At 41.5% G+C, this 121,389-nt stretch overlaps 2 protein-coding genes and 1 long non-coding RNA gene across 4 annotated transcripts; 2 read left to right on the top strand and 1 right to left on the bottom strand.

Annotated features, from left to right (window-relative positions):
* The first annotated feature begins 12,800 nt into the window (after window positions 1–12,800).
* ssbp4 (single stranded DNA binding protein 4) lies at window positions 12,801–111,686 on the top strand. 2 transcript variants are annotated; one of them, XM_030083045.1, is made up of 17 exons: window positions 12,801–12,957; window positions 25,938–26,010; window positions 30,336–30,397; window positions 42,674–42,758; window positions 85,545–85,634; window positions 97,016–97,099; window positions 101,089–101,215; window positions 101,353–101,420; window positions 102,606–102,670; window positions 104,032–104,077; window positions 104,179–104,214; window positions 104,349–104,403; window positions 105,861–105,931; window positions 106,149–106,227; window positions 106,628–106,656; window positions 106,742–106,843; window positions 108,528–111,686. In XM_030083045.1, the coding sequence occupies exons 1-17, from the start codon at window positions 12,902–12,904 to the stop codon at window positions 108,555–108,557; spliced, it is 1,158 nt and encodes a 385-aa protein (XP_029938905.1). In that variant the 5' UTR covers window positions 12,801–12,901; the 3' UTR covers window positions 108,558–111,686. The 2 variants fall into 2 exon arrangements, with proteins under 2 accessions (XP_029938905.1, XP_029938904.1); XM_030083044.1 differs by having other exon boundaries at window positions 108,708–111,686.
* LOC115381570 (uncharacterized) lies at window positions 48,757–51,879 on the bottom strand. The gene is made up of 3 exons (XR_003930434.1): window positions 51,737–51,879; window positions 51,439–51,440; window positions 48,757–48,769 (listed from the first exon to the last, which is right to left on the bottom strand). It is a non-coding gene; the product is annotated as an uncharacterized LOC115381570 (long non-coding RNA).
* A 1,070-nt stretch (window positions 111,687–112,756) lies between the features above and the next one.
* fkbp8 (FKBP prolyl isomerase 8) lies at window positions 112,757–119,254 on the top strand. The gene is made up of 9 exons (XM_030083043.1): window positions 112,757–112,861; window positions 113,397–113,672; window positions 114,129–114,298; window positions 114,433–114,521; window positions 114,743–114,963; window positions 115,224–115,396; window positions 115,483–115,560; window positions 117,218–117,355; window positions 117,519–119,254. Exons 2-9 carry the CDS (start codon window positions 113,408–113,410, stop codon window positions 117,603–117,605), a joined length of 1,221 nt encoding a protein of 406 aa, XP_029938903.1. The 5' UTR covers window positions 112,757–112,861; window positions 113,397–113,407; the 3' UTR covers window positions 117,606–119,254.
* Window positions 119,255–121,389: the final 2,135 nt, after the last annotated feature.

Below are 121,389 nucleotides of genomic sequence, written 5' to 3' on the forward strand. Positions count from 1 at the left end.
TCTCTCTCTCTCTCTCTCTCTCTCTCTCTCGCTGCTCCCCTGATTCAGCCAACGTTAGATTGACACTGCTCCACTCGTACAGCATTTTTCATATTCATTGTACGTGTGGAGCCATTTCAAATGAATTCCTAGGCAGGTATGTCGTCACCCAGCCAGTAAGCAAGGCAGGGCGCCATGTTGCTACTCACTGGTACTCTTGTCTTGTCGATACAACTGAATCGTCTCAAAGCCAGCACTGTGCCTCTGACATGCCTCTTCCTACTAAGTAACTTAGTCGCGCCAAAACTGATACACAAACTTCTTACTCTGTAACTCATGTGATTCAGTCACTCATAACAACAACATGCTTTTCTGAAGTAGGAAAACTTAAACAGACCTCTTCATGCTTGGTGCTGAGTTCTAAGGAAATGTGTGGTCAGAGCGTCTGCGAATGGGTGCCAGAAGTTAATTCATCTTTGTTGCTTTGCTATGAACTCTCAAATATAGGCTGATTTTAAATAAAACTGTCTGATGAAAAAAATTCACTTCACTGCTGAAATACTTTTCATGACCGTTCAGTAATGTTGTAAAATTTGCAGTAAGTACAAAAGTTCTACCAAAAAAAAAAGAAAGAAAAACATACTTGAGATGTGAAATTCACATTGCAAAACAAATGATCAGGCTTTTTTTTCTGAAAGAATAATTTTTGGCCAATAAGTTATGAAGTAAATCATTCATAACTTGCCTGTGTTGCATAATGTGGTTTTCTACATGAGGAGGAACCACAGGAGCCTGAACCAGATCGGCATCTCCAAACAAGTCACACTATCTAGAGGAAATTTCATTTATCTCAGTCAATTTAAAAGGCAAGTTTAAGATTATGGTATAATATTTAGATCTCAATACATTTTTAAAAAATGACTTGTTACTCATATTTTCCCATGAAATTAGTTATCTATTACTTATTTAAATCATTAAAAACAGATTTAAAAACAATTAATTGAAACACCTTGCTAATTTTGAGAAAAAAAAATATCTTGTGTGATTGTTATATTCTTCTGTGTTTTGGCGTGAACATTTTGAACAATGTGATTTAAAAAATTACATTATCAACACAGCAAGATTTCATTAAATATTTTAGTTTGAAAGAATGTACAACAGAAAACTGTTTTAAAGTTTGTATTAATCAAAATCAAAGAAACTTTGAGGACAAGAACCAGAAACATATTTGAATTTGCTCTCTTAAAGAATAATGTCAGAAATTTTGCAAGCAACATTTAATAAGAACAAAAACTAAAACAAAACAAAACACCTGAAACAAAATGTTCATAATCTCACTGTTTATATTTCAGAGTTCCAATCTTTAAAGCAACTTTTTTGGGGGAAAAAAAATTCTGAAACAAATCAGTCGAAGGGGCACAAATGTGGAAAGAACACATCAGGTCAATGTCGCTAGATGTAAAATTTATTCAGGCTTAACTAGGGAATGATTCAAACATCTTCGGTGAAATATTGTAAGCCTGAAACTAAAGTGTTTTAAATATAAACCAGTTACCTTTCTAATATGCAAAGCCCAAAGGGATTACAGTCAGATTTTATTTGTTTTTCTGTTGTTTGTTTTTGTAAATTATGTTGTGAAGCATGTCAGTGAGAGCCAAGGTTACAAGAGAAGGTTCATTTGATTTATTGTAATGATGAATCATTGTTTGTTTCTCTTTCAGTCTGATTCTGAGACTTTCTATTTTTAACATAACCTTGATGAGTATTTCATTATAGTTGACCAAACAATGAATCTTGCTTAAAACTTTGCTCTTTACATAAAACTCATTGTGCTTTAATAAAAGCAAAGGTATAGTCAAGGTGTGTTGTCATTCTGGTAGAAGGACCTGTTACATTATTGGAAAAATAAGTTATCACTTAAAAGCAAATCTATGACGATATATTTTAGAGGGTGTTCCTGATTGAGTCAGCGAGGTCCTCAGGCCTTTCAAAGGTTTGGGTTGACTGGACTGAGCTGGCCTCACTTGCAGACATGGATCAATGAGACCAGCATGTTTTGGAGTTAATGGTCAAATCAGAGAGAGAATAATAACTCATTAGTTTTATAGCGCTTTTCTGGACACTCAAAGATACTTTACAATCATAGCATTCATTCATTCTGTACTGGGTGTTGAACAACTATGTAAGCAGCCACAGCAACGCTGGGGTAGACTGACAGAAGCAAGGCTGCCATCAGAGCCTCGGACCTCATTCGCACAGGTTTCCTGCTGTTCCCTTGAGGTCTCCCATCCAGGTACTGACCAGGCCCTACTCCGCTTAGCTTCTGAGATCTGACAGGATATAGCACCAGCAAGGAGGATGTGAGGTTAGTCTGTTGCCTGAATCTACAGATTGATTTTTCTAAAAGTAATGCGAGCATAAATGACTCATGAGCATATGACGAGAATAAACGGTTGGTTCTTTATTTTGACAGGCAGATGAACAGATGAATGATTCATACCAACAGGTTCACATCTTGTGAAGCATACTGTTTATAAGCCAGTATTACAATTCTCTGACTCAGAAGAGCCACTAGTTAAAGTCATTTTAAGAGGTCTTATGCCGGCAGTGGCCATGGTGCTCATTGTGTTGCTTAATCACTGGTGCGCCAGGAAGCTACAGGGTACCATGACAAAATAATACCCAGACACTCAAACACAAGCAGAGGCTGAATCTGTTATATTTAAGTCTGGATTCTGCGTCATTGTGGCAGAGGCTGTTTGTAGAAGCTGAGTATGCGCGTGCGTGCATGCATTTCAGCATTTGCAAATGCGCGTTCTCTTTTTCTGAAATAAATATGTGCAGCACATCTGCTGTTTGTACTTAGGCAAAATAGATGGCATTGCTGGTGAGCAAAACATCTATCATTTCAGTCTGTGATTAATAGTTGTCCTGGGGATGGCTGCTCTGCAAAAGAAGGGGGGTAAGAGATGAAGAGTGGCATGACAGGAGAAAGGAAAGATCAGAAAAAGCAGTAAACAGCAGCTGAAAGAGAAACAGAGATGAGGACAGAGAGAAACTCATCCTTCTCAGGGGCCTGAAATGGTTAAACTGAAAACTGAGCTCAGAGATTTCTGAATGTTGTGTTGCAATGCTGTGTTAAGAAATGATTTATGGATAAAAACCTGAGAAGAGGATCGTGTCATTGTTGGTGAAATGGTGAATCAGAGACCATGTCGAATTATGTTTATTAGTGGCTTATACAGTTTTGTCCTCCAAGTTTTTTTTTTCCCCTTAAATAAAAATACAGACGACCTTCAATCGATCTCTTGATTGAAGGTCTCTCTCTCTCTCTCTCTCGCTCTCTCTTTCGTTTTATCAATTATTTGTCATAATATTCTTGAATTGTAAATTGTTGGCCAGTTGGTTGCTCACATATTAATAGCTGATCACCCAACATGTACATGGATTCATGTGAGGGAGGTGCCAGCTGGTCCGGGGCTGCTGAGATGGTTAAAGACAAAGAAAACAATGCAAATAATGTAAACAGCCTTCCTCTCAGCTGTCATGGATACAGGGCCTCTGTGAATGTGTGCATGTGTCTATTTGTGGGTTTGCATGAGTTTGTTGGAGTGTGTAGTTGTGAAATTTTGTATGCTAATAAGAAGTCACATGGATATGTAGGTCACGGTAGCCTAGTCTTTGCTATTTTCTACCCCTTACCATGCAACTTGCCCACATGTAGTCGGACACATAAGTACAGACTACAGTCAGACAAGGCAAGTCACAGCAAAACACAAAATCCCACCTCACGTCCTGAAACATCTGCGAGTTTGACTCACCTCAAGTGAATCTGAAACAAATCAGAAAAGACTGGGATTGAGTGATGCTAGGTTACATTCTTGAAACACTTGCACACATGTACAGCTTTAGCATGCTTTCCTCATATAAACCAGAAGGTCCCCGTGAGCATCTTTCCGAGCCTCCGCCTCTGACGGAGCCTGTGGTGGCGTTCCCCAGGCATCCCGTAGCGTTGGCTCAGGTTTGATTTTATTCCTCACAGCAGCCAGGACTGAGACCAAACCTCGGATGCACCTTCCCTGCTGCCTTCTGCATTTTAACATAATTTTCATTTTTTTACAGTGCAGTGTAAAGCAAGAGCAGGTTCATACAGTAGACGTGCTCCCATGGGTCTTTCTATGGAGAGGTTTAAGTGCAAACTAAAAGGGGGAGGGAGGAGGAGGGAGGAGGGAGGAGGAGAGGGGAACCAAACAATTCCTCCATCCCACTCTTCTGACAACACCGGCAGCTCTAAATTCATCATCCCACAGTGGTTATTTTGGGAGCTTGAAAAAAAATTAGGAAAACTTCATAGAGAAGTTCTCCTGATCTTTTTTTTTTTTTTTTCTGTTTGTTTCCGTCTGTCTTCCCTCTTCCTCCCACCTTCTCGATCTGCCAGTCAGCACTGTGGGTGTTAAGAACATTAAGAATGGCTGCTCATTTTCTGTGCAGTGTTGTTCATATCATTGAATCGACCACCACCACCCCTCCTCTGTATTCCGACGGGATCACAATTCAGTCTGCCCGCCCACCCTCGCACCCCTCCATCCCCCCATTGCATGACACGCACCTCCAGCTATCGTGTCAGCCACTGTCCCCGCCGTGACCCCGTCTATGCTTCGCACGCAGTTTAGCCAAGATCGGCAAATGTACAATCGCTTGACAAGTCTGCTTGGGGAGAAAAAAAAAATGCGACTGACGACCCATCAGCCTCACTCTATTGTCTCCATCTACCCGTCTCTCCATTTTTCTTTTTAGATGCCAATCACACACCATATATTTCCATGGTGCTTTGAATAATTTACAGTCTTTCGTTTTCAGTTGCGCAAATTTAAAAGATCATGTTTGGGAAAATCTCAACCACTGGTAGCAGCCTGGGTTGACTTTCTGTGATGTCTCAGGGATGAAGTTAACAATTTTACGTCTGTTCCATATTCCGTCGCAGTCTCGGCGCTCAGAGCCTGCGCTGTGAAGCTCGGGGAGTAAATGATGTTCATAATAGCACCAGTTCTCTCTGGTAGGGCACCGAGGAGCAGACAACCGCCTATCCCCTACTCTCTGGTGCGACAACCCCCATTACCCGTCTGCTTTAACCCCATCCCCCCAATGTATACACACACACACACACACACACACACACACACACACACACACACACACACTCATGCACGCAGAGCCCCCGGGGCAGTGGGAGGTCACAGAGCTGCGTGCTGGCAGGCTGCGGTGTTGGAGGGCGTGTGGAAGACATGCAGCAGAGACAAACTGTGAGGCAGAATGCATACACGTGCCAGTGTGGGCACGCATGCTGGCAAGCATGCTCATGTGCATGTTTTGGAAGAGTGGTTAAAAAAAAAAAAACAAAGTGACAAAGTGGGGGTGGGATGTAGATGGGCGTGGCTTCAGACACAGAGAGGAAAGGGGTTAGAAGAAAAGACGAAGGAAGGGTGCCAGATTTTTTCCTGAATTTCACCCAAGCTTGTTTCTGACATGGTTGCTGCCTTCACACCAATGATGCAATTTCACTGCAGACTCACAGTCACTGGCAGCACATGTTTTTTTTTTTTGCTACCGCTGCTGTTGCTGCATCAGTTGTTAACATAGTATGACTGCAGTTCACCACAGCTCTGCAGGCCAAGCTTAGAGGATCATGGTACCACAAAGCCTGTTAGAGAAAATGCTAGCCGTCACTCTCACTTCTCACTCACTCTGGGTTGAGGGCTTCCTTCGTGCTGTCACAGTAATTTGACTCTCCATCTGAAGAGCACAAAGCCAATACATTGCGGTGGTGGTGGTATGGAAGCAGGGGGTGGTAGGGTGGAGCATGGTGGATAATGGATGATGGAAAGAGAGAGTGAGCAGACGTAGAATATAACCACATGTTTCAGTGTGGCTCAGTTGGGTTGGGCCTAGTTGTTAGTGGTTCCCATCTGAATCTAAGCAGGAAGCCACACTGGAAAAATCCAGAGCAATTCTTCCTCCGTTATCACCCAGCAATGATGGGGATAAACTGGTGGTGACATTAGATCCATGTTTGCTGGAACGCTGGAACTTCCTTTGGTTGGTGTCGTACTTTTATTGTGGGAGTATATCTGTCACTCTTCATTTCCCAGATATGCTGATACTGCTCCCCCTGCGACCCGGTCCCAGATCAGCGGTGGAAAATGGATGGATGGATGGAAATTTCAATTATTTTCCTTTCCATTAGCTTTCAATAATGAATCAAACTTGCATTTGGACCCCCACAAACTTGTAAACCATTTTTCTACCTCTGTGTGTGTAAGTGCCTTGCTCATCTGCAGAACATCATGAAATCACAGCTGTGGGATGTACTCATCAAGATGACGCTCTTGTCTGACTGAGAGGATAAGGCTCTTACTCACTGCTTAGAAAGTGCGTTATTTTCCTGTGCGTCTGTGTGTACGCAGACAGGTGTGTGTGTGTGTTCATGTACGCATGTGTTTGTATTGCGGTGGAGCTGTGCCACTTCCCACATAAAGAAGACATAAAGCAAACATGAGAACATCACATTATCACTGCTGCCTCACTCCCCGTATTCTTCACTCTCCCTCAGTCTCTCTCTCCTTTCTCTTCACCGCTTCCCCCTTTACTAAGGGACAACATGCAAACTTTGATGTTGCATTAAAATGTGGTATCTCCTTTCAATTATTCTTCATTCCACTTGCAATAAATTCAGACATGAAAATGTGTTTTAATGAAATAACTGACTCGATATTTGATCACTCTTGCCTCACAGCACGATAATTCCAGGTTCACGTCCAGGTCCGGCAACCTTTCTCTGTTCAGTTTAAATGCATCTCTGTGGGTACATGTTTTTCTCTTTTTTCCCCACAGTCCAAAAACATGCAGTTGAGTTTATTTTATGGCTCTAAATTTTCCTGTAGGCATACCAGTGAATGCTTGAGATTGTTTCTCTGAGTTTGGCCTGCATCGGGCTGCCGACCTGCAAGCTGCATCCTGACTCCTGGCAGTCAGTGGGTTTTGTTTCCAGCCTCCTGTGACTTCAGTGCAATCGAGGATGAATACATAAAATATTTAGTTTTAACTTTTAAAAGAAAAAAAATTGCTTGAACGATTGCTTCTCAAAATTTAAAAGGAATGGTTACTCTGGGAAATGGCATCCCCCAGGCCCTAGATTTTTTTTTTTTTTTTTTTTTTTTTTCTGGTGCTGGACACCAGGTGAAGATCTCTGTCGCCCTCCAGGGGAGACCCATGCCACACATTTAAAATCACTGTCTATTATAAAGCTTAACAGGCAACAGACACACTGATGTGACCCCTTATTTTTTTTCTGTTCTTTACTGTTTTCAATCTAAATGAAAGTGAAGCTTTATTTTTCATGTGTTCAGGTTTCAAATTAAGGAGTAACTAGCTTTAGCTGCAGGTAAATCTGCAGGCATGGCATGTGGCAGGTCAAAACATGATACAGATGTCTTGCAGCCATCGAGGGTTTTTGATTTTAAACTGTAATGAGATGAATAGTGTATTTAAAGCTTCAGGAAGTCACTTAAAAAAATAGAGATGATGACTTTTAATTGCAATGAGTGTCTGCCAAGAAGATGCAAAGAGGAAATAATGTATTCTAATCATATGTTTCTCTGGATTTTTATATTTTTTATCTTTAATTTTTCAGACATGAAGTGTGCAATATTTCGTCTGCAGCAGTGGCCCACGGTCGCAGCTTTGTGAAACGGTTGGAGCAGAGTGGAGAGGGTTATTCAGGGAGGTGGATGTTTGGAAATGGCACAAGTTAGTGACCAAGTGAAATGACGGAAATCAAAACAGACAAACTGAGAGAAATACGGCCTGACAGCTATAACAGCTGGTTCGTAGGCACACGGTGAGAAAAGCAATGTGACAGACAGACAGACAGACAGACAGACAGGTTCATATTTGGAACAGGTGGCCTGAAGTTATGTAAGCAGGAGGCTTACAGCTTCAAAAATCTTCCAGCAGCAGTCGATGTTTATCGAGGCTGTGTTCTGCAGATGGATTGTTGTTAAACTGTTACAATATCTGACATACTCTGTGTTTTCTGTCTTCCTTGCTGGAATATCTGGTATACCATTTAAATTGTGTATAAAACACTGCGCTGAGTATGATTTAAACCGAGAAACACAAAAGAAAAACTGTTTATTTGGGTATGTATGTTTCCCAAAAACAAAAAAACGAAAAAAACAACAACAGGTTTTCCATGACTGTTAGACAGTTATGAGTTGAATATATGCTTCATGTTCTCAGTGGTTGAAAAATGTATTTCTTGCCATCTCTCTGAAGTTTGATGTTACACTGAAATAGAAGACAAGATTAACATCAACAATTTTGCCCCATGAGGTTGCCCTCCATTGAAACCCCACTCACAGCTGCACGCACACATGAACTACAGCCAGCCTGTTGACCCGGGAGGATAAAGGCTTATTTGATTTGAAGCATTCCTGCCTTCATGTTAAAGTAGCATTTCTCTTCTGGAAGTAAAGATTTGAAGGAGGGGGAGAGGAAAGATGGATTGGGAGCGAAGAAGAAAAGAAGAGGCAGATTAAGAGGCCATTCCAAGTCAAGGCTGACTCATAGGAATTGCAGGGTGGAGGGTTCACTTGCTGCATTGTATTTGGTTGTTTTGGTTGTTCATTGTGTGTTTCTTTTTCTTTTTCTTTTTTTTTTAACGCTGGCTCTGAAGAAGACCCTTTGCCACACGCACACACAAACATAACCTACACGCACAGTTGTGAGCTCTGGGGTTACCTCCTGAGGCAGGTGCCGAGAAATGGGCTGAGAAAGGCTACCATTCATTTCCCGCTGAATAATTCAACCTGTGATTAATTATAATTTGGCCACACAAAAGCTGGGGCTAGGGGAATTCCTCTGTTGGTCTGGACTGCAGCATATTGTGTTTTTCCTTCCCATGGAGGCTGCCTTCAGGGCGGAGCAGAACCTTAGAGGGATATTAGAGGCCTGCACGTTCAACATGGATCCTTATGGCTGAAACTGTTGCATAACACAAATTGAGGTAGTACACTCTGCCGACTGGAGACTATTAAAGTTTAACACACATTTCAGAATGAAAAGAGTCAATGAGGCCAGAGATAGTTTAAAGGTTTATTGCTGTGCAATACGTTACGATCTTCAAACTACACATCTGAAATCTGATTTAGTTGCTAATCAAAGACGTAACTCTACAATCCATTGATACATAAGGAACCAGTGCACTGCCTTTTTAGAGTGAGTTTGTAATTGGGGTCTGATATATGCACATCAGAGAATAGGGTTGTTCTAAGGCCACTGCAGTGTCAAGTTTGAAATCTAATAATCAATCCACATTTAACAAGTAATCAGCCCAAGACCTCGCCATGGCCTCAGCCTTTTCAGATGTGAAATACAGTAAAAGTTGTGCTCTGACCGCAAGGCAATCACTGCCTATGTACAACAAAGAGGATGAAGGATGAATGCTGCAGAAGCCTCTCCTGCGGTGACAGACAACACTTTTAATTAACTCAGTTGCTTCTGTGGTCACGTCAGTCTACTTCTTCTCTTGATGATCATTGACGATCTGTTATCAATCAAATATGTTATCAGAAGATATTTTGGTGATCAAAAAAAAAAATGTAATCTGATGATATTCACAGAGTACAATCATTAAAATCAAATTTAAAATCTGTGAAGGTGTCAAACCACCAAGCTGACATAAACATTCTTTGCACAACACTTGTTGCATCTTGGACATTTGTATACAGCTGTAAAAAAAAAAACCCCAAAACAAACAAAAAACCATCATATAGCACAAATATCAGACCATGTGACTGAAGGTTGTGGCTCACAATGACGTGCTTAATCTATAGAAATACTAGACCAATGACTCCATTACAAGCACATAACAAAATTCCACTATATCAAAAACTACCACAATACAAGTTTAGTGAAAGTCATTCAAATTATACTAATCCATAAACTGAATATATAATTTTCTGAATAAAACCACATCATTGTAATTATTGGCCATTTTAAACATTTTCACTGCCTGTAGCATGCCACTGCCCTCTGCGAGAAACCATAAATAAAGGCAAATATATAAATAAATAAAAGTGTGTGAAAGTTGTCAATGGTTCATTAATCATTAAGACACAAAGTACAGTCTGTTATTGGATGTTTTTAAGCTCTTTAGAAAACAACAAATAAAACATTTCAAGTTATGGTTCCATTGACACGTGCACCAAACACAGAGGTTATTCAGGTAGTTTGTAAAGGAGTTCATAAAAATTCTTGCTTACTGAGAGAACGAACATTTCTGCTTCACATCTGATCCTGTAGAGTCACAACTTGGCATGTTTTGGAAATCACCCTGTTCTAAGGCACACTCATTAAACTGCTCACTACTTTCTGAACAATTTTGTTGAGTTTGACCGATGGTATCCACAGACAGGCTAATGTTTACTTCAACAGAAATCTAACTACAGTCGGGTGTGTCTTTTGGAGGGCTGAGCCTTGGCCAAGATTTGCTTGTACCATGAAAAAACTACAATGCAAAGAATACAAACACCACATTTTCTAGTGTCTGCATTATTTTGCTTTTATTACACCTTGCTGTCCAATATCTGAACTTTAGACAGTCAGTGGGACCAAAGCTTTCTAATTTCAATCAGCAATCAGTGCACATAAACACATTTCATCACACGACAGTAATGGCCACAACCGCATGTTGAGTGCTAATTCAGTGTCGATGGAGGATATAAAAGTAACATGGTCTGATAGTAGCAAATTAAACGTACGTAGCTTCTTTAGGGAGTGTTAACTCCCGTCCTTCATGTGCATGTCATGTCATGCCATGTTACTGTTTAAAAACACAAATGTTAGTGATTCTTGTGACACTTGGCTTTGCGTGAATAACTACAGTCATGAAAGGTCGGCAACTTTATGAGACTGTTGTGGAATCTCTGTGAACAATGAGTAAAAGTTAACATGATGTTCAAACCATATTACACAACTTTCCAGCACTCTTGACATACAGCGAGAAAGTCTCCAGTTCAAGTCCAATATTCGAGGCTGTTGTTTGTGACATTTGCCATGTTGTCTCTGCAAGGACTTTCCCTACTGATGTTTCTCTCCACAGTGAAGAATACAAAATTTAAATTTCATAAATATTTTGCAGAAATAAGAAATAATTATCTTTAAAAAAAAAAAAAAAACCTGGTGATGGATTGAACAAGTCAGAATTCTGAGAACAAAATGTTCTTGGGTTTGAATTTGGCACTGACACATTTACTTGTAGGAAATGCGGATGGGATTAATCAGCAACTCTCGATTGGCAGTAGTTGTGAATGTTTGTGTCTCTGGTCTGTCTCTCTGTGTTTGTCCTGTGATGAACTCACAGGTACCCTGCCTTCAGCCGTTCTGAGCTCCATCTCCCACCAGTTAATGTTTGATAAAGTGGTATGGAAGATGCATGGATGGATGAATAAACTAAACACACCAGGTACCATTTGTTCAGTAGTGAAGGAAACAGTGTTCGTATAACAGGCAGAGAATGAAAGATGCTGTTCAAACGCATCATCAGTGCTGTAAGGACTGGTATACAACGGACTAAATGAAGGTTATCTCGGTTTTCACGGTTTTCACTGCAGTTAATTTCATCCATCCGCTTTCTGCCTCATTGAACCATTTCTGAGAATGAAGTGATACATTCTTGCACTGGGTGAAATACAGCCTGTACGGGTGGCCATCACAGGGCAAACACACAACGACAGATAATCTTTCGCACAACCACAAACCACAGGAGAAAATCAGTGCACCTGGACAAAATCTACAGGCTGAACATGCAAACTTCACACAGGAAGTCCCTTACACCCAAAATAGGACTGGGGATATCTGCTGTGAGATGAGAGTGCTAATTACAATATCACAAAAAAGCTACAGATCAGAACAAACAGACTGCTTTGCTGCTTGGAAGTGAGGTATTTCATTTTAAATTCATTATCAGATCAAGACAGCCTGTGTGGAGTTTGCATGTTCTCATCACGCATATGTGAGATATCTCCGGATACTCTGCTTTCCTCCCACGCTACAAAGACGTGGATTTGATACTAACTGATTTCTGTAATTTGACAGTGGGTGCGACAGTGTGCGTGTGACGGTTTCTCAACATTGGCCTGTTGATGGACTGGCGACATGTCCAGATGTGCACCCTGCCTTGACCCAGTCACCTGAGATTGCTCCGGATAACCCTGACCCAAAAATAGAAAAACTATTATATACAAGATGAATGGCTTAAATGCACGGGTAAGATGGATGTCCTTGCATGCTAAAAATTAGGTCCGCCTGCCTCCTATTCTAAGTGATACCCCTCCCTATTGAGTTGCAGTCCTACTGACTTTATTTTGAAGGGGGAAAAAAATAGCACAACAACCACCAGTCGCCTAACAGGAGCCGACCTAAAGAGCAATGCCTATACCCAGCATGCCTTTCCCCATCTTTCCCCTCTCATCTCCTCGTATTTCTGAGGTCCGTAAACAAGAAGTGTGCGTTTGCCTTTAAGAAGCCCCCGCCGCTTGCACAACGGAGGGAGGACGAGCAGGACTGTGGAACAGCGGCTGAGGAGGGGGAAAAAAAATCCAACAGAGGACGGTTTCAAGTCCCCCCAATAGAAACTGTGCCTGATTTGTGGCCAATGTTGGAGATGTAAAAAAAAAAAAGAAGAAGAGAGAGAGAGAGAGAGAGAGAGAGAAAGAGAGAGAGAGAGAGAGGGAGAGAGAGGAGGGGGAGGAGAAGGGGGGAGTAAAAACACTAAAGGGGTAGCTATGGAGATGGAGCGTTTTCCTGGCTGCTTTCTTTGACAGGTGTTGAGTGGGGCAAAAGTCTTAAAACAGAATTCAGCATGTACGCCAAAGGTAAAGGAGCTGTCGTCCCTTCCGATAGCCAAGCGAGAGAAAAGTAAGTGGATTATGCGCTATATGTTAGAGTTTACCTGCTTATCATGCAGGCGAGGGGACAGAGGAGGGGAGCACAACTTTCTGAACTAGGTACTGTAATTTTAAAGGAGTGTGATGTGCGTAAAGTCGGCGCGATGTTCTTGTCCTCACGGACCACCTTTCAAGAGCTGCCTCCGGTGAACTTTTGTCTTAAAGATGTCATCCGTTGATGGCATTTTTGTTCTTTCATTTTTGTCGTTTTTTTTCCCTTTTTTGCACGGGATTTTTACCAGCGCAGCATGCATTCTCTTCTGAACTTGTAAGCTCTTGGAAAGCGACACATTTTCTTTATTTTAGGGTGTAATTTCAGAAATGCGGCGAGGCTTCTTGCAGCATTAAAAGTTGCAGAAGGGTCCGTTGGTCTTTTATTTTTGGGGTGAAGCATGTTTTTGGTGGGCTGGAAATAATGCCGGCTGCTCTCTCGTCTACTCGAAACTTTTAAGAGATGAAACCATTTTACATTTTTATCATCTATCGCGTCTCCTTGTTGAACAAATAGATATATGTTTAATTTGTATCCACATGCGTAAAGCTGGGGAGCCATCCATCCCGGCGATATAAGAAAAAGTTTTGTCCCATTCAGCAGCAGTCATTCAGTGGTGGTAAACTTTTGCACTCACATGAAGGAGAGCCATGCCACCGCCAACATTTAAAGGCACTATTTCCAGAGTAGACTTTATCATTAAGTGATTAAGTTGTGAATTCCCAAATAAATATTCTGAGTTTTTGTTACAATTCATCCAAAAATACAACAGTTAATTGTGACTTCATTTTCTTTCTTGTAAAGTTATTTTATTTTTCCCCCCTAAAAAAAAAAACGAAAAAACAATTTGTGACTGCATCCATAAACTTGGAAAACCAATGCAACTTTGAACTGTCGCTGTCATTGACAGAGTATAGGGATGCTTCACCATGCTTGTCTTGTATTTCTGCACTCAAAAAATTTCTTTACTGAGCCTTCAAAGAGTTGGACCTTCTTTGCTTGGAAGCACTTTAAATCAGAATAGTCTTTTATCATCATTAGCTATTTTTAGTCACCAAACAGTCTGAGGTTAGAGGAGTAAGGAGGGATCCCTGCTGAGATGCAATTGTAATCTAAAAACACTGTCAAGTCCTCAGAGGCTGTGCTGCTACATAGACCCTCATACATCTGTAATAGAAACAAAATTTCTTCAGAGGCTCTCTTGTTTCTTTCTTTTTCATTTTTTGATGTATTGTCATGTCAAATTCAATTGATTAAGCTTTCTAGAGATGTGGCTTGCCTGTGTGCACAGAGAAAGAAAGCTTCCACGTGTGCGACTTTATACATGTTTAGTGCCATTAGCGTTTTATTTTACTCTGAATTCACATCAATTTATTGGAAAATTCAGCAGCTCCGCATGTGTCTGAGTATATCTGTGTGAGTGTGCTGTGGTGGAGAAGTGAATCCTAAATGAAAACAGTCCCATGTGGTTTAATGAACAGCAGGCAGAGTGACCTTTGAACCAGCAATATGATGCTTTAATATTGCATATGAACCATCAGCAGACGTTAGGCTACGTTTACACCTGTTTCCAACATGCTGTTTGCGAGCTTTGGTTTCATCACTTTATTTACAACACACTGAAAGCTGCATATTATTTTAATGCTGTGTTTTTACACAGTTTGTAGTTGCACTTTCTCATTCAGGGACTATGGATTATGGTCCATGTTTTATTGGGAATGAAATCAGTGCGGAGGCAGCGCGTATTTCAAATGATAGTGTAGGAGGAGGATTAATAATTTAACTCTTAAGAAATACTAGTCTTTGAGAACTGGAAATGACGATTGCTTCTTTGCTGAGGCTGCTTGTGAAAAGCAAAATTTCTCAATTACTTCATTTAAGTGCGTTTGTTTGCATTTGTCTTTTTTTAGGATCATTTACCGGCACCTCTTCAGTAAATACCCTGTACTTAAAAACTGTGTGTGTGTGTGTGTGTTTGTGCGCGCGCGCGTGTGTGTGTACACGCAGGTGTGTGCATGCATGTGCAGGTGCGTGTGTATTTGTGTTTGTGTGTGTGTCACAAGCCTATAGGTGCTGTCCACACAAATAATGGGCGACGCTTGCCCTCTCCCCTCACCTGTCTTGTCACCCTAACCTTCCCCGCAGGGCCAACACATGTTTCCTTGTAAATGTGGAGTTCACAACAGCTGTCTCAATGCTTCGCTGAATTAGTTCATATTCATATTTACATATTCATACACCTCTTTATGTGTTCAGATATTGAAAGGAGTCCGGATGTGCTTGTATCCTATTAGCACATTTTTTATCATAGTGTGGCATTACAGCTGCAGCTCTGGTAGACCTCATTGATTAGAAAGTGATAAACCTCAATAAATTATACAATTATGATATTTTTTACTTGCTTGCTCATGTAAAATCAGGTTGTTTTTTTTCTCCAAGTGGTTCAGAAAACTTTAAACGATTGCACATAGGCTCTGATCACATCCATCCCTCCTCTATACCGCTTTATCTGACATTGGGTTGCTGTTCGCTGGAGCTGATCCAAGCAGACTATGGGCGAAAGCATGTTACACCCTGAGCAGATTTCCAGTTGATCAGATCTGTTATCATCCCAATACCATTATTAATTGTAAATATAAACACGCACTGGCTGTTTTTCAGCATTTTGAGTTTAGAAAAAAAGTGATGCTACACAACAGTTGGATCAGATACAACAAACTTGCTGAGGAAGAGAAGAAGGGAGGCAAGAGAAAAAAAAAAGTAATTAGTTCAGAGCAATGTTTTCTTTGCACAGCTGAAAGTAATCACACAATGTGAGGGTGTAGACCGGGCATGGGAGTCACACCAAAGGACTGGCAATACAAGGAAAAAGTTGTGGAATTGGATATTTACCAATAAGTGTCTCAGGATTTTTAGCAAATGCTTCCTTGCATTGTTGCTGTCGAGGCTTTTGTTGCTACTTCAGTTGCCTTGCGATACGATTAAGGTATTTTATATACAAATGAATTTACTGTTTAAATTAAATATGGGTATGCTATTTTCTTACGCCACATAGTTTTCTTTCCAGAATTGGTATTTTAGAATGGTATTTTTCAGACATTAGCCAATCTCACTAAGACTTATTAATTTTTTTTTCACTATAATGAAAAAAAAGAAACGTGTCAAACATCCTTGTCACGAAAAGCTATTTTTGTTGCAATCTTCCCTACAGCCCCTTTAAAAGAATGCTATGTTTTATTTAATATGCGTGTATCTGCTACTCTTTGCATATTTGTGTAGCCGCATGTGAGCAGGTGCGCGGTATGGAGCTCCGAAACCTGAAGCCTTTATAAAAAGCATCATCTAATTGCTTTCCTGTAGTATAACACATCTTTGTGTATTTAGATTACATACTGTAGTTTTCTGTCATATAAATGTGTTTGTGGCACTGTTTTCAAAAGTCCTGCGCGTGTGCATGATTGTTATTTCCTTTTAAAACCTTGAAAGCAAGGCTGAGACCATTCTGTTTGTACATTAAATCCTCCACACTGCCAAGGTCTCGCCACATAACTGTCATTCAGCTGTTTGGTCAAGCTGTCGAAGGAACACAGGTAGCAGGAACATGGATGAAGTGTTTTCTCTGTGGATCCTTGAGAAATGTCAGTGCGATTAGACGCTTTGCAAAGAGAAAACAAGCTAATAATAATTTAAAAGGTAGCTGAAGAATCTGTGCCCTTGCACCCAAGGGAATTAATTACTCTCCACACTTTTTTCAGCATTTAATTTAATTTAAATGGGTAGAGAGTAATACAGCAGCTTCGATATCAATGTCTCCTTATTATTTAGAAGCTGAAACCTCTTTGAAATGTGCACCGACAAATCTAGCATCTTAATTAAAGGTGTCATTCACAAAAATATTGAATAGCTTGATCAAACATCTCATTTGTTAAAGCACATCTTCAGTTTCCCAAAGAACTTTGCTCCCTGCATTTATTGTCTAATAGTGTGTTTGTTTACAGTGTTTTTTTTGTGGCATTTCAAGTGTCGCTGGATTTGTTTTGGAAAAGAACTTCAAGTGTGAAGTTAATCAGTTTGTTTTGAACATGAGCTTCTTTACATCCTCTGCTCCTCCTCCAGCTCCTCCCATGTATTTACATGCAGTTTAATGGAGATCTTCAGGTCTGAATGCATGGTTTTGATTCTACACAGATGGCTCTGCCATCTGCATTTTAGCCTTTTGAAGGCAGCATAAAGAGCTGCACACTAGCATCGGCATAAACACTGCTCTAAAAGTAAAGAAACCCTTGATTTACCCTCAGCACCCTTTGGCTGACTGTGCTTTCATTCAGATATGTCAACAGTCAATTAATGCTGCCTTTCGTCAGCTGCTTTTGGTGCATCTGCACAGATTTGTTAGTTTTCTCACTTGAAATAAAGGAGACAGTATAAATATTGAAGCTACGTGCCTGAAGTTGTTAATCAGTTTGGCAACAGAGCACACATGGGAGAAGTGAGCATGTCTTTCACAGAGAAAAGCATCCGTCTGAGCAGCCCGCACGTTAACAAGGCTTCCTGTATTCATAAAATTTAAGTCTGTTTTAGCATAGTGAACACAAGTGGATTGATTTTTTTATTTCTGTTTTTTTTTTTGGTAAGTTACATCATATATTTGTGTTCATGAAGTACTGTGGGAGGTAGCCGTGGTCATAGCAATTACATTAGAAATGTCAGTGTAACCTCTCATTTTACCCTCTCGCTTTTTACTCATAAAATGCGCTTTTGTGAGTTGAAAGTGAAACTTTTTTTAAAAATGAACAAGTTGCCACACAGTTTAACTCTGAAGTTATAGGACAATCGTAGGCAGGGAGCTATTTGTTGGGATGGACGGAGGGGACCAGGCTACTTTACCAGCAACCAGACAAAACACTATCAAATGTGTTTAGAATTCCAACAACAGCAGAGCTGATAACTGACAGGCCTCAAGAGTTGAAAGACACACTATGCACTGTGATGTGCTGTCTCCATGAATTTCTCATGGAATTCTTTTGCAAAGAGATCCACAGGAATTAAAAAGTGTTACCAGAGATGTGCTACGATACAGGCCTGCAGCCGTTACGGTTTCTCCATAGAGCAATTCATTATGTGAAATCATCTTCATTACAACTACAATACATACAGATCTGGAGTGTGTATTTTAATTAAAAAAAAAAGAAAAAAGTTTAATCTCCAGTCATTCTTTTTCACCATTATTTGTTTTCAGATGCCACCAGATCATGTATTGAAACAAAAAAACACCCCCACCTTGGGTTTCTTCTTGGGGACTCTAGTGAGAATGTATTGATAACTTTTTACCTGAGAGTGACAGGGCCGTATGATTTTGTGTGCAATTTGTGTTATGTGGATACATTTGTGTGTGTTTGGTGTGACTGTGTGTGTGTATTTGTGTTTGTGTGCGCGCGCATGCTCAGCAGCCACATTGGGACCAAAATCTTGGACCCCAACACTTTCAGTGTTTTGCTATAATAGCGGGGCAAAGGTCATAGTTAGGTTGAGGTTTGAGTGAAGGTCATGGTTAGGACCAGTTAATTTTCCTGATTAAGGTGAGGGTAAGGCACTACAATTTTATCCTTTGCTGTTTTGAAGACCTAAACCTGCTCAGTCACGTTGTTGTCAGGGATTTTTCTTGTGAGAACAATACGCCAGCGGTCATAGTTAAAGCACGATTGCCACATTTTTAAAGGATGAGTAAAAGTAGGAATACTACACTGATATCAGTATCTGTGCATCCTGAGTGAAAAAAAAAAATATTAAAGTTTCTGGAAAAGACATGTTTTAAATTCAGTCTAAGGTTGAAGTTGAGCTTACAGTCAATAAGCGTTGGGTGGCTATAGGTTATAGCTACGGTCAGAATGAATGTTTAGGAAATGAATGAAAATCAGTGTGTTGTTCCTGGAAGGCAATGAATAAACATGTTTTTCTGTGTTTTCCCACTGTGTGTGTGTGTGTGTGTGTGTGTGTGTGTGTGTGTGTGTGTGTGTGTGTGTGTTTGGATTAACCCATGGCTAAAGACATTCGTGTTTACATGCTCATTGACACTGATTTGTTTTGACAAAGGAACTGCCATAACAAAACCGAGCAAATACAAACAGTCTGTGCACTGGGAGTAAGCTTTAGTGAAACGGCATCACAGTACCACAGGTGTCTCCAACCGGCGCTGTGCCTCTCATTCACCTCAACATGATACATCTCTACATCTGCACGGTGTCAGATCCATGCGGCTTTCATTTGATGTTTATAAAGATTTTATGTTTGAGAAATATTTTGTGTTTTTTATTCACTTACACTTTGTGTTTCAGTCTGTTCGACATTGAACCCATAAATTATACATGCTATATATCTTTATTTTTCTCTGAATTCACAAGGGTTCGTGTGAAGGCAGATGTGGTAACGGATCCCGCCTTGTCCTCCATCAGTTACTTTATGAATACCTTACCTCACCCTGCCACTGCTGAATTATTGAAATGAAGACATGAAAGTTAATTTGCTAACTGTGCTTCAGCTGGCTAAACTCAGCTGAGAGGCTCCTGTCTCAGGAGGTGAGTGAAGGAAGGTGGAAGACTGGATGGGACAGCCTGGGGCTAAATGTCAGGTGTGTTTCCAGAGGAGGAGGCAGTGGGAGAGATCTCCTTGATGTGTGGACATGTAGCAAAGCACTAGTTTGCTTGAATCGGGTACAGGTCAAGAAAGGATGGAAGATCAGAAATTATTGTGTAGAGTCTGTCTGTCTTGTTTTTTCCTCAACTACCTGCCATGTGATGGACATATAAGCATGAGGGACAAATACCACACCGCTCGGCTTTGCGGCTCTTTTAGTGTGAACTGACATACTTGCTTCATAACACAGTTCTTGATATCCTGTCAGTCTTCAAAGCACAGGTCAAATGTTCTTCTTCCCGCTCAGGTTAATATTATACTCCCCATCATTTGATCTGCAGCAGTTTTCTCCCGCTTGTTGTCGATAAATATCATCTGTGTTCACATAGTAGAGAAAACACAAGCGGAGCACGTGGTTTGAGGTCGTCTTTCATTTCTGAATGACATATGCAACTAGTGCAGAGGTGGCACCGGGCAGCAGAAATCTGTTTTGTTTTGTTTTGGATTTTTTCTACCCACACAGGATGAAGCAGGGCCCCTGACCTTCAGTTTCCCTCTGACACAGCTACTGTATAGTACAACCCCCCCGTGTCTCCTTTATCTACCTCTATGCTCCATCAGCTTGCAGAAAAAGTCTCCTCCTCAACTGAGTTACACTTACTGCTTCTGACAGAGTAACAAAAGGTGTTCCCTGAAGCCTGGATTGAATGAGTGTTTTTAAATAATGCATTGCAGCCAGGGCAGGTGCCCATTGCCGAGGCATAGAGCCCCTCAGATCACACCAGGCTCTGCCATGAAAATTTCATTGCTGCGGTACTCTTGGGAATCTCTGTTCGATTCTGTACAGTGTGGACGAGGTGTATAGAAGGTGACGCCTGCCGCTGGGTATTTCACACTGCAAAGAGAGCCTCAGTTTTAAATGCTACATTGAGAGGCTCACCCCTTTTCATCCAGGGAAAAAAAAAAGAAATGATTGGACTCTGAACAGCTCATGCTGACAAAGCAGAAATGCAGGTGTTTTTATGTTTGCAATAATGCGGATGACAAATACAAAAACAAAAAAGCAAAAACCCAAAACAGCTACATCCATGTTAAGTGATAACATTCCCGGTTTAACTGCAGTCGTCACTATTGAATACGACAATAAATATTATCTAATCAATGTCTTTTCACTGCCAGATGTGAGAAGGAGCTGGAAAATATGTTGACATGCTCAATTGAGTCTGCTTCAGTCGGCTGCATTGCTCCAGAGTCCTTCTCCAGCTGAGCTGGAGGAGAGCGCGCTTGTCTTATGGTGCGTTCACCAGCAAGCGGGAGGTGAGAAAGGTTTCGCTTCCCTGTGGGAAAAAATGCATCTGAACGCAGTCGAACTGGGAGCTCCCACTGGGAAAATGTGAGGTTTCTGAGCTCTCCCAAAAGCTGCGCTCGTGTCACTCACCGCAGCAGCTGTTTTAGCAAGAGTTAAGAAATTTAATTGCTCTTCTTACGTATAAGTTGTTTTCATCCTACTCTTAACCTGAAATAGACTGGCAGTCTGTAATTATGAAGTTTTCATAGCAGTGGTTATAATAATAGTTAGACATGTTGACAGCAGAAAACAAAGTAACTGTGTAGTAAATTTGCTTATAGTGTAAAAAAAAAAAAAAAAAAAGCTTATTTTTATCCTCCTGTCTATTGATTTATTTGATATTGAGCTTGTTCGTTTGTTTTTTGGGCTGTAACAACAACATTCGGTGACAGTGTTGAAGGCGACCATGTTGCTTTTCGTTTGCCACGTGACTTTTATAGAACCTTCATAACTGGTAATGAGTGTCATGATGGTCCATTATCTGAAGAGCCACCTGTTGCTTCCCTCAGCCTTTGAATAATTAAGTCATTTTATCGTATAGCCTTTCCACAAGAGTTAGACTGAATAAATTCAGCCTGAAAAATGAAAGGAGTGATTTTAGGATTTCAGAAAAAAATATTTTTTTGTGTGTTTGTTTGTTTTCCTTTTTCAAGCAAACTCAAACTCAAAAATTTAAAGAAGTAGCAGACAAAATCTATATCTTTATCCACATGAGAGGAATGCACGGGCATCTGAAGTGGAAAAAAGAAAAGGCACAGTCATTTTGTTACAGCCACACATAATTGAAGGACGTCTTGCTAACACTGATCACTTTCTCTCTACAGCAGCCAGACCGTCGCTCCATTTCACAGCAATATTAAACATTTACAGGAAGCAGTATGTTACCACTTGTAGCTCATTTGTTCCGACAGCGTGAATGCAATCGTACCCCTGTCTGTATGTCTGTCTGCACATTTATGTAATTATGATACTTGTATTTCATTTGTCTGTTATTATTCTGGTAGTTTATTATACAAACTTCATGCAATTTACAATTTCAAAATGTATTACTCAGTATGCACTGTGCCCATAGTTTGAATTAATGTTCAGTTTGATCTGCCTTGTTGTAATCAACATATTTTTATTTACCAGAGAAAATTCCTGCTTTTTATCTTATTTTGTTTACAAAAGTAAAGCTATAGCGTAACTTTCTTTCATACTTCTTGTATGAGAATTGCCATTTGATTGTGAATTATTTATTCAAATAAGTTGAGTCAAATAACAGTGTCAGTTCATTAAGTGCAACGCTAATACTTTCAGTAGTTTTTGGTAAAAGTGCTTTTTGTTGGAGTTTTTGAGCAGCAGTGGTTTCACTTGTAGCTGAGTGCTATAGGAGCTGTACTGGAGTATAAAGTCTCTGTACCTTTTCCACCTCTCCTCTTCACCACTTTATCCTCCACTGCTGCTCCCACCAAACACACACCTTTCTAAACATATATTGTAAATATCACTGCCAAATGTTTTTAACAGTATGGATACATTGGGAAATGGATATAAGTGTAGATAAAAGGGTATCTGATTTAGGAGTGAGAAATAAAGGCAATGATATTGTCTAGTGTCTTATGCTAGCGAAAACTGGTTTGGACCGGCTCTAACAGATAATTTTCTTCTGGCAGACTGTTGTCAAGACTTTGTAGGGAAATTCTGTGAAATCTTTGATAAGATGAAAAAAAATCAGGTTGTTCAATCCTGGCCTGCTCATTATTGATTCATGCAGTATCATCCCAAATCAACCCAAACATCATAACTGTGTCTGCTCCGGCCTTGATGCATGTGATCAGCATAAAAACAGTCACCTGCTGCATGCAAAAGCACAGCACCGAGTTTTCATACCTGGGGAGGGTTGCATGCAAATGATCACCCGCTGCAGCCTCTGTCCCGGTCTCTGCATTGTAGTAAAAATATTTGTTTCTTTATGTTGGAGCAAAGTTTGCTTTTTCCCTGACTTTGTCAAGGAAAGACAGCCGTATGCATCAGTATGTATCTGCAAGTAAATTTTGTTTCTATTTTTTTCCCATTATTTTGGTCCAGCGGATAATGTGTGACAGTGTTTGCATTGTTTTTCATGCTGGTGTTGGTGTTATTAAGTAGTGCTTCAGCTGTGTTTTTGAGAGTCTGAGCCAGCTGCAGCCGTCTGGATCCTTTCTTGTCTGTCTGGGATGAGCTTAAACAAGGCAAACGCAGTGACAAGTGACAAGAATGAGTCAGTTGTTAGAGGAAGTGAGAAGCAATATGGTTTCAGAAAACATCCCACTCTGTGATATGGAGATGATTTGATTTGATAGATCAGATTCATAATAAACTGCAGTTCTTTGTTAGATGTCTGCCTTAAGTGTTCAAAGCAATATTTCTACATCTGAAAAAAATATCATCTCTTGCTGTGAGTTAAATGAGAAGATCAATAACACCCGCATGTTTGCCAAATTTGAAGCGACAGTCACCATTAGCATAGCTTAACATACAGATTGGGAAAGAGGGGGCTTAGCTCCATCTAAAAGGAGCAAAATTTTCTAAGCATTACCTTCATGGGCAGATATTACTTTCCTTTTTTGGGGAGAGAACATTAAACTAAACAATAACAACAACAAAAAAATAGATTTTTGTATGTATTTTTTTAAAGGAGAGTTATTTATATCCACCGCTGCCACACTGTGAGGTCTGCTTATACAGTATGTTTACCTCTAAAGCTCCCAAACTAATTTCCAGTATTGTGCTAGTTTAATTCTCCTCATTCTCCTCAAATGAAATTAATGCAGGACATATTCACGGTTCTTAATGGACTTAATGGACTATTTCTTGGCGGGATACAAAAACATTATGGGGCTCCACCATGTCGTTGCGAGGCAACCAGATTTCTATTTGCGCCTCGATTTTACATAACAGCAGCTGAATTTCTTGATCTGAAGCAAAATTTTAAACAAATGTTTTGACTAGTGAGAAACTGCACAGTCAGAAATTACATGACTGATTTGAAATAACATAATAGTGATCCAGTTTTATGGAAATTATCAGTGTTCTTACCGAAAGATATTGTATCGTACTTCCCAGCTAAATTGTTCAACTTGCCAGTCTGAAGTACAGTGACTTTGTTTTTCTGTTGAACTGCTATTTCCTCCATTAACTGGTGTGCTGGCCCCTCGCGGCAGAGAGGTGTGACATTACGAAGCAGCCATCAGACTGTGTACAGTTTGCATGTTCTTCATGTTTCCTCCTATAATCCAGAAACATGCAGGGTTATCTGCAAGTTAAAAGTGTGGAAATTTATTTTATGCCAGCATGCCCACTCTCAGCCAGTGCTTAATCGTCTAAAATTAGGGATGCACTGCTACCAATACCAGTATTGATTATCAGGGTTCAATGCTGAGGTGGTTCATGGCAACCCATAGTCTTTGCTTATCGTTTGCTTGTAGAGTATGAATAAAGCCTGGTGTTGTATGCTTCACATGTCCGCGTGTCCGCATCTGCTTTGGAGCACCACCGATGCGATCAGTATATTATCATTTCGTATTAGAGTTTATTTTGCCTTTTTCTGTTTTTGAATTGTGGGGGCGGCGCCCGAGCGATCACTCGATACTTTCACTTTTGTCGGCGGGCCTTCTCATCCCTCCAGACAGAGTCTGCCGCTCTCTGTCCACCAGTTTTTCACTCTCTGGGTGTTTTTGTAGACGGAGCTACAGCCTGGTGGCTTCACAGAGTCACTTTTTAAAGTTAGCATCCGTCGTGTTTTGTTTGCTGTGGCGTTCTGGCCGGTCACAAAATTTGGGCTGCGCGCGGACGTCCGCAGATCGATCCGCCCGGACCCTAGTGGACAGGAATCGATGACGATTTTTACGTCACGGCCACCAATGCGCAACGCGCATCCACGTAGACATGTGAAGCACGGACCAGGCTTTAGGCTTTATGGCGTTTAATAAGTACTCGTATTGGTACTCGGTATTGACAAGCAGCTAAAAGTTAATACTCGTACTTGCACTCATCGATTATGAAAGCGGTATCGGTGCATCCCTATTTGAAACCTTTAAGTATTTATCAGTATTGGAGGGATGGCAATGTTATAGATGAAAGTGGAGCACTGAACACATGAAATATCAATATCGTTTCATCAATCTTGCTAGTTTAGTTATAATGGAAAAGACCAGTAGGCAGAGACAACCCTCAAAAGTAAAACCCCCTTCAGCCCATAGAAAGCATTTTATTATGTTATATTAATTAGAATCCAAAGCAGATTATACATACAACTTCATATTTCTTTTGGGTTTGTTGGTTTCACCTAGAGTTAATTCATATTGATAATGAAGGCCAGTGTTTGTATGAGATGGCTTACAGATCTCATGTGGTTTGAAATTAATTGCAGTTCATTGTTTGTTTATTGTGACACATGTATTGCTGATGCGGAGATAGTAATGAACACATGTCTGACCACTGGAGCCCACCTTGCGGCACAGTGTTTATCAGAGTCCATGTTTTTTCCCGCCATGTCTGCAGATGCTCTCCGTTTTTTCGGTCCATGTTTCCCTCAGTGTCTACACTGTTTTGTTTTTAGCCTCTGTGCCTCAACAGCAGAGCTCCTAAAACCACAGAGACATGGCAGCGTGCCACCGAGGCTCTTTAGCTCAGAGCTGAGGAGCTTTACATCACACATTTACAACCGCCTCACATCGTATATGATCTTCATACTGTAAAATCTTGTTTATCCAGACTCCCATCTCAAATGTCACTGTGATGGTTTTCTGCCAATTGTGCACAAATGTTGAACTTTCCAATTTGATGGGCTACTTGGAATGAAAGAAGTGTGACACATTTTGGGATGAAAAGAGATTGAGTGTGTTTTTTAATTTTGAAAAATTCTTGAATTAGCATTGCTTTTTTTCAAAATGAAGCAAACACAGAATGAGATCTTCATCAGTGACTTCTTGTTTTCTTTCCCCCTCTTTTGCAGGTTAGCTTTATATGTGTACGAGTATTTACTTCATGTTGGCGCACAGAAATCTGCACAGACCTTCCTGTCAGAGGTAAGAGCTGCCTTTAAGTTGACTTCCCTTTCTGAAAGGATGAGTGTGAATCCCCCTCTATTGTATACGCAGCAATGGTATTCGCATTATAAATTGTTCTGGGTTCAAGCAGCTGTGGAGGTTAAAGGCTGCCGTCAGGACTCTGAAGAACTGTAAAAATATGAATACATTAATGAGGTTACACTTGCCTTTTTTTCAAATATTAACAGCCAGAAAGGTCTCTTGACTGTTTATTAATTTGGGGACATTGTAAACATGATGGTAGCTGGGTTACTTAATGTGACTACCTGCCTTTCATTACGAGCTCTAATTTGTAATCAGCTGTATAATTAGTTTGACACATTATAAGCACGTGTTGTTGTTTGTGTTCTGCTTTGACATTTACCGGCTGGAACCACAGAGCAAAGAAAGTGTACTTTTAAGTATTTGAAAACACTGCAAAAATAACCGTTTGTCCCAGGTCTGCCAGACTTATTAGCTCCATATTATGTCCCTGAACTGTCGACGAGGTTCGGATCTCTAATGTGTTGCATCCTCTTCCTAAATGCACATCCTTCCTGCTAATGGTCCCACGTCCAGGCCTTCTGCCGGAGAACACCTCTCCAGCCCGCTGGCTTTATTCAGCTCCACTTAATACACTCCCCAACACTGAGAGGGCTCTAATGGCCAGCAAAGGCAGCTCTGCATCATTCAACTTTAATACTGACATCATTTATCTGTCATTTCATCAGGTGAGCTCAGGATAGAGTCGCATAGAGATACTGTTGCGCTTGTGAGAGCGCGCAGATGTGAGCACATGATATAGTCACACGGAGTCGCGTCTTCTTGACAGCGTAGGGAGGAGCTAAATGCTGAAACATGTCTTAAGCCGTAAACTAAGTTGTGTTCCTGCACTGCAGGCGGTAATATTGACACGCTATGGTATTTCAAGACGATGAAAATGTGATGACATGCCCTTTTTGCACATTTTTCTTGGAAATCAGTTTACATCTCAAGAGGGCAAAGCTTAGATTGAGGTGCTCCTTGTGTTATGTTCTGCATCATGAGATTTATGTAAAAAGCACTTAACGCTCACCTCACCTGTCAGTTTGAGCTTGTGAGACAACGCAGCCTGGTCATCACTCTTGCTTAATTGAATGTTTGGGCTGCAGCCATCGACTCAAGATCGCCATGGTCCTCCATCATAGCAATGACCGCTGCGCAGGCTGAGGGCAGAGAGGTGTTCATTTCGGTGGCTTGGATGCTTTAGCATTCTTGGTTGTTTTTTTGTCTTTTTCATTGAACCAGATAAGCCGTTGAGCAACCTCTGTTGGTCTCTTTCCTCACACGTTCAAATGCCGTAGCCTCTCACCAGCATCTTTCCTCAGCTCCTTATAGCGCCCTGAAAATCGAGCCACAGCTGGAGGTGGACTCATACCTGAGGGCCAAGCCAAACTTCAAATAAATGGTCACTTCTAAGTATGCTTGCCCCGAGGTTTAGCGAGTTTAAAACTGCCAAACTTCTGATTGCTATTTTCTCAAAGTTGCATACGGAGTTACTGCAGCTAAGCAGCAGGTGTATTTTAAAAATTCAGAACATTTGTTATTATAGAAAGGTTTGAAGTCTTGTCAGTTATTTCTACTCTTAGAAACAGATAATTAAAAATGTTCAGTTCTCAAAAGCATGGCTTACATTTAAAAAGATTTACATAAAAAAATATTATTTTAGCTTAAGAGTTTTTAAGTAATGTGGTATAATTTTAAAGAAAAAAAACTGAATGTGAAATATATGGTTGTTTCACTGTTCAGATCAAATTATGGGACTTTCCTGATGCCTCCTTTATTCCTTTATAATGAAAAAACAAGTTGCAAACAGTTGTCATAGCTCAGATAAAAGCAATAAGCAGTTTTTATGACCTGTCATTGTAAGACAAGGACTTAGCTTATTTCCAATTTATACAAAATGTGTACGAGCTCCCGTTCCTTAGTCATGTACCTGTGTGACGCTTCCTGTTGTATTTTGACTCGCCTGTCTTGTCCGTTCACTTGTCCTTCCTGTCAGCTTCCTTCTGTGTGTCCAATTTGTCTGAATGTGTTCCGCCTGTGTTTTTCCTTTCCCCTGTGAATTTAAAACCTCTTCCCTCCTGTCAGTGCTCGATTGTCATTGTACCGCTGTGTCATGTGATCCCCCGTCCTTCGTTTTTGCTCCCAAGTGTTTGGATTGTCTTGTGTTTGGACTTTACATGGATTACTCTTTTGGACTACCTTTTGGGCACCTTTGCTGAATTTTTTTTAACTTTATAATAAACTCTTTGAACTTTGCAATTGTTTCTTGAGTCTGCTTTTGGATTCTGCCTGCAGCGGTGACAAAACTAAGCTAACAAGCCTCTGGCTGCTGCTTCTTTCACTGACTACAAGCATACGATCTCATTTAACTCTCTTGGCAGTGGTAGAAGTTACCTAAAATCTGGATTTTTCACTTTATGGAGTAGTGATGTTTAATTTAATTGTGATAGATTCAAATCATAATATCAACCGGAAAGTCTTTACATAAAATTGATAAATCAGTTCAAATAATCAATGAATCTGCCCGAGGAGCAAAATGAGCTAAACTGTCCTAATCAATAGGAATGTGGTTCTGTTTTCAAGCGATTGAAACTGTGTGTCTGCTCTGCCTATAATGAAAATGTTTCAGATATTTAAAGAATCAATTAGATCAACTAATGAACTTCATTGTGATTGCTCAGAGCTCAGAGCACAGGCAGGCATGGAGGTGGACCCAGCAGCCTCCACACAGACATGGATCAATAGAACATACACAGAGACACACAGAAACCGTTGGCATGAGACTGATGACTGATGCCAGTCTTCTCAAACGTAGCGACTGCTTAAAAGTGTTGTTTATTTCAAACACATCTTCATTTTTATTGAATTGGCTTACATGGTCAGTGTCATTTATGTGTTTAGTTTAGACTGACAGTAATAGATAGAGCTGAGTGAACCCAGCGGCCCAACCTTTGACCTTTCCCCTCTTCTTATAGCTCTGAAAGTAAACTTTGAAGGGTTCAGACTGTTTGAAGAAGGTCTTTTATTGTTCAATTAACCGAGAGTATTTATTACCCTGTCCAGGAACATGTTTTTATTACATTTACTTTTTACAGTGGCAGTAGCAGCCAAGACACTCTTCATATTTCAGAAGGCTTTTTTCCTCAACGCTGCAGAATTTCTTGCTGTAATAAGTCCTCAATTTGTATGTATTTCAGCTATTTACATTATTTTTCCTCTTTGAATTTGTGTAAATGATGTTAAAGAGAGGAGGGAATTTTTGGATTTTCTTGCAGTGACGTCTTTTGGTTACTCTGAATCACACGCACACTCTCAGTCAAGCACACGTTTCAGGAGATAAGGGACTTACATCCTTACACACACACACACACACACACACACACACACACACACACACACACACACACACACACACACACACACACACACACCTGCTCATCTAATGAGAGTACTATCACCTCTACTTTCATGCCTTAACTGGCCTGTGTTCCTCCTTCACAAAGGATCGTGCACGCAAACACACACACACACACACACACACACACACACACACACACACACACACACACACACACACACACACATTGCATTTATAGTATACACACTGTGTCGCACTGTGTCCCCAAGGGAACTTCGCCACTCTATGCTCTCTCACCTGTTTAAGGGCATTAAATCAACAGGCCCACACCAACATACAGCGCATCACGTCATTATAAGCGTCACTGGGGAAATCTGTAGAACAGACACTTTAATAGAAAACTGAAGCGCCTATCTGCTCTTTTTCTCTCTCTATATAGACTACATATAGAAAAATAGAGAAATCTTGCTGCTGTCATGCTGCCCTCACAGACTCTGTTGAATCATCTCTTAGACTGTATATATCTTCATGTGTGTGTGTGTGTGTGTGTGTGTGTGTCTGTGTGTGTACGGTCATGTCAGTAGGAGTCTGTGAAGCAGGCAGTTGGTCTGCTATCTCGTGCTGGATCTTATCTCGGCGTCCAGATACAGACAGGAGCGCTGCTGGTTTGTGAGGGCAGCAGAGAGGACTGCTGCTTCAAGACAGTCACAGTTTCTTATCCTCCAACTCCGCACTGCAGATCACTGGGCTTATTCGCCGGCCTATTTTTCTGTTCGACCATCATTCTGTCAGTCTAAAGTTGGGAAGATTGTCTAGCAAAATGATTACATTATGCATAAAACATGGCACAGTGTCTAATATTTCATTTTCCTTCTCTGTCTCTTCGTCTCATTCCTTTTTCTCCATTTAACTTTTGTTACAGATCCGATGGGAAAAGAACATCACACTTGGGGAACCTCCAGGATTTTTACACTCATGGTGGTGGTATGTATCAACTATACGTTTGTCTTTCTTGACCACACTTAGTTTTTTTCAGTAGATCATATTTATACTGTAGCTGTCCTCTTAATGGAGTGAAAAAAATGAGCTGCAGTGAAGAGAAGAGAGGGATGGTAATGACAGGGAATGCTAAGTGCATTATCTCACAGATGTTAAATGCTTCGCTGCTGATGTCTCTGTGATTGACAAGTTAGCAAAATACCCCTTTCAACTGCTCTCAAACTTAACAGATATTTTACATTAATGTGTAGTGACAGAAAACAGAGCCACATACTAGTTTCTACTGCGCTCCTTCAATTTCTCACCATTAAATCTTTGCAGAATTTGATAGTAGCATTACTGTTTGCTGTGTACCTATGCATGTGCTCCCAACTTGCACGGGATTACTGTTTTATTGATGGAAGTGTGTGATCATCCCTCAGAACTGGTCCTGAAGGTGTGCTGTCTGACCACGTGTATGAGATTATAGTAATTTCAAACTGCCACAATTGCAGATGGAGTGAAAAGCTGGCTATCACAAAGCAACGAAGAGACAGGACATTTTTGGAAAAAAATGGGTATAATCAGTGTTCTGGATAAAGAAACTCAGATAGAGTTGCAGTGGGCTGTGAGAAAATTCAAGGAAAGGCAGAGAAAGGGATAAAATGTTGGAAGTAGAGGAAAAAAGACAAGGATAGGTGCTGGTACAGCTTGCACCTCTGCACAGCTGGGTGATCGTGGCACAAAGTGGGTGAGAATAACAGATCATTGATTTTAGAAAGGTATAGAAGTGTCCCAAAAAGGGTTGTTCGGCCTTGAAAATGCTTGCAGGTATTTTGACCGCTCAACAAGCAGTTTTTCCAGAGCATAGAAAATGCTACTGCCCTCCCTCTCAGTTTGTGTCGTTACTGGTGCTCATCTCCATAGTTGCTGGTTCTTGCACAGTTTCCAGTTATAAGCTTCCCGCTCTGGTAAACCAGGTATTCACCTATGACCATAAGCATGTTACAGGAATCCTGAATATTCAGGAAAAAAAAAAAAAAATACTGCACCTGAGTGGTCAGAAATCCTCTTTCTGTGGGAAACAACTCCAGAGTGTCCATGACTGTAGCAAAAGTTGAACCTGACACCCCACCGGTACTGCTTCTTAAACCCCTTTCCCACTGACGCTAGCAGGACCTGCTAACAATGGGCAATTGGCTTCTTTGCCACTGCCTGCAGACCCGGGTCTAATCGCCTGCAGGTGAGTTGCTTGTTTGCGTTTTCCCGCGCTGATGATGTCCCACGTTGATGACATCATCAGCGCGACGGAGCACAGCGAGGTAAACAATGGAGAGAAGTCAACCTCCTCTTCCCCACGAATCAGGAGAAGCTCTCTGATCTCGCTATCTCACCAATTCTGGGTCATCTTGACGAAGGATACCTCATACTGTGTCCAAAAACAACAAGCGCGCTGTCGTAGGCACGCTGCGTCGACGTCATCACATAAATTACCCCGTCAACCCGAGTCTGGCTTTCCCATTGAAGCTGATCGGAGGCGAGCCGATTAAAACCCGGGTCGCTTCAGGGTTGATCGACCCGAGTCGAAATGCCGTTTAAACCCTTTCCCGCTGCCACGAGGAGCCGATGATAACCGAGTTTAAATGGTTTTATTGACCAGTGGCAAAGGCGTATTATCTTTCAACAGCTTGGGAAAAAAATCTTCCCTTTTTCTTCCAATGGAGAGAGCGACATGCTAGCAGATTTAGCCGAATCTGAAAGTGCATCAATGTGACTGATTGTGTGAAACTTCAGACTACTGTAATGAAATTCTTCACACAAATAAAGTTCAGTTACATTTTAACGTCATCTGATGTCAAAAAGGATTTTCAATTGAAATTGAGATATTAATCTGCTAAGAAAGTGTTCACAGCACTGAATCTGGAAAATATCACTTATGATTTATTTTTCTGGAATGCAGCCGATAATTCTGATTTAAAGTTGCATTAAGGAGTTTTTCAACTTTAAAAGTACTTATTAAAAATATTTATTTTCACCATAAATATGTTACAAATATTCAATGATGTGTACAATGTGCCCTGACATATTCATTGCAAGTACCTCTAACAGCGCTAAATTGTCACTTGAAAGTTGCAGTGCCGGTCCGGCACCAGAATTTTTTTGGGGAGAATTTTAGAGGCTGTGATGTAGTGCGCGCTCCTGCTGGACTGATTTCTTTAAGTTTCGTTTTGTCCGCCATTACTCCGAAAGATGCTGAGCGAGCAACAACTGAGCAGTATTGAGGATGGATCTTCCAGAAAGTAAGAAAAGACCGGCTTCTAGCACTGCCACAACTCCAGCACAGACCCCACAAGGCAAAAGAAACTTAAATTTTACTCGAGCGCTACTTAAACAGCGAGGAAGGAGTTCCCCTCTTTTGTGCACGTACATGGACGCAAGCCACAGGCACGAGTGTTTCACTAAGCTGCAGTTATGCCCAAGGTCTGCAGAGGCCATTGTTTCGCATAAAACGTGCAAACTCCTTAATGCACCTTTAAAAATAAACTTGAAAGCATTTTTTGTCTCATTTAACCACGCAGTATTAAACATCATTATTATTGACAGTTAATGGTAAATGGCAAATGGACTACACTTACTACACTTATATAGCGCTTTTTACCCTGCAGTGACAGAGCCCAAAGTGCTTTACACTGCAATATCACATTCACCCATTCTCACTCACATTCACACACCAGCTTTCAAAAACTACAAGTAGGTTATTCACTGATAAAAAGAAGGATATAAGATAGATAGATGAAAGAATAATGGAATGAATAAATAGATTATCAACTTATGTTCACTCAAAAAACACATTGACTTCTATGAGTGGGCCAGAGTGGCAAAAGTGCTCATTTATTTTCAAGAGTGCAGATTTTACAGCAGATTTCATCCTTTCACGAGTATCCAACTTGGACCATGTTGGTGAACGCATGTCTTGGAATATTTCACACACATGCTATGCACCTGTCGCTCTTTGCTTTTCCGAAATTTCTGCTTTGTGTGTCCTTCCCTGAAGAGGTGCACGTCATAGAAAATCTTTTCCCTGTCGTTAAGCTTTCAGACTGTGTTTGACCCGATGCTGTGTTTAATAGAAAGAAGCTTCTTGCAGTGGTTTGTCCCTTTTTTCTTCTTTTTTTTGCCTCTTCAAACAGATGTGAGAGATGTGTTAATGGCAGGTAAATAGATGGTCAGTAGGTTTATGGAAATACATTTTTTTTTTACCAAGTCTAAATTTGAGGTAATGAGTACAACCAAGTCATGACTCCTCACAGCTGGTGGTTGCAAGTTTGATTCCTTGTTGGGGACTTTTGTGTGGAGTTTACAAGTTCTCCTTGTGCTGAGACTTTCCCTCTCACTTCCTCTCTCAGTCAAATGTCTTCCTATGTTTGCCCTATGATGGACTGTTAACCTGCCAGCCTGCCGTTTACCCAGTGATATGTTTGACTGCAAACCCCCCTTGATCCCAGTCTGGATGAAGCAGGCGTGGAGGGTGGCTGAATTAAAGAACATCCAAGTGTTGCGTTTCCCCTCTGCTGTTTTCACTCTGACAAATCCAACTTGCAAATGATGAGAGGCGGAAACAGGCAAGACAGAGGGAGCTGGATAGCTGGACTGAGTGCAAACAAAGAGTCCAGCAAGCAGACACTCGAGAAGGTTGAGAGGATGAATCCTCAGCAAGGCAGCATGAGAGCCAAAGAGAGGGGATAAGAGGTTTGACAGGGCTGGCTTTGTTTGTCGTTCATGCTATCCCGCTCATCCCCAAAGCCCCCTGGTCGGCCCTGTGTAATAAACCCGGACATGAGGCTTCACTCATTCATGCTCCCTGGCCCCAGTGTGTGTTGTGATTGTGCAGCCTGTTGACACGGTTCATAATGGTCCTTAAAGAGCCTGGCTTTTCTCAACCTGACAGCTCTCAATTGGACAGCTACCAGTAATACTGACAGAATGACATACACAAACATACAGTCCAGAGCAAGTTTGCTCTCGCGTCTGCCTGAGCCAATAACAGTGCTCAGAGAGACTGTGTGTGTGTGTGTGAGTGTGTGTGAGAGAGAGAGAGAGAGAGACAGAGACAGAGACAGAGAGAGAGAGGGGGGGAGGGGGGGTTTGTGTTCCGCTGATTTTATTATTGATGTATATCTGTGGTGAGGAAGGTGTGTGTGTGTGTGTGTGTGTGTGTGTGTGTGTGTGTGTGTGTGTGTGTGTGTGTGTGTGTGTGTGTGTGTGTGTGTGTGTGTGTGTGTGTGTGTGTGTGTGTGTGTGTGTGTGTGTGTGTGTGTGTGTGTGTGTGTGTGGCAGGACTCCAGTGTAGTATGACCTAGCTAAGGGGCGTCTGTCTGGGCCGTGCGGCACGTGGACATGGACACTCTCTGGCGGCGGGGTCGGCTACGAGGGGCTACCACCCCAAAGCCTCCCCCAAAACAAAAGCTCCAGATGGTAGGAAAGCCACCAGCCTCCCTCATTCCTCACCCTTTGCTCCCCCTTCCTCAACCTTTGTCTGGAGGTTGGTCCTTTTGTTTGCGGAAAAGAGACCCCTGAACGGATTAACTCTTTGCATTCCAGCCTCTTTTGTGTTAAACAGCCCAAATTTAAGAACCCGACTGCAGCGCTACTCCGGCCCACCCCCTCTGCCCTCTGCCTCGGCACCTCACTGGGTTTTTCTTCACCCTGTCTTTGCCCCTGTGACTGTTTCCTGTATAGGACAGTGTTGGTGGGTGGGTATCTGAGAAGGGGAAGGAGAGGGATGTTTGGGGTGGGGTGGACGAGGGGAGGCTGGTGGTGGGGGTCACTCATCCACATCTGTTGTTATGGGTGGCAGGATAAAGAAAAGGCTCAGTGAGGGCTGCAGGTGTTGATTGTGTCATTAGCTCCCTCTCTATTGGCCGCTGCTAGTTGTCTCCTCCTTATCCCCAAATCGATTGCTTTAACCAGTTTTCACTGGATGGCTGCTGAATCCTCAATACACATCCCCCCACACCCCTGCGCACAAAACATACACACATAAAAACCTCAACACAACAACAGCAGTAGAGGGACCCTCTGTGTGAAAGCCTCTGGCTGAAATTGTTGTTTGTGTGGGGCAGAGAAAACAAGAGTAACTCTCCTCTGCTCCTGATTAGCTGGACTTTATAAAAAAAGTAAATACAAAATTCTCAGTCTTCACCACCTCTCTCTTTCTTTATCTCTTTGCCCGCTTCATCCTTCACTCTTCTTATAGCAATTTTTTTTTTTTTTTGACTTCATATGTTCTCGCTAGTGGTCCTCAACTTGCCACTTGCCATGCACCCCACATTCACATTTCTCAAAACTTTACATTGATGGAAAACAATGACAAAACACCCCCTCTCTTAAGCATACCTGAACATACATAACTTGGTACATTTCCATTGAGCTTGCGTATGAGTTGCAAGCAAAGTAGGACCACCAATGACCACTGATGGCTCACCCTTAAAATTAATGAAGAAGACAACAGAAATGCTCTATCTTTTTATGGAAAGATTGAAAAATGTGTGTGCTAGGAAACAATCAAATCGACATTACTTCCCCTGAGCGTTGTGACAAAGAACCTCTAAATAAATAGACAGTAATTATCAGCAGCATGCACCTCGACATCCTAAAAAGCCTCGTCGCTGTGACTCCAGGTTGGAGAATGACCATTACAGAATGGCTTCATTTAGCTGGAAGCACCACTACAACATAGGAGTCTCCAAAGTTGGATGCAATATTAGCAGAAAAAGCAAATTCTTCTTTGTTGAATCACCTTCACATGCTCTTACTTTACAGAAGGCATAACTGAGTGAAGGGTTTTTTTTTTTTTCCTGAATGGTCTATAGATTTAAAAAATTGTAACTCTCCATTATTATTACATTTTATTGCAACACTGCTTTAAAACAGTCTTGTCAAGCTCAGGGGTGAGTAAGGATTTCTGCAGCTTTCGTAAAATTCACCATTGCAGAATGACTTCCATGCTAGTGATACTGAATTAGTTAACACATTTTCACTGCATCCTCACCAGTGGCTCTGTTTTTAAGACAATGTTTCAAGTGAAAGCATATTGTTTTTGTGTTTTCATCACATAAATGCTCCTAATTTACACAGCAGTGTTTTCAAAACAATGTTCATTTACACAGAAACAGCAGAAACACTGAAAACGATGTTAGCATGCCAGGGCATTAGTTTGTCTTGTTTGTCTTTGTTTGGCTTTGTCTTGTTTTTTGTAATGAAGTCACACATACATGTGCACGGAGAACAGTAAGCTATAAACATTAACAACGGTAAGCACGTGGGCATTTGTATGGACAGATGATCAGGTTGGATTGTTAATACGAGTGACTCTCAACTCTAAAACTACCAAGTCCCAGGAGAATATGGACTGACAGTCATGACACCCTGCAGGCAAACATTCTAGTTATTGTCCGTCTGCTTGTGCGTGCGGAAAAGCACTATTTGCTGCAGCTGTGGTCTGCGTGTGTAATAGCAGTGTTTCAGAAAAGTTGTGTTTTCACCCCATCTACATTTAGACATAGAGTTGCAGCGTTTTCTCAAAGTTGCATTTTGAGCGGCTCGTAGCGCTTTGTAAACGGAAACCTAAAGTGCAACAAAGGTTTTCCATTCTCACTTGAAAATGTCATGTGAACGGGGCCCAAAACAGGTTGATCGCTTGTGAATAAGTTGATGATGCCATTTTAAACTTAGACACCCTGTAAGATCATCCTGTGACATTTTTCATTTTTTGACAAGTGTTTTTTGCCCCAAGACAGCTGAATCATATTGGCACCCTTATATGATATGTATAAGGTTGAACTGCATAATGAACTGAAGGTGCAGCAATTTACACTACGTACAGCAATCTTGTAATCTAATCCTAAACTCTAATCTACAAAAATATCAGGAGACATATATTGTTTCCAATAAACTAAATGCATGAAATAACAACACGAAATGAATGAAACTATAAATGCCGTCCAGTGTGTGTGAGTGCGTACGCACTCATTTTTGAGCTGTCAGTTGCAATTTTTAGCCACAGTCCAGAGGGTGTTTGATTTACGTGGCACAGGGATGTTGTTCTTCCTCCTTTATTCTTGAATGTGTTGCTGCTACCAGGAAAATAGCTGCCACTTGAGTCAGAGAAAACTGGAAGGGTTTGTTTCCCCACCTCTTCTCTTTGATTGCAGTATTTTGTCCCATTAGGAAGAGTCTGCTCTGAAAAGAGGAGCATTACTGCTGCAATAAAGGCTCTTTTTTTTTTTGGCCCCCATTTCTGTTTGTTTCCTTTTGACTGACTGACCAACTTCCTGCCACACACAGGATTATCATATAGACCTGCCGCCGACAGTCTGTACGGCTGTCTGTGTCTTTGTTTACTCTGCTTATTATAATGGAGAAAGCACATTGTAAGCAGTGGCTTTGTCAGACCACAGTTAATTGCAAATAATTATCGTGATGGCATTTAATTTTAGTAATTGTCTTCTTCTGGACGGCTGGATGCTAATCCCTTCCTCCTCTGTTCAGGATACAATATGTGTGTGTGTGTGTGTGTGTGTGTGTGTGTGTGTGTGTGTGTGTGTGTGTGTGTGTGTGTGTGTGTGTGTGTGTGTGTGTGTGTGTGTGTGTGTGTGTGTGTGTGTGTGTGTGTGTGTGTGTGTGTGTGTGTGTGTGTGTGTGTGCTTATGCATAGGCTGTCAGCACGGGCTCATGTTTTTCAGTCTTGTCTCTCACTTAAATAAATAAATTTTTAAAAAAGAGCTTGCATGACCCATAGCTGCATTTTAAAGGTCTCCTGCGTTTCTCTCAGGTAAGAGCTGTTAAAGTTTCCATCTTCTATACAGAACTCCGTGGCTCAAGCAGCAGTTACTTCCCTTAACACTATAAAGCGCTTCCCATGATGAGATGATTAGATTGAAATGATTACATAATTGGATATAAATTTTTCTAATACAAGGCTGTGCAGAGTGCAAAATTTCTCTCAGATTGCTCGTGCTAATTAACTGTGAATGTTGACATCCCAGATAATTTCTAAAGATTAGTGTCGGCTGAAATAAAGGATGTGACAACAAGTATGACATGGAATTTTCCTCCTTAAATATGAGATGTGAGTGGCACCGTAAAATCAGAGCTCATGATCAACTCCTCCCAGTTATACCTGAATTCAGTCTGAACTTGACTGCATCCAGTCAAAAACTGTGGCAACGTCATGTCATATCACAGCACATCAGTTTTACACCTGGAAGGAACTGCAGATGTGTTAAACAATAAAGTAATGAAGAGTTAATTTTGAACATTTTGATTAAGTTTGACTCCTTATATTAAAAAAAAGGGAAGTTTGATTAAGTTTGATGTAGCTCCACAGACTGTGTATCTCTCAAATAGTCCTTATATAACCAGTCATGCAAATTTGTCCAGCTGTGTAGTTGTCAAATGTTCTTCGAGTTTTTTGATTTGTGACTTTCGCTTTTTCAGCCTTTGAGGTTTTTTTTTTTATTGTCTGTTTCAGTTTTTTTTTTTTTCTTTAATCACATTCAAAATGCACTGATGTTTTCCCTGTAATGGGGACTGTGCTTATGAGATTTGCAGATGATAGTGTTCTGTTTTCATTTATTAATAACACAATATCCCATCTTTTTTAAAATATTGGATTGGTCTCTTTAAACGTGCTCCTACCCTGTTGCTGTACGAAATATGTTTCTGAAGAATCGGAATTTTTAGGTCAATAACAAAGGAATTTTTCAATAAATGCCTCCACATATCTAATGCCACGTTCGCTTGCTTCCCATCGTCACCACATGTAGAAAAATGCATCCAGTGTTGACCCTCTTGAATAATATCAGAATAATTAAAGTTTTGGTTTGTGCGTTTGGTCTCGTGATCCTGCTCCAGATTATGCAGAGCAACACAGAATGAGATTTCCTTGTGTGCCTCAGACACGCACAGGTCAGCTGTTCAAATCGCAATATATTTCAGACTTCAGAGGCCAGGAGATGTTAGATCACCTTACCCCTACCCTCCTCGCCCGCACCTGGTTGTGTCTTTTCTGTGACAAACTGTAACCTGCGTCCCATTTCATTTCCCTGAGAGCTGATTGGATTTGCGATGGTCGCGCTTTCTTGCCGCGGCTCGTCTCTGACGCGGCAGCAATCTCTTTAACACCAACCGATAGATATGATAATGTACACTGGCTTTATTGTCAAGTGACAGAAGGGCAGCACAACACATGCAGGCACCATGTGTTCACCACAGGCTTTGCACAGTCCCTCCCTGCTCCTCAGCGCCGTCCTCGTCTGGAAGGGACCCCAGCGCTCGCTGAACGCCTCAGGGCACCGACTTCGTCTTTTTAATCTTTAAATACTTTAATAACACATTTCTATTTTAGCTCATATGCTTTGGGAGGTTGGTACAAAGTGCTGCAGGGTTATTTAGGTTAGTTTATTGTTCATCTTATTTTTAGGACACCTGCTGTTGCACTCTTGTTTCATTGATGCCCTTAAATGACAGAAATCAAAGAAGAATAAAAGATCGCAGAGTTTCGTGATGACTGTATTCTGGTGAGATGACAAAAAAAATAAAAATAAAATAAAACTTCTAATATTCTAATACAATAAAAAATTACCAGCATGTGACTGGATGCTCTGTAAGTTATAGGTGATCAGCTAATTTCTTTACGCTCTACGCCACAGCCTATTGTTTTTTGTCGCGGCTTTATCGGCACAAAAGTGAAAGATACAGTTTGTTTGCACATTTAGATGGAAACAAGAATTTCCTTCTCATGAACTCAGTGGTTTATTCTTTTTCTTTCCTTTTTTTTATTTAATATATGCTGTCCATGAAATCAATGTCTTGGAAGAAGGAGAACTCCTTAATATGGACCAGCTTAGCGAGTACTTAATTTCAGTGTAGTAATTAAGGGCCCATTTGGAGTGGGACCTGGTGGCCTCTGTTGCCCTGAAGGAGTAGGATTCGTCTAATTAACTAATATGAGTGTGGCTGAGTGGGCTGTAAGTAACATAATCACAGCTGATTGGTCAATAACCTGCAGGTCGTCAGGGCCAGCTGAGAGGAACATGTGGAGGTTTCACTTTGCTGGTTAGTTGTCTTTGGAGTTTGTCTGCAGGCTGGACTGTAGGCCGGTGTGATGGCCGGAGGGACGGCTGCAGATAAAAGAGAACGTCTTGCACAGGTTTCTGTTTCGAGTACCTTACGTCAAGCCTCGGTGCCTTTACTTCCTGGCCAAGATACGTGTCTGTGTGTCAGATTGTTAAGTAGAATGGAATTGCCGATTATACAACTTTTACAAATATATTATCCATTTTTTTGATGCACATCATTATCAATATGTTGATCGGTATTCTTTAACATAGTTTACACCCAAAAACACAACATTGTCCAGAACCTACCGCTTCAAAGTTTTTTCATGGTTAATCACCTGAAAACAAGCGAGATAAATAGAAAATGTTTTCAAATCTTGGAAATGTCTTCCAGAAACAACAAAGATCGCATTATTAAGTACACTTCATCATCGAATGGGATCCAATAAAATAGTGTCTGCCTTTCCAAAGTTGATTATATTCAGTTTGTATTAAGTCATGAGGGTGTCTTGGAGCAGTGGTGGCCTACAGATTAGAATAGACGACTTGGGGATCAGGATCTCACATGTTCGATCCCCACCGCAGTCATGGCTTCATTCTGGATTCCTGAGCAAGACCCTCGACCCCCATCAGCTCCCTGGAGGACCCTAATGTCTCCACACCCTAGAGATAGGTGGTTCATGCAGAAAAGGGATTTCCCTTAGGGGATGAACAAAGTATGATTGGTTAATTTGTATTCCCATAACTGTTAGGTATTCCAGATTGTAGATTGGATTCCAGTGTTTTTTTTTATGGTGGACGGTGTTCCTGGATGTTTTGGTCCTCCAAAACAACACACATGAAACAAGTTCATGATATTAATATATTGTTTTACATATCTTCGTTTATTTTTTACAAATAACTTTCATTGTTGAATTGGATTTTCCAAACAGTCTAGATTATACTCAGCCTTTCACCAAGTGTCAACTTGGTTTTGCTGAAAGGGTGTGAAAGAGGAGCGACGGATATGAAAAATGCACCCATCTTATCTTTGCTTATCCCTTGAACCAAACTATTGGAACTTGGAGAAATTATGATTCCACTGCAGGAGTATTTCAAATGTAATCAGAAAACCTCAGTTTAAAGGATTTATTCTTCCTTTCTGTACATCAAACCTGTACCGAATTGCTCACTTGTCACTTTCAGCTCTTTAGAAATATTTTGAGTTTCTGGTTAATATCACGGAAGAAGGAAACTGATTTGTTGGCATTTGGTGAAACTACCAACTGTTTAAATATGCAAGCATGCATTTGCAGACCTCACCTTGACACTGCGCTCACTTAGCCCAGCGGAGCAGGAAGCAGAAGGTGATTTGCCGAGAGGATCTGTCCCTCTGAAGCAGACACATCCCCTCTTCTGCTGTATGATTTTTCATGTGATTAACGAATATTTCAACAACAAACTGGACAATTACACATAGAATACATGCATTGGTAAAGTGGAGCTATGAACTCTCTAAAAGCTCTAATATAGGTAGTGAAATAAATTGAACTCAAAGATCTCTTGCAGTAGTAAACTTTGGTTGATCAGGGACTTCCTATCGATTTTACCATTAAAAGATTTTGTTAACAATAGAAGAATTGTTCTATGTGTGCTAGTTAGAGACTTGACATACCGTTTGTACTTTTCTGCACTTTATTTGATTTATTATTTACTTTTGTTTTCATCATGTTAACATTCAGTTTTAATAAATGTGTATTTTGATTAATTAAATGTTCATGTTCAGCTTCACGTTCTACATTTTCATCCTGAGCTTTTTAAGGCCTGACAGGAAATAAGGTAGAAAAGAAACACATACAGCATTTTTGATCTGCTTTGTCATTTGAGTCAAACTGTCATCAAGGTGTCAGGAAAGCATGACTTGAACATTGTACCTCAAACTACCTTGATGCTGTTGAATTTCAGTTTAGCTTTTTAAGATGTCTTTAAAAAAGCAATTTTGAAACGTATGCATAGAAAATGTTCCTCTTTGTTTGTTTCACCCACTCAGACCACCGTCTCACACGCCTGTCTTCACTATGGATGCTCACTTATTTGGAGCAGAAACCAGAAAGATGATTATGTCCTTCGATCACAGAGCAAAGTGTCTCACTGCTGTCGCCATCTTGTCCTGTGTGCACAGTGTATTCTGGGATCTGTACTGCGCCGCCCCGGACCGGAGGGAGACATGTGAACATTCCAGCGAGGCCAAGGCTTTCCATGACTATGTGAGTGAACTTAACCAACCCTCCTGCGGTGCACGAGGGGCACCAGTACACACACACATCCACGCACTGGATGCGTGCTCTGGTGACCTCTCACAATCACACAGCGAGTGTGTTTCTGAAGATGAGGAGCTCTTTCGCGTGACATGCTGCCGGTTCTTGTTTTGACATGTCTGTGTTTCTTAATGACTGCGCGTCTACTCTGGCTCCTGCAGCCTCTGTTTTGGAAGGGACAGACCGGGAGCCAGACGTCTGAAATAGCACACTTTTTAAAAATGCAGCACCGTGAAGCCTCTATATTTCATGGGAAAGCCCTTAGACTCCAATCTTTGAATTTTTAAAGTCTAATAGAAAGTCTTCATGGAATTCTGTAACATCTCACCAAAACTGACTCGATTAGATGTACCTTTTTCCTCACAAGTGCCCCAGCAGGACAGTGCTTGCAGCTCAGCTGGTGGTTGCTCTTCTGGAGACGTTGACCCTGGACCCCTCAGGTCCTCATGAATCTGTTCTCCCTTAGGTGAAAGGTCAGAGTACTGCCCGGCTATTTATTGGCCCACTCGTGGCTTCAGGAAAGGTCAAATCACATAAACCAGCTGGCTGATCACACAAGCACATTAACACAGACTTTCACACACCAGGCATGCACACAGAGGACACATTTGGAGGAGGACGGGCTGCACTAGCTGTGGCTAAACAGTGCCAGAGTGGACGCGGTCAGGTCGAGGTCTGGGGCCCCCATGACCCTCTCATCTTCTAATGAGTTTTGCCAGTCGATTTATTGAAAACACACACACAGACACGCACACGCACACACATGCATTTTTAATGAGCCACACAAACTGAAAAAGACCCTCCTGATGTGATGTTGGACGTCACAAATGTAACCTGATCTCTTTCTGTCAGTTATTAAAGTACATTTTTTGTCGTTTTACTGGACTCTCATCTTTATTTTTTGGCTTGTCCTCATGATGATAAATATTTGCATTCTGTTGCCTGGCACATATTTGATTAAGGATTACATGGATGTGCGGATGTTGACTGGGCGGCCTGCTTCGGCTGAGAGATTATCATTTTCACCTGGGCAGAAGTTAAACCTGAAATGGATTAGAGGTGCTATTCTTACCAGACGCATTTCATTCAGGCTGTTTTAGCTGGTAGCCAATCACCCGTTCAGTTGAACTCTCTTATGAGGTTTGACGGCGAAAGTGTGAGCGCTTGTCAGCTGAACAGATTACATTTGTTGTGCGTGTACTATGTATGTCTGTGTGGGCATAACTTGATGTGTACGTCTCCACGCCTGTGTGTGTGTGTGTGTGTGTGTGTGTGTGTGTGTGTGTGTGTGTGTGTGTGTGTGTGTGTGTGTGTGTGTGTGTGTGTGTGTGCGTGTGTGCATGCGCGCATGTGTTGGACCATCATAAGATTAATTACATGGTTAATTAAACCTAGTAGTTAATTAAATCTGACAACTGTGTCTAATTAATCTAAATGCCATATAATTTCCTACACCTTTCTCCAGAGGTAGGCCAGCTGGATACCTGCATGTCAGCTCTTAAATAGCTCCAGTTTGACAGCCGGTTTGGTCAATATATGGCTGAACTTTAAACTTAAAATTCTGCCGGCATACAAAACACATTTTAAACGTGTCTCGGGGCACATAAATCAGGGAGTAGCGTCAAAATCACTGTTGCTCTTTTGTTGGGTAGATAAAGTGTTGGGCTCAACTGTAGTTTCAGACTTAAAGTAAATATGACATCAAGATGATTATGTACTCAGAGTTTTCCCATAGATGCAAACACAATTCTCTTGAAGTTTTAACAATGAGATTTACCACTGTTGAGTTTTCAACTTGCTCATATTCAATAGATTATACAATTGCTCCAAAATTACTGGGTTTGAATTGGAATTTATTTTTACTTTGTGCTCTGTAATTCCCTTTAAACTATACTAGAGAGCAACATCAGTATCAACATTTTATTTATATGCATCCCTTCCAAATTCAGATTAATGTGAGAGTTTTCAAAAATTTTGGATCATTAAAGAACACCGTACAAGATTGGTGGTACAGCTATCCACCATGAAGGACTGTGTAAACAGATAGCACCAGGCGTGCTGTGCAGGTTGACCCAGGAGCCTGTAAATGGTGTTTCATTTGATTAGCTCTTTTAATGTATAAATCAGGATGCTGTCAGAATCGCAGCTGATCGTGTCTTAACCAGTTTGTGGAGTTAAACTATAGTTTTGTGCTTTAACTGTTGAAGTGAAAGCGATGTTAAGATGTTTACTCAGCATCATCATCATTCATGTTAATAGAAATACAGTTCTGGTGGTTCAGGGATTGACACAGAGTGTGATTGACCTTTGACCTGCCTGAAATGCACCTTTCTCCATGCAATATTTTGAATAACATGACTTCAGGGGTTCTTTGAAATACATTCCAGGTTTTGCATATGAGCATTGTTTTCCTGGACACATCCTCCTTGAGTTCAGAACGGTGGTGAAGTTAATCGCACCTATTATGTCTCCATCATGTCACGTGTTAGTGGGTGGGATATATTGGCAGCTACTGAATACTTTGTGTTGAAAATTGATGTTAGAAACAAGATAAATGGAGAAGTATGAGGGTTTGATCAGGTTTGACTGATTCAGAACGTCGTCAATACTGCAGCTATTGCAGCCTGTTTCCAGAGTGTAGTTATGGAGTCTGGCCCCTATGGTCAAATCCAACAGGTGAGCAACTGCAGCTCAAAGTGATGCTGAAATTATCACTGGTTCTTTATCGAAAAGGTTTAAAACACACACACACACACACATACACACACACACACACACACACACACACACACACACACACACACACACACACACACACACACACACACACACACACAGCACATGTGTCTCTTGTGTATGGGGCTGCAAAAGAGAAACCTGTTTAGAATAGGACAGGTAGTCACATTGGTGTGGATGTTGGATGTGTCTCTCTTCATTGTTGAAGATTCAGGATGAGGAATAATTATCGCTGGTACTTGACTTGGTTTTACCTTTCTTAAGATATTGAAGTTGAGATTTAATCCAAAAAGTATGGGTCATCTGTAAAACATGAGGAGTTGTTTCACAGGCTCAGGCGATGGTAAAATGCCAGAAAAGGTGTGAGTGAGTGAATGTGCTTTTGTGAGTGTTGCCGTGCGCTAGTCTTTGTGTGACAGAGTGCAGGAGAGAGAGTGTCAGGGTCGAAGCGTGTGAATCCCCGGGGTGATGAGGGTTCTGTCTGTCTCTGATTAACTCTGGCTCCTTGGTCCCTGCAGACCGACGGCCTGATCAAGTCTCTATCACGGCCCCTTGCTGATAACGGCTCCCTCATTCCCCCGAGTCCACCCGGATCACAGAGTGAAAAACAACACGGCTCCCAGGAGTCGCACACACTCCGCTCTGTGTGTCTCTCAGCAGGAGTAGTGAAAGAGGAGTGTGTGCGAGATAAACGAGCATTGGTTTGTTTTTATTTATGTTTTAAATTTATGGCCTTCTCTGGCAGCTCTGCTGTCAGTTTGTTGTGGGTAACAATGACGAAATATCAGTGCCTGGCTATAAAACTCATATTTAGAAACACAGTTTGCTTATTTGTTTCCAGGAACTAATTTTGTTGCTAGGCAACATTGAGCCAGAGTACAGTCTTGGTTACCGATTTGGTTTGGCTCGGCTCAGTTTGGCTCAATTTGGCCCCGTTTGAAGGCACCTCTTACTCAGCCCTCTCCTACTGGCCCCCACCGAGAGCAATGATGTAGACATTGTGGACTCTCCAGTTTGGGAAAGATAATGGAATATAATGTGCTAATCCTCAGATCTTGGGACTGGTTGACAGCTAATCCAGGGGAATGTGGTGGGATTGGAGCCCTGGCCACACTCCCAGAACTGGAGGCCTCTGACTAGATGGATAGCTGGTTGGCTTCGTCCTTCAATGGTGATTCTGCTATCATAGACGCATAAACAGTCCCACCAGCAGCCATCACTTGAGAGTAGAGCACACACCCACTCCTCTATGCAAATCAGCACACACACATGCACGCAGACACACTCACACACACTCACTCTTAAGTGAGATAATACTGTATCATAACGAGCTGAAAGAGCCTGAAGTCTTGTACCTCTGTAAAGTAATTTTAAGTGTTCCATTTTGTCGTCTTAATTGTTGTAGTTGTGTTTCTTTCCTTCCTCTTCACATTGCCTTTTAATCATGTTTATTTCCTAAAAGAGATCCGCTCTTCTTTTCTGTGGAATTTTGGATGTTCCTCAAAAGAACACTTTGTTGAGCAAACGTGTTTGATTATAAGAACATAGCATGTCTTTAGTAGCTCAATATGAATGATTAAAGCACACAAGCTTTGTGATGAAGAAGGCATACATATTGACGAGCAAGCGAGGCAAGCTCACTCTCACTGTGTGTGTGCGTGCGCACACACACACACACACACACACACACACACACACACACACACACACTGATGTGCACATTAAAGCTGGCAGAAGAATGACTCTCTGTTTTCTTCATCTCCAACACACATACGCACACTTGCAATCACAGACAAACAGTCTTTCAGGAAGCGATACACTCTGCTTTGTTGTTGCACACATTTTGCTTTGCCCCAGCCAGAGGTCGTCACCCTGAACATCTGCGAATCATGCCAATCAGGGTTCACTGCCTGCGGAGAGTCACAGATTTAGTGCCACAAGTGCGTCATTCACATTGCAGTGCTTCACTGACTCCACTCAGCTCATGGCTTACTGATGAAAACTGTCATGATAATGGTGGAGATGGAGGAGTCAAACAAGGGGATGTGAATTTTCTTCATTTTCTTCTTCTCATTATTCATACATAACTTTGCAACCGATCCAAAAAAAGACAGAGTAAAGAAAATAGTATTGATGCATAAGTGACATTGAAAAAGTGACGTGACTGTGTTGAGATTCATTGTAAAAGCCAATAAAAAAAAACAAAGTTATTTGTCAGATTTTGCATTATTGATAGACATTCATTGATTTCGTCATGTGAATACAGTGATATATCAATTTCCCACCATGTTAACTTTTTCTGCATGAACATTTTTGATTTTTTTTTACTTGTGCTGAAACTAAGTCTGTGATTTTCACATATGTTTTACAGCGTTCTGTTGAATAAGTCTCTGTTTACAATTAGTCTGCAGATTATTTTCTCATTACGTGGAAATCGAGATGCGTTCCTTCCATTGCTGTGCAGTAACCAGTAAATGTCTTCACGCTCCATCCATTATATTATCATCGTGTAAAAAATGAAAAGCACCTCAAACCAGGAAATCCTCACAGTTTTTATTTTTAATGACAAAATGTCTGTCTTTTTTTTTTTTCTATTATGAAAGGCTCAGAAGATAAATGGATTATCAGAATAGTTGGCATTGCGTTTTCTGTCATTTGTTCCATTGAGGAAGTAGCCAGCTTTAAATCGATTAATCCAAATTTGAAGAATAGGGAAGTGAGCATTGTAGTCATAATCTGCTCTGTTCCCTGCCTGCGTACAGACTGTTGCTGGCTGGAGATGCGCTGTTGGTTGTTGCCTGGGGAATCTTTGAGAGGGTTAAACATTTGTTAGGCTTGACCACAGTAACAGGTGGCACAAGGGGAGGAGCTGCACTCTGTAAACAACCGTTGATGGCCAACCCTTTGTCTGGACTCCGTGTGTGATTTTGTGTGTGTTTTCCATCCGCTGCTACTCACTTTGTAACCGTACCAGGTGCTCACGTGCCTCAATTTATTGCCACATGTCTGCTGAAAACCTTCCCTCCCATTATAAGCGGTCTTTGTGCCTGTCCTTTTATCAAAGACAAAATTTACTCATCCTGCACCGTTTTTCCTGCTTCAATTGCTCTCAGGTCTTTTTCACTGCCAACACCCCCTCCACCATCCTCCAACCCCCCTCCTGCTGCTCTTTCTTTCCTTTCCTCCCTGTTGTACGCTGTCTTTCTTATTCCTCCCCCTCTCTCCTTTTTCCTCCCTCTCGCCACCCTCCCTCCCCTCCCTCCCTCTCAGAGGAGATTGATTGGGTAATCTGGCTGGGTGCCAGCAGTGCCCGCTTCTTTGCTCGGGGGAAGGAGAGAAGCGGGGGCGACATGACGACATGCAGGAATAATAATAACATCCATAATATAGGCAGAGTAGGTATGGATGGAGGAACGGAGTCTGCGTTGGCACAGTGATATCTTCTTCATACAGATTCTCCTGGCTGTTTTCAGTTTAAATATAGCCTACGCACAAACAGCATGGCACAACATTGTGTCTCAGTTTCTGTCCGTCTCCATCCGTCTTTCTACCTTTTTTGCAACCACCGCCGCCTCCTCCTTTCACGCCTGTGTCGTCTTTTAATATCAAACAATGCGTGGAGAGCAGTCTGCAGGCAGACGGGCGTTGAGCGAGAGGACGCTGTCTTTGTGTGTCGTTGTTTACCGTGGGTACAGTCTAAATGAAAAAGGCCAGTCGGCTCTTCTGTCTGTGTATACCTTTCTCTATCTGAGGGAGGCAACAAAGCCTGAAAGTGCTGCCCTCAAGCTGTGTGTGTGTTCGGCTGGAGGTCTGTAAGTGACAGAAGCAGAAGATCAAATATTGTTTATGATTCCCTTCCCTTGCAGGTTCATTCTGGGCAAGCTTAAACTGAACTGTGGTTTAGCATTTGATCTGTACTCTGTAAGCACAAACTCCTGCATCTGTGTTTGACAGAGACAGACACGGAGGTGGACAGATGGAGACAACAATCCGGGGACAGAGACAGAAAGACAATGTGACAGAGGGGAGAAGATGCAGAAAGCAAGAGGGAGATGCATCACTGTACGGAGAGAAAGAGGTGTCTGAAGGCACTGGGGACTCTTTCTGAAGTCCGTATTTTTCATAGTTTATCTTAAATTTTGGTTTGAGCCGTGGATTGCAACGTGCTGGCCAGAGCAGCATAAATGCAATTAATCTGCCCGACCTAAGTTATCGTAGAAGTCAAACTCGGCGGCAGCGACTTTCCCCCTGCTGCATGCCGATTTGTAACCCAGTCCTGTTTAATTTCTTTGACCCAGTTCCCCATGAATACCTTGGCTGCATCATCATCCTCCATAAAATATAAACGGATGCTTTAAATGAGTGCTGGATTCTGAGAATTAGTGGCATATCCTTGGGGCATTTGTCCGTCTCTCTCTCTCTTCCAATGAAACCGTAGAGAATGCTGCCTGTTGTTTCACAAATTGGTCATTTTTAGAAAGTAAATTGTGGCAGAGATATTTAGGAAGTGAAAATAAAGTCAATACTCATCACTTGTTTGCTTCGATTTTAACCAGTTCACTGAGGAGCACTGAAGTGAGCAGTCTGTCAGGGGAGCAGGGTTGTACGTTTTAGGGTCAATCTTTCATGTGTCTACAAAATTTCTCTTGGCAAGACTGCACCCACTGACGGCTGTTAGATAGCAGCACACTTACACTGCCCCACACGTAGCAGCAGACGTGCAACACACCTCTTTTTTCTCTCATCTCCGAAGATCTCAACAAAAGTGACTCCCAAACCACATGCACTTATCCTTTTATCCACTGTGTAAAAACACACTGTACGGCCTAAACAACATAAATTACCACAATTACCATCTTTGCTTCTGCTTTCTCCTTTGAACCTTGCTCTGGAAGCCTATGCTGACTTTGTGTTTTACTGACTTTGTGTCCCAAGTCACCAAGGAGGGCTCAGATTGTGGTGGTGTAAGGTCATAATAGGGTGTTTGTTTATTGTAGGATTTCAATGCTAAATTGTTTTACCTTGTGAATTTCTTCTAAGTGAAGCGATGCAGCTCATCTTCAGTTGACTTTTTCAGTTGCAGAGCCCCTGCGTGTCTCTATCCCCACAGAAAAGCTTGGAGCTTTCCATTACTGCCTCTCTTCATTAGGTCTGAAACAGTGACGGCGGTTACAAGGTTTGTCAGGCGAGATCCCAGGGAGTGAAACCTATCTTAAACATATACTCCTGTTGGTTAACTCTGGGCACTGAGAAGCCATTTCCCTTCTCTCTGCCAAGTCCCTAAATGTAATCATTCAGCCTAGGAGCTGCTGTAGTGGACATAATATGAGATAAGTTTGATTTTTCAGTCAAGCTTGGTTGCTTACTGTCATACAGGCACATTAGTCGTCTGCTGATTTTGTGGTTGCATACTGATTTACTGGTTTTCACTCCTGCCTAACAGGAAGAATATCCCCAGTTTAAGCCTGGGCTGAGGGGGTTTTCTGGAGTTTGCATGTTCTGCCTTTGTGGACCTGTTTGTTCTAGTGTCTTCCAACGGCGCAAACTAATCTATTTGAGGTCAACTGGTGAATCTAAGTTGTTCAAAGGTGCAAATATGAGTGTGATTATCTGAATCTGCCCTGTGATGGACTAATGACAGGTCAAGGATGTACTTCACCATAACTCAGTCAGCCGGGATCAGTTCCAGCGCTCTGTGATCCTTAGTTTGATGAAGCATGATACTGGATAGATTGACATTGAGGTTGAGGGTCTGTATTATTGTCCTCTTTTTCAGTCTGCTCTGTATTGTCCTCACTGAGGCATTTAAGCATTTAATAGAAAGATAGAAATTGATGCCATATTTGATGGTTTTATTGTCTGCAGTTTTCAACAAAACATTAAAGTTGTTCACTTCTATTCTTTTCTTAACTGAAAGACATAGAAATGATGATTCGAAATTTTCTTGTCCTAATTTCATATAAATAGAAGTTATTTCATTCGGCCTGAGAAAAATTATCTCAACAAATACTGACCCTGGATGGTGTTGTTTTAACCCCAGTAACACTGTGAGGCTAGCTCTCTCTCTCTTGCTCTCTCTCTCTCTCTCTCTCTCTCTCTCTCTCCCTCTGTCTATGTCTCTCTCTCTCTCTCCTCTCTCCTCTCTCTCTCTCTCTCTCTCTCTCTCTCCTCGCTCCTCTCTCTCACTCCACTCCACTATGGGAGACTAAAAAGTCAGAACACCAAAAACCCTGGATGAAGAGGCTGTCTCTTAGCTGGACTAGAGCCGCGATTGAGGGATCGCAAACAGAACACCAATCGCGGCTGATCCATTGATCTAATGAGACAACCTGGACTCAGTGGGTGCTAACAGTTTCTAACTGGGCATCAATCAAAACAGCTGATCCATTGATTGAATGAGACGGCCCGGACCCAGTGGGTGTAAGCGGTTTACTTAACCCCGGGCTCCTACCATGTGGAACCGGCTCCCAGTTCTGCTTCACTTCTTTCTCTTAGTCTATGTTCTCTCTGTTTACACATGAAATGTATGTCGACACAAGAAATGTATCTGTCTGTCCTATTCCTTTCTCGTTCTGTCCCCTCACCTCAACCCGAATAGCAGAAAGCCGCCACCTCTGAGCCTAGTTCTGTAGAGGTTTCTTCCTGTTAAAAGGGAGTTTTTCCTTTCCACAGTCGCTTGTGCTTGCTCATGTGGATCTGTTGGGTTTCTCTGGAAAAGTGTCTAGAAAGATTATGTTGTAATTGGCACTTTATAAATAAAGCTGAATTGAATTGAGTTTAATTTATTTAAAACACTTGTATTATTGTTGCCATTATATTTGTACTAATGAGGAATTCCAGATTTCTTATAAATTGTATAGAAGAATCAAAATACCTCAATTTTCTGTCATCGCAACAACCTTCTGCTCCTTTGACAACTGTTATACTGTGTACATTGGTTTAGATGTGAACTGTGTTCAAACATTTAATCAAACCACACCAGAGTTCAGTTGGAAGCAGCCAGAGACTCTCTTCCCACAAACTCTCAGCCCCCTCATTTTGTGTAAACTACAGTTCAGATGGCAGCTTTCATATTTCTTCTGAAGATCCACACTAATAGATCACACTCAGAGTTTAGGTCACCAGAAAACTGACGTGCAAACACACCTGGACGTGTTCGTGCACGATTCATCGATATGGAAAAAAAACAGGGTTGTTCAGTACATCTAGAATTTCATTAGTTTATCTTTCATCCAGTAGTTGTTCTAGCTTTCCACAGACAGGCAGTAACACAGGTAATGGTTTAAACTGAATTGTGTAAGAGGCTTTGTGATGTGGTGTTAAGGACAAATAATTTTAAATGTTAGTGCGACAGTGAAAGGAATCTCCGTCTGATAAAGTTTATTTTCATGTTTTCATCAGAGATCTCTTGATATTTGCTTCTCTTTCACTGATCTTCAAAACTTATGATGATGTTTAAGAATGCAGACTGTGAAGGAGACTTTGGTATATTATGTCTTTTTCTTTCTTTACACAGCAGTAGCTTTCTTTTTCTTTAAAAAAAAAAAAAGAATAAAAATGTATGGATTTATGGAATAGATTTTTTGCCTCATCTCTGTGAATTTCACCATCCAAAGGTAACTCAGGATTTATTATTTTAAGTGATTTTTCACAGATGCAGAAAAGAAACAGTTTGTATGATTTGGTTCTGTTAAAAGAACTGAGTAGTTGATGTTTAATTTCTTGTCCCCTCAGTGTTCAGCACGACCTACAGGAGACACTTGCTTCTGTTTGATGTTTTAAACCAAATACTGTATATTTGAGTATTTGAGTCACTTTGCAGAGTAAATGAGGACTATGGTTGTCTACAGAAGTCAGAAAAATACTGAGAAACTTCAGCTTCACTTTCTCCCTCAAGTTAGACTCTTTTGTTCGTTGTGACACTTGGGGGTTTGACTCTCATCCTTTAAAACTATTTTTTTCCTCCCGTATCCACTCTCACATTCTTCTTCTGTCTCTCTTGCACACTCTGTCTTGCCCTTTCTCCTTTGCCTCTGCCACTCTTTGTAGCAGCGGGCAAGCTTGTAGCTGGCAGACGTTGCAGCCTGGCACAGTGCGTCCCTGGCACAGTGTGTGTGTGTGTGTGTATGTGTGTATGTGTGTATGTGTGTGTGTCTGCTGTCTGCTGCTTTGCCAGTCCACCAGTCTCAAGTACCAGCTGGGCTCCCAAATTCGCAACCAAAATAAACTGGCGGCCCTGAGTGCGTGTGCACGACGCCGTGTGTGTGAGTTATAGCAGACACACAATTGCAGACATGGAGACGTTTATGTGTCCATTTATGTGTCCATGTCCGCGATATTGTGTCGCATATTTAACACCCTTGTTAGTGAGTCCCATCGAACAGAGCAGTATCACAAACACTGACTTTTCTCAGATTAATGCCTGAGATGCTCGCCTGTCCTAACTTTGCATTATAGTGAAGCCCTCCCTGCTAGGATTAAAGACTAAAACAATTACAAAGCCTTATTTGCAATTTAAATTCTCCTAAATGCAGACTTAATCCCCATTTTCCAAATGCAGCAGTGGTGAGAGGCGGAATAAATGTGTGAGAGATCCAATTCAAGGCTCTGCTGGGGTTTCTGTTACTAAAATAACACTTATAAGTTATATGGAGGATAATGAATGTGCTTTGAGCCGGTGGAGTTATATTTGGAGAACAGTTTGTTTCTGTTAAAAGATCATCTTTGTAATATCAGAATGAATGCACACACTCAGCAGGGGAGTTTCTGATTTTCACACCATTTGTGCTGAGACGCATACTCACGTACTCGGAAATATTTATGCATTTATGCTATTTGCGTTTGTGTATTTTGATGTTCTCACATATGTGTGTTCGGGTCTCCTGGTGGTGGGGGCCACAGGCAGTGTGCTTTACTGCTGTCCAGGGTATATTTACAGACAGTGACTTTAATGCAGTGTAATGATTATTTTTATTCCAGGTACTTTGGCTGCCCGTTCTCTATGAGTGGAATGACTCCCCATTGGCCCACTGATTACCTCTGTGGCTACTGCCACACCTGGCTCCTTCAGCTCTCCTCTCTTCTCACCATAATAACCTCAGTCCTCCTCCTTCTATTATTACACCTTCATATGTTCCTCCATCTTCTTTTACCTCCCCTCTACCCATCGGCTAAACTCAAAAGCAACTTGTACATTTCTTTATACTCTTTATTTTTACCGTGAACCTTATTAGTCTTATCATTTTTCATGTCATTCCTGTTCACAGGCTTCACACCTGTATTTTCTTGTTTATTGACATTATATTTGACCTGTTTTCTATGTGATTGCACCGTCACAGCGATGCCTGCGCGTACGCCAGTGCTATCACGCTAAAGCAGTCTTTCTCAACTTTTTGTTCTTGGAGTCCTTTAACATCAGATTACCTTTAAGACCCTATTTACACTGCAGTTTTTTTCAGGTGAACAAACTATAAACTTCTTTGTTTTTGGCTGTTTAGTTACAAGACAACAGCTTTGTGAGTCTATAAAGGGCATGGTTTACATTTACTTCACCATCAAATAGATCAGTGCAGGCACATTTTTTTGCATATACCAGATACTGAATGGGCCTATGTGATGAAGAAAGACTGAAGGAATTTAAACATTTACATTGCAGTATTGTGGGCATGTTAGTGTACATGGTTGTAGTACAAAACACATCACCAACTAGTGGATTTTTTTCGTGATGGATTAACTGGTTCTCATATTGACGAGTGACGGATTTCTGTAAAACACGCGCTGGTTACAGCAGATGTTAAAATAAAACTCACAAAAGGCTCTAAACTTAAAAATTTACTGTAGCTGTAGATAACCGATGTTCACTAGTACGACTACAAGTTTCAGTCGATTTATCAACAGTTAATTTGAAACATCGGCTGGCGGAGCTGAGCCCCGGTGCACACACCGGGATGTGTCGCTTGGCGGGGCGGTGCTCCGGCCAGGGGAGCGCTATGAGCAGCGTATCATGGAGATGTAACTTTATTTGAGCAGATATCCAGCAGATGAAAACACTCTGAGGACTGCTGGCTGCAAAGCTAAAGACCTGAAAGTTCCGTGAGAGACTTCTGCTTCACCCAGGGCCCTTGTAAACGAGGATTCATCGTGGATCACTTTGTATGCCGTCCATGTATAAAAGTGCGTTTAAGACAATTGTTTTCAGTCGGATTGAAAAAAAGCACCCATGTAAACTGGGCCAATTGGGAGGTGAGACTGCTAACCAGTGCACAACTAGCTCAGCCTCACTTGTTTTAATTTCTTTACAGCTGAAAACTTATCACGTAAACAAATGGTTAAATAGTTTATCTTTTTATAGAGTCTTATTTTCTAAACACCTACACAGTCAGAGTGAAAACACAAACAGAAACTGTGTATGTCAGACCACATAAAATATTCAACCCTCAATTCATCACCACATGCTCCTTATTTTAAACCTGTTTGTTGAGAGGCTGTAATGCTACTGTAGAGGAGCAGAGCATGTTATTTTTTATTGATAAAGAGCATGACTCACTGGATAGTGAGCTATGTTTGTCATGTTCAGTAAAGGCAGCAAAGCTAAAAGAGCAATTTTCCTGGTGTAATTGCGAAGTGTTACATATGCATGTGTAACAGTTTGATGCTGTCTCCGAGCGTGAGCTGCTTTGCGGCTCTTTGCTAGCCTTAAGGTCAGTGCAGACGTCGAGGCTGCCCCAGCTGCTGCTCAGGGTTAATTCTTCTGAGAGGGCCAGGAAAAATCCAAAAATCCACATCGTGTACTTAGTCGCAACCGCTATGTGTGAACTTCCAACCTCATCCCTGCTGTCTGGATGTAAGCCGTCAGATCAGTTATTTATATCTCTTGTGATTAAGTTCAGTAGATAAATAGGGCAGCACATCTGTTTCATTATTGACTGGATGTTTAGACTTTTTAGCTCTCCTGTGTGTTCATTGATACACGTGTGCAAGCGAGAACGAAGTAAAGACAGGTCTTTAAGTTGCAGGTTTAGTATAAGCGTGTCGCTCGTATGTGTCCTTGTTTTTACTTCCTCAGATTTTTACTGTAAAAAAGTGACATTTGGAATAGAGATCCACTACACTGCACTGCACTGCACTCTGTTGCCCTCTGAAAAGGTCAGCTTTCACTGAAGAAGTGTGTGCGACCAGCCATCACTCTGTGAATGTGAGAGAGAAAAAAAAAAGAGAGAGGGGAAGGTTTCTTCTGAGCAGAGGGGTCAATTGAGTTTTCTTGGATATACCATGGATTCCCACTTTGTGTTGACATGGTGGACGATTGCTGGAATTTCTTTCTCTCTGTAAGAAAAGCAGTTGTGCTGAACTGAGCTGCTCTCTTCTGTGCTGAACTGTTCTGTTGGATGCAGTAATCTCCTCAGTGCATGGCCAGATTACTGTCTGCTCCATATTGTCTGGTGGCGGGTTGCAGGATGGAGAGATGGCTGGAGGAGGGGAGGGAAGTGAGACTGGAGAAAGGTATGCTCTGAGCTTGACTTTCATCATCATCATTATTATTATTATTATTATTATTATTATTATTATTATTATTATTAGCATTATTATTATCATTATTATTATTATTAATCATAATCATAAATGAAATGTATAAATCTAATGAGATTAAAATCAAAATAAAGCAAGCCTGAGATTAGACATATGTGTTATTTCCCCAGTGCAGTCGCCCAGTTGACTAAACCACTCTGTGATATAAATGTGATCAGATGGAATTAACATATGTGCCGAACTCTCTTTGTGGGTAACGCCGCAAGTTCGTTGTGGTGTTTAGAAATAAATCTCTCACAATCGGGATGGTTTTTAGTCAAGGAAAATGAAGAAATTTCAGTATTCACTGTGGCCCCCCCTCCACCCCTCCACCCCTCCACCCCCCCACCCCCCCGCCCCCCCAAGCCCCCACCCCTCATCCCCACTCCCACCCGCTCCCCTCCATGCGTCTTCCTCTCCATCTCTTTCTGTCTCCTGTGCACTCCATGCAGAAATGATTTCCATTCCTGTTGAATTAATGAGGTTCTGCTGAACTGAGAAAAGGCAAGGGGAGTACACACACACACGAGAACGCACACACGCACACACACACACACACACACACGCACACACACACACACACACACACACACACACACACACACACACACTATATCCACAGTTACTATAACCATATTTAAGTCTGCATTCACTTTCACACACACATGCTTATTTTTTTTTTAAGTTTCAAAGCACTGTGCTTTATTTTCAAGAGAATTTCTGGAAATATCAACAGAGATAATAAGCAGGACAACAATTGTGAATTAAGCTGTGCTCAATCGGAGGTTCGACACATTCTCACGTATTCTCCAGTGCTGGCATTAAAGTGCACACGGCACACACTCATGCATACACACATCACATGTGAACTTATACACACACACAATATGAGTCAGGCCCCAGAGCTGGGCCGAGTCACCATGGTAACAAACTACTCTGTGTATTAAACACTACAGTGGTTTGGGACTGGTGGAGGTCCCTTCCCCATCCTTATAGACACGCACGTTTTTGCTCACACAGAAATGTTGGTGTAAGTTTCGCACTCCCACTGCACAGCAGCTTCTCTGTCGGCTTCAGCTGAAGTCGGTCTGTAGAAAAACCCACTTTTTATTTGACTCTAACGTTCTTGAAGTAAGCAGCAGCAGCAGCGAGCCAAAGAGAAAAGACACAAAGCCGTCACTCCGCAACCAACGGCCTGATGAGCTTCTGGCCTTTCTCACGTTCGGTTGATGCATTGTAAACAGAGACAGTGGAAATATGTGAAGGAGCCCTATTTCAAAAGGATGTAATTGCGTTGCAAGCGGCTGTTACTGCATGCCAGCTTGTGTGCCACTTGAAAGCTCTGTCAAGTATCAACTGAACAAAAACGAGCAAGAAAGTAGTGGCTGATTTTGGGGAGACTCTTCCTTTTTTTTTTTTTTTTTTTTTTTAAATCTGAAGCACCTCTGATGTGTGGAGTTTTCAGGTGTATCATTGTCACAGTGAGTGCCTGGAGCACAAACACAGTCCAGCCCCAACCCCAACTGAAACAGCTTTAAGTGCAATTGGGAATCTTTAGATAAATCTGAGAGCAAAGGCAATTCTTTAAGCATTGCCTTGTTTTTTTTCCCTGACCTTTCCTTCTTGCTTTATTCATTAAATACAGATGATCATTCACATTCAGATGAAAAAACATCCTCTCTGCAGAGGAGCCAATTCCAATATCATGTGTTTTCTTTTCATTCTTCTATTTGCTTATTTCTTCATCCCTCTCTCTCTATTTTGATCTCAGGCAACCAGTCAGGAGTCAATAATCTGTTAAATAGCATTGATCGCCACCATTTAGTTTCCTGGCCGGCTACTTAGGCTGTAAAGCTGATCAATGGCTTTGAATGGGAACCACCTAGATAGTGGATTGACTGCTGGGACGTGCGGTGCAATCATATCATTTGTCTTCATTTGCTGTTCAATTATTTGTTGTAATGGCTTCTGTCAAAAACAGCCCCATGCTGGTCCACAATGGTACACTGAGCCTAAAACTGTAGAGTGCACACCGTGCCACCGTACCCAGCTCATTTCGCTAACCTTGACTCGGCCCCCCTCCCCCATTTCCAAACCGCCGCTCTCCCCTCTCCTCTCATGCAAACTGCTGCTGTGTGACAGCCGAGGAAAGACATCATATCGTAAACAGCATGAAAGGAACTGCGACATATGTTGAAATTAGTATAGGACCAGGTCCCTGTGTGTGTGTGTGTGTGTGTGTGTGTGTGTGTGTGTGTGGTCGCATGTGAGAAGAAAGGTTTTTTTTTTTCTTCGCTGTGATCTGTGAGTACATGCAGATGGTGCCCGTGGATGGATGTGTGAATGAAGTCTGACCCAGAATGGATTTCCCCTTCCCAAGAGCCCCTTCCTGAATTCATCAATCACGTCTTGGAGGACACGGCTGCGTATGTGCGCTTGTGCTTTGTGCACATAATAGGTGTGTACTTAGGACTTACTAGAAAAGTTGAAACATTAATGTGAAATCTTTGTCTACAAAAACTTTGCTAAAGACATTATTTTGTGTTACAACAACTTTGAAAATACAAATTTATAAATAAAACATCATTTTAAACCCAGTTGTTGTCAGAGTAGGAATAAAAAAGAAAATTGCATGACTGAGTCCTGCATAAGAATGCAGTTCCTGTAGTCTGGCTCCACAGTTTCTTTTATATTTGCTGATAGTAGCTATTGCAAGTTAACAAGTTAAAAGTGCTTAACAGTTCACAAATTTTAAATGAGAATAGTTATTTGATGTCTTGTACTAACAAACTTCCTGCCAGTTTGAGTCTCTTTCAAGCTTTTTGCTCTCACTGAGTTCAGGCCTCATTTTAACATTAAAAGAAGCCCTCCTGCAGATTTTAATTTATAGGTATATTGCAGGTAGTGTCCACTCAGCTTTTTCTACTTTTGGGGTGGGGTGGTGGGGTTATTGTTCTGTTATTGTGGGAGCATCCCGCTCTCATTCACATTCATCCATTCCGAGTCATCTGGCACTAACTTCCCTCCAACTTTCCCCCTTTCTACTGTACCTCTCTCTTAAATCTCCCGTCTTTCTCCTGCCGCCTTTCTTATTCCTCTTTTACCTCCTCTGGTTTTATTGGAGGAGGGTCCCCCTCCCCCCTGCTTGTTTGAAGTGGCCTGCTCATATATCACAGCCTTTCCTTGCAGGATATCGTCCCTCTTCCTGCCTCTCGTTCTACCTTTTCCCTTATTCCTTCTTTCCAGTCATTGACTGGGGGGTGGGGGGGGGGAGGAATACCTGTTAACCCCATTTCTTTTCTTCACTTTAACGCTCTTCCCATATACCCAGTGGTCATGCTCCTACACACACACACACACACACACACACACACACACACACACACACACACACACACACACACACGCGTAATGATGTTAGATGTCTGCTCAGAGGAGCTCAGCTTCACATAATTTAGGGCTGGTTTGAATGTGTCTGCGTTCAATTTAGTGAATTGAAACATCACCGGTAATACCAATGGTTGTTTGAAGTGATGCTACTTGAACTCATATATAATCTAAATCTCTTTTCACAAAAGAATACTGGGATTGATTTGTTTGATTGGGATTGACTTTAGATCAACCTGGTTTACAGAATAACTGGGTAAATGTGTCTTGTTAGGAAGACCTGGAATGATGTTTAATGTGCAATATCAAGTAGAGTAATTTATATTAAATGTGCTGCATTAGTATTGTAGTTGTTACTTTTTCATAAGATTGAATTTGGGACACTTTTTTGTGCACTTCCGCTCGGAGAGTCGGTGCGTTTACATAAAGTTGGATAAATGGCTCTTCATCGATTGCTGAAACTGTCATGTACACAAATTGACTTGTTCATCTAATTTGCATTAGGGCAATTATTTTGGTGTAACCTGATTAACAGGGCTTCAATTAAGTTGCTTATTCATGTTTCATATTAGTTTTTCATGTGCACATCTTCTCTTTCCCCCCTGCATATCACAGTCTCTCACTTCAGTTCTGTACAAAATGTTGTTGGGTTAAAAACACTCTCTTTGCCACAGACTCTGGTAGTCAAAATGTTTTGTTTAGGAATGGTGGTGACTGTTATCCGAAACAAAGCAAATTCTGAAAAATATATTATGACTGGAACAACATAAAAAATAATAGATTTCAAGCTGTTTGCATTGGAGGTAATCTCTCTGCCAATGCCATCAAGCACGCTCCCAGAGGACAAGGTTAGACCTCATTTTGCCAGCGATGTTCATTCACAGTGTCACAGAGTCAACATGCTGCATGTCTTGGAGGTTTGTAGTTCAGACTGACATGGCAGCATCACAGGTTTGCTGTAGATTTGTCAGCTGATGTAAATCCTCGGTTCACTTCACATCTCAAAGCTGCTTGTTGAACTGAGATCGAGTGACTGGAGACCACTGGATATGTTGTTGCCACATTCACAACCTTAGGTTTATTATTGAGGGGGTGAATGTGCCGAGACAGTATCCACCCTCACATCAGTACAAAACCAGCAACAATATGAACCTTTGAGAAAAAAGCAGCAATGCCTCATGTCGATTACACCTGATTCTGCCCTTAGCATCCAAATACTGCAGCCGAACTCTAAAACTCATCAAATTAAAGTTTTTCTTAACCTCTTTGAAGGTTGGTGAGCCCATGCACATTGTGACCTCAGTCTTGTCTTTGCTGACAGAGAAAGACTTGTTGTTGAGTTCGGCTGCTGCAGTCGGTAATCTTCTTCAACCTTCCATGTGTGTGCTTTCAGGGATGGTCTTATGGATAAGTTGCTTATAATGAGCTATTCTTTGAGTTGTCTTTGTATTCGTCTCTGCTCTCCGACATCAAAGATATATCTAGAAAACTCTCAGGGTTTTGCTTGTTTTTTTTCGTCTGCTTTTCTATGAAGCCTACCGATGATTATGCCTAAAACCCTCAATGTAGCAACAGTTTTTTTTTTAATATTCAGACCAGGTTATTTAACACCAGCATTGAAGTCACGTTTTTTCCTCATTCTTGTGCTCACTTTAAACTTTTGAATGTCCTCATGATTCACATCCAAATGCTTTGTTTGGTTTTTTAATGAGCAGATGAGAAAGTGTATCTAATGCTGTGGTTGCTGAGTGTAATATTTTATATCTTGTTGGTTTAGAGTTGAAAATAGTGAGTTTTGAACAGAAAACTAGTGTCTGGATTTCTACTGACTGTTCATCACTGTGGGGTCCTGAGCAAGGCCTTTTTTCTATTTTTATTTATTTATTTCAAACGTGCTGAGGTTTGCGATATATTGTGCAGCCCTTATCAAAAAGCACTCTCTTTCATATCAGTGTCCTTCACGAGTTGACAGATGAATAAGAAAATGTAGTTTTTGCCTGTTGAATTCACCGGCATGGTGGTGCAGTGGTTAGTGCCCCGCCTCATAGCAAAAAGGTCATGGGCCTTTCAGTGTGGATATTTGCATGTTTTCCCCAAGCGCAGGGTTGCTTTGGATACTCTGGTTTTCTCCTACAGTTCAAAATGTCCATGTGCAGTTAATTGGTGAACCTGCATTGCCCCAGGTGTGAATGTGAGTGTGTCTGGTGGTTATATCTCTCTGTGTTTGTTCTACGATGGACTGGCAGCCTGCTCAGGATGTAACCTGCCCCCACCCAGAGTAAACTGGGACGGGGCTCCAGCGCCCCTTTACCCTGCTCAGGATTAAGCCATCTCGAAGGTAATTGGACTGAGGTTGACGACAGAACAATAATTAATGGAAAACAGCTTCACTGTGAAGTTGATTCATATAAGTTTGCGGTAAGATGTAAAGATTTTGGTGTATAATAGCATGGGTGCGCTACAGGAGCTTGTCTGACTTCTCTCCAGTTGAGTCTACCTGTGGCAGCAGGTGAAGTACAAGGATTGGTGGAGTCTATTACCTGTGAAATGAAGAGACTCACTGAGGATGAGGTTTTGTTTCAGATGAGAGGAGGCGTCATCGGAGGCCTGAACATGTGCTCTGATTGGATCAATATGATAATTGGAGACAGGTTTAGAGCCAACACAGCTGAAATGCTTTGTATCAAGCAAAAGTCTATATTGCACATCTTCCGTATCAATGAATCAGGAATGAATAGACAGTACAATCGGTAATCTTCGAAGTTCAGCACGAGCGAGCAACATTCTCAATGTCATTGACTCATTTTGTCCTTCATGTTCGGTATGTGGCGACACTACTGATAACGTTGGGACGGCGCATTTTACCACACGTCCCCAGACTTGTCATTATTATGGCACTTGGCCCGAGGGGAGGCAGCAATTCCAGGTCAGAACCAAATGATAGGAAGGATTCAGTTACTGATTGGCCATGAGGTGGTAGTGATAATGGTGGTGAGGGGGCTCTGTCAATTCCAACAAATTTAACACAAAACACATTTCATCATTACATGAGTGTGAAGGCGTGCTTCAACATGGTTTCCTGTTTGGTTAATTTTATTCACCACAGACGCTCTGGCAGCAGGATTACCCCACTGTCCTTCATGACTCCCTCTTGTAACACAGTTTATTTGACTCTCATTCATCCTTAATATCTTTTCTTTATGAGATTCATTATTCACTTCCTCCTTTTCATATTCCTTTAATTCAGCCCTGTACTGCCTCTCTCTGCATTTCAGCCTTTCTTCTCTTTTTTTCTCCTTGTTTTTCTCGTTCCATGCCCTTGTTGTCTTTTAGCTACCACCACCCCCCCAGCTCTGCCCTACCCTTCCTTTTTCTCTCGCCTCCTTCTTTTCCTCTTCCTTCGCTGCCTTATATTTTCTTTCTTTCTCCATCTCTATGCCCTTTTATTCCCCCACCCACCCCTTTTCCTCTCCTCCTCTCCATCTCTCCATCCCTCGTTCTCTTCAGCTCAGGACAAGGAGGTGAAAGCCAAGCGGATTACAGTGGCAGTTTAATCTGGCTGACCCACCAAGGGATTGCTCTCTACTTTGCTGTGAGGCCGCTAGGCTGGAGGGCAACCGAGCTGGGTGGGTGAGTGGGTGGGTGTGCTAGGAGAGAGGAGGAGGAGGAGGAGGGGGAGATGAAGGCGAAGGAGTCCAGGTAGTAGTGAATGGTGGGGGTGGCGGTGATAAGGTGAAAAGAAAAGGAGGAAAACATGGAGGAAGAGAAAGTGAGGCGCAAGCCATTAGATTTTGGGAAAATTTATCCTGTTTGTCTCGAGATGAAACGCTCTCCAGGACATGACTCTGTGTGTGTGTGTGTGTGTGTGTGTGTGTGTGTGTGTCTGTGTGTCTGTCTGTGTGTCTGTGTGTGTGTTGTGTGTGTGTGTGTGTGTGTGTGTGTGTGTGTGTGTGTGTGTGTGTGTGTGTGTGTGTTGCGCAGAGCCAAAGGTGGGGGAAGGGCTTTGGTTGTTATTAAGAGATGGAATATTAATGCTACTTTGCCTCTAATTTCTTTCCATCTGTCACCAAGTTGTCCTCTGAGCGTGTGTGTGTGTGTGGTGTGTGTGTGTGTGTGTGTGTGTGTGTGTGTGTGTGTGTGTGTGTGTGTGTGTGTGTGTGTGTGTGTGTGTGGTTGTGTGGTGTGTGGTGTGTGTGTGTGTGTGTGGTGTGCGTGCGTGCATGCCTGTCTCAGTCTATGAATAGATACTCTTCAGATATTAACAGACAATTAGTCTTTTCTCTGTTTCAAAGACAAAACACAAAATGTCCTTGGTGTTTTTTTAAACATCAAAATCTCATTTTACACCATCTTGTCAAAGTCCTTCAGACTCATGAGGCTTTCATCCACAGTTGACACCCAAACTGGGGCCTCGCCAAATTTATTGGTTCACGTAATACAAGACCAGCGTATGTCTTTGTCAACTGCGGGTCATTTGTGTTTGTGTTTTTCCAGCTATTTTTAAGCTCTCTTTAAATTTGAACATCAAGAGGGGGGATCATAGGACGATTATCATGAGAGTTTTGGTTTGGTACTTAGTACATGGGAGAAACACTTCTCCAACTAGAAAAACATGCTCTTATATCAGTAGTTTGTCAAGCTTTGTGTATAAAAAAAATCAAGCAAAAAACAGGCTTATTATTTTGATGAGGATAATCACAAGAAAATACGTTTTTAATGCATCAGCGCGTGCTCATCCAAAGCGTGGCAGCCCTCCTTACAGACCTTGAATCACATTGTCTCATTGCTCTTTTGTTGAATTCAGTCCTTGAAACTGTGTTGTCGTGATGGCAAAAGGCGTCCGTCCCTCTGAAGCTCTCTGGAAGCCTTCTCACCACTACAAAAAACCATGCAGTGGTATCATGTTTACATTACATTTCCTGACCATTTTATCAATACTTAAAGCATATTGATACTTTTTAATGATCCCACTGTGATGTAGTTTAACTTTACCAAAAAAAAAAAAAGACATTGTAGATGTTGTTGCTCAGTATTAACATTCTTTAGATTTCATCTTGATTCATTAGATACACAGCTTGTCTTGTTTTGTTATTGTTTTTTTTGTTGTTGTTGTTTTGTTTTTTTTCCCGGTGTGAGGTTCTTTGGTCCAGCTCTAGTCTTTTTTTTAACACATTTAATTAAAATTAATCAATCCACATTAATTGATTTGCTAAATGATGCCAAACACTTTGCAGATGTTTCACATCCTCAAATCCTGGCTCTGTTTATAACCTCCTCAGTGATAGAATTGGGTTTAGAATCAGTCAATTAATCAATAGATCAATTAATTAATCTATCTGTTAACCAACCAACAAACCAACCCACCTTATGCTAAATGCTACCTTTCATGTGTGAAAACTCATCAGAATCAGATTGTTGCTGATATGTTCTCTATTGTCATTTTGCATTGCGAAGTCAGTTTCTCCACCGTGCAGGATTCCAGCGTTGTTCTCTTATTCTTCAGAGACAGTTTTATCTTAGCTGCTTTTAGCTGGAGGGATTATGTTGCTCTACGGTCTTTTTTAAAAATGCCCCAAAGGTGTTCTCTTAAATTCAAGTTGGCCATAGTCTTTATGTTCCATTTTTTTGTCCTTTATAAACTCTTGAGTGATTGTCAGCACACTTTAGCGAACTATAATGCTGATATGTTCTTTGGAAATTGGGAATTATTTTGTCAAAATGATTTGTAGTTTGTTTTTTCATACTGTCCTTTTACTGTGTATATATACATATATGTCTCATCTTTTGAACACCTTTGCTAAACGTGCTGCCCATATCATCACACTTTCACCTCTGGGACTCGGAGCATTCAGTGTGGCCAGATGTGCAGCAAACATGCAGGTCCTCATCTGAACAAGTCCATCTTTGTGTGAACTGACCAAAAACTCTGCCCTGGATGTATTTGGCTTTCATTCATGTTTTTAAGAAACTTTTAATCCTGTTATTTTATGCCATAGAACTTGCAAATATTGATTTAGCTATGAGCATGTTGGGGAAGTACGTAGTATCGGTGCTTGACTCAAATGAAGAACTGACTTGTGCATTACTTTTAATCGTCTGACTTTATAAGGATGTCTGTATTTTAGTGAAAGTTTGTCCAACTTGCGTATCGTTGATAGTAAATGCATTTATTTTACTGTGATTGTGCTTGTATATATTCAATGATTTTCTGAAGAGTTTTTTCCCCAGTTGTTAAGAGGAGATACTCAGGTTTTCCACTAAGTTTCAGAATGTTGTGACAGCACTTCACAGACCTAGAGCAACAGGTAAAAACCGAGTCAAGCCTTGATCAGACTGGACGGTAGTAGTTTTGAGACCACTGTGTGGATACAGTTGACACATAAAGAGTGTTTTAAACTGCGCATCAAGTGGCAACAGACTACAAATGTCTGCCAAAAAGAAACCATGAAACGGTGGCCTTGGAATATGGAAACCGCTCTGATAATGGTGTGGTTTTTAATGTCCTAAATGGCTTGTTGTACAGTACAGAATGCGGCGCAGGGGTCTGAGGCAAGCTGTGTCTGCGGCTCTGTTTGCCTCTACAATGCCTTTCATGTCCCTCATATCAGCCTCCCTTTCATCAGTCCACCCCCGCTGTGCTGTTTCGGAGGAGGGGTCCAGTCGGCGAGCCGGATTAGCTTCCAACTGGTGCTTGTCCAGATTCTGATTCTGAAGGGGGGCTTAGCCAACCTCGTCTCAGAAAAGACAAGAGGAAAGAACAGGAGGGAGGGAGGAGAGGAAAAGGGCTCCTGTGGGGGTGATGCTCCTCTTCAGTTGTTTACCTTGCAATTAACGGGTTGGATTGTTCTGTGAAAAGGAAGAAAAAGTCAAGTATGGAGCAATAGGCCACCACTGACACAGATACACAAGCCGACTGGGTTCATTATCTAGTATTTCATTCCTGGAGTGCTGCTCAACACCTGCTATATTGGAACAGTTGTGTATCCATGCACTCCTACTACCCAGCTTTAAAATGTAGGAAACAGATGCCCCTCACTACTAGTGTCATGGTCAGGGCAACAGATATTGGCATTGGCCAATCAGCAACAGATGCCCCCTGGAGACAAATGATCCGGTCTGTGCCTTGGTCAGTGGCTCTGTGGCTGACACAGACTCTCTGAGCTGCTGTCAAAGTTGCGCCACCCTGTGACATTGCAGCCTTGGGACCTTATTTTAGGCCACACCAGGTGCAAGTGTTTTGGGTTGGTTACGTGATCGTGGATGAATTTGTGTGTCTGTGTGAGCGCGTGTGTGATAAGGAGTTGTGATTGTGTGCTGAGCCGTGCGTGCGTGCATGTGTGTGTGTGTGTGTGCGTGTGTGTGTGTGTGTGTGTGTGTGTGTGTGTATGTCTTCATGCTGGAGTCCAGGAAAGGTCAGAGATTGGGTGGGGATGCCAGGAATAGGGGTGTGAGATGCCTGGGTGTCTGCAGGACCATGTGAGAGACACACACACATGTGGGCACACTCATATACACAAATGGAGATACACACCCACACAACCCCCACACAAAGTGTTGGGCTTTCAAACTCAAACACCTATGCACATCAGATGACCAAAGTGAGTCACTCTTCATCACTGATTTTCCCTCCATCTCGTCTTCGCCGTCCCATCCCAAGCCGTTTTCTTCTGTCCTCTCCCCTAACGCTTTCTTTCCTCCTTCCTCTTCCTCTCATCACTCCCATAAACACGATGCTGCTTTCTGGATCTGGGATGCCTGAGGGACAGAGCACAGACAGGAGCCCCGTCACCATGACAACAGCTTCTCTGAGCTGCCTGACACCCAGACGCCATTGGCTGACGGCTGTTTGGGGAGGGGGGAAAGAGGGAGAGTGAGAGCGAGTGAGATAGAAAGGGGTGGGGGGGTGGTGAGGGGGGGTGTAGGTTACGGGGATGTGTAGAGAAAAGGAGATAACGGAGGCAAACGACCCCATTTCTCCTCATGGGGATGAATGTGTGAAATGCCTGTTGAGGTTCATGTGCCGGTTTGCTGCAAAGAAGAGCAAAGTAGTACAAGAAAAGGGGGAGAAGGAGGTGGAGAGGAGATGTGGGAGGGGTGCAGAAAAGCAGGAGGCCGGTGTGAGTGGAAGCGTGTGAAAGCATGTGTATTAATGATCTTATTGGATTCTTTTTGTCCAGCGAGTGAGTGAAAAATACAGGCGCCACTCTGCTGTGGCACCAAAGCTTCATTTCTCATGCTTCATGATGAACTATAATATGAGGTTGTGTAGTTTCTTAATCTTGGAAATAGGTTCAGCTTTTGTTAGCCCAGAATATAAAGTTGGATATAATGTGGTGTCGTAGGTAGTTTCTGATTTTTACTGAAGCCTATAGTTTTGTGGGGAATGTTACACTGATTACATACTTTACAAGTTTTTTTTATTATTATTATTTCTTGCTGCGCAGTTTTGTTTTCCAATAAAACAACATGTTTTAAGACTTTTTTTTCAATTGTAAATGGTTTTTGATAAATAATGAAGAGTACTGATGGATCAGTGTCTCACCACATAATGCACGGCAAGTGTGTAAATCTTAAGGTACTGCAATAACAGGCTTTTAAATATCACTACCTCGATTGGCGTACCTGTGGCTGTCTTGATTGATCAAGTCGTCTCTCAATCAGAAAGTGGCAGGTTACAAGGTTGCACCACCATTGGCGTGTGAATGTGTGTGTGAATGGGTGAATATGATTAACAGTGTCAAGCGCTCTGAGGATGAGCGGTGGAATAGTGTGAAAAGTGAAATCCATTTATAGTTTTAGACAATCTGGTGTCGCTCATTGGTTTTTTGTGATTTTCTGATGTTATGTATCATGATGCCTCATCATGTGTCTCTCTGCGCTCTCTTTTTACAATCTGAACTCCAACTCACACAAAACACACGGACACGGACCAAAGGGTGCAAAAGCAAAACCATTTAGTAGATAAAGTTGAATACTTTTATTAGAACAATGTTAAATAGGCAAAAGCATGGAGAAGATTACAGTTTATTCTCTTCCATTCACTCAACTATCACATTATGTTTCGCTGCTGTACATAGTGAATTGTTACAAACAAGCTTAAATAAGCTAAAACTGTCTGAATGAAAACTAACAGATGCTGGTGAGTGCAGCTCCGGGCTGAGACTGGCAGTCTGCCCCACCAGGTAATTAATCAACCTCAGCAGCACAGAGAGGAAGTACGGACAGGAGGAAAGAGTTTAGTTGTATTCATAATACTCCATTTCATTCACCCATTAATCTTTTTGTCCAATGATATATGTTAGGTAAAACTACTTTTATCTAATAAAGTTGAAAGACATAGCGTATTGACAGAATGCTAAACTCATAAGAAGAGCTGGAGAAAGAAATAGTGCTGATGAAAACCCAAATCATACCCAAACGTATTATAAGTCTTTGTTTTTGTTTTCAGCTGCATGTTGTTGACAAATTACTCTGTCTTTAAAATGATTTTGTTCAGGAAAAAAGAAAGACTTTCCAAGGAGGAGGTGACAGAGAAAATCTTTGATATATGAACAGGTAGAAGAGTATGCAGAAAACAGATATTTAGACACAGGAATTAATAAAAAAAAAAACTCCCATTCTTCATCACAAAGGGTAGAACCAACGAGCCAGGTAGGAGAAAACAATATTAAAATTACGTCTTGGCATCAGGGTATGTACAACGCTGACATGTTAGTAAATAAGTGCAAATAATTAGCACATTGTCTTCATTCCCATCTTTAAATTATGGATTATGGATCATGGTCTATTGAGGCTTCAGGAGGAGGCCTCTGATTTTTAGATGTTTTTTTTTTTCTTTCTATCTTTCTTGTGGGACATGTTGGTAAGAACATAAAAGTTGCAGAAAGTTTCGAGTCACCGTGAATGGGCCGCCGATGTGGCTTTATTACTTTTTATTAAATATTAGAATGTAAAACCCAGTGCAGCATGTTTATGTGTAGTTTGGAAGCCTGGTGCTGTGAGGGGGGAAGCAGTATGAAAAAATTGCAAGATTTTTTCTTTTTTTTTTTAATTTAGTGAGTTTGTTAGTTTTTGAGAGAGAGAGAGAGAGAGAGAGAGAGAGAGAGAGAGAGAGAGAGAGAGAAAGAAAGAGGGGGGAAACCACAACTCACACAGGGGGGGCATAAATGTCTCAGGCTGTGCTTGCACACGTGTTGGTGTATCCATTTGCAAGAGACTGACTTTTACTCGAACACACAGACACACACACGCTGAGCGAGAGAGCGGGATGTATTGAGGAGAAGAAGGGGAGAGGATTGAAGTAGAGGCGTTGCTTCTAAATCAGAACCAGAAGTTGAGACAGAGTGACGGAGCAGAGGCTCAGAGAGGGGTGTGTGTGTGTGTGTGTGTGTGTGTGTGTGTGTGTGTGTGTGTGTGTGTGTAGACTGGTCTCGTCTGTCTGTCTGTGTGTTGGGGTGTGGAGGGGGGTTTGGGGTGAATGGGGATGTGGGGGTGTTCAGTGTATAAGAGAAAATAAAGCCCACCACCAGCAGCAGCAGCAGCAGCCCGCTGCCTGCACAGAGGAATGAAACAGTAAGCATGTTTCACCTCGGCCATTAATCTTTTCTACTGACTTGAGACCTGAAGCAAACACAAAGAACAGAGGCATCTTCTCTCTTCATCTGTATCTCTCCATTTTCTTCTTCACTCTCATCGTCACTGTTTCCTTCTTTTTCGCTCTGTTTCCCTCCTTCTTGTTCTCTTTTCTCTGTTGCTATCTTTTCCAGCCTTTATCTTCATGCCTCAGTCCTTGTGTGTGTGTGTGTGTGTGTGTGTGTGTGTGTGTGTGTGTGTGTGTGTGTGTGTGTGCGTGCGTGCGTGTGCGTGCGTGTGTGTGCGCATGCGTGTGCGTGCGTGCCTGTCGTCCTCTCTCTGCTCTTCTCTGTGCGTGCCTGTGCTATGCTGGCTGAGACGATGCTGGGGATATTTCTGTCAGCCTCTGTTTATTTATTGATGGCGATGCTGGTGAGAGTTCGCCTGCCTACATGTGTGTTTATGTCGAGAACAAGTGAGGTTCTTTCTGGAAATCTTTACCTCCCCCTTCCTCTCCTCCTCCTCCTCCTCCTCCTCCTCTCATCTTTGCTCCCCGACTTCACCAGAGTAAATATTTGTCAACCTCAGTCCTAATGACAGTTGCAAGGCCTGCCCAGGAAGTGTTAGCTCTTTGACCTCTCAGCAGCCGGACGGGTACGAGCTGCTCTGTGTCTCGTGTCGTGTGTGAGGATGAAAGGCCAGTGAGACTGAAATGGAAGTTTAAATCATGTCCAGAAGGAAACCTCCCTAACGTCACTGCCGCTGACGGCCGGCGGGCTGTTGCAGTATCGGAGCCACGTTGCCTGGCTACTGAAGGAGTTCCTGGGAGCCGGAATGTAAATAGAGAACATTAGTGTCGGAGCTCATTGTGTGTCAGACCCCAGTGAACTCTGGGAGCCTGTCGACTGGTGGTCCAGAGGTCAGGAGGTCCCGCTGAGGCAGTTTATCTTCCAGGGTGTCTCCTGCGGGCAGACAGAAAGCTGAGAGTGTGAACGTTATGATAGCGGGGATGGAGGGAGCGGGCAGGTACACCTGTCTGAATCCTGTGAATGTTTGACCAACTTAATGTTACACCAGGAAGTAGATACACCAAGAAAATGTCCACATTGTTATGCAGCCGTCCATCCACTCGTTTCATTATAGCCATTTCTTCTAAAGCTCCCGTTAAATAAGTCTTCTCCGTACGAGTCAAACTGCGGGACGCGGGACGCCATCTTGGAATATTGCGTCATATTGCGTCACGAGCATGCACAGAACGACCAGAATAAAGTAACACCTAGTTTACATATAATTCTGCTCCCAGGGGAATAAACCAGCCGGTCTGATCGGATATAAACTTAATTCCAAACAAAGTTTTCAGACATTTACATGGTCATTTTAGAGCGGAATTAAGCTTTATTCACATTTTAACAGGTATAAAAGGCCCATGTAAGGCACTGACTGAAAGCCTCCAGAAGTGGGGATTTCCCCATCTGAGCTAACAGTGCTGTCCACTGCATCACTGTGCACCGAATAATGTCTGCATTGTTTATTTATTTATTTATTTATTTATTTATTTAAGTCTGTTGCTGTATTACAGAGTAAATGCCACATATTTGAGAGTCTGATTATTGATGCTGTCGCTTACCAAGCCTTATATCAGTACCGCCTCCAGATTCAAAACCCAGAGCTACAAAGTTTTTAGAAGCTTTGTTTTTTCAAACCACCATACAGTTACTCATTTTAACTGTTTCTGTGATGTGACGTGATGAACATTGCAGACATTTATACTTGAAACACATGTACTGACTGAGCTGAGAATGCTCGTAGGTCAGCTAAAGTAATAGCAGTTGTCAGGGTCTTTTTTTTTTTGTTACTGAAAAGAAAACCCTCCAACCACAAACCCCCATTGCATTTTTCTCCTTATCAGCTCCCAACAACTGGGCCAACTCTCCTTTTCTCTAACACCTCTTCCCCTATTTATCCACTCCCTCCCTTGATTTTCCTTCTGTTGATTCGCTTACTTTTTTCTTTCTTCGTTTTTTAAACCTCTAAACACCTCTACTTCTTTCTTGCCGCCTTCCTCCTACCGTTTTTCCCCTCTTTTTTTAACATGCCTCCAGGCCCACAGGGTTTCAGTAAGTTCTACAGACTGTCCATTGTCTTGGGAATGTGGTTTGCTCTCTCCCCTCACCTCCTCCTCCTGTCTGGAGGTTAGGTGGTGTTGAGCTCCCGGGTCCTCAAGGCCACTGGGTTTAAAGACACTAAACTATAACATGACAGAAGGTGAGCTGATTAAGTGTGGTTTTAGATTTTAAGCATAAAAATGTGCAAATGTCCACTGCTGTGTGGGATGTTCCGTTGAAATGGTTCTGATCTGGAACATCATTACATGAATGAGCATGTTCAAGGTATGGGCGAGTTTGGCAATGTCTAAATGACTTCTTATAGTCTGTGCGTTTTCTGATTTTTTTCAGTTTATGCTGAGAATGAGGGAAAAGGAGATGTGAATCAGGCTCCAGCGCGTTTCACATCTATCAAAAGTAGTTGATCTCATGAGTGACTGGCGAGGAAGAAGTGGTACTAAATGGAAAGTGTGTGTGTGAGAGAGAGAGAGAGAGAGAGAGAGAGAGAGAGAGAGAGAGAGAGAGAGAGAGAGAGAGAGAGAGAGAGAGAGAGAGAGAGAGAGAGAGAGAGAGAGAGAGAGAGAGAGAGAGAGAGAGAGAGAGAGAGAGAGAGAGAGAGAGAGAGAGAGAGAGCCTCTCATACCCAACCCCCCAGTGTCTGGTGCTTTAAGGACTGCTCCTTTGGGAATGCCTTTTCCTGCCTGGTCTTACACATACACACACACACACACACACACACACACACACACACACACACACACACACACACACACACACACACACACACACACACACACACACACACACGCGCGCGCAAGGACACACATGTACTCTGAAATAGAAGTGGTGTGAACGGATCAGATTGGCATGAGATGAGTGTCTGGTGTGTCTGCTGCTAAACATAAACATTGTGAAACAGTCTCACTCTCAAACTTTCATCATTGTTAAAGTAGAAAACTAAAAGTCAGAAGCTGTGAGTCTGGATTTTTTTTTTTTTTAAACTGGACTCGTTTTTCTCTTATGAGCACATTGTGCAGAATAATATATGGTGATAGTTTAACTGTTATGTGCTAAAGACGTCTGACTTTAACGTGGAGGTTGAGCGTGTTGCTGTAGGCATTATGGAATGTATGGACCTCCAGAAACACCCCTCTGCTCTCACTCTCCCTCTATTTTTTTTATGTCCATGGTATATGGTACCACCACTTCCCTCTCTTTTTCATCTTGCACCTTCTTAGCTTTGCAGAAATAAAATCCAGTTGTGCGAGCCTAACATGAGAAAAAGGGAGCGAGACAGAGACAGACGGAGAGAGGGGGGAGTAAGCAGCAGAATATGAAAGAATGCCAAAGAATAAGAAGGAGGTAGATATTGCTAACAAGGTTGCCAGAGACTCTTTTCATTTTTAATAGTCCCGTAGGAGGTCTGGCTTATAAAGTGTTATGTTATATTATTAAATCCTGGCAAAGTTTTGAGCTCCAATAGATTCCAACAGTAGCAATTGTGAAAGTGTGTCTGCAGCATAGATGAACTGCACCAAAATGACCAGTGCAACCTTTCTGTCTGTTCCTTTTTCTAAACTTCATTTTTAGAATTTTTGCAACTTATATAAAAGACACAGAACAGCACAATGAAAGCCAGAAGGGGTCACCCTAAATGAGGCAGTTGTTGCCTCAGCATGTTTGAATGCATGTTTGTTTTCAATATTTGTTCCTGCAGACGTCCATTAAAATATGTTTGCATGGCAATGGGACAGTCTTGAAGCAACTAGAAACTTAGTTTTGAAGCATTTTGGAATTTTTAGTTCATTATAAGTATAAAATTGTTGTTTCATGATTTAAAAAAATAAACACTGTCCCAGTTTAGTAGCAAATGACCTTTTGTATCAAAGACATAATTGAAGCGAGACTGTAATCTCTCACCTGTCTAAACCTAAAATGAATTTAATTGATTTTAATACCAAACTCACTCACAGATATTACATGTAAAAAGACTTTTGTGTGAAATTCTGTTGGTGTGAAAAACGTCTTTGAGCCAGTTGAAACACTTCACTTTGAGAGAAAGATTAAAACTTGGTAGGGAGCCACATCCTTATACGTATACAACAGTGGTCATATCTTTATCTTTATCTTTATGGTTCTTTGCTGTATTTTATGGTTTTATACTTGTGCTTATATTGACATTGTATTTAGCTCTATAAATGTTTATGTGATCAATTAAATATTAATTTTCAGCTAATCTTTTTTGTATAATTAGTTGTATATGTCCTTGGTTTTGCAAAATGACACATTACTTTAGTATTTTATTTTCAAACCTTGTTCAGGTAAAATTGGTATAACTGTGGTGCAGTGCTTATCACTCAAATAGACCCGATTTCTTCTCTTCTGTGGGAAGATTGCATGTTCTTCATGTGCCTGTGTTTGTCTTTCCAGCTGTTACGGCTTCCGCTGGTAATTTAAAAAACATTGTTTACAGCCTAACTGTTGAATCTGAAGTGGTTGTTGGATTGATTGAGATGTTTCTCCTGCGGTGTACTTTCAGCCTGTTCAGAGTTTATCCTGATTGTTTCTCTGAGTTGTTTGGGATAAGTTTCTTCTCTCCACATGTCAGCGACTCTTCTTTTACATAAAGTGAATAAATTTAAGTTAGCTTAAGGACAAAACAAAAGCAATTCATGGTAAGCTGACAGTGAAATTATGTCTTACTAAGGTGATCACTGTAACAGGTTTGCGTTTCACAAGTGAAAGTGTAGCATGTGTCTCAGCCAAGGGTTTTAAAAGTGTGGTAGGATGAGCATCCCTTACAGAGGCTGACCCACAGTACAGCCTCAACGCTCACACTTTGACATCAGACATACTCACTTCGTACATTCAAAGCATTTGTTTTGTTGATGATTTCCTTCAAAAAGTTTAAATGAAAAGTATCATGCTGTGTTAATTCAGGTGTGTGTGTGTGTGTGTGTGTGGGGGGGGGTATCCTTTACCCCCAATTCCTAAAAAAAGAAAAAAAATCTGAACCTAAACAGAATGAATACTTGCATATTTGTGCTACTATTAATGTGTCTGTGTTGGAATCTGAGCCACCTTGTCTTTTCCTTGTGATTGTTTGCAGTTTTCATTCTATTTATCTTCACATCAACACTTCTCCAAGTTATTTTATGTCAACCTCTGACTGCGAACATGATGATTTTCTGCTGTAGACTTGTGGAAGAGTAAAAGTTGCAGTGTAAGCTCTGATGGAAGTGGAGGTTAGTGGAAATGATTAATATCTCATCTGTCTGGCAAAAAAAGCGACATGTCTGGCTGCACTACATTGTGGTCTACAGAGGCTCAGATGTCTATTTATGTCGGGTTCTGTTCTGTAATGTCGTTGTACGTCTGTGTTAAAGGGAGACTTATCAAAGACGGTGTTGCTATTTGATTGTGAAGCACATACCACAGCAGACGTGTTACACAGCTGAACACTTATTTACATTTTTACTGCATGCAGAAACTGTGAAATCGATCCTGGAATGCAACGCACGCCATCGCCTACATCTTCCATAGCTGTGTCAGAGTGTTAAATCATGCCAGCATGTGTTTGTTAGTGTCACCTGTGAAGTGGTGTTTTCAGGGGTTTGTCTGCCTGCTCAGTTCTGATCTGCAGTCCTCTCTGACCTGCAACGCTCAGCAGCACTGACACCAGTCAGTCACATCAGAGGACAGGAAGAAGTGCATGATAAAATCTGCCTTCTCCACACTTCTCCTGCCTCTTCTCCACTCTCAGAAACTCACACACCTTTCAATTCTCAACTGCATTCTTCACATTAGATCTAGTCCCTGTGCTCTTATCAGCTATTATTCCCTAATTAGCAGCATTATTCATCTTCAATCAGGCATCTCATGTACAAGTCAGCCCTGTTCAAAGTGTGTGTGTGTCTGTGTGTGCATGTGCATGTGTCACAGTGACACCCTGTCCTCTGGTTCTCTCGCGGCTTTCCACCCAACACCAACTGTCTAATGAGGGAGTGAAAGGCCAGGGGCAAAGGGGAGCAGGGGGTGCATATTGCTGCGCGAATGTGCAGTTGTGTTTGTGTGTATGTAATTAAAGAGAAGTGCCAGCAGGGGGGACCTGTGTTAGCATGGGTCACCAAGAGAGCAGCAGGCCATTGCCAAGCTTTGGTCATTAAGTACCAACACCACTAATAAAGGCCTCTGGATGTGTGTGTGTGTGTGTGTGTGTGTGTGTGTGTGTGTGTGTGCGTGCATACATACACTTGTGCATGTCTGCAAAAATTACCGAACATCAATATGTGTTTTACTCAGTTATATCATGTTTACTTTTCACTTTCACTCTGAATTTTAACCAAACAGTAAATTTCCAGGAGTAGTCCAGGTAAAGCTGTCCCTCTAAAGGCCACTGAAGTTTTTTATTCTTAACTCATCAGCAATGGTAATATTCTCCATTTTGTTATGAAAAAAGTATCCTTTACTGTTTTACTGAGTACAAATAAGCAATTAAAATGTTATAGAGCAACAGTTGCCTAAAAACTCAGAGCTGTTACACTAGACAATGACTCAGAGGTGCAGGCCACAGATTTCTGCTTAATTGTTTCTTTCCCATTTTGTTAATGCAGATATTTATTTATCACTGTATGCACATGTCTATCATTAAAATGCACCATATACTCACTTTTTAAAATTGTTATTTGTTTTATTATTCTAATATTAAGTGTTGCTGCTCTGCTTACAATAATTTTTAGGTTTTATGCAGCATCCATATCCCGTATGTTTTTCTTTGGTATGATTACAGTAAGTTAAATAAAATCAGCATCTGAAATAAACAATTTGACATTTTAGCAAACTTTGAAACTAAAACCTAAGTGGAGATAGATTAGTGTGGCTCTCTCTATTGGTCATATTAACTTCAATTGATCTGAATTAACTTCTGGTCAGTTTTCTTGCTTGTTTTTCTGTATTTCTTGATGTCATGCAGTGTGTTTCCTGTCCTTCCTCCCCTGTCAGTTGCCTTCATGCCACATCAACACAATGTTTTGTCAGGAATAGAGACATTTTCTGCTTTTCTGCATGTTTGTTTCATTTCTACTGTTTTCCCAACAGTTTGTGCCTGTGTGCATGGATGCGTGTGCGTGCTTATGCCCTCTGCACTCCATAACGTGTTGTCTTTGCTGTCAGGTAGTATGTACCATAGGTTGATTGGTTAGCCTGCGAGGCAGCAGCAGGAGTTAAGGCAGGAGCTCCAGGGTAGCAGTGCGGGGAGCCGGGCGGCACCCCCCAGCCACAGCACTTTCCCTCTGGGCTTCCCCCTCAGAGCCGTGCCTGGGTAACTCGCTCGGAGGCAGATCAGAGCTCCCGGGGCCGTGACGCTGGTAGGAGATGCTTTAGAGACAAAGGTGGTCGAGGAGGAGGAGGGTTATGTATATGCCTGTCTTTGTTTGCGTGTGTTCTTTTGGGAGATCCCAAGCAGATTTGTTTACCAGTAATTAATTCACCTGATTGACATAACAGCTGCCAGAGCTGTGGGAAGGCAGCAGCACAAGCGTGTGCTTGTGTGTGTGGTCTGTACAGTGTATTCCTCTGTATGTTCAGTGTGTGTGTGTGTGTGTGTGTGTGTGTGTGTGTGTGTTGTGTGCGTGCTTTTCTGCATACCTGTTGTGCTTGTGTGCTGCATTCTTGTAGAGAGAACTGACTTTTGTGGGCATTTCCATGTGGTGGGATCAGGGCTGGCAGCTCTTCATCTTCCCATCGATTAGGCCCGTCTGTCGGCCGGCAGCCCTGCTTACACACTCCTGCCTCTCTGCTAATCTTTATAGAGTTGACTTTGCTGACAGAGTTATTGGAGCACTTGAAGCTGAAGCAAGAGGAGGAGAAGGAGGGCCGTGACACAGGGACAAATGGGAGGAGACAAGATGGCAATGACAGTCAGGAGAGACGTGAGGAATAATTCATGGTTTGGTTTACACCAGTCGCCCCCAGCCAGATAAAAGCACCACTTTGTCTGCAAATCAGCCAACAAGCCACAAGAACTGTATGTATCGATGCACAGCCTCCATTCATGCCCAACGCACTCTTGCGCATTCATATCCCTGTTTATAGTGGTTTATGGTGTCAGTTTTAACTGAGGTATCGGTTTTTGTGGAAGGAAGCCTCCCAGTCTCTCTGTAGCTGTCGCACATCAAGGACAAGCTCTTTAAGTTGGCAGCTTCGGCCTGTCTGGCTTTTTCAACAGCGTGTGCTTTTTGTATGGCGAGGAAGTAGACAAAGACGGAGAGCGGAAAAGGAGAGGATGTAACAGATAAAAACTGAAGCTCTTGTGTGAAAAAATGTAAGCTCATGAAAGAGTTGGATTGTTCTTTGGGTTTGTCTGCATGCGTGAACTTTATGTTTTGAGCCTGAGGGTGCCAGTGGGGGCATTTTAATGTGTTTGTGAACATGCTACAGTGTTTCTTTTTGTGGGTTTTTGAAGTCTGGTCAGTCTGAGCTTTGAGACTACACACACACACACACACACACACACACACACACACACACACACACACACACACACACGCACACGCACAGAGCCACCTACGAGCCGGTATCAGTGTTGTTGTGGCCAGCAGGTAGCAGTGTGTTGGCCTGCTTGTCTGGACCCAGATAACAGCAGATCCATTACCCCCTGGAAGCCGAGGTCTGATCACAGGACAGATAGAGCCGCTCACTCACTGTCTGTGGGCCCAGCCAGCAATCCGGCCTCAACTACGAAGCTAAAGAGGATCACAACGAGGTGCTAGAGGAGAGCGGACACCTTGTGTTAGAGGAAATTATCAAATACGTTGAGCATGATAATACTTGATTCAGGTCAGATTGAAAAAAAGCCACTGGGAAAGATCGCCATGCATTTGCTTTAAAATTGATGTTTATCTAAAGATGGCAGCTGCATTTTCATTTATTGATATTTGTTTGCAACAGTTTTTCAATACAGTGCGGTCAGTTAAAAATCAAGAGAAACATTATATTTGGTCAGTTGTATTGGGCCGTATGAATTTAAGATTACCCTGATTAGAAGACACCTCTACCTTCAGATACCGTGTGCTACGTTGGGGGGAAATGTGTTCACTTGCTGTCTTACTCTGAAAGTTACATAAGGACATTGACGCTCCTCTTGTACCACAGAGCCTGGCTAGCTGTTTCTGTCTGTTTTCAGTGTTTATGCTAAGCTAAACGCAGCCAATTGCTGGCTAAAGTTTCATATATGCAGTAAAGACAAGTGAGACATGAGAGTGATACCAATCTTCTCATCCAGCCTTTGGCAGGAAAGCAAATAATTATGCTGCCAAAATGTGCAACTGCTGCTTCAAGCAGATTGGGTTGTAATCTTATAGAGACAGTCACAGAAGCCAAGCCTTAAACCTTTCAACATACACCTTCAAACTGCTCACAGAGACATAAAATGACTTCTCTGAGTTGATGCCTCCTGTCCAACTGGGAAAGAAATGTATATTTTCCCTGAAAAACCTAACTGTAATCCATCATCTGTGCCTCAAAGCTGAAAAATAAATTTGAAAAAAACAACTTAACACAAGGAATGCACTAAATTTGAAGTGGATTATTGGTATTTTCTAGTATGTTGGAGTCGGGGATTGGTGCTGCATTACGACTGTAACTGTCATGTTGCCATCAAGTAAGGTCAGAATTTCACCTTTTAACGAAGATGTAAGTTGATGCATTTTGGTTTTCAAGCTGTAAATGCTTCATATTTTAATATCATGCGGTCATTCGTTATTACTCTGTACTTTGCTTACATAGAGACGCTCATGTTTCCAAGTATGTGACATGCTGGTGAGTCTCTGATATGACAGTCAGATTGCAGAAGTACTTGAGACCATCATAATGACTAGTTAACAGGTGAAACACTTGATTACTCTGCTTTTTGATATATTTTTAAAGACATCGTAAGCAGTACATGAATGGTCGCTGTGAGCGTTATGCATGCTCAGTACTTTCAGTGTTTACAGGAAAAGACTCTATGGGTTCAAACTGAATCCTGAATGAAAAATTTGTATAATATGAAAACAGAATATCATGAAATGTCATGAAATGAGAGAGAGAGAGAGAGAGAGAGAGAGAGAGAGAGAGAGAGAGAGAGGGAGAAGGAGGGGTGCGAGGAGTTAACACTGTGCAGGTGTTATCAGGTTTGTTTGTGTGCAGGAAGAGAAAAAGAGCGAGATGGCTGTGGCAAACAGGGCAGCTATCAAAGCCACAGGCTGCTTTTAACTCTATGTCTGTTTTCTTTTTCTCTCTTCTTCTTTTACTCTGTTTTCCTATTTTTCCTCCACTTCCTCTCTCTCTCTCTCTCTCTCTCTCTCTCTCTCTCTCTCTCTCTCTCTCTCTCTCTCTCTCTCTCTCTCTCTTCCTCCCTCTGTCTCTCGCTCGCTCGCTCTGCTCCCTGGCCATGCTGATGATTGACGGCCTGAGGGTTTTAATGGGCACTGGAGAGCAGGAGCTGAGGTCGGGGTTGTCATGGCAACTAGGAGAAGGGGCCTTTTGCTGCTGCTTCACCTGAGTACTGTGGAGCCTCGTTGGCTGGTTGAGGCAGGCAGCCACACACACACACACACACACACACACACACACACACACACTTCCATTCACTCTTCCTCCTCTCCTGCCCTGCTGTCCATCCATACTGATCTTCTCTTCTCTCTTTCCTATTTGTGTTTCATCTTCCCCTTCTCTTTCTTTCAGTCTCTTCTTCTCTTCTCCTTTTTCTTCATCTTTCTCCCTGCTGATCTCTTAATGCTTGCAGAAACAGCACAGCTGGTTAACTGAGCATTTGGGTGGGTGTGGGTAAATATGCAGCATTTAGCCCTTTTTTGAAGCCCAGTTTTGGAATAAAGCTCACAATTACACTCAATTTATACCTTTCTACCCGTGCAACACCTACACTCACCTGGACTGGCCGGCCAGCACTGTGACAGTCATCTTCTTTGACTCCTCCAGTGCCTTCAACACTATCAGGCCAGCCCCGGCCCGCCAAAAGTTGACGTTACAGGTGGATGTCCCACTCTCCTCCTGGATTGTTGAATACCTGAGTGGCAGGCCACAGTACGTGCACTTTCAGAACTGTGGTCATTAACACCAGAGCCCCTCAAGGAAGGTCTGCTCTCCCTTCCTCCTCACCCCCTGCACCACGGGCTTCAGCTACTGTGCTGAGACCTGTCATCTCCAGCAGTCAGCAGTAGTTTGATGGATCAGAGGGGCTGATGAGACTGAGTACGGGGTGATGGTGGAGAACTTTGTCATTTGGTGCGATCAGAACCATCTGCAGCTCAGTGTCACAAAGGCCAAGGAGAAACAGAGTGTCTGTGTCCCCTGTCTCCGTCCAGAGGACCAGTGTGGACATTGTGGAGGACTATAGATATTTGGGGATTCATACTGACTGTAAACTGGACTGGGTGAGGAACTCTGAAGCCTTGGACAAGATGGGTGAAAGCTGTCTTTTTAGTTGGGGCCACTGATGTTCTTCAACACGTGAACACGCTGAAGGTGTTCTGTAGTCTGTGGTGTGGAGAGCTCTCCTCTATGCTGCTGAATGCTGGGACAGCAGGCTGAGGGCGGTCGACACCAACAGGCTCAACAACCTCCTCAGAAAGGCCATCAGAACGGTGCGGGTGGAGAGGGACTCTGTACAGGTGGTCTCAGAGAGGAGGATCTGGTCCGAACTGAGGTCCATCCTGAACAATGAGTCCATGCTGTCCTGGTCAGCAGCTGAAGAACCTTCAGCAACAGATTGAGGAGTCTTCAAGATGCAGAATAGACCACAGGAGATCCTTCATTTCTGTGGCAATACGACTCCATAACTCCCCTTGTAAAGAGTGTTTGTTCATTTCATTCTTCCGTGCTTGTCCAGATGTAAACTGAAAATATCCATGAACAAAAATTCAGGTTTGGTTGTGCAGTGAGTGCGTGCTTTGGTAGCTGTTGACTTCAGCTCTTCATGTATCATATGTTTTTTTTTTAAGGCTGGAAGGAACAGACAGAGTTCACATATAGACCTTAGAGTCATAAGAAAGTATCTTTAGTAGGCAGTTCTCCACTGTCTGACCTCCCATCACCCTGTGAGAGAACAGTCTGTTTCTTCCTCTACCCCCTCCTCCTCCTCCTCCTCTTCTCTTTGCTCAGCTCTGTTTCCACAACTTCTGTCTTTCTGTCTCCTGGTTTTCACTTTCTGCTTTTCTTTGACTGTTTCAGATGTCCATGTGCATAGTATATGAGTCCCACCAGCTTTTCTTTTTTTTTTTTAAATGTCACACAGATTCACACTCTTGTTTCTAGTGCTCCAGTGAGTGCGTGCATTTACGTGCGTATGTGTGTGTCCGTCTGTGTTTGTGTCCTGCTTCATGGCCCCAGGGCCTGTTGGTTAGTGTCTGGGCCGTGCAGGTCAGCCGAAGCATGCAGGAATTGTTGGCAATGGAAGTGAGTGGTGCTGTAGTTAGACTGGGGGAAGGGCTGGAGGCTGGTGTATTGATGTGTGTGTGTGTGTGTGTGTGTGTGTGTGTGTGTGTGTGTGTGTGTGTGTGTGTGATCAAAAAAGAACTACTTTATGAAGTTTTTTGTGATTGTTGGTGTTTTATTTTTTTTCAACTTTCTAGATAACTTACTTTGATTTGCAGTTGAAGGACAGCACAGGTCTTGTGGTGGTGAGCACTGTGGGGTTTGCATGGTCTCCCTGTGCGTGCTTGGTTTTCCTCTGTTGCTCGGATTTCGTGCTACAGTTCAAATCATGCACTTTGAACTGCATTGCTGGCTTCAAACTGGCTAAAGGATGGGAATCTGTGAGGTAGTCTGTAAGACAGGAGCTTTTAGGAACCACTCTGATCATGGTTAAGAGAAACAAACAATACCACACTTATCATTAGCAGCCTCTTTAAAGTTTGTTTCTTCTTCATAGTTACTTGAAAGGAATACATATGGCCGGTATAGTCAACAAGTTTTTGTTCATTAGTGTGGATTCTTGACTTTTTAAATTCCGCTACAGCAGAGTGGAGAATACCCTTCACGGGGTGCATCACATTTAGTTCCTGGTAACTTTTTTGTTCCTCTTCACATTTCACTGTCCATGTGTGAATGTCGAGCTCTGACAGACCAGTCATGACCAAACAGCGACTGTCAGCTTCACTGCCTCAGAAGAAAACCAGAGCAGCAAGTGTCACATCTGTCTCCTCCCTGATGTTGAAAATCATTATAATTGAGAGGAAAGATGAAGGAAATATTGCCAGGAATATATGTGGAGACCGCATTCAAACGGAGGTGGCATGCTGAAATACAGGCTGTTGTGTAAATCAAAGATCATAATACTGATTTATTTATATATTTTTTTTCCTTCTGCTCATGTTGCACATCAATCAACTGAGACAATGCTTGAAATTGAACTAAATCCATCAAAGCTTTGGGGCAGGCTCAAAGAAAACCCGCTCTGCTTTTCAGCTCATAACCCTAAACTACTCGACGAAGGAGAGATTCAGTCACCATTCTGGAAAATTATCACCAATTTACTGATCTGTTTTCATATGCTGACGTAAGAAATCCCCCTATGAAATCTTTTCTTATGTACAGATAGTTTTTAAGATGAAGACGTTTTAATGCAGTGGTGGTTTTGGCTCAGTTGTTAGACCAGGGCTTATTTTCCTATTCCTATATTGATTGTTTGATGCTCCAACTTTCAACAATTTTTTTTTTTTTTTTGTTATTTTGCTATGTACAGCAGTTCAGCAGAGACCTGATGAATTTCTACCTTTTCAGTCGCATTGCTGGTTCAGGTGCAATAACTCTTTTTTTTTTTTTTTTTTGCTCCATTATTGGATTTCATGTTTTAAAGTGAATTACCTGTGTATTATGTTAGAAGTCATTTCAGTACTCATCTTTTAAAAGAATGTGCATTTAAAATTATTGCCTTACTCCAGTATTGTCAGTTTTTGCAAATTAGGCCAGAAATCATTTGAAAGAACTACAGCACCATCACGATTTCAAAATTTCCCCGAATCCCAGTTTTCTGAGAACAGTTACTCAAAAGGGCAGAGAGATGAGACAGTGTACAAACTACTTGACCCTTTTTATTCCTAGAAACTTTGTCTAAGTTCCATTGAATAATTCACGACTATACATATTCATATTTTCATCATATCTTATCGGATGTGTGGTTGTTTCATGTGTTACTGAAACGGTGCGATCATGCTTGGACGATTTGCACACAATTTTAAACACAAAATCTGTTCCTCATATTTTCTGCAAACACTGGATTATTTTAACATGTCCCTGATATTGCTTTGTCCTGTGGTTCTCTTTTACTGATAGAAAACTCTCCTGGCATGTGTTTTTTTTTTTCCAGAGTGCAGCCGCTGCCCCCAGTCCTGTGATGGGCAATATGCCACCCAACGATGGCATGCCGGGAGGACCCATGCCCCCGGGCTTCTTTCCAGTAAGAAAAGGATCCCTTCTCAAAGGACACGTCTCTGACGCATCCTCCAACATCACCTCTAACCATCACACACCCGCGGCAGCCCAGCTGCCCCTCCCTCAGCCACCGCTAAGCCTATCCTTCTGTCTCCTCCTCCTTTTTTAGCCTCTTTAGCTGTCCTAATCCCTGTCCAGATGTGTTCCCTTCTCTGTCTCTCTGCCTCTGTCCCATATGTCCTCGCTTGAGTTGTTAACTCCTTGTGCTCTGATTCGTTGGACTCATACACTCACAGTTATGAAATGAATTTGTTTGCAAGTTGGCAGTGTTAGCGGTTTTGGAAAGTGTAGGAGAGGAAGCTATTTTTTGTGGTTTATGTTGCTTGAATAATTCCTCTTGTCATCTCAGTTCTGTGAAGGCTGTCTCAGAGGTCTCTCTCTCGCTCGCTCGCTCTCTCATGCACGCACACAGGCCTTAATTAACACTGACACACATCACATTGAACTAGTAACATTTTTGAAATTGAGGTTTAACAAAAAGCTACCCCTCTTCTGTTTGTACAATGAATACAAAGCTGCTACATTCAGCGGCTGGCTTTCACAGTTAAAACTTTCTGAAAGGCAGCTAGCCTTGTTCTGTCCAAGGGTGGCAAAAAAAAAATCGAACAAAAATCAATGACTAGTTAGTTTTTTTTTTCTTTGTTTTTAAGTTTTTGTACCCATTATGAGACTCCGTGCCAAAAACATGATTCCATTTCATGACTGATTAGGGCATGCATCTGTCCGCTCACTCACCAATTTTTACCAACACATCTTTGCCACTGAACAACACCTGAAGTATTGTGACCAGTGGAACAATAACCACAAAATGCATTTCTTTTCATGGGTTGACATATTTGATGTCTTCTCAAATGTTAGTTGTTTTTAATGTGTTTACACCCAGATGTCTCTGTTTTGTAGTAGTTGAGTGGATGAAAGTCTTTTCTATCATCTATCCACTGTATCCTGTAATGTTAGCTCTCTAAACCGTTATTGTTGCGGTGACAGCGTTTGTGTTGTAGCATTTTTTTGTTGGTTGTTCGGCTGTTAACTTTTCGGGGTTTGGTCTTTACAGTGATCTGGTGTGTGGTTATAATCATCCAGCTGCATCCAAACAAACCTTCTAATACGGTCCATGTCTTTCTTGGCACTCATTCATTGGCCGACTTTTATTGTATTCTGTTGATTATAAATCTTATAACCACTAAATGTTGCTTCTGTTTAAAATCTTTTTCCCCCTTCAAATCAGCAGAAGTTCCCTCTGTACATCTTGCCAACTCAGCACCATTTTTGCTGAAATTCCAGATATTCTACTCACTCCCCGGAAGTAAAAGTATTTCTGTTGATAACAGATACAAATGTATTATATTGCATTATATGTCCAGTGTCAACCTTTACTGTGGTGTCGTTTTGTACAACTGCCGATCGCAGACTCACCTGATAATCACGTTCAAACTAACCGTGCACAGGAGTAGTGGTTTGCTGGGTCATTGTGAAAATGAGTAAGGATATTGCTAATTTTGGTTAACATTGTTTCTACGATAAAGTATTTATAGTTGCACCTATTAACACATTTATTTAGATTAATCGATGAATGGAAAAGCATATTTTCAAAATGAACGCATATAATTGTGCTTTATTTTTAGACTCTATCATAGATTTGGTAAACCCTGTGTGAAAACTGACAAAGGACAATAGGGGGCTCACGGATGTCATTCATGAGAAAGATGACAGTGTGTTGCTTGGCCGTGTGGATGAAAAGTTTTTGTGTAAATGGTTGTAATCTAGCGTATACAACTGTCTGCATAATATATAACAAATAGTTTTAATTTCACTGAAGACATTCAAGTGTTTGGTAACAATTCAGCAGCTAAATTTAAAGTAATCACTAACATTATATGTGAACGACACACAATTGTGGACATTGTAATTTGAAAACTGTGAGCTAAATTAATAGATTAACTTTATTGTGTAAACATTTAATTTAAGCATTTTATTCAGTTTGACTTGCACTTTTTGTTTCTTCTACCAAATACTGCAAATAAAATGTGATTAATTAAAAGCAAACAATTAAAAAAAGAATTAGACCACCGTTTTGAACATGATTTCGATATTTTTAGACTTTGAGACAGTAATACCAACTGTTGCTAATTTCTCAGTTTAACCTGGGAACCGCTTTATTCGCAGTGCTGAGCGGATTTAGCTGGCAAGCGCCACTGGAGTAGTGAAGTTGTTCTCTTTTTACATATCAAAGAAATCATGAATACTACTTTACTTGATTTAACAAATTAGCTGATAATGCTTTTGAAACTTTATTAGGTCTCCACAGATCTACTCAGCATCTGCCTTTGTAGTTAGTTAATTCCTGTGAAAGTTAAGGGCATGCTGTTTTGCAAGCATGGGGCACACATTTTATTCCACTGTTTTGTACATCTGGTGTTCAGATGCACACAGTGTGGACGGCAATTCGTCTGTTTCTCCCCCGATTGACTGACAGCATGTCGTGTGTTGCGCGTGTGTGTGTTGGGGTCACGGAGAATGTTAATGATGTATGAGCAGCGAGCAGGCTGGCGAGAAAGCTATCTGATGGCGTTGCGTGAGTGACATTGCTTTCTATAAATAGAAGCTGTGTGCACGGCAGACGGATGGACAGATAGACAGGCAGGATGGGAAGAGGAGGAAAGAAAAAAGACCTTTCTTCTGTCACTCTCTCCTCTCCTCTCCTGCCCTCCTTAGCCCAGCTAATCCCTGCAAAACACGCAAAGGTAGAGAAAACATAAAATGAATAAAGAAAGGCATAAACAGAGAAGCGGCGTAGTGTACAAGACAGAATGCTGTCTGCGCCTCCCCAAACTTTACACCACCTTTGCTTAAATCACACTCAGACTGTTACTGGAGCAGCGGCATCCTTCAACTTGAGCTGTAGCTAAAACCACACACATTTCTTTCTGCAGGTAGCTGACATTCATCCCCTGGTGAACTAATGGTTGCGGTCCATGCACAAAGTGCAGGCTACTGAGTTTTCCGCACTTCACTTATTTATTCCAGTGAAGCAGGAAGCAATTTTGTCTCTCCTCCTACATATTGTTCAGATTTTGCTTGTATTCTCATTGCTCTTTTCTCTGTCACGCTGGAGGTAAGGTAGGTGGAGTGGACAAAGCTTTTGTTGGAGAATTATGAATGTATTATATTTCAGAAAACCGAATTTTCTCTGTGCTTTTGTTGTCGTTTCTCATGTAAACTCTGGGCCAGTTTTCCTCTTTTTCTCTCCCTCCCCTCTGAAATCCTTCTGCATGCCATTTTCCTTGTGTTTAAATCCATTATTTTCTCACACACTTCTACAGTGACACATGCTTACTCACTGGCTGAATGTGCGTGCGCGGGTGTGCGCGTGCAGCTTTTCTCTCCCAGTCGCGCGAGCGTGGTAATTAACATAGGTGACCCCAACACTGTTATTGGCTTCAGTCCTGGGAGAGAGGGATCAGGAGCAGAAGAGGGACAGTGGAGCAAAATGAAGGTGGAGGTAGTGGGAGTAAGAGTCTGCCCCCATGCTACCCTAATGTGTAGCTTAGCATAGCCGAAGGCTCCAGCAGTGCAAAAAAAAGAAGAAAAAAAAAAGATAAGAAAGGGACCTGAATTAGCCAGGAGAACTGAAGAAACAGAAAAGCACTGAGAGTCTGTGCAGGTATACATTTGACATAAATCCTCCCTCCCGCTGCAAAAAGTCCATCCTTGCTGCATCATGACCCTCCGGGGAGGACAAGCAAAAAAGGGAGACGACAGGGGGGAGGAGAAAGAGGGAGGAGAGGCTGCAAGGAGAGACCGAGTTAATGACAGGGAGGAGGAGAGAAAAGGTGGTGTAGAGTGCAGAAGAGAGGACGTTGACATGTCAGGAGAGAATTTCACCAAGAAAGAAAAAAAAAACGAGTTAATGTTCTCTTTAGAGGTTTCCATGATCCATCTGTCAAATAATGCCCCTGAAAACCACCTCTTTGTTGACCTTGATCTGTAATCTACATGTGAAACGTCAAGTGTTCAGAAAGTTTAACACGCTCCATTAGGCACGCAAACCAGTTGAGGTGGAGCAGCCTCTTTTGACTAAACTGGAATTTTTTTCTTCTTGCCAAAGAACAAAAATAGGATCCAGAGTCAAAGACTGGTTTGTTTTACGGCAGGTAATTGCGGCTCTTCAGGGACAACACCACAAAGCACAACAAGCGGATTAGGTTTGATTACACATTTAAGAACAAGCAACCCAGGTATCAAAGACGAATTTAAGAACCTGTTCAAAGCTGACACATGGCGGGCACACGGTGAATTAAGGAGACATCTGTGCTCAGTAATTTATTTATCAAAGCTAAGATTGATCTCCGGGTTCATTCTGGTCAGTGTATTACAAATATGCAGATGCACAAGGTGAAGCGCTTTAGCAGGTGGAAGTTAGTAGAGTGTAAATGATTGAAGTTGACTTCCTGAGGTATTTTTTTGTTTTTTTGGGTTTTTCTGTTTTTATCTCTTAAAGGGTCGAATGTCAGATCTCAGTGTTTGGGGCTGTTGCTGGTCCTGTAAATTTCTGGTGTTGGTCCCAGGTGACTGAGAGAGAGAAAGATAATTACAAGGTTATAAAGCTGCTTTTTGTGAACACAGAGCACACATTGTTCTAACTGTTTGAATCTTAACAAAGTGAAACATCACAGTGTTTGACCTTTTTGACCACTGGACAAAAGACACCAGCAGATTGTGAAACATTTTAATCTCCTTTTGCTACCACATCTGAAATAGTGCCGTGAATGGAGAATTTAAAAAGAAGCATGCTGAAGGACCCAGATGAGAGAGTGCTGGCAAAACTTTTAACATCTCGCTGAACTGAAGCCATTGAGAAGTGGGTCCGTCTTTTACTCTTATCGTCACTGCTTATCCTTGAGAGGACAGCAACAAAAGTGATACCTACCAATTCCCCTTGAATGACAGGCACTTACAAATGACAAGCAGTCTTCAGCAAATGTTTTCTCCGTCCATTGTCTGCATGCAGCTTCTGTTAGACTTAGGCGAGACAGCAGTCACTACAGTTAACACAGCGACTTGAACGTCGCCTTTGTCTCGTGCTGTGTCCATCAGCAGAAAATTTCCGATGTCACATGTTTTATCTCTTCAGATACAGACCCGAGAAGTCCTTTCTGAACACATACTTTCCCGTGCGTGTTTGCTTCTTAGGTTACTTCACCAATTCTGCATGCAACACTCAAAACAGAGAGGGAATTTCATCAGTCCGATCCAGCAGTCACCAGCTGAAGCTCATCTGAGCACTCTTAGTTCTGACCACTCATTGCATTCAAAGTAAAACCAAAACCAATGTTTAAAAGCAGAGTTCTTAAAGTGTATTGGGCAACTTTCTCCAGTTCATCTGTGGACTGGGTCTCCATGCTGTGTGTCTTCATGTAATCTCACACTGGCTCCAACTGTTGTTGAGATCAGGGCTTTTTTAGGGTCATACCATCTGGAGCAGGACCCCTGGTTGTTTTGGTTCCTGAAAGCAGTTCTTTATGCCCCAAGCTGTGCTTTTGGACTCATTGCCACAACTGCAGGATGACTGTGGGGCTAATCAGGCTAATCAGGTTGTGCTGTGATGATACAGGAAACACACACACACACACACACACACACACACACACACACACACACACACACACACACACACACATACACACATATATGTGTGTGTGTGTGTGTGTGTATATATATATATATATATATATATATATATATATATATATATATATATATATATATATATATGTATATATATATATATATATAGTTGTATAGTTGTCAGCATTTCTTAACTGTCCTTAGGGGAGAAAACACCACTGATGGCTTGTTCCCATCTCGGAACTGACACATTGCCATGCTATATACCGTGAACTAGCAAGAGAAGAGACCCACTGCTGCCACCGTTGCTCTCTCAGGAATGTTAGCAAGGAATGACAATGAGTGTGCACTCAGTGTGTGTGTGTGTGTGTGTGTGTGTGTGTGTGTGTGTGTGTGTGTGTGTGTGTGTGTGTGTGTGTGTGTGTGTGTGTGTGTGTGTGTGTGTGGTGCTGTTCCTCCTGGCTTTGTTTGTTGTGTTCAGTGATGCAGGCTGCTTTGTGTTCTCAGTTCGTGTGTGTGTGTGTGTGTGTGTGTGTGTGTGTGTGTGTGTGTGTGTGTGTGTGTGTGCTTGTGTGCGTGCGCGTGCGTGCCTGCCTGTGCATGCTTTCGTGTGTCCAGTGGTTTCATGGCAGTCACACACTGCCCTCTAGTGTTAGCTCTGAACAAGAGGACAGAGAGAAAACATGGTGCTCGCTCTCTCTTTCTCTCTCTCTCTCTCTCTCTCTGTCTCTCTCTCTCCCCCCCACTCTCTCTCTCTTTCTTGCTCTCTCTCTCTCTCTCTACCTCTGCTAGTGGTCCATCAGGGGCAGCGGTGTGGGTCTTCCTTAAGCTGAAATGAGTGGTGAGGAGGCGAGGGGGTAGTGTTGATGGGTTTGTGGTACTGTGCCAAGCTGTTATCTCCTTAGCCGGGTAGAAAATGATTTTATTAATTGCTTCATTTAACGCTCCCCGCGCCCCCCCCTCCTCCTCGCCTCTCCTACACAAGTACACAAACAACACCACGCATGCACACACATCCATGCACACTTCAACCGAGATACTTTTCAAACTCACCCTGCGTACACCTCTGTGACAGTCAAAATGTTCTCCCTCTCTCTCCGTCTCTCTGCAGGGACCTGTAGAGAGAACAGTACAGCCATAAAGGCCATATGCTGGCCCATTCAGATGTAATAGCAGGAAGGCCTGGGGAGGCCCAGCCAAAGGAGCTGTGCTCCATTATGGCACATTATAGCGAAGAACAAGAGAGGAGCACTGTGCATGTTTGTGTGAGTCTGTGAAACAAAGAATGAGATGTGTGTGTGTGTGTGTGTGTGTGTGTGTGTGTGTGTGTGTGTGTGTGTTTGAGTGCTAAAACAAAAATGTGTTCACATACGAAGATCAAACTTGTAGTTGGTGACATAAGGTTTTTAACAATTATCCATGATTAAAAATGATTAAATTATGGTTAGGTTTGGGTTGTGTTTGGGGTAAATTGTGCTCCTGGCCAGAGAGGGAGATGCTCCGAGATGAATGAAAGTCAGCACAACGTCCTCCGAAGTGACTTAAACCGGGTTGTGTGTGGATGAGAGCAGAGACTGCTGCAGCTGGGCCAGTGCAGTCAGACCCTGCAGGGGTGTCTTATTAGGCACACACACACACACACACACACACACACACACACACACACACACACACATACACACACACACACACACACACACACGTACACACGTGTGCGCGCGCGCGCTCGCACAGACTGGCTCGGCATCAACAATAACCTCTGAGGTCAGACAGAGCTAGCGCTGCATTAGCCCCAGTGTGAACCTGCTGAGAGACAGAGCCGGCCAGTACAGCTGGTGTTAACCACCCAAAACATACACACACAGAGTAGCAGCAAAACCACAGTGGCCCTGGTACAACAGAATCATTGTGCCAACACATCCAGAGTACACTGTATGTACAACTAAATAAACATTTCCAGATCGCTGAATAGATCATTGACCAGCCGCATGCTGTGTGGCCAGTGAGTGTGTGGTTTTCCTGAAGATTTCACTGTTTGTCTTATGACAGCTAGATGAAGAGGATCATTGTAAAACAAGAGCTAACTGCTGTCTCTCAAAAAGATCGGAACCAGCAATCTCTGCTGAACACTATTACCCTTTTGGACAGGTTCACAAACCCATGAATGTGGTTGTGTGCAGTACTGTTGTGTTTTTTCATACGTTCAATCTCTCTCCTGCCAAACTCTGAGCTCGGTATGGTGGACAAGACAGACCAGTGCGCAGTATGTGCCTGCAGGAACTTACTTGTTTAGCTGTCACTCAGGTTATTTTAAATCTGTAGCAGCATGCAGATGTTCCTGATGCTGAACTCTGTCCATCTTAGCCATGCGATAGGAGTTCCACATATATCCAGCTTTTATCTCAATACTGACCAGATAGCATGGATTTGTTGCTAATGGAGTATTGCACGAAAACAGTTGCAGCATTCCTCTGAAATCACCCGTTAATTCTGCCTGTCAGTATTGTGTTACGTCTGCAGATCTACTTAATTTTATTTAGTGTTTTCACAATTTGTATGTCGCTTCTACTGAAACAATACACCACACCAAAATAAAAATAAAAGAAAGAATAAAAAAAAAAAACACCAGTTGTTTCAGTGAACTGTAAGTCATTAAAGAGATATACTAGCTTTTGTAGTGTGTTTTTCATAGATGACCATTGTGCTTCATCTCTTTATGGATTTGACACTGTGACATTGTTTTTAGTTTACGTGCCTTCGATAATGAAATATTTAGCATTACCTTTGTTTTATTTTGTGCCTGGTTTACTGCCTGTGCATTTGTGTGCACTGTTTGTATAATACTCTAAAGAGCGCTCACATATCATGCTTATATTTTTATTACTTATATTGTATTTACCTGAGCTCCTTTTCCATTACAGGTGTATACTTGAGAGAAATTATAACTTGTAAAAGAATGGCATTGATCAAACTAACTTATTTTATGATGTAAGATCAGTGAAAAGGTTATTTTTTCCAAGATTTTTCATTTGTGTGGAGATGCATCTTTTCTATCAATTTCTGCAGATTTACCTGAACAGTGTTACATGTGCGTGTCGGTGTTTGAGTGTAAAGTTATATTGCATAGGGGTAATCTCCTAATCCTCTATCTTTTCACCATGATGTCAGATACACACCTGTTTTAGGAGCATGCACCTCCGCTCCACAACAGTCTCTGACAATACACACTGTGTGCATGCACAAGCAATAAGTGAGCACACACTCAGCACCTAAGAAAGGAAAAACCTCCTTGAACCTGCAAAAAAAAAAAAAAAAGAAAGAAAGAAAGAGGGAGCTCTCATATTTGTTCTCATCACCACTCACTTGAACACCTCATGCACACATACCTGGAATGTTACCTGATAGCACTGAGGCCATGGCAGACCTGTAGATAAGCCAGGCCGGGCAGTGGGTGGTCGTCGTGCTCCACATCTGTGCTGCAGCTTCTGCTGCTGCAGTCAGATGAGGTTACTGTCGTAGAAGACAAAGAAGTCAAAGTGCACACAGTCATTTGATTCGGTGCTCATTTTTTATCTGTTGAGCTAAGGGATTAACGTTGGAGGGGAATTTGGTTCAGAGATGTTTTGTAGCTCACACATCAGTTACAAAGCCCTGAAATCAGAGTTTATTGAAATGACAGAATCGTTTTTCTGTTTTAATGCCAAAATGAGGCTCAATTGGGTTTAAATATTTGGTTCTTTTTTCTGAGGGGATAGCATCAGAATCAGCTTGTTTTGGCCCTTGATTTGGTTTTGGACAGCGTTACCTCTGGCAAAATGGATCAAGTGTCATCGCGGTGAAATTTGCAAAAATGATACTTTGTGTGAAAACACCCTGAATTATCGTTTGGCAGCAGCACTGTAATTGAAAGCTGATTACAGCGCAGCCCTCTTGGTGAATTGATCTGACCTCATCCCTGCAATTAACTCTTCCTGTAAGTTAAAATCAATGTAACCCTTTAAAAATGTTAGTGGAAAATCCTATTGCTTACAATTCTTTTATGTCCAACAGATTAAGTGACAGAGCCGTGCTCTCATTATTGTTAATTTAACTTGACATGCTGCGTTTTGTGTTCTGATTTTTTTCTGACTTGAACACTGAGTGAAACCTGTTTGTAGAAACAGAAAATGTGTGTACATATATCATCATTCTAATCCCTAATGAGCAGCACACAGGCAAATTATCATTGTTGTATACACACACTGACACACACATACCTGACACGGGCCAACGTTACCGTCCCGCTGTGGTTTGGTTTCCTGCTTCATGATGCATGTCAGAAACATGTCCACAGGCCTTGGTGATGGTGTAACTTTCTGAGCAGCCACTGTTTTGCCTTTTCAACAGTCAAAACAACTGACAAAATATTTATTATTGCTTTGAATTGTTTGTTTTTACGGACGCTATGTGAATTAGGCATGATCAAAATGCATGTAGTTTGATGTCTACGTTGATCTCATTTCTTATATTGAGGCATCATTCAATTAAATAATTAAATTAGGCAATATTTTGATTCTAAAATAATATCCTCATTCACAAAGTTCACTAAATTTCTGCAGATGTCTTCAAACATGTGCTTCTTTCCTCTCAGTATGTATGTCGTAAAGCCCCCAACATTTATTTACGTAGTTCATTGTCTAATTCTCGGTTCCATAGTCTCTTTCCATTTTAATGCTATTAACCTCTTTGCTTGCAAAAATCCCATGCCAATAAGCGCTTGCTTCGAACTTAAAGTCAAACATATCGGGGAGAACACGGATCTGTTGAGCCCGGTGAAGTTGGCAGGATATTCACAGATTCTGACTTTTGGTCTCAATAGCTCTTGGACAAAACGTCATTAAAACTCAAAGGATACCTGCTCCCCATCGTTGTGAGGTGGACAGTATGCTACAAGCTCAGTTTTATCAGAAGTCTCTGTCTTTCATGCAGCAGAAATAATATCGATCTCTATGTGCAGAAGGCAGTGCTGCGTTGTTCAGGGACTGCCTGCGAATTACAACATGCTGCAAGTGTGAAAAAAAATACCATAAAAATATTTAATACCGCTACTGGTATTCACTGCAGTCAGTGTAGTGTCACCAAAATCACCACAACCTTCACTTGTCTCCTGCGGGGAAATGGCAGCACATAGCATCTGTGTGTCTTTCACAGCTACTTTCCCCGGTCAAGCTGGACTGGTCAAAACTTATTTGGCTCTCGTCAGACAGACGTCATACAGAATCTTACTTTAAAATATGGAGTTGTTTAAGCTCCACTTCTTCTTTTCATTTCTTGATTTATTCTTTAAAGAAAAAAAAAAAAAAAAAAAAAGGGACACAACACCCAGGGAAAACTGTCGTACGCATGCATACACTATTTAATAAGCCACGGTATCAAGAAAATTCTGCTTCTCTGTTGATTTTAGATTATTTCCTAATAACAGTATATGATTTTATTCACAAATGAATGAATGAATTAAAGATTATTATTACAGTAACTTTTCATTTGTGTGTGTCATCATTTAGTTGCCTCACTTCCAGCATGGTCCACCAGAGTTTAACCTCTCTTTATGAATGCTTCAAAATCTGACAAAACTAAACTGAATGGACTTCATTGTAAGTGTTTCATTGTTTCCCGAGCAGGCTGGAGTATCAGCCTTGCTTCACTTTTCTGACATCTTCATATCTCTTTTCTCACCAGGGTCCTCCAGGATCTCAGCCTTCGCCTCACACACAGCCTCCCCCACACAACCCCAGTAATCCCATGATGGGACCTCATGGACAGGTAAGAAAAACAAGCATTTACATAATCCTTGACTTTCTCTCTCTCTCTATAGATCAGTTCACTGTTTCCACTGCTGCGTGCAGGCAGTCGTGGGGACTGAGTGGGGATGTGCTCGCAGCTCTTTTCACCTTACAGTCTTAGCAGAGGTTTCTTTTCTGTTTGGAGCGATCAGCGAGGAGAGACAGACTGAGGCTCAGGTGGTACAGCAGGCTGTCTTCCAACTGTACGGTTGGTGGTTCAGTTCCCAGCTCTGCTTGTCCATGTATAGAATTGTTATTTGGCAAGACACGAAGCCCCAAATTTGTGTGTGAGTGTGTGCGTGCGTGCATGTGTGTTTGTGTGAGACTAACTAAGAGGCATATTTATACTCCCAAAGTGGTGCGAACACACTGCACAAGAAAAATCTATTTACTGTGGCCGTTTGAACTCATGTGGATTTGTTAAATCTTGGCTTTGATTCTGTGCTTTTTAGCTTCAGGATTCGTCCATTCAACTTTTATACCCGCTTTATCCATATTAAGGTTGTGGAAGCTGGAACCAATCTCAGCTTTCACTGTGCGAAGTGCACGTTACATTAACCGGTCAGCTGTCTATCGCAGGGTTTGCATAGAGAGATACAAATACACGTCCACACAGCCACAACCGATCATCACCCGTCAAATTATTATTGATTGCATTGTATTGTGAAGCACAGTGGAGCCATTGTACAGGATTAAAACTCATGTAGACACAGGGAGAACATGCAAACTTCACAAGGAGTGACTTATTGACATATGCACCTAATCGATGGATGGATGGATAGATGGATGAATTAAAATGACCATTGTCAAATATATCATCTTTAAATATATAGAGCCTGAATTGAATGCATTTATATTGTCAATGTCTTTGTCTTTTTTTCCAAATATTTTATTCATGCAGTTTTCTTTTTCACTTAATCACTTAATACAATTTATTCATGTATTTCTGTTGATGAAGGATGCAGTTCTAGCATCAGTCAGTAATATTAGTCAACTGAGTGAATTGGACAGAAATAAACGAATTGTTTGCTTGCACAATAAACAAACGTCCAGTGTGTCTCCAGCCATTCAGCCACCTCAAGTTATACGTCCTTAAAAAAGTTCATTATTAAAGACGTGTGTGCAGTGCAGAGGCTTCATGCTCTACACACACATCTGCAGATGCATTACCGGCAGCAGGTCACAAACTTACCTTTGCATACATGTGTTAGCACTCAAAATGAAGACAACTAAAGCTCAATTTCACTTGCACTGAAACTCCCTGACTCACTCACGAGCAGCACACAAACACAGGTCCCTTGTTTGTGCTTACGGGCAGGATGGGCAGCATCCATGATGGTGAAGCTGGATGAATAATTTAGCTTTGTTGCCCCAGCTGCAAGGAGTGGAGGTGCATCTGGAGGGCCTCCTCTCCCTCAGCCCAGCACTCACCATCCCATAGTCCATCAATAGACCATTAATATTGCAGCACAGCCTGACACTGTGCAGCTCTTCATGGACAAACCCACCACAACATGGTCGGAGGAGGAGCACGAAGGAGCCAAGAGAAAGACAGACACAAGTGAAGGGAGCAAAAAAGAAAATAACAGCGAGTCACTCCTCCCCTCAAGGACTAATTGTAATCATATAACCTGTCCTCCACTTGCCCCATACTTGCACACAAAGCACAGCACATGCCGTGCAAATTAGGAGTGAAACACAGCCTCCTGTTGTCTATGTTTTGTCTGTGCTTATCTCTGTGTGACGATGATGATTTGAATATTGTTCTATGGTTCACGCTCTGTGACCAAAACACACAACTCTTACCCAATGAGCATACAAATCGACATGTTCTCCCTGGATACCCAAACAGTCGGATTGAGTCAGGAATTCATTCTTATCTTCTGACGCTGACATATCGCTCGCTGGGTGCTGGTGTTTGTAAGTTGCAGCAGAGTACTCTCGTAGGTAATTCTGAAAACCATCTGTCTGTGGTGCATTACATTATTTACTAGTTGTGCATTGGCTCTGTAGGCGAGTCCTGGCGAGCCTCTTCTTGTCCTCTCTTAGCTTAAGCACGCTTGCCTTAAGTTTCTGTCATGAATAACACTATCCAGACAGAATTCTTGTAGCTCTGCTGACTGGCCGTGCAGAGGCGATAGAAAAATGTCCAGTGCAACGCACAAAACAGGAGAGATGTTTAACATCTTGTCTGCTTTTAAGTCTATGTCCTATCACCCAGTTCAGAGATATGCTGTTTTTTTCTGCCATACCTACCCACCTGCATATTGTCTGCATGTATCTGGCCCTCTGATTCACACTAATATGTTCTTCTTTACCTTTGCCCCTACCTGAGGCCTTCATTTTCAAAACTTAATGACAGGACCCTCCTTGCTCAAAAATGGCACAGCATTGCAATGGAACACCAATTTTTGACAGAATAGCTCCCTCTGTTGACATCTGAGAATAAAACCTCAAGAATAGGAAGGTTACAAGCTTTGGTGGCTTCTTTTGTCAAACTGAAACTTCATGATTCTATTGATATTTTTGCAGGTTTACGAGAAGGAGAGTTCAGTTAGTGCGTGCGTGTTTGTGTGTGTGTGTGTGTGTGTGTGTGTGTGTGTGTGTGTGTGTGTGTGTGTGTGTGTGTGTGCGTGAGCGTTCTCGTATTTCTATCCTTGTTGGGGCCAAATGTCCCCACAAGGATAGCAAAACGTGGAACGACATGCCTTGTGGGGACCTTTTTCCTGTCCTAAGTAGGAGAAACAGTGTTTTCTTGACCATGTTGTTGTTACTGAAAAAAGTAAAAGTGCAAAAACATTTCTTTAGGGTTAGGCTTTGTTGTGGTGTGGGTTAGGGTTAGGGTAAGGGTCAGGGTTAGGGGCTAGACATGAATGGGAGTCAATGGACGGTCCCCACAAGGATAGAAATACAAGACTGTGCGTGTGTGTGTGTGTGTGTGTGTGTGTGCACGTGCGCACATGCTTTGTTGTTTCAAAGTCCAATCATTGATGAAACACTCACCAAAACGTGTATAAATCAAAAATGTTAATGTTTAAAGATTTTAAAGTCAGTTTAACGATGCAGCATTGCGTCCTAATTATATGATTACATGGTGCAAATGAAATCAGATGCAATTACCCATTTCTAGTTATAAATTTATAGTTATAATATTATATAAATCAGCTTCAGCGCCCTTAAACCTTCTAGATATCCTGAAATATTTTTAAATATTATTAACAACCACTTTGCAAACAGTATATTAAACATCACTTAATGCACTGAATGGCTGTTGTTCATTTTTTTTCTTATTTTAGCTTAAATGTATCAGTAAACTGTATTAACTGTGAATATCTGATAATTTGCTAAAACAAATGCCGGAAATGCGAAGTAGTTCATGCTATTATAAGAAACACCAGAAAACTAGAAAACTAATACCTTTCTCGATAATTATGATAGCAGTTTTTCTTTATTAACCTTACATTTTGTTAAATAAAAGAGGGAAAAAAGAGAGATGTTCAACTGTACAAGTTATCAGATGTGTTCACTTTTACATCAAAAGATCTGACAGAGAATAACAGGTCAGAAATGTCGCATGAACGTTATCATATTAAACTGGAAATTGAATTCAGTCTTTACTGAGCTGTCAGTTCCTTTGTTACACACTCTTTAGTGGTTAGTGTTTTCATTAGCACTCCTTTATGTCGTCTCTTCTCCTTTCTGTTATTCCCACTACGTTTACTTGGCAAACGCAGCTGTGAATGAACACTGTCTGCCTTACTTTATGAGTATCTGACATAAATGCAAATCTACCTTAAATTTTAAAGCCTACAGTTTTATTTTTTTTTTTTTTCAATTAATTGATTTCACCAGATTTTTGGTGTGTGTATGTATTTAACATATTGGAACGATTGAAGATTGCACAATTGTACAAAAAGTGTTTTGCACTTGATCATTCAGAAAAAAATATGATTGCTGTCCCTCCTGCAGCCATTCATGTCTCCACGGTACCCAGGTGGCCCAAGGCCCTCCCTCCGTATGCCAAATCAACCCCCTGGGAGCATTCCCGGGTCACAGCCTCTCCTTCCAAACAGCCTGGACCCCACCAGACCTCAAGGTACTGACAGGCGCACTGGTGGCGCAATACACACACACAAAAAAACAACTCTAAGTGCAAATATTTACCCCTCATTTTTAGTATCACTTTGTATTTCAGTCGTCAATCATGCTGATAGTGTGTGTCTCCCGTCACAGGGCATCCAAACATGGGAGGTCCGATGAGAATGAATCCTCCCCGGGGAATGGGAGGCATGGGCCCACAGGTAGGTAAAACCCTACAGTTACTAACAGTCAAACAGATTCAGACACAAAACACTGTTGTTTAGGCGAGTCCTGACAGAGGACAGTGTCCTTCAGCATCACCAGCCCCCTGCACTGACAAACAACCAGATCTGCCACTTTGATTGTCACATTATGAGCATACCCAATGTTGTTGTTGCCCTTTGTTGAGCGTCTCCATAAAAGCAGCTGTAATGTCAAAGCTGCAGCTCATAAAGCACTTGCAGATTGTGCCTCTCCTTTGCTGAACTGAAGTTTTGGATTGACCGAGCTCATAACTTCTCTTTTAAATGTCAGATGCGGTCTGATGATCAGATTGGCTCAGACGGAAGCTCGTCCACTGCCAACACTAATTGTCCATGCTAAATCCTACCTGCTGACTCTTACTTAGGGGGACAAACTCAGACTGTTATGACAACTAGTCTCCACCAACACATTCTTACCAAAGGCTGTCCTCTTATCACTTGAACCTCTGTTAATGCGATTTACTGTGGTGCAGAAAATGATTGAACAACAGTGTCCTTTTGAATTACCATTACCAGACAGCTGCTTCATCTTGTACCCAGCCACCCCACACACACACACACACACACACACACACCACACACACACACACACACACACACACACACACACACACACACACACACACACACTCTGTGCCCTTCGGCCCCTCTCTGTGCCACCCTGGCTCGGTGACTTTGGCAGTGAGTGTACTAGCAGCTGGTGTGGCATCTGCTCGACAAGTGTAATCGTCTGCTGAACAAAACTCTTCCTCTGAGTGGAACTGCTCTCTGGCCTGCCCCCCTACTCTTACACACACACACACACACACACACACACACACACACACACACACACACACAAAAGTAGTATGTCGGGTGCCAGCCAAACCGCCCACTGTGCCGCGATGAAAACATACATGCAAATACACAGAAGGGAGTATGGGTACATAGAGGCACATGTACAGAGACTCACATCATACAGACATAGACAAACAGTGGCTCACACAGCCCACTCCAGCCAGCCTACACGCAGCTCATACATGCACATAATTAAACACTTGTTAGTGGGAGACATGATGGTTGCTGACCTTCATTAAGATTCAAGCCTGCACTCAGAGCAGGTGAAAGATTCTGTTCTGACTCTCTGTTCATCTCTCTGTGCAGAACTACGGCGGAGGAATGAGGCCTCCTCCAAACTCCATGGGGCCAGGAATGCCAGGCATGAACATGTTAGTAGGCAGAGAATAATGGATTTTCACCTCTCTCAATTGAGGCTCACAAGTTCGGCTGATGCAATTTTCTTAGCCATTTCATTTTTGTGGTTAAGTTCATTGATTGGCGTGAAGGGTGGTGACATTTTGGAGGCATATAAAAGATTTTATAGTAAAGTCACCTTCCACATATACGATTTAATATAATTCAGTATTTTGAATGTGCATACATGCATGGGCATAATATTTGAAAAATAGCAACTCATCTCAATACAGTGTAAATATAATATAGTTTTTGCAAATTGTCAACTACAGATAAATAATTTATTAAATAATTAAAGTCAAGAATTCTTGATAATTGCATGCATAGGTGGACACTAATATTTTGTAATTCCTGATTATTACCATAACTTTACATGAAACTGTAAATGGAAAGACTCTTTAGAGTAATTACTCAACTGTTTCAATCATACAAGAGTTTTAAATTGTCTAATGTCATTAAACTCTTAATTTTTTAAGATATTTGTTTTAGTTAAGCCACAATTTACTATTAAAGTAAAAGAAAACAAGATTATCTGCAACAGACTTGATTAGCTCCAACAAAGAAGTGGATGATTTTATGAACTACCTCGTACCGTGCTCACAGCCAGTGACCTTGAGTTTAGTTTTAATTGATTTAAACAGGAGAACAGAACATACTTTAGTCTACCATACCAAAGTCATTGACCTATCAGGGGACACAATGGAGTATCATACACGTGCAATAAAACATGATAACTATGAGTGCTGTGTCCAAGAGGCAGCATGAATCCAAAGTCCTGGTGGACCTAGAATTGACCCCCGAGTCACACCAAGCACCATGTGCAGTAAAACTAGGAGACCCAGGTGTTGATAGACGTGTGACACAACCTGTATGAATGATAACAAGAGGGTGATCTAAATGTTGAGAATGCAGTTGAAATATCAAGGTTAAAATTTTAAAAATTTTTTAAATATACTTAAACTGTCCTTCTTGACTTCTTATTGAACCGCTAAATTATGTTTATTAAATATTCCGTAATACTTAAAATTAGAATGAATAGAACGTTATGTCTTATGTTGTGGCTCTTTTTCACATTTGTAAAAGTGGATTAGAAGAAACTGCATCCCAACTCTCCATTAATATATTCCTGAGAAGCATTCAGTAGAAAACTTTGCATGTGTGTCTTGGAGTGGTAAAGTTGTTTATTGTTTACATGTAAATTTTGTTAAAATTAGAAAAAAAAAATGTGAATATGTGAATTTGCTGGGATTGATGCAGCCCTGTAACACCCTCCTCCTCCTCCTCCTCCTCCTCCTCCTCCTCCTCCTCCTCCTCCCCCTCCCTGCTTGTGTTTCAGGGGTCCTGGTGGAAGAGGGCCGTGGCCAAACCCCAACACCAACTCAGTGAGTCATGTTCCCGCCTGTCTCCACTCCTACATGACTGAGTGTGTTTACAATAACTGTGTCTCATGTTTTGTTTCACCTTGGGCCTTCTCTATCCACAGATAGCTTATTCATCTTCATCTCCAGGCAACTATGTGGTAAGTGTCCCGTCATGAACTCGTGTTCGACCACGGGCCATAAATTACCTGTCATGCTGTGATATCCAACAGGCACTCTGCCGTCTATATGCACTCAGCTTGTGTTTCTCTCTTCTCCTCCTCTCACCCCTCAGGGCCCTCCAGGGGGAGGCGGCCCACCAGGAACTCCCATCATGCCGAGCCCCGGAGGTGAGTTATACACTGCAGTGTTCCTTCTGATTCTGATTGTGATTCCTTCTGAGTGCAGACTGAACCAGGGCCTGTTGTAGCATCAGACGTGTTTTCCACGACATGCCTCACTTTGGCAGACATGCATAAATAAGAATGAAATACTTGTGAAACTGAGCCTTCATGTATAAAATATAGCACTGAAGCAGATAGGCTAATATGTGGCATACCTTCTAAAAGGGTTGGTTTGTCATATTTATTGGTTCATTTGCAGTTATTTCAACATATTCAGTACATTCACATCAGAGGAGAGCAGAGACACATCTGAAGGACTTGTTGAACCAGTGGAGAGTTTTTTTTTTGTTTTTTTTTTTTTAAATCTACTGCTTCACATTTACTGATAACATACATGCAATTTTTAATATGTTGTAGGAAAACGCGTTTCAAAGCTATTCACACCTAATGAAACAGGGCGGATCTGCTCCCATTGCAGTTTGTATGACTGCGCATGTGCATAAAAACACAGCGTGTCTCCTGCTTTCAGACATTCATCGCCCATTGCACTGACTTCAATTTTTCTTTCCGCAGATTTACTCTAAAACCCAGCAGTAACTACTGCTTGCCAGACTGTGCACTTAAAAAAAATAGATATAACATATTAGTTTTTGGTTCTGACTATGACAACGCATCCCCATAAAATAGATGTGTACACACATTGTGGTCCTCACAAAGTAATAATTACATGTCTACACACACCCACACGAGCCTCCCTCAAAAACACATACTTCAGTCTGAGTTGCCACTCTCCTCCAGTCACGACAACATGAGTTATGTGCAGAGACATGAACAGGCCAAGATTTCTTCGTTACTTTGCACAGGGACAAAGTCTATCAGTGCACAGCTCTTTTCAATTTGTAATTCATGTTTTTCTCCACATTTTTCAGTTATCTGCTCACAACTTTCTACCTGCAATGTCAGATCAAGGTCACCTCATTCTTCTCAGTCTTTTCAGGATAGATAGGCACACACATGAAGAGAGAGAGACAGCTTGTGCTGGTTGTTGCTAATTTGCCGGGGTGTCCATATAATAACGAGTCCCCTACTACAGGAGTAGGTGATAATGGGTTTCTTTCATCATATATTGTAGACAGCACTGAATGAACTGACAGACTCAGTGAAACTATTTAGTGGCAAGTAAAGTAACATACAGGTGCTTTTGGTCATGTGCTGTAGCCAGAACGCAAAAAAATTATATTTCACTAAAATGGTGTTCAGTATTTTCAAAGACAGTGCATCATAATTCATTAATCAGCCCAGGGTTTAGGGTTAACTAAATGCAAATTTTCATTTTACTATTACTACTTAACTAACTGATTATTAATTATGGAGTACAACTAATGCGGCAAAAGCTCATCTTAAAGTACATTTAAGTCTGGGAGGTGTTCTGGTTTTTTCATCCAACTATTCTGTCTTGACAGACTCAACGAATTCAGGTGAAAACATCTACACAATGATGAACCCCATTGGTCCTGGTGGAAACAGACCTAATGTAAGTGTTGTTTCATCAGGTTCTAATAACATTTTCAGTCTATCTACTGTTTTTCCTGATGCTATTTCCCATTGCTGTGTCTCATGTGATGCTATGTACGCTTTAAAAATAAAACAAGAAAAACAACATTTAGAATCTATTCTGAAACCCTTTAAGAAATATTTGTGATCCACACAGTTTGGCTGTGTGTAGTAATGACTGGGATGTTTGTCTTTAGTTCCCAATGGGACCTGGTCCTGATGGACCCATGGGTGGAATGGGTGCTATGGAGCAGCATCATATGAACGGATCACTAGGTGAGTTGCTAAAAACAGCATACAATGTGCCTAATAGATAGTTAGTGTATGTTCTCTGAAACCTGATACTTGTGCATGGACAGGATTTTAAAGGTGAGATTCTGCCCTCTTATGGCAGTTGGAGGAAGTGTTGTTCTTCCTTTTGTGTTGATCAAAGCTGAAGCGGAGTAGAAGTTCAGTGAGTCGGCCAATTGATCCCGACGATGCACGAGACGTGGCCAGTGAAGCCAGTGCAGCTAATGAAGAATCTGTGTCCAAAACAAATGACTTAAAGTTTGTTGCATGTACACAACTGGAAGGCTGTACATCCTCTGTAATGACTCTGAATTCGCAGCAGGAAGGTGAGGACCCTTTAATTCTAATGATTCTGCCTCCTTTTTTGACTCTGATCTAATCACAGGCTCTGGTGACATGGATGGGTTGCCAAAGGTAAGACTGTGAGACCATCTTCACACCCATCAGTGTGTCTGGGTGAAATATTTAATTGCAGCATTATGTTTCATCCTTGCTGCAGAATTCTCCCAACAATATGGCAGGCATGAACAATCCTCCCGGCACTCCACGGGATGACGGCGAGATGGCGGGCAACTTTTTAAACCCATTCCAAAGTGAAAGTGTGAGTACCAAGCCAGGCAACTCTTCACACATAAACCAATCCACTCGCAACAGAGCTAAATATCTTGTAGCCTGTCTACAGATGACTCTCTAAAATTTTTAATAACCCTCCACAGAAATTTTTTTCCATCATTTATTTTGAAACACTATTTTGAAAATGTGTTGTCCTCTATTTTAAAAATAGAACAAACATTTTAAATTTCTGTGATATTCCAAGATCTTGATAGAAGATATTTTGTTTCTCTTGACTTATAAGCTGTTATTGTAGAGAAACAAAACATTTAAAAAAAAATGTTTCAGTTTGTGTAATAGATTCTACATATGTGTAAATTAAGCTGAATTACGTTAAAAATAATAATTTTCACATTCATCGCAGCTTTTTATCCATTCAGCTGTAATTTATCCAGTTCCGTTTTCTGGTGAGGATATTTGCTAATTCAAAAGAAATGCTAAACATAAGTTGGCATCTCTGGCCTGATTTTATGAGATTGGGCTTTTAAATATAGCAAAATGATAATAAATATCTTAGCACAACCTTGATTTTATCAGCTCTGATTTTTAATGACAGGACTCTGACTCATCTGTCAAATACAGCCACTTTCAGCATGGAAAAAAGAGAAGAAAAACAAGAAAATGCTCTCCTCACAGCTCATCACAGGGAAAACACAGAGAGATGGAAAATCACACTCACACCAGTTAAAGAGACCAAAGCTCACAAACACACCGGGGAAACATGCAGCATGCAGAGAAAAGCCCCCAGGCTTAAACCGAGAGGTGGGATGGTCCCTCTTTGGGCAAGACTGTATATTCCTACAACAATGCAGGCTTTTAGACTCTGCATCTTGATTTTTTCGTTGACACACTTTTTTCACTCATTTGAAGAAAAAGAACATAGGAGCAGTGCTTTAGAAAGCTGTGGTGTGACTGCTGCCTCTCCTACCAGTTTCTCTCGTAGCCTGGTCATGTTCCCTTTAACCGGCCTTCACTTGCTCTGTTAGTGATACAACTGTTAACACTTACAGTATGTGAAAGCAATCTGAAAAATGAAAACACTTTATCCTGATTTCAAAATTGAGAGTTCAAAAACAGCAACATCTTGTGTGCCTGATATCTAGCTGCAATATGATTTTCTGACCGGAAAAATAGACTAATGCATCTGCGATGATGGGCTGATTTTACAACCGGAAATCTTGCACTAAAACCAAACCCTGCACTTTTTTGCACACTTCACCATAAAATGGTCATCAGTTTGAAATCAGGCGCTGCGACTCAGTGGAGCTTACTCCTCGATAAGATATTCCGTGTTCCCAGCTTTAATTAACTCAAACGCAGCATGTAAAAAACATAAGCATGAACAACAAACACCCATAATGCCTTGTTTGATGCATGGAGGGATTGCCATATGAAGTGGATAATGTGACCCTGACCCATCACTGACATCTAAACTTCCTTAACATTTTCTCTTTGGGCTGGACTCTGCTCTGCTTGCTTGGTTTACTGACATGCTACAATTAATGCGAGAGGGTTATGGGATGTGTATGTTTGATGCCAAGAGCTGGGATAATGGATATGGCATTTAGTTTAAGTAGCTGTATTGCTTTCATCCTAAACTGGGTAGAGTAACAATTTTAATATAGTATTGGCTTATCCTTTTTCCCCTCCCTCTCTTTTTTCTCTCTTTGCAGTATTCACCCAACATGACGATGAGTGTGTGAATTTTTTTACCTTTTATTTTATTTTACTTTTTCATCTCCCTCTATCTCAATCTCCCTTTCCCCACCCACCCCGGTGCGTCTTGCATTACGACCCTCATCTATCCCTCCCTCACCCCTCCTCTTTGTGGATGGTGTGCTGTTGCCACACAGCCCCTGGGGATTCCCCTGGAAAGCAGGACTCCCCTCAAGGCTCCTCATCCCAACGCCTGTAAAATGGGTGTGAGAACATGAAACGGCCTTCGAGCAGCAGGAAGGATCTCCTCTCCACTTCTCCCTGCCCACTTGGCCCATCGCGGGTCCCCAGAGGACAGTGAGAGCCCGGACTTGTTTCTTCCGATCTGAAAACCTGCCCCCTTGAGGGGGGATTCAGGCCCAATCAAGACGCTCCTCTACATTCAGCTCTATGCCACCATCGGCCCACCGTTATATCAAGCTGATCATAAGTTAAGGGGACAAGCAGTTGTGACTGACATGAGGTGAAAACACTCTTTTGCAAGCTCTGCTTATGTGGCAGAGTTAATGAAAGAAATATGAACTGATAATGTTGTTTTAGGGCAAGAATGATTTTCAATAAATGTTTTTTTTGGTTTTGATGATTGTTCTAATTTGCATAATTAATATTATTTTACTAATTTAGTTATATATCCTGTAAAGGGCACATTTTATCTCAGCAGCAGCATCAGCAATGACAGAATAAGCACACACTCAAAGAATGCACAATGATTTTCTGTTTACATGATTTTAGGTTGTTTGTTGTTTGTATTGTTTTGTTTTGATTTTTTTCTGTCGCAGCCAGTCTCACTCCACATACCTCTCCTTACAACGTGTAGTTTGTTTCCTCAGTGTTTGTTTTTCCCTAATATTTGAAAAAGACAAAAAACAATTGCGATATTTAAACTGTATTTACCTAATGGAGGGTTGAGTGTTGCAGGTAAAACTAGCCATAATTTTAAAGCAGAGACTTACTCAGAGCATTGTTGTTTTCATTGCAAAGTGTCTGTTGAAGCACCTGAATGATCAGATGTCTAGCTATCTTGTCTTAAAACGCAACCCTTCTCACAACTGTCTGCTCTCATTATCTTTAAGTGGTTTGAATGACGCCCTGAGGTGATTGTCAGGACTATTTAAAATTTCACAACAGAGACAGCTATAAAGAGCATTTTGTGGATCTTATCTCCTCTATGAATTGGGTCTTGTCTGTAAATAGAAATTATTTTGCTTGTTTTGTGGTTGGATTTTTGTTTTTCAGTTTGTTTATTACAAACGGTCTGTGAATCCTGCAATGTGGTGTCTTCCCCACGTTCATTGATATGTATGATTTCAGCTTGATTTTGGAGTCCTAAAGTGGCACCTTTTTCCTTAATTTGGGTCTGTCACCAAGGTCTGCTGTTAGACCTTGAATATGCTCCATACAGCCTTTCTGTTTGGGTAGAACTTTTTTATCTTGTATGAATCACTTCTTAACTCAAACAAAAACACGCTGAAGGAAAGTTCCTCCCTGGAGTTCCCATCGAAGCAGTTCCCTCAGCATGTCCTATATATATGGGATAATGGATCCAGGTGTCTGGCCAGCTGTTGGAGCGCAGGTGGGGAACTGAGCGATGCACCTTGGGGTCTCTAAATCACATCAGTCTAACGAAGATGGACAGTAATTGGAAACTGTTGTAATGGCTATATATCTATTTTGTGGATGGTTTTCAGCGGATTGTTTTTTATTTTGAGCTTATTCAACATAGAAAAGCCCACAAATCTGCACACAGAAAGGTTTCGTAACATATTCTGCTGTTTATTTGTTTCTCTCTGGATGTTCTGCACTCATGCCCTGATCAACACTCGCTGTCACTGTCTCAAAGGGATAAATTCTGTCTTGATGCTCCACACTCCAACACCTACATCACAGCTGTGTTCAACCCCACAACAACCAAACAACCATTGTAGCCTCTGTGGGTGGTGCTGATGTACTTAAAAATTTCCTGATATCAATGTGAACCCAGAATTCAACAGGGACGTCTCCAGGATTTGGCCTCCAGTGGCCTGGGAATCACTCTGTCCATTGCTCCCTCTGTGTAGTGAAACACACCTCACTTCTTTCCTCTAAGTCTGGCCCCAAACCTCACCCTTTAATTTCCCTTTTTTTCTGTAAATACTGTATAATGCATTTTGATATCATTGACATGTTTTGATATGTCAGTCACTACCAATGAATACAGCTGAAAGTAAATTATAAATGAAACTGTCCATGTTTTTCATAGAAAAAGGATGCGCTGAATATTTGGCTCTTTGTGGCTAAATTTATAGACTACAGTAAATGTGGCTAAATGTATAGATAACACACTGTTTGCTAAAGACTTGTATGGTTGGGGAGGATGGGACGGAGAGAGGACAGGGCAGAGAGAAGCAAATAAGCTGTGGTTTCTTCACTCTGCCCTTGACTCCTTGTGTTTCTGTTAAAAGTGGCTGCTGGGTTTTGAAATAATCACATGAATAATTTTTCCAAAGGGCACCTTCTCACAAAAACATGCGACCTCTTATTGCAGTTTTTAATATGAAGGATTTTTATCAATTTAAGAAAACTTAAAAAAAAAGGATAAAAAAAAACACAATTTAAATTACAAATGAATCAAAAAGTAATACTTATGGGGAAAAACTGTGTCCTTTGCTATTTGTTCCTGAAATAGCATTGTATATTTTGAAGCTCTCTCTCACTGATCCTCTCTCAGTCCTTTGTGTATATTGATCGTTGGCCATCTCTGTACTTCTATTGTGATGTATAATACTGTACTATTAGGAAGAGTTGCCGGTTGGGTGGGGTGGTTGTACTGAGTCGGGGAGGAGCGGGAATTCGAGGGAAGGGGATGTACATGATTCTCCTGTACCATTCACAGTCCTTTCTGATGACACGGCAGTATTCAATATGAAGCAGTCTGTCTCTTGGGTTTGCTTTGTATTTCATGGTAGGATAGTTCAGAATCTTGTCTTAGGGACTTAGGTGTCTTGTGTAGGTAATAAAGATGTTCTTTGTATGTTTCTTTATATTGTAAAGTTTCTTTAGACTGAAAGAAAAAAAAACAGATAATTTGCTTATCAAAAAAGAAACAATGCATCAATAATAAATGTCATTTGATTTTTCATTGTTGTTTGAGTCACTTTCTCAGTTTTCATAATTTTCCAAATTTTTAAAATATGTTCCACTTTATTCAAGAAGTTATGGACAAGATGTGAGCATTAGTTAAAATCAGACGATTGATGAGCTGCGTTAAAAAAAAAATTAAGTCCGTTATAAGCACTGAAGCCAACACCTAATCACATCATTTAAAAAGTGTATAAAAAATTTAATTACTTTCTGATTCAGTCTTAAGTGGTTTTAGACAAGAATCAGACACTAGCTTGGAATTGGATTTGGAAAACATTTTATTAAATGAGCAAGAAACTGCAAAACATTTCTCTAGGCCATGTTTTATCAATTTAACAGCTAAGGCATATAACAAAATTCACTATTTTGTTTCTTTACAATAATTTAGGGGCAGTGGTAGCCTAGAGGCCAGAGAAGAAGATTTAGAAGTTGTCACTTTCAAATCATACTGTGGACAGGTCACCACTGTGGTTCCCTAAGCAAGACCTTTGACCCCATATGCTCCCAGGAACATTCGCTTCCCACCATATACTACAAATAGAGTGGGTCAATGTGGAAAAGTGATTTTCCTCTGGTGATTTATAAAGTATGATTAGTTTAGTTAATGTGTTTCTTCCATGTAAAGGTAAGAGTCATCCTGTTGTAACTTCAATTATGCATTTCTTTGGAATCCAGATATCATTGTTTTTAGTTGATGTAAGATAAAATAAATGAAACAGATCAATAGCTGAAATCCAAACAGCTGATGGAATAAGACTGCAAATAAACAGTACAGCCAGCAAATCTTCCTAATGCAACTTTGTGAAGCTGTATGTCTTCATGCAGCCCAGATGCCTTTAATTCGTTTTAATACAGTGACTGGAGTCCTATCAGACCCGTGTTGTATTCTATTATTGATTATGAGTGTTTATGGGGCAAACGTAATGAGTTTCTGGTGTGTGATGTCACATGGGTTTATATTAAAGCGTCCAATAAAAATGCACGAGCTCAAGGTGAACAGGAAGCAGCCAGTTGGAATCACTGCAATGAAGTCGGTTTGACGTTGCAACACATCAACAGCCAAGTATTTTCAGCGTCGTAACCGTGGTTGTGAACCGGCAGCAACCGAACTTCAGCACCGCACGCTGCTGGGAGGTACCTCCGGACCAAAACAAGCTCCTCACATCTGAAGGTAAGACGCATCATTTGTTTCGCTTTACTGTATTAAACTTGAGGTTCGCAAGTACGTGCTCAATGCGAAAGCACAAGAAGGGATAGTTCATTGCGCGACACTTTAAAAAAAATATGAACTGACTGCTCAGTTAAGAGTAACTAGCCCGTTAGCTGCATTAGCTGCTAGCTGGATTAGCGGTGATGCTAGTGTTTTCTGCCCCTGTTAGCATGCTAGCTGCTTGAGGACAACTTGTTAGAAAGTTCTGGAAATGCATGAGCGGCATTTCTGTTGTAGCACACAGGTTGGCTAGTCAAATGAGAGTAATATCATTGTCGTTTCAGAGAATGTTATGCGTGAAATACATTGATTAGAGCTACATCGATTCATTCAGACTTTAGCTTCCACATGATTGATCGAGTGGTTGCAGTGAGTGTGGATCTTTCAGTGTCCACATTGTTCTCTAACATAATCACGACTCGGGGTGCTATTCTAAAGTGAGGGATTTTATTTATTTATTAAGTTTAAAGTAGTTGCTGTCTTCTTTTATACTCAGGCTGCTTACCAATGACGGATAAAGGTGAGATTATGGACGCCTCAGGCTGCTCTGAAAATGCGCCAGCAGCCAAGAGGAGTGGGAAGACCTCATTGCTGGACAGCGGGGAAGATTTTGAAGTGTTAGATGAGGAAGATATTGATGACGACCCCCCTCCTCTGGAAGATGCCGGGGGTGGGAAAGAGAAAAACACAGACCAGCCGGGAAAGACGAATGCAGACATCACGACAGATCCAGAGCCTCCAGCTCAAATTGACGAATGGATGGACGTATTGGGTATGTATTAGAGCAGGGGTGGGGAACCCTGGTCCTGGAGGGCCGCAGCCCTGCATGTTTTCCATGTCTCCCTGCTTCAACACAGCTGATTGCAATGAAGCTCGTTATCTGGCTTTCTGCTGGACTTGGCCATGAATCTTGATTCGATTCAGGTGTGTTGAAGCAGGGAGACGTGGAAAACATGCAGGTTTGCGGCCCTCCAGGACCAGGATTCCCCACCCCTGTATTAGAGGCACCAGAACATGAATGATTGGTCTGCTGTAGAAGGTTTTGTACTAACCCTGAGGTTCATGTTATGGATTGACGGGTGTTGTGATCACAACCACATACTGAGCCTAAGGTGTTGAGGAACTTTGGCTAGTGTTCATTCTGCAGGTGAATTCACCTTCACCTTTTCCTTAAGGAAATTGATTGATGCTGTCACTGTTCAAGCTGAATGTGCCTCTGTGCCTCCAGGTAATGGCCAGCTGAAGAAAAAAGTCCTACAGGCAGGGAAAGGGCGGGACAGTCGGCCACAGAAAGGACAGAATGTAAAGGTCCACCTTAAAACATTCCTGAAGGATGGTACTCTTGTTGAGGAGCAGTCAGACCTCTCTTTCACTCTGGGAGACGGTGACGTTATTCAGGTAAAACTGCCCTATGTGTAGAAGTTTTACATTCTACTATCATCTTGTCATGTTGTCTGGTTCACGCTAATGAACTGAGTGTGTGGTGTCTATTTCAGTATGTTCTCACACAGAGGTTTTTTTTTCCTCTTCAGGCGCTGGATCTAACAGTGCAGCTTATGGAAATTGGGGAGAAAGCGCTCATTGAGACCAATGGAAAGTATGCATATGGTACACGTGGAAGGTAGGAAGGCGTTTTAAGTAAACTATGCACTGATATTGTAACATAGACTAAATAATTTGTTCATTAATAGCTTCACTTTCAAATTTGTAATAAAACAAAAACTTGATTTTTTTTTCTGCTGTCACAGTTTTTATTTTATGTGGCGTATTAAGATTAAGGTCTTTTTTAATTTTTAAAACTCAGTTTTCGTTTCTTTGCTGTTTCTTTTTTCCCCTCACTAGTCATGAACCTGAAGTTCCTCCAAATGCTGAGCTGTCCATTGAGGTAGAAATGCTAGAAGCTACTGATGCTCCAGACCTGGAGCTCCTGCCACCTGCAGAAAAAATTGCCCTTGCCACCTGTAAAAGAGAAAGGGGCAATGTCCACTATCAGCGTGGAGATTATGCTTTTGCTGTGAACTCGTATAGCATTGCCCTGCAGATAACAGAATCCAGTTCAAAAGGTAAGATACTACAAAACGAGTTGGATCTTACTAAAGAGTTTCTTGAAATTGGGTTTCCTGTTGTCTATTTTTTTTTCTCCAATCTTAGAGAGTTGTTTTTTTTCTTGAAATCCCCTTCGATTTAACTAATGTTCCATCACTATTGTAATACACTGTTGGACTTAAAATTCAACTATTACTCCTGTTTTGTCATTTGTCATTGTTTCTGAGTGCTTAGTTTTTGGGGGTTTTTTGCATAAACTGATGCATTTCTCTGACAGTTGATATCAGTCCAGAGGAGGAGAACGAGCTGCTGGATGTGAAAGTCAAATGTTTGAACAACATGGCTGCTTCACAGTTGAAACTTGACCACTACGATGCAGCTCTTAAATCCTGCGTCTCATCCCTTGCACATCAGCCAGACAATATAAAAGCACTTTTCCGCATGGGCAAAGTATACTTCACTGTCGTTCTTCATGTTTATTTTCATTGTTTTACTCTTGCTGTTCTCTTGTTAACAATAACCTGTTTTAACTTTAGGTCCTGGCCTTGCAAGGTGAATACTCAGAAGCCATTCAAACACTGAAAAAGGCACTGAAACGGGAGCCAAGCAACAAGGTACCTTTGGCCTCATCACATTATTCCAATATTTTGTTAATCTGGACAGTAGATGGTGCTATAGGGTAAAATTTCACTTACTTTATTGCACAAGTTCAGGTGAACTGCTGATTCATCATTTAAGAGGATCTGTTTTCGTGTTGTTTCTGTAGATAGGTTGCCCTTACGCCAGTCACATTTAAAGCTTAGTCAGTAATTTGTGTTCTCTCACTTAATAAATGAGATATATTCACCCCTGTAGCTACAGAAGGATTTATTACAGAACTCATCTAAGCGTGGGCTTCTTGGATCACAGAGAAGCTGCAGCAGCATGCTGCTCATGGCCAGAACTCCTTTCTTTAGTCCTACACTATCCTGTCAAACAGCGCATATCTTGGCCACCAGTTTTCAAACGAGGCATGCAGTGCTGCTATTTTACATACAGCACTATGGCTTTTTATGCAAACGCAATCCTCAGCTGGCTCATTTAAAGGGTCACATTGGTGTTGAACGTGAACCCTCAGAATTACTACACATCTGAACAGCAAAAATATGCTTGATGATGTGTGTGACTATAGCTTGAATCATTTTACCTGTCATAACTGTGATATTTGACTGATATACTTGTTAATACACGTGTGTGTGTGTGAATATGGTGCATTTCCTTTCGTTACATAAATGACAAAAAGGGTTTGTTTCTAAGTGTGATAAAAGAGAGCCTGAGGAAACAACTCCCTCTTCAAGCAACAGGAACAGTGGGTGTGTGTCACACACAATGCCAGGATGCTCGCCTTATTATCAGTGAGGCGGTCTTCAACAGGCACAGGCATCATGAAGTGACAGAATGACACATTATCTTTTTATTCTCCGAGCATTGACAGGCATGTTGTCTGCATTTTATGCAGTGGTGTCAGATGCTCACACCCCTGATCTTAAATTCCACTGGGTGATGGCACATTTGTTTGGCTGTGGTTTGTTTACTTTTTGAAATTGCATGCATATTTGACAGTTCTTGTTTAAGAAGGTTCAAACATTTTCAACTCAGTGCATAGACACAACTGCTGCTCAGTGACGACGTTGCATGTTTACTTAGCCTAATTTTATCCCGAGAAACTAGTTGATGTTGTGCAGTGTTTTCATACAGTGCCAAAATTTTCAGTAATGGTTTCTCCCCTTGACGCTCCACTCCCTAAAGATCCTTGCAAGCTCTGTGAGTCTCTGTGTTGTGATTTTATGAAACACAAACACTGTTCTGTCTTTGAAAAAGCTGTTTTGCTTAGTCACTCACCAGCTTTAGGAGAAGTACAGTGACTCAGTTCTGAGACTGTGATGGAACAATAACTGAATCCATATCCGGGAACAACTGTGCGGACATGTGTGCTAAATGGCAGGCTAAATTTGTGATGATTTCTTGGAAGTTGAGTACTTTTTCCAGCATCATCCAATCATAACTCCTCCTCCCCCCAAGAAAGCAAAAAAGAATTAATAATAAAAAGCTTTCTGGTGTGTTTTCAATGCTGCAAGGTACTAAAGATAGCCAACTATTGTTGTTATTTTGGAATTGCCAGTTAAGCCTTGGTTTATTATACAGTAACGGGACAAGAATAACAAGTGGTAGACAAGAGTTGCACTTAAAATCTAAATTTTAACTTTCAAATTCTGTATATCTCCTGTAAAGACAATTCATGCAGAGCTCTCCAAGCTGGTAAAGAAGCACTCGGAGGTGAGGGGGGCAGAGCAGGCCATGTACAAGAAGATGTTGGGCAACCCCTCGAGTAACAGCAGTGCACAGAAGCGCCACGCTAAGTCTTCATGGGTGAGATGGACAATTTCTTTTCTTTTCTTGTTGCATCAGCCGGTGTTTTGCCAGGTCTTTTTGTTGTCAGTTGTGTGTTTTTTCCAAATGTTTATTGACTTAATATTACTCTTCAGCATTTCGATACAACATGAAGTTATTCAACCTGTTTTTGTTCCCCCAGGGCTTCAGCTGGAAGTGGCTTTTTGGTGCCACTGCAGTAGCTATTGGCGGCGTGGCTTTATCCGTTGTCATTGCGGCTAGAAGCTGAAGGAGCCTGCAGGAATGGCCTCACAGGAGGAAAGGTGCAGTGGGAGATCTGAAACACAGAAGCACATCTGGCAGTGCCTATTGACCTTTGATAGACATGGGTTCAAAATGCCAGTTAGTCATCTCTTTCCTCTGCTATGTTTGAGAACTGCGTCTGACCAATGAGAAAAAAAAAATTAATTTGGGAGGTGTATCCCTATCAATCTATAGAGGAATACATTTCTGTCTCGTTGCCAGACTCTATTTTACAGTTTCCTCTCATTTCTTTTTGGTATTTCGGTTCATGCGTCGACATGGCTTCTTAAATGCTTAAAAGATTTCTGATTAGAGCAACTTTTAAAGATTTCTTTTTGTTTTATGGTGATTTTTTTTCTATCATGATCTCTTGATTTGTGACATTATGCAGAAAATGTATTGGTTCCAAGACATGATCGCTCCTTGTTCGAGTACAGTGAACATTTTTCTTCATTCCTTAATTCCTAAATGGGATCTGATCCCGATCTGGGTCACATGTACAGACTGCCTGGTGAGTAAAGAAAGTTTAGATAGGCTAATACCTTACATGATATTTTCCTTTCTTTATACGTCAGAAGGCAAGCCTGGAGTCTAATCGATAAAGCCAGATTGGGCCTTTAAAAAATAAAATCTGCTGTTGATAAGAAGTATGTACTGATGTGAACCATGCCCCACAAGAAGATTTCTGAAGATTTGTCATCAGAAATTGTTGATAACTAGCAGGGCAATGACTGAAAATATGTAAATAAATCTACAACAGAATGGCTTCACAAACAGAACATCAGCCTTCTGAAGAGCCCAGGGGTCCATTTCACACAACAGTTTTTTTTTTCCTTCTCTCTAAATTACTTCACAAAATGTCCTTACTTTTCTCATACTGTATAATTCGAGGTCCAGATGAGGTGAGGGTACCTGTGCTACAGTTTCTTCACCTTTTGTGCAGATGCCACACACGTACTCTTAAGTAATCCGAGGAACCAAAACACAGTTTGTGTGGATTTTCCGACTTTCTCATTTAGTTCATTCCTTAGTATGCATATAGATTATAACTGAAAATTGTCTGCAAATGTAGATGTGCCATTCTTTTAAATCACTGTTTCTGCTCAGTTGATAAAGAGCTGATTTTTTTTTTTTTTTTATATATATATGAGTGGCAAAGAAAAATGCGTGGAGTAATAATACATTTTATTTAAAAGGCCGCTGTACAGAAAGTTAAAAAGTTTCAGAGATGAGGTGCATCACGGAGGAAAGGACTGCAAGTAGAGCTTGTTGTGATCTCAGTTTATTATACCTCAAATCTTTATAGTCCTGACCGAATGTTGAATATTTACATTTTATGTGTAATGCAGGATCTATTCGTTTTTTAATTGTGCTTTTTTTTTCCCTGCCTCTGAATCTATCCTTAAGTTATTTTTCTTAAGTTTTTTTATTTATTCCACTGAGTTTGCTCATTTTGTCCACACAGTGAATGTGACGACCGATTCCAAGTTGTCTTCAGCGTAGTGGGTAGACCAATCGAGCCAGAAGTTGCATAAACTCTGAACATTCTTGTACGCTGAGAAAACATGAGAGCTCAGAAAAGTTCCTGGCATTCCCATTCTTTGTTAATTTTATATTCGTCACAATAAAAATGTTATTGAACATCAGTGTCCAGTTTTCTTTTCCTTTTTTTTTTTTTTTTTTCTGCCTCACCAGCTATTTTTTTTTCATTATTCCATTGTGAACTGATGCCAAGTAACACCCACTAGTTATTTTATGGGCTTTACTGCATTTTTAGTGAGAGGTTTAGTTCCACAGATGGTTCAACCAGTTTCATGGGATTCTTGGTCAGTGGAAATGATAAAATTTGACATCACTCATCAAAAGAAAATGACTAAAAATAGTGGGAATGTGTGTTAAGGGAGTTGTAAAGAAATATGTTAAGTTGGATCTCACATTCTTTTTGTGTATTTTATGACATCTCAGACAATGTCATTAAGTTATCTTGGTTCAATTGAAAGATGTTTGGTGAAGTAATGCTTAACACAGTTGCCAAAGGTCTGGGTTCAGAAACTCCTGATGGAGTTTACACACAGCCTAAACTATTGTGCAAGACTGAAGTATCCGTGTGTGAATCGTATGTGTGAATGCCTCTTAGACCTGTTGTGTGTGTGTGTGTGTGTGTGTAAGGTGTTAATATCCACATGCAGGAAAGCAATGATTAAGTTTGGACAATGTGAGTGTCTTCTCCATAACTTCACAAAATATTGATTGTTAGGCACGTCCTAGGAAACGACCCATCGCTTACAGGTGTATATTCCTGCAGACCTCCATACCGGTCCTCCCATTGTGGATTGGGCAAAGGCCCAATACAAAGAACCAATCACCAAACATGCCTATACCAGAAGAAGTGTGAAACCCTGAGCAGAACTTGATCTTCATCATGTTTTTCATGCAGCTTAACAAATCAAGTGACAGTTTTTCACCAGTGAAAGAATGATCTAGCTGATCACTTTGTTACGTTGTCATTTGCTAAGGTAAAACTAAATGTCTCTGGAAATATCTTAGCCTAATGATAAGCTAATGATAGCTTTAGGTGCATCTATCCTGCATGCATGAAAACAAAGGTATTGGCTGCTTCTGAGCTGTGCATATGAATAATTTTCCTTCAGTTGACATTCTGATACTATGCAATGTGTATTTTATTTAATTTTGTTAATGTAAAGTTAAATGAAATTTTTAAATATTAAAATTGACTGCAAAAATGTGAGTGAACTGTCTCATGCTTCACACATGGCTCCGGCTCACGTGGTACATGCGATGGCGCTCTCCCTGCCCCCCTGCAAATCCCTGGCAGTAGAAGAAATGATCAGCAGAACGAAGGTCTTCCAATGGCACTTCTACTGTGCATTTCAGCAAATGTTGTGTGGAGCGCTGTATTTATGTTGTGCTTTTTAATTATGCTTGGACCCTTGGAAAATCTTTTCGGAGAAAAAAGTTCCTGCATCATTATTTTAACCCTTTGTTGGAGCAACACTTAATTTGTCAATCTGTTCAGATTTGCTTATAAATAACTGGATAATATTTATTCTTGATACCTCAAGATGCTCGTGTTGGATGCCATAACTACAAAAAAAATTAGGGGTAGAAAATTTTAATAATGTAGGAGTATCTGCATGGGTGCTAATAACAACTCAAAATAATGCACCAAATGGTCCTGGGGAATGTGATCACTCCAACAATAAGAGCGTTTTGTTTTGTTTTTTGATTAGAAAGAGATCCTCTAGGGATTAACAGAAAGGGTCCAAAAGCAAAACCATTTATGATATGTTATTTGTTGACACCAAAGACCAAAGAAGAGACATTATTAGTAGTGTGCTATTGACATACCTCAGTGTGATAAACAAAATTGCGCTTCCTGAATCTCCTATCAGCAGAAATCCTAGAGGCATGGGGTTTGATTAAACAGACACTGGAGTGTCTCGAGAAGCACACTGTACTGTGGAAATATTCCTGTAGGACAGGGCTGCGATGCTGCATCTGTATGGAGTGGGAAACATTCTGGTATGTCTGCAGAGCAATGCAATGTATGGTTTTTATGTTACGTGACCTGTAATCCAGCCTGACTGCTGTTGAGGTGAAGTCAGAGTCTGAAGCTGATTCTGCAGAACGGTGAAATATTTTGAATTCGTTTCTTCTGTGTCAAGTCACTTCTGTTCAGAATGAACAGTATCTTCAAGAAAAGCCTAGTTAACTTCAGAGACTTATGTCTGGTAGGTTTGCATGCAGAC

This window comes from Salarias fasciatus, chromosome 23 (genome assembly GCF_902148845.1).
Source record: "Salarias fasciatus chromosome 23, fSalaFa1.1, whole genome shotgun sequence".
Classification (NCBI taxonomy): Eukaryota; Metazoa; Chordata; class Actinopteri; order Blenniiformes; family Blenniidae; genus Salarias; species Salarias fasciatus.

What these genes read in the sequence shown, in the direction of transcription:
- ssbp4 (XM_030083044.1), top strand. Translation starts at nt 12,902, where the DNA reads ATGTACGCCAAAGGTAAAGGAGCTGTCGTCCCTTCCGATAGCCAAGCG. An exon ending in TGCCCCCGGGCTTCTTTCCA is followed by an intron (nt 85,635 to 97,015) that starts GTAAGAAAAGGA and finishes TTTTCTCACCAG; the next exon opens with GGTCCTCCAGGATCTCAGCC. An exon ending in TGGGAGGCATGGGCCCACAG is followed by an intron (nt 101,421 to 102,605) that starts GTAGGTAAAACC and finishes CTCTCTGTGCAG; the next exon opens with AACTACGGCGGAGGAATGAG.
- fkbp8 (XM_030083043.1), top strand. Translation starts at nt 113,408, where the DNA reads ATGACGGATAAAGGTGAGATTATGGACGCCTCAGGCTGCTCTGAAAAT. An exon ending in CGAATGGATGGACGTATTGG is followed by an intron (nt 113,673 to 114,128) that starts GTATGTATTAGA and finishes CTGTGCCTCCAG; the next exon opens with GTAATGGCCAGCTGAAGAAA. An exon ending in GCATATGGTACACGTGGAAG is followed by an intron (nt 114,522 to 114,742) that starts GTAGGAAGGCGT and finishes TCCCCTCACTAG; the next exon opens with TCATGAACCTGAAGTTCCTC.